The following is a 144,179-nucleotide window of genomic DNA, read 5'->3' as shown; positions in this document are numbered from 1 at the left end:
ACATCTGCCAGGAGGTTTTCTGAGCTGGCGTCCTTGTCTTGAAAAGTCACCCTGTTTGGTTATCCACAGGGATAAGGTGGTGTTGCGCACGCAACCTTCTTTTCTGCCAAAGGTGGTTTCGGCCTTCCATCTCAATGAAGACATTGTGTTGCCATTTCTGTGTCCTAAGCTGACACATCCTAAGGAGGTGGCCCTCCATTCCCTGGATGTGGTTCGGGCTCTAAGTGTATATCTGTCTGCCACGGCTCCCTTTCACAAGTCAGATTCTCTGTTAGTTTCAGTGGCTGGTCCGAAAAAAGGGCTGGCGGTCTCATCGACCACCATTTCCAGGTGGATCAGACAGATCGTTGTCCAAGCTTACGCCTTGAATGGGCAGGTGCCCCCCTTTCCTGTGACGGACCATTCCACCAGGGCAATTGGGACCTCTTGGGCCTTCCTCTCAGGTGTGTAAGGCAGTGACTTTGTCGTCCGTTCACACTTTCACAAAGTTCTACAAAGTTGATGTAAGCGCATCTTCTGATGCTTGCTTTGGCCGTCAGCCGTGTAATTTTTCAATTTACACTCTTTCTTCTTGTTACAGAAAGTTGCATTTTGAATGTCAATGCATTCTGATGCATATGTTGACCACAAGTTCTGATGCAGTTGGTTCAGATGGTGACTCTTCCATTGGAGAGCACCTCTGGTTGTGGGTGAAGTTATGTTTGCTGTTCCCACCCCTCGTTATGACACTACTTGGGGACGTCCCTACGGTCAAGATTAATGGAGCTGTGTCCGTCCAATGAATGAAAGAGAAAATAGGATTTTTTACTCACCGTAAAATTATTTTCTCTGAAGTTCATTGATAGACACAGCATCCTCACCTCCCTATTAGTTTATGTTCTACTGCTTGTTGACATACTGAGCTGCAGGAAGCAGGCTGAGGGGTTATTACCAGCGGGACCGCCCCCTGGACAGAACTGTACAGTTCTGCTGTTTTTCACATGTATTGCATGTTCTGCCTAGTTCTCTCCTGAAGGTGGCGTATAACCCTATGGTCAAGATTAATGGAGCTGTGTCCGTCGAACTTCAGAGAAAAGGATTTTATGGTGAGTACAAAAATCCTATTTTTCAGCTCATGACTGTTACAAATTGAATGTTAATAAATATAAAAGACTATTATTCTGACCCCAGCATTTTCCATTCTTGTTCCAATCATTTGTGGCCACTACTGTCTATTGATATGTAAAACACTATGAAATCAGAAATTAGTTATCAAAACTAACATATATTTAACATCGTTAATTTGACAGAAATATTTTGAAGAATGCTATACCTGACTCAAGCTGGGCTCCTCCACATGTTGCTGCCTGGAAGGCCCAGGTTGGTCATCGTAAGCCTCAGCTGGGGCGAAGGAAGCCTTGAAGGAAGACTGGAGAGTGCTGATCTGGGTTCAGTCTGGCCTGGCAGAAAATGCAGTCTGTCATAGTACCACAGCCTGGGTACATAAATGTCATCTGCTGCAGCTCCTGATCTCTGGGAATCCTTGACCTTGTGCTCCCCATTATAAATGCTCATGCCACCAATTTTGGATGTTAAATAATTGATGTCTTCCATTGGGATCATCGGCTTCACAAATTCAAGCAGTTTCTCCAGCGCTGCCTACCTCTTTGATTATTATAAAAAGGTTGGTTCAGCTGCCACAGACAGGGCAGCTCCCTGAACATATCAATGAATATTCATAGAAATTCCCTATCATTGAAGGGATCAATTTTCTCTGCAAGACACAACACAAGGCAAACCCTAATGTCAGGTGAAACTCTCCTAATCTTGGCCCAATATAGGCCTCAATCTATAAGCAGTATAGGCCACCGATGCACCAACTTAAAACTGTACCTTCGTTATAACAGTCGTCACTTCCGTTACTTCATCCTCCGCTCACAGATCGTACATACGATGCACACGTGTCACGCTTTATATACACTGTGCATGCATGAAACTCCGCCCGCCCCGACGTTATTTCTAGTATATTCCCCGCCCCTTCTATTTTAGCGCTGTGGGAGAGCACATGGCGGAGAGACAACAGCTGCATGCAGAGGAGAGCAAAGCTACGAACCTCTCGATTCCGGAGGAGATTGAAGGCCTCAAATATGTCCTTTATAGAGATGGTGAACATCTTGAAGAGGGCCGACTATGACGGGAAGTATGGACCTTACCCAAACCCAAATGTGAGAAAGGCCAAGATCATGCCTAAAGTTGCGAAGAGTCTGCACAGAAATTTTGGGGTACTGTGATCCAAGGATCAATTGAGGAAACTATGGTTAGACCTCAAATTGAGGGAGCAGGATCAGTACAGAAGAATCAAGAGAGTGCTGCAAAAAAGTAAGTGTTTTGTCATGTGTTCCTATTCTTCTTAACGTTTGTGCTGCTCCATGTGCTTTTCTTTACTGTTTTGTACATTTTAAAATGGCTACTTTCATGGTCATGGGCACAGTAATTGGTCGTAGGAAACATTGTTTGTTCGCCCACTTATAATATGTTTTGTGCAGATGCAGGTTAGCTACATTTGTTCAGGCCTATTTATATTAAAATACGTTTTTTTTGTCTAGATGGGTTTGTAAATAGAATGAAATGTAAACTTGATTCAGTGTAAGGAGAGGACACTCAGCAGCTGTTTACACATCTGGACGCAGGAGCACTAGTGTGGGACACCAAAACAAACTTTTTAGGGTGTCCCACACAGCTGCTCCAGTGGATACTAGGGGTGTCTACATGTGTGATACTTTAACAAAAAAGGGAAGTATTACAGCTTTAGAAAGGAAATAAAATGTTCTTCAGCTTGGAACTCTGCCAAAACACACAATTGTACCATACTTCCAAGCAATGTTTCAGATTCCTTCTGCTCTCAAATATCTGTGTGCTAAGTATACCTATTTTTTTATTCACATAGGGGAAAAAAGACTCGGGACATCTGAGGACACCAGAGACCCCCCCCCACCTCCTAAAGAAGGGGAAATCCCCACACCACAAGCAGAGGATATGGAGGCAGAGGTTTATCAAGTGGGCGAAATTGTCACCACAACAGGTGAGTGTTTTAGACCACCGCTTCAGATAAGATATCTATGCCTGCATATTTCTAATACATGGTGTGTTTTTTTTTTCTTTTAGGTGATGTGGATGTTGTGGAAGAAGAATCTAATTTAACCAGTGAAAGTGCTCAGATCCTCATCGGGGAAAGAAAGGGGTACAATAGTGATTTAGAAAATATAAAGGAAAACATCAATGATGTTCAAAAAAATTTAAGAACATCATTGATGTTTTAGGCAGAATATAAAAAAATTGTACCGTTTTCTCCTGTATTTTTTCTTTGAAAAAGTATTTTAAAAGCCAGGTTTTGAAGATGCACACAGTGTGTCAACATGTGCTATCTGCCATCACGGGATATCAATGTACACGTTTTGTGGGTGCAACCCCTTCCTCCCAACTCAATTAGGTGAGAGGAAGGGGTTTCACCCCCATAACACGTCCATTGATCCCCCATGATGGGCACTAGCAGATGTTGACTTCAGGCGTGGGATCAGGAGGGAAATCTCCAGTTTGAATCCCAATTTGTGTGCATCTTCAAAATTTGGCTTTTACAGGGGGGAAATCACCCCATCTGATGAAGGCAATATCAACACAGTTTGGACATACTCATGTTTGATATTGACTTCACTTTATCAAAGTTGAACTTTGTAAGTTCCTGAGTTGTGTATGTTATGCTTTGAAACATGCCTGTTTAACCAAAAAAGGGATATTTACAATGAGAAAAAAAAATTGACACCAAAGATGTTGGTTTGTTCAAAAACCCTTTTCTAACGTATGTGAATGTGCTTTGATGTTTTCTACTCAACAGTGTGGGACTTCTTCTTTCAATGCTCAATAGCAATGTTTGTAGTAAGTTGGTGTTTACAGTGACAATGGGGATATTTACTAAAGACAAATCCACTTTGCACTACAAGTGCCGTTTCATGTGCACTTTTGCAGTGCATTTAGATTGCAAAGTGGATTTCCCTTTAGCAAATCACTCCAACAGTGCTTTCTAATTTGCCACAATCACGCGATTTTCATGACTCCACAACATTCATTCATGGCGCTGAAAATTATGAATATTTTTGTCAGTAATGCATTACATACATTAAAAACAAAAACAAGGTGTGTGTAGCAGACCCACAACATAATAATAGTTTGCTGAAGAAGAGATTGTCACCTCATGTATCAAATAAATTACATTAGCACTATTGAAGAAAATGTCCATAAAGAAAAGCCCATTGGAGAACCTAGGAGAGAGATAAAAGAAACACAGGCAGTAAATCAAAGGAAATGTTCTTTCAGTTTAAAAATTTAGGATAAAATGTTTCTTAAACAGTCACTGGCATATCAATGGCCCCCCTACCCACAAAGTACTCAACATACTTTTGTCTTACTTTGCGGGCGATTTGGGGGGGGGCAAGTCAGGACAGCCAGCTTCAAGCGCTGTCAGGGTTTCTTCTTGAAGTCCGGCCTCAGGCATAACTGAGGCAACATAGTTCATTGAATTTCTCCTTAAAAAGTTGTGTAGATCCAGATTTTATTGCATATTTTTGAAAATTGTTGTCTTATTTCTGTACTGTGATCCCTGTGGATTGGTTTCTCTGTCATAAATTAAAAAAAAAGTGTAGAATGCAGCATGCAAGGATTATATATGGTTAAGTTTATATTCCACCATGTTGATTGGCGTAAGGAATAGGCAGAACTGGCTGGCCATTATCCCAAAAGCGTTCTCCACCACTCTTCTGGCTCTGGCCAGATGGTAGTTATAAACCCTCTGGTCTGGGGTGAGGGTCCAACAGGAGAGAAGGAGCCCAAAGGGTGGCGCGCTTGGTATTGAACTTCCTCTTTCTAGTGCCGTCATACGTGTTGTACGTCACGCGTTCTTGACGTTTGAAATTGCAGGCCAACTTTGTGTGACCGTGTGTATACAAGACAAGTTTGAGCCAACATCCGTCGGGAAAAAAAAACATGCATTTTGTTGTCAGAATGTCCAATCATGTGTGCAAGGCATTACACAATAATTATGCTAGTTAATCTTTTATATTTAGAGGATACTCTCTACACTACATGTTATTGTACATACTGTATGTTGGCATACTACCTGACAAATTATCTTCCTCTTTGTGTGTGGGTGTGTTTAAGAAAAGATGAAAGTAGGTGTGGCGCTGGTTGTTTAAATTAACCTAATGTGTTAGAAATTATTGGTGTATGTAGTTTATTTAATACAAATATACCTAATAAAATTGATTAGTGTATAAAGTGTAATTGATACAAATATACCTTATGAAATTGGTGTAATAGAGCTCATAAATGTAAAAAATGATATAAAATATATGAAAAATATAAATATAGAAAAATATGTGAAAATACACAAAATTGATTCATAGAAAAAAATGTTCATAAAAAAAATGTATAAAAGTGCAGAAATAATTATATATCCCCAACGTGAATAACCATAGTCAAACTATAAAAATCCAATGATAAAGTTCATAGCCCCAATAATAAAAATAAAAAAAAATGGTTGAAAGTGCTTTGTGCTGGTGAAGGAAAACCCCCTGCTGATCTATTTCCTCTTGAAGGGTGATCACAGCATACGTGGCTTATTCGTGCTCCTATTGTGACTGCACTCACCAGAAATGACTCCCCCTCCCGGGGTATGAGACATTCACACTTTTTGCCACTGTGTAGCACTCTGGAAGTTGCCCACTTCTAGGTATCCTGGCAATATTTCACTGATATAATGCTTCGAAGATCTCACCGCCTGTTGTTAAGATAATTAGAAATATAATGAACGCAAAAAGAGAAGCAATCTCCAGAAACCAACTGTGGGTGTGTTTACCCACATACAAAGATGTTGTTTCTACAATTTTACTATATGCACACTTGATTTTACTATTTATATTGAAAAGTTTCTGTTTTTTGTAGTTTGTTGTAACACCTTTTGTGGTTTGTGTGGATCTGGGCTCAGATACTCCAAACCAAGGATTAATTGGCATAATCAAGCACTATTTATTTTTCCACTGTGCAAATGGTATTTTATAGTTGCACTTACTGGTGTTAGAATATGTCTAAGCAAACCTTGATTTGTAAAACACGTTACTCTTGCCATGCCTGCATAGAGGTCTCATGATGTCTTATGATGTATCTTGATGGATTTTTATCTTCAATAAAGTAATTATCACTGCTTCGTACCCAGGAATGTGGTCAACCTTTCTTCAACCATTCACACCAAGTGTTTAGCCTGGGTGCATGAGGCTCCGGTGTTTAGCTGCGTTTGGAGGCCACAGGCACACCGTCCACTCAGCAGTACTTTCCTTTTGGGCATTATGCACCCAGGGATCAATCATCAGAATGCAAGCAGTCTGCATTCTGGCCATTCGTTTCTGGGCACATAATGCTCTTAACTGAAGTACCACTGTGTGCACCATCCAGCAACAGCAGTTGCCAGACTGGTAGCTCATTGATGGTTTTTCATTTCACTCTAATTTTATTAAAGTTTTCAGACAAAAATATATACAACAAATTATATCACATAGCACAAACAATCAAAACAAGAATATTATAAAATTGTACATAACATAAGAACATGTTACACATAGACACCCTAAACAACAAAAATAAAAACCTTATCCAAAAAAATGATGTGAGCTAATTAGAGCACCATTGGGTAACCTCTACCAACGTAGAAGTTTATATATTATAAGGAAGAAATAAAATAATACGCTGGGTTACTTAGATTGTGTGACCTCTTGCAAGAATAACTCTATCCAATCTTCGTCACCCCAACAAAATTCTTGTCTATGGTTTACTACTCCCCATCTTCAACTCTCATAAGGGTGTAGGACACATCACACATGCTAATACAAAACAAAAACAAGAAAAAGAAAAGAAAAGAAGAGGAAATAAAAGGGACATAATCTTTCATCCCAACTCTACACTGGTTTTGAGTCTTCCAGTTACATAGTTAGTCAGGTTGAAAAAAGACACAAGTCCATCCAGTTCAACCTTAAAAACAAATAAATAAAATAAAAAATAATCGTACAATCCAATACACCCATTTTATGCCCACAATTGATCCAGAGGAAGGCGAAATAAACCCCAGCAGAGCATGCTCCAATTTGCTACAGCAGGGGAAAAAAAATTCCTGTGAAGAAACCTTTCCGTACTTGAAGATGAAATCTCTTTTTCTCTAGACGTAAAGAGTGCCCCGTGTCCTCTGGGTTGACCGTACAGAGAATAACTCAACACCAAGTTCACTATATGGACCCCTAATATATTTGAACATGTTGATCATATCCCCCTTATTCTCCTCTTCTCAAGAGTGAATAAATTTAGTTCCTCTAATATCTCCTCATAGCTGAGCTCCTCCATGCCTCTTATCAGTTTGGTTGCCCTTCTCTGCACTTTCTCCAGTTCCCCGATATCCTTTTTGAGAACTGGTACCCAAAACTGAACTGCATATTCCAGGTGAGGTCTTACTAATGATTTGTACAGGGGCAAAATTATATCTCTCTCTCTCTAGAGTCCATACCTCTCTTAATACAAGAAAGGACTTTGCTCGCTTTGGAAACAGCAGCTTGGCATTGCATGCTGTTATTGAGCTTATTATCTACCAAAACCCCCAGATCCTTCTCCACTATGGATTCCCCCAGTTGTACTCTGCCTAGCATGTATGATGCATGCATATTCTTAGCCCCCAAGTGCATAACTTTACATTTATCAGCATTAAACCTCATCTGCCACATAGTCGCCCAATTAGACAGAGCATTGAGGTCGGCTTGTAAATTGGAGACATCCTGTAAGGACGCTATTCCACTGCATAGCTTGGTGTCATCTGCAAAGACAGAAATTTTACTTTTGATCCCAGACCCAATATCATTTATAAAGATGTTAAAAAGTAACTGAACCTTGGGGTACACCACTGATAACCTTAGACCATTCAGAGTAAGAATGATTCATCACTACTCTCTGAATTCTGTCTTTTAGCCAATTTTCTATCCATTTACAAACTGATATTTCCAAACCTGTAGATTTTACCTTACACATAAGCCGTGTGTGCGGAACTGTATCGAACGCTTTTGTTCAGCAAGACCTCGTCGATGTGGTCTTTTATTAAATGCTCCAGTATCTTCCCAGCTATAGAAGTTAAGCTAACAGGTCTATAGTTACTTGGTAAAGACTTTGATCACTTTTTAAATATAGGCACCACATTGGCCCTGCGCCAATCCAGTGGGACTATTCCCGTCATTAACGAGTCCCTAAAAATTAGATCCAATGGCTCTGAAATTACAGAGCTCAATTCTTTTAGGATCCGTGGGTGGATGGCATCAGGGCCAGGTGCTTTATCCACCTTTATTTCGTCTAAATATTTCTGGACCATATCACTTTTGAGCCATTGTGGATCATTTGGGGCTGTGTCACTACCACCCCCATTATGGACATGAGCTCCCCTATGCTCTTTTGTGTACACAGTGCTGAAGAAAGTATTTAATAAATTAGCCTTCTTTTTGTCCCCAGTCACCCACTCTAGATTATTTTGTAAAGGGCCTACATGCTCAGGCTTGACCTTTTTACTATTAATATATTTGAAGAATTTTTTGGGGTTTGTCCTACTATCTTTTGCAATCTGTCGTTCGTTTTGAATTTTTGCATCCTTGATTTCCTTTTTACATATTCTGTTAAATTCTTTGTAACATTTAAATGACACAGTTGATCCTTATATATATATTTTGCATTTCAAAGGATTCCCTGAGCCATTTCCAGGGGCACCAGATGTGACAACATTGTTCATGTGTGTCCAATTCACGTGACAGGAGTGTTTTTTCCATCATTTCAATATGGTCCATCTCTATAACCCACTCTATCAGAAGTGGAGCCTGTGCTGTTCTCCATTGATGCGGTATAACTGCTCTTGCTGCCATCAGCCAATGCTTAAAAAGGCCTTTTTTAATGCTTTTATACGAGCCTGGTAAAATGGATAGCAGAGTAATTTGTGGTGTATTGGGGACAGTCAACCCAGTTGCCTGGGTATGGAGCTGTAAAATTGTCCCCAAGAAATCATAGATGGGTGGACATTCTCACCAGATATGCAATAGCGAACTGTTAGTGAAATGACAAGGCCAACATAAATCTGAGATATTTGGATATATGCGCTGGTGCAATGTCGGACATCTATACCATAAGAAAGAAGCTTAAAATGAATCTCCTGTGCCTTAGTTGCTAATAACATACAGTGAATTAGGGTAAACACTTTCTCTCATTCTTCTTGTTTAATTTGAACCTTCAAATCTAAATTCCACTTATCTGTAAACTCTGGGAGGTGCAGATGAAGATTCAAAATAAGAATCCTATATACTGCAGAGACAATATGATCTGGTATAGTGTCCTGTAAAAGAAACGATTCAAAGGTATCCAATTCTCTAATAACCACTTCAGCCGCGGAGGATTTGGCAGCTCAATGACCGGAGGACTTTTTACAATCTGGCACTGCGCTGATTTAACTGGTAATTGCGTGGTCATGCAATTTTGTACCCAAACAAAATTTGCGTCCTTTTTTTCCCACAATTAGAGCTTTCTTTTGATGGTGTTTGTCTCTGCGATTTTTATTTTTTGCGATATAAACGGGCAAAAAAAAATATTTTCTACTTTTTGTTATATACTTTTTTGGGGGTTTCTTTGGGTATGGGGTACCAGGGAGGACAAAAGGAAATTGCCTCTCATGCAGCCAACTCACTACATTTGGATTGGGAAGTTGGGCAAGAGCACCATCTGGAAACAGTAGGGCTCTGATGATCTCTTCCTGAAATTTAAGGAAGCATCCAGTCTGTCCTGAAACTCTGTATAGCACATGAGCGTTCAGCAAAGCCAATTGAAATAGGTATACAGACACTTTTTTGTACCAGCATCTGGCTGTGTGTAGGACACGATGAGTTCCCAATTAGGATTGGTGAATACAGCAGAAAGGGCACTATGGGCACGATGGCCTGTGTTTATCTTCTTGGTGGCAGTGGGACACTACTTGTGCCAGCTTGAACTGCACTTATGGGACTTGGCATGTCACCACGTGCTACTGCAGTGCTGGATGAAAAACCAGGATGTACTAGGCCACTGGTGCTTGCCAGTTCACCAGAAGGAATAGCGGCGCTAGTACTGTTCTGCTCCATACGAGGGACCTGCGGTTCTTGCACCTCGGCGACAGCAGAAGAAGATCGAGGTCTGGTACACCTGACCTTGGCAGGGACCACAACTCTATTGTCAGAACTATTTGTCAGGGTGCCGCTGTCGTCTACAGGATCGTATTCTGAGTCTGAATCTGACAGATGAATGACTTACTCTTCACTATCTGTCATGCTCAGAAACATGTAGGACTTCAATTTTACATTTTGGTCTCTAAATTTAGTGGCACACTAGTGAGACTCACAGGTAAAAAAGCTCCTGGCTGTTAGTGACTGATTCAGCACTACCAAAAAAACTGTTAGCGTTTGCAGAGATCAGGCCTGACTCTGTGAACACTGCGGTTATGTGTGTTGTGATCGATTGATACTGCACTTGGTTGGGCTGGGCTGGGCGGAGGGGCAAAACGCAGGTGCTAGCAGGTATCTTGGCTGATCTTGCTAACACTGCGTTTTTGGGAACCCTAAACTGCTGGGGACACTAGTATAGATCTGATCAGATAAGATATTGATTCGTTCAGACACTATACTACTAACGGTCCTTTCACACGGGGTGGATCAGTGATGATCCGCCCCGTGGATATCCACTTGCTCAGCGGGGATCCCTCCATTGATCCCCGCTGAGCAGGAAGATGACAGGTCTGTCTCTGCACACTGTGCAGGGAACTGACCTGTCAGAGTGCCGCTCTCCCCTATGGGAGATCGGGTGATGACGGACCGCAGAGTGGGTGTCGGATGTCAGCAGACATGTCACCGCTGACATCCGACGCACCATAGACCTGAGAGCATCCGTTCAGGTCCACCTGAAAAACTGACAGGCGGACCTGAACGGATTAGCCGTGTGAAAGAGGCCTAAAAGGAGGCATATGGTGCGTGTGTGGCTGATCGGACGCTGCCTGGGGTGACGCTGACCCTAGCTGATGCTAAAACCTAACTTTGAACACCTGTCGGGTGATCGGATTTAAACCTTTATTAGGTTAAATACGGCGGGTGCCATGACACTTTAAAAAAAATAAACTAGCTAAACTGTGTCACCCGTGACACTTACAGTATACTGCGATCACAGGCGATGTGGTAATCAAAGGGTTAAACCTTTATTGGGGAGTCCCTAGACCTATCTGGGCCTAAGACTAATTTCCTTAACACTGATTTTTTTTTTTCCACTAATGACACTAGTACAGCGATCTAAAAAAATCGAATTGCTGCACTGGGTGACACAGTGACAGGTGGTGAGGTGGTGAAGGGGTTAATGGGGGGGGGGGGGGTGATCAGGGGTCAATTGTGTGCCTACGTGACCTGGTCTCAGTATAGTGTTGGTGCACTTACTTGGATGTATTCTCTCCTCTCGGTCTGGAACGAAAAGACCAACACGAGGAGAGATGGCATCACTTCCTCCATCAGTGTTTACAGTTACACGACAGGGGAAGGATATCATTCGTCAGGACTGATCACCAGGTCCAGGCTAGATATCATTGGCCTGAGGATTGATCGGTTCCTGATCAAATCCGATTGCCATATATATTGTCAGAAAAAGAGGTTAATGGTCAGACCAAAAAAAAAAACCAATATCCATGATAGGATTCCATTCCAGAATTTGTGACCCCACAAAAAATAGTCTAACCTTCTATAAGACTGATGAACCAATGAATAATAAGTATAATTACAATTTTTAGGATTTAAAGTACGCCAAAGATCAAGCAATCGATGTGCAAACAACTGTTTTCTAAGAACCCTCAAAACAGGTGTAGGAAATATTTGATCGCTTAGACATGGTATCCAACAGGAGTTCTAACACCAGATTGAAATCCCCTCCTACAAGTATAGTTCCTTCTGCAAATTCTGTTAAAAAGCAAATATACCGTGTTATTGCTGTTATTTGCTCATGATTTGGAATATACTGTAGAAACTGGCAATTGTAAAAACTCTATTCTAAAGCTGAAATAAATTAAAAAAAGATACCGGCCATCTGGATCGGCCACATGCTCCAAGGGCAAGATTGGCAGATGACAATAAGAAAAAATAAGATTGCGCTATGGACAAATTTACCTGTTCACTAGACAAGTTTGAAATAACCAAAAAAAAACTACAATAAAGTGAACTATGAGGGGTTAAAGCTGCCTGTGCTTGAAACCTATCCCTCTAAATGGGAATAGGCTGGAAATCTGAAAAGTAAGTTGAGCTTTGGCGCTAAAACCATATTAGTGTACTATAAATATGAATGCTAATACTCTGCAAGGTTAAACGAAACCTAATGTAGAAATTTCCCAAACTACATTGTATGCGTAATGTTAAACAAATTGCGTGAGATGAAAAAATGTGAATGAAATGTGTGTCTGTTATCTTACAACATAAACATGCACAAGTGCAGTGAAAATACAGTTAATCTATCACAACTAAAAATATATATATATATATATAACAACTAAAAATATGGGTGCTTTAGTGAAAAGTGCTTTTGCTCACATATGTGAGCCAATGATTATGCTCCAAAAGTGACAATCAGAAAAGCATTGTGAAAATACCAAGTAAAAACACCAAAAAAATCATATAATGTCCAATTAAAAATATTTTATAATGTTCAACTAAAAATATTGGTTCAAAGTCGCATCATCTAGTTGCTGTAAAAACGCATAAAACTTTTATCAGATAAGGAAGGTGAAGCAAGGTGACTGGTGTAAAAGGGTTGGATTCCTTTCCGGTGCGCCACTCTGTGTTAGAGAAGAAATATATATATGCGCTCACCAGACATCAAACCCTCAATGGGTTAACCAAGCAGTCACAGTATGAGCCACTGTGCAGCTCTCTCAGGGCTCTGCCTCCGCTGTGATGTGGAGATATTTTGCACTCTTCCTTCCGTGAATGATCCGTTTAGCGTTTATGCATAAAGGGAAACAGAAGTACAGCCATAGTGCAATACTGTTGTATAAACGTACTTGTTTATTAAAATCAGGTTACTCACAAAATCCGAAAAGACAAATCGCTATGAAATTGGTTGCGCCGGCGTTACTGCTTGAATAGCAGTGTAAGGTGCACGTCCTAGGCCACGCCCTACGCGTTTCGTCAGAGCGACGTCATCTGGAGCGGCCATATTGGTGCACCCTCACGTTTATGTAGGGTGCAGTGCTCTTCTGCGCTTGCGCGATGTATTAGCGCCATTTTGATTGTGGGAATGCCCTATCCGAGCCGCTGTGTGTCTATGCTATATGCTCTCTTGTGACAGTACCACCGTGGGAAGACTCTTTACTTATTGCAGACCCAGGATATACTGTGTTCTGCCGTATATCGATCACAATAAAACCTTTGCCTTTATATTTGTAATTGCGGACTCCGGGCATGGTAAATTATAAAGCACCGCAACCTACATATCTATTCCAGTATGCTTATAAGAAGAATATTAACAACTATACATGAATACATTCAATATCTTCCGATGTATTTATAAAAATGTCAACAACTATACATAAATACAATCAATAAAATTAATACAATATATGTAGAAAATATATAAAACGTACAAAAGTATAAAAGGAGAAAAAGAATTAAAATGTATGAGGACTATATATATTTTTAATATTTTTAATAGTAATTCCCTAACCAACTACATACTGCATATATTGCCTGTAGGACTCTCCGAGTACAGGATTTTTTTATGTATGTTTTCAGTGTAAATTATAATTATAATAGTTAAAAACAAAAATATAAAAAACTGTATGTCCACTGCCTTAGTGAATGGATATATTCCCAAAAAAGGAACAAGGAGAATAAAATGAATTAAAATGAAAGGCGTGGAACGAAATGGAAAAAACTAAACTAAAGGTGTGAATATGTGTATGTGTGCTTCTATGCTCACACAAATTCTAGGGGATATTTACCAATAAGGTAAAATGAATATAATATGGGGAGATGTTAATACCTGCTCATTTGAAGAACATTCTTTTAAGAACATTTTTTAAGGCAATTTGTTAGTAGGGCAAGCTAAATGGAAAAAGTGCAGTGAAAGGAAACTGGTAGTGAGGATGGATGGGGGACTCAGTATATTAAGACCTTGTATATGGCTGTACATGTTGTTAAACGTATCCTCCTGTGGGGGACAGACCTTTTTAAGTGGTTCTTTTTCCTGTGATGCCACAGATTATTGAGGGGGGGGAGGTGGGAGGGGAAAACCTCCTTAGTTTGTGGGTCGAATGTTATACTATGATTTATCGGTCTTTTGGTCTATATTGGTCCTACCTTGAACCGGTAATGTATAATTATAAGTTTAGACTGGGGGAGTTTTAAAAGTTCGTTAAAAAGCAGTTCAAATCCAGCTCTACGTTCATTCCCTGGGGTTGGAGGGTATCTAAATTGTATATCCATTTGGTTTCATTTCTGGATATTTTGATGGTTTTGTCCTCACCTCTCCAGTGGGCCCTTACCTTGTCAATACCATAAAATGTCATCTGTCCTGGGTCACGATTATGGTAATCTCTAAAATGTCTGGAGACACTGTGATTGGGATACCCTTTTTTGATATTCCTAATATGTTCCCCAATTCTAGTTTGGAGTTCTCTCGTGGTACGTCCTACATACTGTCTGGAACAGGGGCACTCTATGATGTAGGTGACATAAGTGCTTTTGCATGTAATGAGCTCATTTATTCTGTATTCTTTTTTGTTTGAAGCTGACTGAAAAGTGGTTCTTTTCTTTTCAGTTTTTTTACTATTTTTACAAGGGAGGCATATGCCGCACCTGAAAAAACCTTTCAGATTACCCACTACTTTAATTTGTTTCGGGGGATCAATAGTATTTTTAACAAGTTTGTTTCTCAATGTAGGTGCCCTTCTGTAAATAAATCGCGGTTTTTTTGGTAGGATATCTTTGAGTGTGTGATCTGCTTTCAGGATAGGCCAGTGTTTCTTGATGATGGATTCCACCTCTTTATGTTGCCTGTTGTATCCCGTAAGGAAAGCAACTGGTAAGTTGTTAATTTTATCTCGTTTTTTATCTTCCAATAATTTGTTCCGTTCCATTTGTTTTATTTGGTTTTTGAGTTTGCGCAGACCCCTTTCATCATATCCCTTATTTCTGAACCTTTCTATTATTATTTCCGCTTGTTGTTCATAGTCAATGCTACTGCTGCAGTTTCTGTAAAGTCGCATCAGTTGGCCCTTTGGTATGTTCCCCAACCATTTAGCATGATGACAGCTATTTGTGGGAATGTAGCCGTTGCGGTCGGTGGGTTTGAAAAAAGTACGTGTGCCCAGTCTGTTTCCTTCTTTGTATATTTGTAGATCTAAGTAATCTACACTGCTGTTGTTGTAATTACCAGTGAATTTTATATTGTAAATATTGTTGTTGATCTCGTTGAAAAATTCTTGTAGTTGTTCTGTTGTACCACCCCATACTATCACGATATCATCTATATACCGTCGGTACATTTTAAGGTTCTCCCTATGTACACCATAGATTTGCTCTTCCTCCCATCTATTAAGAAATAAATTCGCTACACTGGGGGCATATTTGGCCTCCATGGCTACGCCTTTGATCTGATTATAGTATGTTCCCTTATACCAAAAATAATTGTGGTGCATTGCCATTTTAAGACCTTCCGTTAGATATTCTATTTGCTCTTGTTTTAGGTCAGACATCTGTTGCAATGCCCACTCGACGCTACTGAGCCCATCATCCTGTTTTATATTAGTATATAACGATTCCACGTCAATAGTGACCAATAGGTCTTTCTCTTCAATTGTCAAGTTTCTCAGTTCTCCTATCAGTTGTTTGCTGTCACGTAAGTAAGACTTTCCTTTAATTACCAACGGTTGCAGGAAGCCATCAATATAGGCCCCTAATCTGGAGAACAAGGAATCGATCCCACTCACAATTGGTCGCCCTGGTGGGTTGTTTTGATTTTTATGTATTTTAGGGACGTAGTATATAATTGGAGTTTTAGGTGCCTTCTGTATCAGATATCTGGATTCCTTTTTATTTAAAATGCCGAGGGTTTTCCCTTTTTCTACATATTTTTTAAGTTTCCTTTCGTACTCAACTTTGGGATTTTTCTTCAATTTCTTATAGGTGTTAGGGATGTTCAGTAAATTCTCCATTTCCCTCTCGTAGTCCTGCTTGTTTAAAATTACCAGACCCCCCCCTTTGTCCGCTGGCCTAATTACTATGCCTTTCTGTTTTTCTATCTGCTTAATGGTTTCCCATATGTTTTTTCCTTTAGTTCTTTTTACTTCTAGGTTCTTCAAATCGTTCTCCACCATCTTCTTAAAAACTTTTATATTCTCATCCTGCGTTACCTTGGGGTTAAATGTGGAGTTATTCCTTAATTGGGAATGTTTGTATGGACCGTTATCTTTATCCCTAGTATTTGGCTTTGTTGGACCAAAAAACTTTGTAATATTAAGTTTTCTCACAAATTTTTGGAGATCTATGTAAGTTTCAAATTTATCCAGGCCTCTATCAGGTGCAAATTTCAACCCCATGTCTAAAACTCTAAGTTCTTCCTCTGTGAACACGACTTGGCTGAGATTGTAAATGCCATCTCCTATTGTTCTCTTCTTCTTTTTCTGGAGGCCTCCTCTCTTCCCCCTTGTGCGTTTTCTGTTTGCCAGTCTGATGGCCTGTATGGTTCTGCCCTCCTCTGTTGCCAGGGGCGTTCGTGTTCTCCATGGTTTCTCCTTGGGTTGTCTTGTCTGGTCCATCTCTGCACCTGATAGAGGCCTGGATAAATTTGAAACTTACATAGATCTCCAAAAATTTGTGAGAAAACTTAATATTACAAAGTTTTTTGGTCCAACAAAGCCAAATACTAGGGATAAAGATAACGGTCCATACAAACATTCCCAATTAAGGAATAACTCCACATTTAACCCCAAGGTAACGCAGGATGAGAATATAAAAGTTTTTAAGAAGATGGTGGAGAACGATTTGAAGAACCTAGAAGTAAAAAGAACTAAAGGAAAAAACATATGGGAAACCATTAAGCAGATAGAAAAACAGAAAGGCATAGTAATTAGGCCAGCGGACAAAGGGGGGGGTCTGGTAATTTTAAACAAGCAGGACTACGAGAGGGAAATGGAGAATTTACTGAACATCCCTAACACCTATAAGAAATTGAAGAAAAATCCCAAAGTTGAGTACGAAAGGAAACTTAAAAAATATGTAGAAAAAGGGAAAACCCTCGGCATTTTAAATAAAAAGGAATCCAGATATCTGATACAGAAGGCACCTAAAACTCCAATTATATACTACGTCCCTAAAATACATAAAAATCAAAACAACCCACCAGGGCAACCAATTGTGAGTGGGATCGATTCCTTGTTCTCCAGATTAGGGGCCTATATTGATGGCTTCCTGCAACCGTTGGTAATTAAAGGAAAGTCTTACTTACGTGACAGCAAACAACTGATAGGAGAACTGAGAAACTTGACAATTGAAGAGAAAGACCTATTGGTCACTATTGACGTGGAATCGTTATATACTAATATAAAACAGGATGATGGGCTCAGTAGCGTCGAGTGGGCATTGCAACAGATGTCTGACCTAAAACAAGAGCAAATAGAATATCTAACGGAAGGTCTTAAAATGGCAATGCACCACAATTATTTTTGGTATAAGGGAACATACTATAATCAGATCAAAGGCGTAGCCATGGAGGCCAAATATGCCCCCAGTGTAGCGAATTTATTTCTTAATAGATGGGAGGAAGAGCAAATCTATGGTGTACATAGGGAGAACCTTAAAATGTACCGACGGTATATAGATGATATCGTGATAGTATGGGGTGGTACAACAGAACAACTACAAGAATTTTTCAACGAGATCAACAACAATATTTACAATATAAAATTCACTGGTAATTACAACAACAGCAGTGTAGATTACTTAGATCTACAAATATACAAAGAAGGAAACAGACTGGGCACACGTACTTTTTTCAAACCCACCGACCGCAACGGCTACATTCCCACAAATAGCTGTCATCATGCTAAATGGTTGGGGAACATACCAAAGGGCCAACTGATGCGACTTTACAGAAACTGCAGCAGTAGCATTGACTATGAACAACAAGCGGAAATAATAATAGAAAGGTTCAGAAATAAGGGATATGATGAAAGGGGTCTGCGCAAACTCAAAAACCAAATAAAACAAATGGAACGGAACAAATTATTGGAAGATAAAAAACGAGATAAAATTAACAACTTACCAGTTGCTTTCCTTACGGGATACAACAGGCAACATAAAGAGGTGGAATCCATCATCAAGAAACACTGGCCTATCCTGAAAGCAGATCACACACTCAAAGATATCCTACCAAAAAAACCGCGATTTATTTACAGAAGGGCACCTACATTGAGAAACAAACTTGTTAAAAATACTATTGATCCCCCGAAACAAATTAAAGTAGTGGGTAATCTGAAAGGTTTTTTCAGGTGCGGCATATGCCTCCCTTGTAAAAATAGTAAAAAAACTGAAAAGAAAAGAACCACTTTTCAGTCAGCTTCAAACAAAAAAGAATACAGAATAAATGAGCTCATTACATGCAAAAGCACTTATGTCACCTACATCATAGAGTGCCCCTGTTCCAGACAGTATGTAGGACGTACCACGAGAGAACTCCAAACTAGAATTGGGGAACATATTAGGAATATCAAAAAAGGGTATCCCAATCACAGTGTCTCCAGACATTTTAGAGATTACCATAATCGTGACCCAGGACAGATGACATTTTATGGTATTGACAAGGTAAGGGCCCACTGGAGAGGTGAGGACAAAACCATCAAAATATCCAGAAATGAAACCAAATGGATATACAATTTAGATACCCTCCAACCCCAGGGAATGAACGTAGAGCTGGATTTGAACTGCTTTTTAACGAACTTTTAAAACTCCCCCAGTCTAAACTTATAATTATACATTACCGGTTCAAGGTAGGACCAATATAGACCAAAAGACCGATAAATCATAGTATAACATTCGACCCACAAACTAAGGAGGTTTTCCCCTCCCACCTCCCCCCCCTCAATAATCTGTGGCATCACAGGAAAAAGAACCACTTAAAAAGGTCTGTCCCCCACAGGAGGATACGTTTAACAACATGTACAGCCATATACAAGGTCTTAATATACTGAGTCCCCCATCCATCCTCACTACCAGTTTCCTTTCACTGCACTTTTTCCATTTAGCTTGCCCTACTAACAAATTGCCTTAAAAAATGTTCTTAAAAGAATGTTCTTCAAATGAGCAGGTATTAACATCTCCCCATATTATATTCATTTTACCTTATTGGTAAATATCCCCTAGAATTTGTGTGAGCATAGAAGCACACATACACATATTCACACCTTTAGTTTAGTTTTTTCCATTTCGTTCCACGCCTTTCATTTTAATTCATTTTATTCTCCTTGTTCCTTTTTTGGGAATATATCCATTCACTAAGGCAGTGGACATACAGTTTTTTATATTTTTGTTTTTAACTATTATAATTATAATTTACACTGAAAACATACATAAAAAAATCCTGTACTCGGAGAGTCCTACAGGCAATATATGCAGTATGTAGTTGGTTAGGGAATTACTATTAAAAATATTAAAAATATATATAGTCCTCATACATTTTAATTCTTTTTCTCCTTTTATACTTTTGTACGTTTTATATATTTTCTACATATATTGTATTAATTTTATTGATTGTATTTATGTATAGTTGTTGACATTTTTATAAATACATCGGAAGATATTGAATGTATTCATGTATAGTTGTTAATATTCTTCTTATAAGCATACTGGAATAGATATGTAGGTTGCGGTGCTTTATAATTTACCATGCCCGGAGTCCGCAATTACAAATATAAAGGCAAAGGTTTTATTGTGATCGATATACGGCAGAACACAGTATATCCTGGGTCTGCAATAAGTAAAGAGTCTTCCCACGGTGGTACTGTCACAAGAGAGCATATAGCATAGACACACAGCGGCTCGGATAGGGCATTCCCACAATCAAAATGGCGCTAATACATCGCGCAAGCGCAGAAGAGCACTGCACCCTACATAAACGTGAGGGTGCACCAATATGGCCGCTCCAGATGACGTCGCTCTGACGAAACGCGTAGGGCGTGGCCTAGGACGTGCACCTTACACTGCTATTCAAGCAGTAACGCCGGCGCAACCAATTTCATAGCGATTTGTCTTTTCGGATTTTGTGAGTAACCTGATTTTAATAAACAAGTACGTTTATACAACAGTATTGCACTATGGCTGTACTTCTGTTTCCCTTTATGCATAAACGCTAAACGGATCATTCACGGAAGGAAGAGTGCAAAATATCTCCACATCACAGCGGAGGCAGAGCCCTGAGAGAGCTGCACAGTGGCTCATACTGTGACTGCTTGGTTAACCCATTGAGGGTTTGATGTCTGGTGAGCGCATATATATATTTCTTCTCTAACACAGAGTGGCGCACCGGAAAGGAATCCAACCCTTTTACACCAGTCACCTTGCTTCACCTTCCTTATCTGATAAAAGTTTTATGCGTTTTTACAGCAACTAGATGATGCGACTTTGAACCAATATTTTTAGTTGAACATTATAAAATATTTTTAATTGGACATTATATGATTTTTTTGGTGTTTTTACTTGGTATTTTCACAATGCTTTTCTGATTGTCACTTTTGGAGCATAATCATTGGCTCACATATGTGAGCAAAAGCACTTTTCACTAAAGCACCCATATTTTTAGTTGTTATATATATATATATATATATTTTTAGTTGTGATAGATTAACTGTATTTTTCACTGCACTTGTGCATGTTTATGTTGTAAGATAACAGACACACATTTCATTCACATTTTTTCAAGATTGGCAGATGCTTATGAATAGGGATGGAGATTCCCCTAGTCTTGGAAGAGGACAAGGTGCTATGGAACCTTCTGGAATAATATCTACGGAAGCACGTTGAGGAAAAAAAGTATAATATCTACCCTAGTTTTATGGAGAGCATAAACAATCTGACCTCTTTTTGATTGTTAATGCCGTTAACATTATATGAACACAGTTTCAATGAAGACGGCGAAGACAAGTTATTTGCCAATTGCTGGCTGCAAGAAAGGGGGAAGGAAAAAAAAGACAAGAAGTGGAGAGAGATAACTCTCTCTGGGCCCGGGACTACTTAGGAACCAACGTTTAGATAAAAAGGAGAAAAGAAAAAAAAAGGAATCATTCAAAAACAAAAGGAAAATTTCCACCCAGCCCTACCAGAGGACTGGTGTACCTACAGGGGGAAGTAGATAAACACACAGGAGGCCCCATTATGAGACCCTAGGGCAGTGATGGCGAACCTTGGCACCCCAGATGTTTTGGAACTACATTTCCCATGATGCTCAACTACAGTACAGAGTGCATGAGCATCATGGGAAATGTAGTTCCAAAACATCTGTGGTGCCCAGGTTCGCCATCCCTGCCCTAGGGAGATGTCAGCCTTTGCCACAATGACCCATATATTTAATAATAAGTCAAACAACTCAATACCCCATAGAGCATATATTCTCATACATAAGTCCTGGGGATCTGCATCGTGGTAATGATATAGGTCTGGTGCCTCTACACCACCCTTTGTTTTGGGGAGAAATAGACTTCTCCTTTGCACTCTAGGATTATTGCCTCCGAAAATTAAATTTATAAAAGCAGATTGTAAAATAACAAAAAAAGAATGCGAGATCACAATAGGTATAGTTTGAAAGAGATTAAGGAAGTGTGATACTATGTCCATTTTTAAGATCTTGATCCTCCCAAACCATGAGTGTTGAGTTTGATCATAGCTCTTGAGACCTTGTATTGTACACTGCATAAAAGGGTCATAATTTTCTCTATTCAGCTTGGTAAGATCTGCAGGAATTCTAATATCCAGATATTTGAGCGTTTTGAGCAATTATTTTTTTTTTATCTTTTTAGTTTGTTTATACCAAACACATAGAAAAAACAAACCTACAACAGTACAGCCAACATCTGGCTAACATCAGGAGTGGAACCCACACAGAGGTCGCAAGTCAGGATAACGGAACCAAGAAATGTTAGAATATTAGCAACTACCAGAATATACCATCATCCATGTGCAGTCCTGGCTCATGCTCCCCGGGTAGGTTGATAGTTAACTAGCTCACCTAAGTTACTGTGCTTGCAGGGGTTGGCTTATCAAGCCTTCAAGGGAGGTCATCAAGCGAAAAACCTCCTAGTCTGCTGCAGCAGTGGAGGGTTGCGCCGACCGTTTGGACCAGACCCTGTCATATTTTTCGGACAGCCTCTATGAATATAGGTATCTTTGTATAGGGGTATCACATTATTGACAAGTGTTTTCCAAAGACCTATAGAGGGAGGAGCTTTCCTCTTCCAGCTTAGGACAATGGACTTCCTGGCATAGAACAGCAAGAGACCCAACAGGGTTCTCTCAGCCACCCTGGGCACCAGGTCCTCCACCAGTCCCAACAGGCATATTTTTGGGGATGGGACAATAGAGATATTTAGTAGTTCATTCACCTCCATAAGGATTTGTGACCAAAAAGCTGACATTTTGGAGCAAATTTTTAATGGGAAATTATTCCCCAGAACCTGGTAGAAGAGACACATCAAGAATTTCTGATTTGGATATATTTACTTTAAATTTACTCAAAGCCCCAAAATGTTGAAATTCATACAGAATGGAAGGCATTGACACATGTGGGTTGGTGACATAAAGAAGTAAATCATCAGCAAATGCTGCCAACTTCACCTCCTGTCCATCTATTGGTATACCTGATGGAAGGATTTAATCTTAAGGCTTTTGTTCTATATTTCATTACCAAGACGAACAGGAGGGGAGACAGTCGGCATCCCTGACGAGTTCCATTTTGAATAGAAAAACTTGGAGACAAAGACTGATTAATCCTTATTTTGGCACTTGGTTTAATATAAAGTGGCATCATTTTTTGTATTATACCTGGCTCCACCAGTGGTGGCTGGTGATGTTTTAGGATGAGGGGGCGCCAGACCCCGCCCTTCCTTTTTGACCCCTCCCACTCGGTGAAAATAGGCGTGGTTTCAGTGAAATAGTGGGCATGGCTCTAAGGTGGTGTGGTTAGTGTCTGAGATGAACGAGGGAGAGGGAGAGCGGGATGAAGGGACAGCAGGGACATATCCTACACAACAATAGAAATATGTGTATTCTAGAAAGTTTAACAATCAACAGATAAAGATATTTCAAACACCTGGTGTTAACACTTCAATCATCCCGGCACCATGGTTGTTATGGTGTCAGGATGATTGAAACGCATTATTATTATAACATTGTAATATAAAATGAAATCATTCAACTCGCCATAATGCAGAATCAGTGGGAGCCCTGAGCGTGTCACTAGCCACGTCGCCTGCTACCAGATGCCATCAGGTTTCCCCAGCAGAGTCCCTCCTTACATGCAGCCTGTCCCACCAAATGCAGCCTGTGTCACCATCAATTGTAGCAGTATGTGTCATCACCAAATGCAGCCTGTGTGATCATCAATTGTAGCAGTATGTGTCATCACCAAATTGCAGCAGCATGTGTCACCATCAATTGCAGCAGCATGTGTCATCACCAAATTGCAACAGCATGTGTCACCTTCAAATTGCAGCAGCATTTGCCACCTTCAAATTGCAGCAGCATGTGCCACCATCAAATTGCAGCAGCATGTGTCACCATCAATTGCAGCAGCATGCGTCCCACCAAATTGCAGCAGCATGCGTCCCACCAATTGCAGCAGCATGCGTCCCCCCAAGTTGCATTATCGTGTGTCCCACCAAGTTGCAGCATGTGTCACCAAGTTGCAGCAGCATGTTTCCCACCAAGCTGCATCAGAATGTGTCACCAAGTTAGAGCAGCATGTGTCACCAAGTTGGAGCAGAATGTGTCACCAAGTTGCAGCAGAATTTGTCCCCAAGTTAGAGCAGCATGTGTCACCAAGTTGCAGCAGATTGTGTCACCAAGTCAGAGCAGCATGTGTCACCCAAGTTGCAGCAGAATGTGTCACCATCAATTGCAGCAGCATGTGTCATCACCAAATTGCAGCAGCATGCGTCACCATCTAATTGCAGCAGCATGCATCCCACCAAATTGCAGCAGCATGTGTCCCACCAATTGCAGCAGCATGCGTCCCACCAAATTGCATCATCATGTGTCTCCCCAAGTTGCATCATCATGTGTCCCACCAAGTTGCAGCATGTGTCCCGCCAAGTTGCAGCAGAATGTGTCACCAAGTTGCAGTAGCATGTGTCACCAAGTCGCAGAAGCATGTGTCCCACCAACTTGCAGCATCATGCGTCCCACCAATTTGAAGCAGCGTGTGTCACCAAGTTGCAGCAGCATGTTTCCCACTAAGCTGCAGCAGCATGTGTCACCAAGTTAGAGCAGCATGTGTCACCAAGTTAGAGCAGCATGTGTCACCAAGTTGCAGCAGAATGTGTCACCAAGTTAGAGCGGCATGTGTCACCAAGTTGCAGCGGCATGTGTCACCAAGTTGCAGCGGCATGTGTCACCAAGTTAGAGCGGCATGTGTCACCAAGTTAGAGCAGAATGTGTCACCAAGTTGCAGCAGAATGTGTCACCAAGTTAGAGCAGAATGTGTCACCAAGTTGCAGCAGAATGTGTCCCCAAGTTGCAGCAGATTGTGTCACCAAGTTGCAGCAGCCTCACATCAAACTCCCCCTTACTTACCTTTCAGTGCATTGTCCTCTCCAGCGATGTCTCCTCATACTTTCTGGTTCCTCTCTCCTGGGCACAATTGGAGAGAGAAAACAGTAAGTGACATCATCTCAGATGTCAATCAAACCACCTGGCCATAGTAATATATACTACGAACGGGCGGAAGCTACTCGGCGCTTCACAAAGCGCCACAAGGCAGGCTAAACGCCCGCAAATGAAGCGCCACTTTTTATTTTTTATTTTTTTTACTGCCGGGGGTGGCGCCCCCTATGGATGGGTCGCCCCTGCGCCCCACTCCTATTTGCGCCAATGTTTGTTCCAAAAAGGGCCAACCCACTCGATCAAAAGCCTTCTCTGAATCAACAGAAAGAAGGTAAGCTGGTATTTTTGCTGCTTGGACATAGTTAATGAGCAGTAAGGATTTAAGAGTATTATCACAAGCTTCTCTCCCCTGAACAAACCCAACTTGGTCTGAATGCACCGGACTTGGAATACTTGGTTGAAGACATGAGGTAATCATTTTGGCATATATTTTTACATCTACCCTAATCACAGATTTAAGCGGATAACCAGAAAAGAGCCTTAAATCCTTGTCTGGTGGGAAGTAATGTTATATGTGTCTGAGGTGTGAACCTGTTGGTAACAGTTATGCTATTGAACACACTGAGCATGAATGGTATTATATGTTCCTTATAAGTCTTATAGAATTTCAATGAAAATCCATCGGGACCGGGACTTTTACCAGACGGTGCATTAGTAATTGCTTCCAATAATTCCTCCAGTGAAAATGAAGAATCAAAAAAAATCCCACTATCCTCATCTAATTTGGGAATGTCAGTTTTATGTACATACTCCTGTATTCAACGACTAAGAGAGTCTATATCGGAAGAAGGTTGAGGTTCAAGGTTGTACAAAGCTGTAAAATAATCACAAAAAGCCTGTTGGAGGGAATGTGGGTCTGCAGTGATTTCCCTCAATGGCAACCTAATGGTTGGTATAAAGGTCTGGGAGCAATGGGGATGTAATGACGAGCAAGTGATCTCCCAGGCTTATTTTCATACTGATACCTTCCTCGAGCATATCTAAGTTGATATGTGAAACCTCTAAAGTCTGCAATAATGATGACCTTGTTGAGGATATATCAGCCAATAGCTCTGGAGTTGGAAAGTTTTTATGTGAGGTCTCCAACAAGCTAAGCTTGGACTGAATATCTTGTATAGTTGGAGATCTTTCTTTTTTAAGGCGAGCTCCATGTTGAATGAACAATCCTCGTAACACTGTCTTCATGGCTTCCTATTGTATGGGAAGGGAAGTCTCATCATGCTCATGGTCAATGATAAAGTTTTGAATTGCTACCACAATTGCCTGATGACACAGTGAGTCTGACATAAGAATTTCATTCAAATGCCAGGACCAGTCGGAACGCGGGGTCCGTGTATAGGGTATATTGTCAGAAAAAGAGGTTAATGGTCAGACCAAAAAAAAAAAACAATATCCATGATAGGATTCCATTCCAGAATTTGTGACCCCACAAAAAATAGTCTAACCTTCTATAAGACTGATGAACCAATGAATAATAAGTATAATTAAAATTTTTAGGATTTAAAGTACGCCAAAGATCAAGCAATCGATGTGCAAACAACTGTTTTCTAAGAACCCTCAAAACAGGTGTAGGAAATATTTGATCGCTTAGACATGGTATCCAACAGGAGTTCTAACACCAGATTGAAATCCCCTCCTACAAGTATAGTTCCTTCTGCAAATTCTGTTAAAAAGCAAATATACCGTGTTATTGCTGTTATTTGCTCATGATTTGGAATATACTGTAGAAACTGGCAATTGTAAAAACTCTATTCTAAAGCTGAAATAAATTAAAAAAAGATACCGGCCATCTGGATCGGCCACATGCTCCAAGGGCAAGATTGGCAGATGCTTATGAATAGGGATGGAGATTCCCCTAGTCTTGGAAGAGGACAAGGTGCTATGGAACCTTCTGGAATAATATCTACGGAAGCACGTTGAGGAAAAAAAGTATAATATCTACCCTAGTTTTATGGAGAGCATAAACAATCTGACCTCTTTTTGATTGTTAATGCCGTTAACATTATATGAACACAGTTTCAATGAAGACGGCGAAGACAAGTTATTTGCCAATTGCTGGCTGCAAGAAAGGGGGAAGGAAAAAAAAGACAAGAAGTGGAGAGAGATAACTCTCTCTGGGCCCGGGACTACTTAGGAACCAACGTTTAGATAAAAAGGAGAAAAGAAAAAAAAAGGAATCATTCAAAAACAAAAGGAAAATTTCCACCCAGCCCTACCAGAGGACTGGTGTACCTACAGGGGGAAGTAGATAAACACACAGGAGGCCCCATTATGAGACCCTAGGGCAGTGATGGCGAACCTTGGCACCCCAGATGTTTTGGAACTACATTTCCCATGATGCTCAACTACAGTACAGAGTGCATGAGCATCATGGGAAATGTAGTTCCAAAACATCTGTGGTGCCCAGGTTCGCCATCCCTGCCCTAGGGAGATGTCAGCCTTTGCCACAATGACCCATATATTTAATAATAAGTCAAACAACTCAATACCCCATAGAGCATATATTCTCATACATAAGTCCTGGGGATCTATATATCCAATGGCACCCCCAGTTAAGTTTTTAAGGGCTTTTTCAATTGAACAACACACAGTATCTAGACAAAGTGATCACTGAGCTAGTTATGTTATTAATGAAACACTGCAACTCAAGAAACACCCATGGTAAGGTAATGTTCTTGCTTTGCTCAACCTTATTTCCCTCTTTAAAGTTTTGCAGGAAATCAATAATACTGTTATTTCAAAGTTTCATCAGGTAGCACTTTCAAATCGGTGACGATAGGTCGCCAGTGCTCCCTCTCTAGGAACAGGGCAATGCATTGTGTTGCTGACCCCTTGTAACTCCACTATGGCATCACTGGCATGTTTATGTCCAACAAAGCCCTCTCCAGAGCACCAGAGATAGCTGGAGTTAACTAAGAAATCCCATAATGCAAGCAGCAAAAGGAATTGAGCCATCAAATTGAGTAATCGAGATTTTTTGGGATGCAGCTGTTTTTTTTTTTTTTTTTTTATGGAAAGTGAGGTTGGTTTGTATGTAGTTCTAAAAATCCGTTCAGTTCAGCATTAGAACTCCGGGCACAAAAAAACACCTATATTACAGCAGTTATACTTTCCATTGGTAGAAAGATTTTTCTATAGCTCTCAAATCTGTTCTTTTACATGCAGGGAAAGTACAGTGGGAACTTGCTCACCTGTAAGCACTGCAGGTCTTATATACCCAGGAGCTACAGTTGCACCCCCTCCCCCCGCCCCCCCCAGGCCATTCACAAAACGGAGCCTGGAGCCATGTGTGCTGTGAATGGTCAGGAAGAGAGGGAGGTAGGTGTGACCATAGTGCTGTGGTCCATAAGACCTCCAGAGCTTACATCCAAGCAGGCACATATAAAAGAACAGGTGCGACAGCTCTAGAATCTACCAGCATGACCGGTTTCTTTTCTGCCAAATGAAATGTATAACTTCTGTAATACAGGTGAGTTTTTATGTGCCCAGAATTGTACTTTAATATCAGTTTGCAGAAATCGAATGAGTGAAAATCCTGGAGTGAGTGTGTGCTAACTTCCTAAAATTCCATTAATAAAAGGGGTGGCTCAGGAACAGAAAAATGGACATGAAAGAGCTATATGATTTTTAAATGTCCTGCAGCCAGGAAATGAGGCATGTCCTATCTGACTGACTGCAGCTTGTAATGCACATCACTGGAAGCTCTCAGTATGCAGTGAAATCAGAATAGCAATTTCAGTATGGGAGAGGAGACTGTACAATTGTGCAAGACTGAATTAAGCTTTAAATAGGACTATTGACTCACCCCATGTGACAGTTCTGGTGCTTTGTGATTGTCTCAATGCTGTAACATCCTTCCACCTACTCAAATGTGCCAAATATTTTTTTTCTCTCTAGGCAGATGATCAGATTGAGAGGAGATCAAAGTAAAATTATGTACTGTTGTTAACTCGTTGGTTTGAAATCTCTTGCACTTTCCCCATTTGATGGCCCATACAGGGCAGCAGTAGAATGTCTTGGCCACCATGTACAGAAGCCCAGCAAGATGGAATTTTTGATTTTCATGAAAGATTTTCATGAAAATTGCTAGTCCGGCTACATATAGCACATGATATTTTATAGACGACTAAAGTTCAGCTTTAATTACAAAAGGGTACGAGTTCTCAAAGTTGCTGCTTTAGTTTAGGATGGATGTCAGAGAACTGTTACCTGCAGGTTCTCCAGACTCTTGGGGTTGCAGGAGTAGAAGTCACACAGTCATTATATAAGGTTTCAACCTGGCTTTTCCTTTATGTTAAAGTAGAATACAGCAACAATAGTGTGTCTCTGATTTACAATAACTGAGATAAAAGTCTGTTTTAAGTGTAGAGTGAATTCAAGAGAGATTTAATTTATGTTGGTTATCATTGTATTTGGCACATTAACAGAACTCGTACTTTGAAAGCGTAATTATAACTTGTGCTACTAATGTAGTTCCAAAACATCTGGGATGCCAAGGTTTGCCATCACTGTACTAGAGGGCAGTAGAATGCACTGTGCCCACAGGAAAGCAATATACTAAAGCTTCCTGAAGAACCTTACACCTCAAGCACCTCTGCTTGAGAAAGTTGACATTTGCTCTGACAAATCATGTCATGGTCACATCAAGTTTCCCTGGCTCGGAATCTTTTCCTTTCCCTCCTAGCCCTGTTGAAGCCCTTTATGTGCTAGGGCTGCCCTTTGCTTTCTGGACTCCTGTATACTGTATAGCTTGAATTTGGAGTCTCTGATGGGTCTATTTTGGCAGATGGATGAAGTATATGTCAGGCCTAGGCTCAGCCATATCTTCTCAGAGCTCTGTGCTCAGCTGTTGGTTAATTGCCAGTACAGTGACTCACCTGGTTTTCATTTCCTGCTTGTCACTTAGCCTTGCTGGCTATTTAAAGTGCCTGGATCAGATCTTCTGTGCCTTCGCCTGGTCAGCATATTCAGATACTCTCTGCTGTTTTGTTTTTTAAATCAGAAAATAGTTTTATTTTTATTTTGCACAGTACACAATTCAAGGCAGTCAGTGTTCAAGTATATGTCAGAAAAAAGAATTAACATACAGCAAAAGATGTTGCAATATACATAACTGTGCAAACTTCACTCTGTTTGTCATCGTCAGTATTGAGTCACATTAATAAAACAAAGAGAAAAAGAAAAAAAAAGGTACACAAAAACAACCAGTGTAGTTTTTATAAGCCTTCATAACCCAACAGTAAATGTAGTTATTACAATACAATTATAACATTAGCATCAATAGTATTTTCTTGTATCTTTTATGGCCCCAATGTTTAATTGTCACCAGGTTACCATTCACCTTTTATCTACCCCATCAATAGCCTGTCTTGGATCAGTTGGTGGGGGGGGGCTAGGCCCGAAACCTGCAACCACGGCTGCCACATTGAGTAAAATTTGCATGGAGCATTTCTGTGTTGGTATGTTAGTTTTTTCTAATCAATTTATTGACACTCTCCACCCATATCCTCCTAGTGGGCACTCTCGGAGTGATCCACAGTTGTGCTATTAGCTTACGAACTACATACAATAAACTCATTATCGTCATGTGGGTTGACGGATCCAATGTTTCCCCATCCAACGCTCCTAATAGACATATAGCTGGGTCATGTGGTACAGGTGTCATATATACCTCGGATACTGTATCTATGATCTCCCTCCAGTATCTGAAAAGTTTGAAGCATTTCCATAGCATATGGAGGCGATCACCGTTGTCACGTTCACATTTCTGACAAAGGGGGGAATCCAGTCCCTATTTGTGAAGTTGCAAAGGAGTCCTGTATGCTCTATGTAATAGGTATTCAAAAACAAAAAACCCTCAAATGGAATTTTAAGGCACGAATCAAGTAAAAAGTATAATAGGATACAGAAAAACAATTTATTCATTATAAAATATCATTAAAAAAAGAAAATACATTAACATATAGGCCACCACTGTACTTAACAATGAATTCCAAAACTCTTGCACCAGACATGTTTCGGAGTAAAGATATACCTCCTTCCTCAGGGGTGTGCATTAGAACAGAAAATGTATATTCAAAAAAATATAAATAGTATATAATAAGATATATTGAGAAAAGGGAAATACAGGGACTTAAGCAAAATAATTTGAAAATACAATGTTATAATTTACACATAGTGCACTTACGTATTAGGGTGGCATTCTATGGTATTTTGTTTAAAAACAACAGACGGTGGAACAGATGTGCCAAGCAGTTTCACAGCTTCAAAAACTTTTAATGATGTCTATATTAAATGTCTGAGCAAAATTGAACCGTAAAGTAAGCAATTGGTAAAAACCGCCCCAAAACTTCTCACAACCCCCCACGAGGGCAAAGACACTGAGGCACAAAACAGCCAGCCCTGTAAAGTATCAAAGTGTATATAGTTTGTAGGAGAAATGCAGGAAAGGGAGGATTAACCTCACATAATTTATTTATATAAAGTTTAAATTAAATTTGTATTTGTGTGTGCAGTACAAAAAAAAAAACATATATATATTAATCAATATTTACACAATATAACTCATTTCAGATTTTTAAATTTCTACTAATAGCTGGGGACATGTTACCGGACAGCCGTCACCTGCCAACGTCATTTTAGAGGCGCTATTCGGCTGCTACAGGGCAGTTTTAAACCCCGCTAGCGGCCAAAAAAGGGTTAAAACTGCCCACAAAGTGCTGCTACAGTCATTGTTTTCAATGGAACAATCAAAAACAGAAAACAGCGCACTAAGGGGACCTTTTGCATAATAAAGAAAGTCATTTATTAAATGTTAAAAAAACACATTCACAAGGAGAAAAGTCCAGCTTAGTCACAGATGTCTATATGAAAAAAATTAAATAAAATCCATATTGTGATTATCAGACCTTGTGTAGATTAAAACACTTGAACATAGAATAGATACAATACCGCCAGATGCCAGTCGTCTCTAGCAACCAGTGGCCAGTAGATAGATTATCAGGTGGAGGCGGAGTGAGCACCAGTGCTATGGCGGGGCTTACTCACTCTGTAAGTATCATTCCGGGACACTGTCCTGGAATGAAGGTATCAGGGACACGTGGTCACCCAGTAGGAGACTCAAGGCTATGGGCCCCAGATTCAGGGCTATAGCCCTAGAAGCCACCCCCTAGTGATGCCACTGCTCAACACACAGCCATTAATGTCTAAACCGCTGGCAACAAAAGTGAGTACACAAGAGAATATGTCCAAATTGGGCCCAAAGTGACAATATTTTGTGTGGCCACCATTATTTTCCAGCACTGCCTTAACCCTCTTGGGCATGGAGTTCATCAGAGCATCACAGGTTGCCACTGGAGTCCTCTTCCACTCCTCCATGGCGACATCACAGAGCTGATGAATGTTAGAGACCTTGTGCTCCTCCACCTTCCATTTGAGGATGCCCCACAGATGCTCAATGGGGTTTAGGTCTAGAGACATCATTGGCCAGTCCATCACCTTTACCCTCAGCTTCTTTAGCAAGGCAGTGTATGACGGAGAGCCGTGTCTTCTCGTACTGCTAGACCTAAGTGCAGCGTTTGATACAGTAGATCACAATACTCTACTCGTCCGCCTCACAGAAGTAGCCGGAGTCCAAGACATAGATCTCCAATGGTTCGCGTCCTTCCTAGGAAATCGGTCACAGACAGTGAAACTAGGAAAATTCCTCTCCGAAACTCGGGCAGTTACCTGCGGAGTCCCTCAAGGCTCTCCTTTGTCAACCGTTCTCTTCAACATTTACATTCGCCCACTCCTTCAAATCATCAGATGCTCAGATTTCTGCTTCCACTCTTACGCTGACGACACGCAACTTTATTTCCGGATCAATGGAAAAAAAGATCACCAACAACAACTTGAAAACTGCCTCAAATCAATAGAGGACTAGATGACCACTAACTCCCTCCAGCTGAACGAATCAAAGACAGAGCTTCTTATCTTACACCCAAATCATAAGCCCCGCAACCAAAACCTCCTGGTCTCCACCAACCGTCTTTGGGCAGACTATCTCCCCAAAGACCAAAGCGAAGAGTATTTTAGATGCACAAATGTCAATGGATGCGCAAATAGGAACTGTAGTCAGTGGATCTCACCATCTGCTGCGCATGCTTCGCAGACTCATCCCTTTTAGCCCAAAGAATGACAAAGCAGTGGTAGTTGGAACAATCATTAATTCACGACTGGACTACGCAAATTCGCTTTACATAGGATTACCACAATATCAACTTGCGCGATTACAACTGATCCAAAACACGGCGGCAAGGCTGATAACAGGAAAAAAAACCTGGGAATCCATCTCTCCTTCGCTGAGGAGCTTACATTGGCTAACCGTAAAAAATTGGATCACGTTCAAGACCCTTTGCCTCACCCACAAATGCGTGCATAGAGAAGCTCCGCAATACCTAATGGAGAAAATAAATCATTACACACCAAACCGCAGTCTTCGATCAGCCAACAAACACCTCCTCCTCGTGCCCAAAGCCCGGTATAAATCCAAGGGGGATCGGAGATTCGCTGTCCAAGGGCCTCGGCTATGGAATGCTCTACCAATCAACATCCGCCTGGAAGAAAATCACCTGGCTTTTAGGAAAAAACTGAAGACCTTCCTCTTTTAGCAGATGATCAAAGCTAGCCACAGCGCCTAGAGGCGATTCAGTTCGCATTGTGCGCTATACAAGTATTTCATTCATTCAGTGTGGTCGTCTTGAAGGTGTGTTTGGGGTCGTTATGTTGGAATACTGCCCTGCGACCCAGTCTCCGAAGGAAGGGGATCATGCTCTGTTTCAGTATGTCACAGTACATGTTGGCATTCATGCTCCCCTTAATGAACTGTAGCTCCCCAGTGCCGGTAGCACTCATCCAGCCCCAGACCATGACACTTCCATCACCATGCTTGACTGTAGGCAAGTCACACTTGTCTTTGCACTCCTCACCTGGTTGCTGCCACACACAATTGACACCATCTGAACCAAATAAGTTTATCTTGGTCTCATCACACCACAGGAAAATCCATGTCCTTAGTCTGCTTCTCTTCAGCAAACTGCGGGCTTTCTTGTGCATCATCTTTAGAAGAGGCTTTCTTCAGGGACGACAGCCATGTGGACCAATTTGATGCAGTGTGTGGCTTATGGTCTGAGCACTGACAGGCTGACCCCCCCACCCCTTCAAACTCTGAAGCAATGCTGGCAGCACTCATACATCTATTTCCCAAAGACAACCACTGGATATGACGCTGAGCACATGCACTCAACTTCTTTGGTCAACTATGGCAAGGCCTGTTCTGAGTGGAACCTGTCCTGTTAAACCGCTGTATGCTCTTTGCCACCGTGCTGAAGCTTAGTTTCAGGGTCTTGGCAATGTTTTATTAGCCTAGTCCATCTTTATGTAGAGCAACAATTCTTTTTTTAACATGCTCAGAGATTTTTTTGCCATGAGGTGCCATGTTGAACTTCCAGTGGCCAGTATGAGATAGTGATAGCGACAAAACCAAATTTAACACACCTGCTCCCCATTCACACCTGAGACCTTTTAACCTTAAGAAGTCACATGACACCGGGAAGGGAAAATGGCTAATTGGGCATTTTCACTTAGCGGTGTACTCACTTTTTTTGTCAGCGGTTTAGACATTAATTAATGTGTTATTCTGAGGGGACAGCAACTTTGTTACATTGTAGCAGAGTGTCATTTCTTCAGTGTTGTCACATGAAAAGATAATGAAAATAATATATATATATATATATATATACACATACACACACACACACACACACACTAATCTGCCTAATCTATCTCAAGTTCTCAATCTCTTTCCATTAATGCACCCTATACACTGCCGTGTAAGCAGCCTTATATAGTGTGGGGCTTGGACAATCATGGCTCTCACAGCAGATAGCACTGGCCAATCAGCAGCCATCTCGCAGTGCATTATGGGATGCTCCGCGGTGCTCAAATTTGCTGTAAACGCCCCATATGTTTGTTTTGCCACCAAACGAACACCCAATGTTCAAGTCAAACGTAACATCAGGAGCATCCCTACAGTGGAGGGGGTGACACATCAAAATGTGAAAACTGTAAACTGTACTGCATGGATTTTGGCCCAAATTTCCCTAAGTTTGCAACACTAGGCTTTTAATTTGCGCCTGTATGAAAGAGATTTGAAACCAATTTACCATAAACAAACCATAAACCGACAAACCGTTATGGTAACAAGCCCATCGCAACCCCTCGCCTACACCAGATGCCTTGTATTTCAGGGACAAATGCTCCATATAATGTAGATCCTTAGGATGCTCACACTTTCACTCACACCCAATGAAGATGTTCAAAATACAGAGAGAGAAGCTTCCCATAGTGTAAAAATCTTCAATACTTCAATACAATTATAACAAAAATGCACTTACATAAAAACACAGTTAGATCGCATAGGTAACAAGCCGGCCGGCAAATCGGGAGTCCGTCCTCCTCTCGTAACAGCGTGGTGAAGTCACAGCGTACCCTCCCAAAATGCTGTGTTTTACCGCGATTTTATGGCTTTTTTACTGCGTTTTGCCACGATTTTGTGCAGGGAAAAAGGTCACCAATGTAAAAAGAAGAAAAACGCCCAAATCTGCCCAATTCGAGCGCCAAAAAAGGGTCCAGAACTTGTTTGAGCTTCAGGCGTTCGGCTTCAAGCGACATGGAGTGGAAATGTGAACCATCTCCATTGAGAATAATAGATTTTTTTCCCCTCCAGCGTTTTGTAGCTTCAGGCTTCAAGCTACAAAACGCTCAGGTGTGAATGGGGCCTTAGAGTCAGTATCTGAACCACAAAACTTGGATGGTAGAGGGGAGGGTAAGAAATAAGAAAGTTACAGATTTCACAACATGAACATACAATAAGATCACATTCATATACATTACAACCCCTCACTCTCTGCCTAAACCACCCATTCTCCAGTAGCTTGACAGAAGATCTGGCTTACCTGAAAAAAAAACACAACACACAGACAAAATATAAAACAGCATTTCTGTACCTCACGAAGCAAATCTGCATTTCCTAGGAAATTAAACTTTCCTTCTTACTTTAACTGCAACGGGCTAAACTATGACTTAAAAGTCCAACTCTCTCTGTGACTCCCACCGCCTAGTGGCAGAAACTTAGCATAACAACGAGTCTTTAGGTGTGGAAGTGCTGAAGTAGGTGAAAACTCTTGACCACGAAGTTCCCATTGACCCTGACACTATCTAACTATGCACCCCATAGTCTCTGTTTTTTTTTTTCTTCATAGAAACTCTTGGCAAAGTGAGAAAAAAAACCACAACAGTCCATCTGGATAATTACCAATAGAACCGGGGATCTGGCAGAGTCAGTGCTTTCCCCTGTTTATCCAAAGTGGTAATGAAGTAGACAATGTTATCCTTTCCAGGACTGCAGATGACCACCTTGTCAGCATAGATGTGCCAACCATAACTCCACTGCAGCATGCACCCACTGAACCGCTCATCCATAACAGAGGAATAGCCAGGTTTCCGAAAAGGTTTTGGCACACACAAATAGTCCCAAACAGCTTTACTGTACCACTGCTCCTGGTTGGCCTTGATTTCCTGCACAATTTTTTTAGTAGCATAAGGAAACTCCAGACCATACTCTGTGGCAACTCTTTTGGTGAGCACTCTTTGCAATCGGGCAAGTTTGGGAGGCACACAAGAATATGGAGACTTGTGCACCATAGATCTGACAGACATCTTTTCAAACTCAATTGAACTAGTAACTTTAGACAATGTCTCTTTATTAGTGCTGTGTGGTTCCACACTAGGTGATGTCTTCCCAGAATCCATGGCTGTCCAGTCTGAGAAATTATAGGCAGAAGCAACATCTTCACCCTGAGCCCACAACAATTCCTGTCACATCGTCTCAAATAGATCATCATCACCGGAGATATCTGACAAGGAATCTATCTCCGAGTCCCTCAACTCCTCCGCAGACAAATATTTGCAGACAGTCCCAGATATGTTTCCCCTGATCTCTCACCCGTTCCTGTCGTGGATCTTCCAGAGTGCATGCTTTCCTCTGGCTCCGGTTCAGGTAGTCTTTGGGGTAGGCCTCGACCGTGGCCACGGGAAGCTTTTGCATATCCCACCTTCTTCTGGACAGGTGCAGTGGGAACAGGAGTAGCGGAGGTAGTAGCAAGAGCAATGTCTGTTGATGGAACGGTAACAGCGACATCTCCCTCAGGAACACTCACAGTAGCAGATGGGGCAAGGGTTTGTTGGCCTCCAGAAGCAAAGGCAGCAGTCTCCACTGTGGGGGTCCCTGTGGCCCAGTCCACTTGGTAGGCACAGGGCGACATTGTAGATTGCTCCACAGTGAACAGGTATTCTCCGCATTGCGAACATAGGATAAATGGACGGTGATGTATGGTCAGTCCCTCGCACCTGTGGCATAGCATATCCAGCACTTCAATGTCTCCGATAGTGCACAACACGAACCGCCCCTGCAGCTTCAAGCGGATGCCGGTATCCGTCAACAGGGTTCCGGTCGGCATGGCACCTGCAGCAGTGCGTGTAGGGAACATCCTGGACCCCATGGCCGACTGTTTGAGTGAGAAAGAAGACATGGCTGCACTCCGATGTTCTCAGTATGATCACGTGGCCTCTTTTCTTTGGCGCCAGACACACACGTGTCTCACGCAGCAGCAGGCGGGAACTCCTCCCTTCTGCTCTTTTCAATGACACAGCTCCTGGGCCTTCCTGGCTCCGCCCACAGCCTACGCACTTAGAGAGTAATCTGCACTTAACCCCTTTTTGTCCCATAACAAGTAACTCAGTCCAAAACCTTCTTTAAAGTAGACTCTCATGCCGCGTACACACTACCGGACTTTTCAACATCAAAGGTCCGACGGAACAATTCCGGCAGACCATTCGATCGTGTGTGGGCTGCAGTGGACTTTTGATTTGCATAAATCCGACAGACTTTAGAAATGGAACATGTTTCAAATTTTTCCGCCGGACCCAGTTCCTACCGAGAAATCCGCTCGTGTGTATGCTAGTCCGACGGACAAAAACCATCGCAAGGGCAGCTATTGGTTACTGGCTATGAACTTCCTTATTCTAGTCCGGTCGTACGTCATCACGTTCAAATCCGTCGGACTTTGGTGTGATTGTGTGTGGCCAAGTCCGTTCATTCGGAAAGTCCGTCAGAACTCCGTCGAAAGTCTGTCGGACCTAGTCCCTCGAAAAGTCCGGTCGTGTGTACGCGGCATTAGTGAAATAATTTTTCTGAGTTTCTCCCCACATGTAGCACTGACCCCCGAAGGAGCTGCTATTATTTTGGGTCTTTGCCATTACCCCTACCCACAGTTCCCCTTGCTAGAAACTTAGAGTCTATGCCGGACCTTGCACCCACCGATGTATGCACCAATCACTAAATTCTTTTTCCAATGCTTTTTATTAAACAATGATGCACGGACAAAAGCCTCTGCCACAGACTTAATGCAAACAATAATTGCTGAACAATCCTCTGCCACAGGATTCAGACATGCCCCATACACACTATCAGTTTTTCTGCTGAGTTTTTCCATCAGGTTTACCAAAACCATGTAGTACAAGGGCCTGCCTGATTGCATACAATTGCAAACTCCTCAGGTTTGACCTTATATTATATGGTTTTGGTAAATCTGAAGGAAAAAACTCAGCAAAAAAAAAAACTGATAGTATGTATGGGGCTTAATAGTTGAACAATCCTCTGCCACAGGATTCAGTAATGGTAGCAAGCACAGCAACACAGTACCAATTTTCCTTTAGCCATCTGGCAGTACTGTGAGGTAGATTGGTTTGGATGCATCCTCCAGTTGAGTCACCGGGCTCCTCTTGAGATACCAGCCTTTCGCTTGGTCCTCTCCAAGATGAGTCGTCCCAGGATCTTTCAATTGTTCGGCTTCCCACAGGACAGACAGCACAGGACCACCTCTTAACCACTTGCCTACTGGGCACTTAACCACTTGCCGACCGCCGCACGACGATGTACGTCGACAGAATGGCACGGGCAGGCATATGGGCGTACCTGTACGTCCCTGCCTTCCCGCGGGTGGGGGGCCCCGGTGCCTGCGGCGGTCGGTATTCGTTCGGGAGCGATCCGGGATGAGGGGACGGCCATTCATTCATGGCCACCCCCTCGCGATCGCTCCCGACGAATGGAAATGCTCCGTGACATCACTTCCTCTCCTGTAATGTAAACACAGGAGAGGAAGTGATGTAATCTCTCCTCCGTGTCGGTATTTTTCGTTCCGGCACCGAGGAGAGAGGATCGGTGAGTTGTACCAACACGACACTTCACAGTAGAACATGCCAGGCACACTCACACCCCCCCTTCACCCCCCGATCACCCCCCCAATTACCCCTGCCCCCCCAGTCACAGTGACACCAATTGCATTTTTTTTTTTTGCATTGGTGTCATTTGTGACTGTAATAACTGTTAGGGCAGTTAGGGTTAGCCCCCTTTAGTTCTAATGTACCCCCCTAACCCCCCCAATAAAGGTTTAACCCCGTGATCACCCCCCGTCGCCAGTGTCACTAAGGCTGGGTTCACATTGCAGCGGTTTATGAGAACGGATGTGATTCGCACCGCACTGCAGTGCAAATCACATCCGATCTCTGTGCGATTCGAGTTCAGCCATACAGATAGTATGGCTGAATTTGCGTCGCACCCGCCGCACCCGCCGCAAATTCGCACGGGACCCTTTTTTTGGTCCGCAGCAGAATCGGATCGCATGGGTGTTCACACCATGCGATCCGAGTTTGCAGATCGCACTGCGATATGCGAACTGATCTGGGGGTGTCATTAACATTTCACTGACACTCCCAGCAGTTCGCATAGGGCAGTGTGAACTGCCGCCGGGAGGCATGTGATGCGGGAACCCGCCGCGGATTCGTGGCGTTCCCGCATCGCTCCAGTGTGAACCCAGCCTAATAAGCGATCATTTTTCTGATCGCTGTATTAGTGTCACAGGTGACGCTAGTTAGGCAGGTAGGTATTTAGGTTCGCCGCAGCTTTTTATAGCGCCAGGGACCCCCATATACTACCGCATAAAGCCCCCTGATTGCCCCCTAGTTAACCCTTTCACCAGTGATCACCATATAACTGTTACAGGTGACGCTGGTTGGTTAGTTATTTTTTTATAGTTTCAGGGCACCCGCCATTTATTACCTAATAAAGGTTTAACCCCCCTGATCACCCGGCGGGTGTCATTTGTGACTGTAATAACTGTTAGGGCAGTTAGGGTTAGCCCCCTTTAGTTCTAAGGTACCCCCCTAACCCCCCCAATAAAGGTTTAACCCCGTGATCACCCCCCGTCGCCAGTATCACTAAGGCTGGGTTCACATTGCAGCAGTTTATGAGAACGGATGTGATTCGCACTGCAGTGCAAATCACATCCGATCTCTGTGCCATTCGAGTTCAGCCATACAGATAGTATGGCTGAATTCGCGTTGCACACGCCGCACCCACCGCAAACTCGCACGGGACCCTTTTTTTGGTCCGCAGCAGAATCGGATCGCATGGGTGTTCACACCATGCGATCCGAGTTTGCAGATCGCACTGCGATATGCGAACTGATCTGGGGGTGTCATTAACATTTCACTGACACTCCCAGCAGTTCGCATAGGGCAGTGTGAACTGCCGCCGGGAGGCATGCGATGCGGGAACCCGCCGCGGATTCGTGGCGTTCCTGCATCGCTCCAGTGTGAACCCAGCCTAATAAGCGATCGTTTTTCTGATCGCTGTATGTGTTAGGGGTGTCTACTTTCCAAAATGGGGTCATTTGGGGGGGGGGTTTGTGCCATCTTGGCATTTTATGGCCTTCAAAACTGTAACGCCCTTAGAAAGCCTGAAGGCGGTGCTTGGTTTTCGGGGCCCCGTACGCAGCTAGGCTCCCAAAAAGTCCCACAGAGGACTCAACATGCCTCTCAGTAAATAGCTTGGGGTTTCTACTTTCCAAAATTGACTCATTTGGGGGTGTTTTGTGCTATTTTGGCATTTTATGGCCTTCGAAACTGTGATAGGTAGTGAGGAGTGAAATCAAAAATTTGCACCCTTAGAAATCCTGAAGGCAGTGATTGGTTTTCGGGGTTCCGTACGTGGCTAGGCTCCCAAAACGTCCACACATATGTGGTATCCCCGTACTCAGGAGAAGCAGCAGAATATATTTTGGGGTGTCATTTCACATATGCCCATGGCATGCGTGAGCAATATATCATTTAGTGACAACTGTGTGGGAAAAAAAAAAAAAGTTTGTAATTTTCCCGCAACTTGTGGCAAAATATAAAATATTCCATGGACTCAACATGCCTCTCAGCAAATAGCTTGGGGTGTCTACTTTCTAAAATGGGGTCATTTGTGGGGGTTTTGTGCCATCTTGGCATTTTATGGCCTTCGAAACTGTGATAGGTAGTGAGGAGTGAAATCAAAAATTTGCACCCTTAGAAATCCTGAAGGCAGTGATTGGTTTTCGGGGTGCCATCTTGGCATTTTATGGCCTTCAAAACTGTAATAGGTAGTGAGGAGTGAAGTCAAATATTTACGCCCTTAGAAAACCTGAAGGCGGTTCTTGGCTTTCGGGGCCCCGTACGCGGCTAGGCTCTCAAAAAATCCCACACATGTGGTATCCCCGTACTCAGGAGAAGCAGCAGAATTTATTTTGGGGTGTCATTTCACATATGCCCATGGCATGCGTGAGCAATATATCATTTAGTGACAACTTTGTGAAAAAAAAAATAAAAAAAAATTAAAGTTTGTAATTTTCCCGCAACTTGTGGCAAAATATAAAATATTCCATGGACTCAACATGCCTCTCAGCAAATAGCTTGGGGTGTCTACTTTCTAAAATGGGGTCATTTGTGGGGGTTTTGTGCCATCTTGGCATTTTATGGCCTTCAAAACTGTAATAGGTAGTGAGGAGTGAAGTCAAATATTTACGCCCTTAGAAAACCTGAAGGCGGTTCTTGGCTTTCGGGGCCCCGTACGCGGCTAGGCTCCCAAAAAATCCCACACATGTGGTATCCCCGTACTCAGGAGAAGCAGCAGAATTTATTTTGGGGTGTCATTTCACATATGCCCATGGCATGCGTGAGCAATATATCATTTAGTGACAACTTTGTGAAAAAAAAAATAAAAAAAAATTAAAGTTTGTAATTTTCCCGCAACTTGTGGCAAAATATAAAATATTCCATGGACTCAACATGCCTCTCAGCAAATAGCTTGGGGTGTCTACTTTCTAAAATGGGGTCATTTGTGGGGGTTTTGTGCCATCTTGGCATTTTATGGCCTTCAAAACTGTAATAGGTAGTGAGGAGTGAAGTCAAATATTTACGCCCTTAGAAAACCTGAAGGCGGTTCTTGGCTTTCGGGGCCCCGTACGCGGCTAGGCTCCCAAAAAATCCCACACATGTGGTATCCCCGTACTCAGGAGAAGCAGCAGAATTTATTTTGGGGTGTCATTTCACATATGCCCATAGCATGTGTGAGCAATATATCATTTAGTGACAACTTTGTGTAAAAAAAAAAAAAAATTTTTTTTTGTCATTATTCAATCGCTTGAGGCAAAAAAATAAAATATTCAATGGGCTCAACATGCCACTTATCAATTTCCTTAGGGGGTCTACTTTCCAAAATGGGGTCATTTGGGGGGGTTTTGTACTGCCCTGCCATTTTAGCACCTCAAGAAATTAGATAGGCAGTCGTAAACTAAAAGCTGCGTAAATTCCAGAAAACGTACCTTAGTTTGTAGATGTGACAACTTTTGCGCAAACCAATAAATATACAGTTATTGACTTTTTTTTTTACCAAAGACATGTGGCTGAATACATTTTGGCCTAAATGTATGACTAAAATTGAGTTTATTGGATTTTTCTAATAACAAAAAGTAGAAAATATCATTTTTTTTCAAAATTTGCGGTCTTTTTACGTTTATGTCGCAAAAAATAAAAATCGCAGAGGCAATCAAATACCATCAAAAGAAAGCTCTATTTGTGGGAAAAAAAGGACGCAAATTTTGTTTGGGTACAACATTGCATGACCGCGCAATTACCAGTTAAAGCAGCGCAGTGCCAAATTGTAAAAAGACCTCTGGTCATTGACCAGCAAAATGGTCCGGTCTGAAAGTGGTTAAACACCCTTCTTGCCCAGACCAATTTTCAGCTTTCAGTGCTCTCACACTTTGAATGACAATTACTCAGTCATGCAACACTGTACCCAAATGAATTTTTTGTCCTTTTTTTCCCGCAAATAGAGCTTTATTTTGGAGGTATTTGATCACCTCTGGGTTTTTAATTTTTTGCGCTATAAAGGAAAAAATAACGAAAATTTTGAAAAAAAAACTATTTTTTCTTTGTTTCTGTGATAAAATTTTGCAAAATTATAAATTTTTCTTCATAAATTTTGGCCACAATTTATACTGCTACAAATCTTTGGTAAAAATAACCCAAATTAGTGGATATTATTTGGTCTTCTACAAGCTGTGGTGCGAATCACACAAAATCGATCACATCTCATGTACTGGTGGCTGATCTAATTTCTTGTGACCCGAACAAGCCAGGGAAGTACAAATACCCCCCAAATGACCCCTTTTTTGAAAGTAGACATTCCAAGGTATTTAGTAAGAGGAATGCTGAGCTTTTTGATGTTGTCATTTTTTCCCACAATTCTTTGCAAAATGAAGATTTTTTATTTTATTTACATTTTTTACACAAAATTGTCATTGTAATAGGTTATTTTTCTCACGTGGCATGTGTATACCACAAATAATGCCCCAAAATAAATTCTGCTACTCCTCCTGAGTATTACAATACCACACGTGTGGGACTTTTCCACAGCCTGTCCACATAGAGAGGCCCAACATGCAGGGAGCACCATCACATGTTCTAGGAGCATAAATTACACATCTAACTTGTTGACTACCTATTACACTTTTGAAGGCCCTGGAGCACCAGGACAATGACACGTGACACCGACGTGGCCCTGATGACAGATGGCACTGATACGTGGCACTGATGACATGTGACACTGACAGATGGCACTAATATGTGGCACTGATGACAGATGGCACTAATACGTGGCACTGATGACACGTGGCACTAATACGTGGCAATGATGACAGATGGCACTAATACGTGACACTGATGACAGATGGCACTGATACCTGGCATTGATGACACGTGACACTGATAACAGATGGCACGTGACACTGACAGGTGGCACTGATATGTGACTCTGATGACACGTGACACTTATACGTGGCACTGGGGACAGATGGCACTGGGGACAGGTGGTAGCGGGGGCAGATGGCACTAAGAGGTGGCAGTGGAGGAAAGGTGGCAGTGGGGGCAGATGGGCACTTTATTTTCATTTTATTTTATTTTTTTACACTAACCGCTGCATCTCTGCAGCGGTTCATCTCTCCCTCTTCACACGCTGTCTGTGTGAAGAGGGAAAGCTGGCGATGAGAGATGATCTCATATGTTTACATATGAGATCATCTCTCATTGGGCACACCGATCACACTGTAATCGGCCACTGTGATTGGCCGTTTACAGCGATCTGTGACTGGCTGTGTCACAGAACTTCCCCGATGTGCGCCCTTGGCGGCGCGCAGAGGGGAAGTTAGAGGGAGGACGTCCAGGGATGGCCTCCTGGCAGATAGACGGCTGCAGGGCGGACGCTTTTGGCTATAGCGTGGGCGCAAAGTGGTTAACCAGTAGGATCCAGACAGCTTCTGGGCCTACTTGCAATAGCGTAACCTCGAGCCAACAAGGCCCTGAGGCAGAAGAGGTGTTGTCACATACCTTAGGCCAGGTGGGCCATGATGTGAGAGCAATGGGGTTTGCCCCTTAAGTATGCTTTCCCAGAATGCAGAGCGGTGACCCACTCCCACTGGGATATATCTGGGGAAAGAAGGACACTTAATACACCTTAACCTGTTGCCCTTCCATCACTGGCCTGTGGTGACGACAGTGTGGAACTACACGCAACACAGCCAATGCTGGAACAGAGGCTAATTTAGCCATAATATTAAATCTGAACTATGTACAAAACAGACAACTCACTAAATTTACATGCAAATGCCTGATCAACAGGAGCATGGCGCTACACATATATATTGACTTGGCATTAGTCACCTCTATGATGCTACCAGTGATATCTGAAGTGACCTATGCAGCTAGAGGATTATCGGATCATTCCCCATTTGTTCTTAAGTCAGTTCTAAATTCAACACAGATTTGCACTTTATGGAAAGTTAATCCTTATTGGTTCAACCTTTTTCCTTTAAAACAGAAAATACTGCTTGACATCTTGGCTTATGGTATTGTTAACAAGCCCTCTGTATCTTTACAGATCTATTGGGATTCCCTAAAAGCCTATATGAAAGGTTTATTTATCTCTCAAATTTCAAAGATAAAAAGATCTTGAGCTTCGGAACGTTCAGTGACCAAATATGTCTTGAAGGCCAAACTTTAATATATCGTGAATCCTACCACAAAAACACAAAAGAAGTGGATACAAAAACCAAGAGATATATGCTGATATCTCTTGTAAAAAAGTAGAGCAGAAATATTTTTTTTCTCCAGCAACTTTACTTTGAGGATGGGAAAAACACGGGCCATCTCTTAGCAACAATAATTAAAGCTAAGAAACCAATGACACGAGTAGGAGAACTACAAATTTCTCCAACCGAAACTGTACAAACTACCTTAGAGATCTCATTAGTGTTTTACAATTTTTTTTTAAACTTGTATAGTATCCTATAAGGTGGCGGAACTGCAACTTTTTCTTAATTCCATTACGCTAACAGAATTATCAGTGGCCGATAGGGAGATGTTGGATCAACCCTTGCCATTAGAGGACCTTGAAACTGCCCCTGCTAGTTTGTCTAATAAAAAAGCCCCAGGTGCAATTCCCCTCCCACTCAACTGACCTAACAAGTCCGTCCGTCCCCCACCGAATCAATTACCCAACCTGAATGTGGAATATACCACCTTTCACCTGTGAATTGCTAGTGATCCAGTGACAGCAATCCCACAGGAAATCAACTAATCTAGAGACATTAGGCAACTAACCAAAGATTCCATTGTGCACCTAACCTATGACAGCATACAACTATCTCTAAAAAGGTAGTACACCTTACTGAAATATAATGTACTCTTACTAATGATCTCTCTGATGACTTGTAACAATGTTGTGTACTATACATTAGACATTTTACAAAAGGTATTCCTATTGTGCATTATATCTTTTGTATACAATAAACATTGATTTTGGAAAAATAAAAATAAAGCCCCAGATGCAGATGGAAGTCTGTAAGGTTTATGGAGCCGCGAGTTACTGCCTGAATTATTAGAGATATTTAATACTGCATTGGATGGTCTCCCACCCTCTATGAATAAATAAATTATAATTATAATTTTGTTAAAACCTGATAAAATTCCTAATAACCCTGAATCATAGCACCCAATGTCATTGCTTACATCAGATGTAAAGCTATTGGCAAAAGTGTTAGCTATTAGACTGGCGAAAGTAATATCCAAGATGGTGCATATAGATCAAACTGGTTTCATCTCAAATAAATCTACAGCAGTGACTATAAGATGCTAATTTCTTAACCGTCTGAAAATGTGGGTAATAGAGTTATATTGTCGCTTGATGCAGCAAAAGCTTTTGATAGCATAGAATGGGATTTTTTGTGGCATTATCTGTAAAAGTTTGGTTTTGGACCACAGTTTATAGGCTGGATACATTTCCATTGCACTGATGTTTATTGTCCCCTTTACTTTTTGCTCTGGCTGCTTATGTTTGTCAATCATCAAATATTATTGGGTTTCATAGACCTCTGGGAGAGAATAAGATTGCTTTATCTGCTGATACACTTTTATTTTTGGGAGATACCTCATCCTCTTTAAAGGCAGTGATGTCTTTGATTAATACATATGTCTCTTTCTCGGGTTTTATAATAAATTGGGATAAATTAGTTATTTTACCTGTAGACCCCCTGGTAACCAATCTGCCAACCTCTGCTTCTCAAATAGCTGTAGTTTCTACATCACAAGCGAGTGCATTGGTGGAGAGGAATTTAGCCCCACTATTAAAGTGGTTTAAAAAAGTGGAGACAATTTGGAGTAAGCTACCTTTAACGATAATAAGTAGAGCAAACTTGATAAAGATGGTATGGATGCAACAATTATTATATTTTATACATAATTGTATGGTTTCCCCAGAATTTTTTTAAACAAATAGATACCTAGTTTAGAGACCTTTTTTGAGATAAACACACCCGGATTAGATTTGGAAATTCTGCATTTGCCTGGGGATGGAGGTGGTCTAGCCATTCCTCATGCTAGATTGTATTATCTGGCATCCCAAATCCAGCAATTTCATGGCTGGAATGTTATAGACTGTGAGGATCTCATACAGCAAATTATATTTTCTCAATTTCCAGTACAATAGTGGCTTACCACTTTTACAGTAAACTTGGCTATCCCACTTTTTATTAAATTCATAAAATTTGGACTACTATTCAACAAGATACTATGAGGGATATACTCAGTACATGAATGAATAACTTGTATAGCACTACATATGCAAACTAAATCTCCTCAGGCCACTTTTGTTGCCAGTGTCCATTTGGGTTTTCAGAAGAGATGGGTCTGGAGCTTCTTCCTGAAGGCCAGTTAGTTTTCCTCCGAGCGGATGTCCGCGGGTAGAGCATTTCATAGCCGTGGTCCTTGTACTGCGACCCTTTGTTCGCCTTTTCATTTGTAGCGGGTCTTGGGGACGTAGAGGAGGTTCTGGTTAGCTGACCAGAGAGTGCAACCTGGGGTGTAGTGCTTTATTTTGTCACAGAGGTATTGCAGGGCTTTTCCTTGTGCACATTTGTGAGTGAGGCAGAGGGTCTTGAATGAATCTTATACATGCCTGTATGGACTAATTTTCAATTTGCATTTTTTCGATACTTTCAATTACAGCATACTTTGCAGTGCCAAGCAAGAACATTTTCATTAAAGTATAATCCTCATCAATTCTAGCAATGGCAGTAACTGTAAGATGCTCCAAGTGGAGACTTATAGGGGGTATATATTATGCTCTACAAATTATAGCTAGAATTAAGCCACAAGAGGGTAAGCTTTGCACGGTGGCGTAAAGATTTGGAGACACTTAGTGACAAGGAGTGGCAGCAAGCTCTGAAGAATTTATTTGGAGTATTCTTATGATCCTCAGTGCTTGACTCAGTTATTTATCATTCATAGAGCACACTATACTCCTTTAAAGTTATTTCCTGGGGCAAAGCAACTACTTCAGACTGTCCAAGGTGTGCCACTGATATAGGTATACATATGCTGTGGCGATGTCCCAAATTACATTGCTATTGGGAAGGTGGTTTCTGACACTTTAACCACTTGCTGCACACCCACCGTCAAATGATGGCGGGGCGTTCCAGCTCTTGTTCTGGGCCACTGTCATATGATGGCGGCACAGAATGACTGCTCTCACGTGCCTCAGGGGCGCGCAGCGATCTCGGCCGCACCTTGTTGCTAGGACAGGATGCGACCACAATCTGTGTAAAGAGGCGTGTCCGTGGCTCTTTAACCAGGTGATCGGCTGTGTCCAATCACAGCCAGCCAGTCACATGTAAACACGGAGATGCCGGTAATCGGCTCTCCTCACCTCACACTGACAGAGTGTGAAGAGAGGAGAGCTGATTAGCGGCATAGCTTGGGAAGTAATCAGGGAACTGGTTTTCAGTTATACAATGTATAAAGTGTAAAAATACCATGCCCACCAATGCCAGTGATCAGTGCCCATTAGCCATGCCAGTCAGTGCTGGCAATTAGTGCCACCTATCAGTGCTGCCCATCACTGCTGTCCCTCAATGCCTAGTGTCACCCATCAGTGCTACCCAATGCCATCAGTGCCCACCTGTACCACCTATCCATGCCACCTATCCGTGCCTGCCACCTAACAGTACCCATCAGTGCTACCTATCAATGCGGCATATTTGTACCTCCTCATCAGTGTCCATAAGTGCCGCCTCATCAATGCCCACCAGCTCAGCCTATCAGTGCCGCCTCATCAGCGCACGTTAGTGAAGGTGAAAAAAAATTACTTAGTTAAATTTACTGACAGAAAAAAAAAAAAAAAAAAAAAAAGTAAAAAAGTAAAAAAAAATGAATTCAACATTTTTGGACTTTTTTTGTAAAAAATAAAAAAAACCTAGCAGTGATTACATACCAGCAAAAGAAAGCTCTATTTGGGTACAGTGTAGTATGACCACGCAATTGTCAAACATTTTTTATCATTTTCTTCACACAAAATGTGACAGCACTGAAAGCTGAAAAATGGCGTGAAGGGGGTGTTCGTGTCCGGGAGGCAAGTGGTTAAACTCCTTGTGCTCTATACAGGTTCAATTTCATCCAAAAATAGTATTGTTAGGGATTGTACCAGAAGATGATACTCTCCCAGCTGAATTGCATGTGATGTGCTTGATATCTATGTACCGTATATACTCGAGTATAAGCCGAGATTTTCAGCCTCTTTTTTGAGGCTGAAAGTGCCCCCCTCGGCTTATACTCGAGTCACCGCTGTCTGACTGCCCGAACAGCGTGTCGAGCAGACAGACAGCGGCCATTCTACCTTTCAAAAGCCGCGCCTCCGCCTCCGCCTGTGATAGGCGGAACACTCAATTTCCCAGCAGTCAGTGTTCCGCCTATCACGGACATCGGCTCATCCTCGGATGAGCCGATGTCCGTGATAGGCGGAACACTGACTGCTGGGAAATTGAGTGTTCCGCCTATCACAGGCGGAGGCGGGGCTTTTGAACAGGGGAATGGCCGCCAGGGCGCCGACGAAGAGCGGCGATCCTGGCATGGGACGACACGGAGGCTCGGGACGGGACGACACGGAGGCTCGGGACGGGACGACACGGAGGCTCGGGACGGGACGACACGGAGGCTCGGGACGGGACCGGACGGGACCGCTCGGGACACAGGTAGGCTGGACACACAAGGCTGCACGGACACACACACACACACGGATGGATGGATGCACACACACACACACACACACACACACACAGGGATGGATGGATGGATGGACGCACACACACACAGGGATGGATGGATGGACACACACACAGGGATGGATGGATGGACACACACAGGGATGGACAGGCATATCTCACCCTCGGCTTATACACGAGTCAATAGGTTTCCCAGTTTTTTGGGGGTAAATTGGGGGCCTCGGCTTATACTCGGGTCGGCCTATACTCGAGTATATACGGTATATGGCCTTAAACCACCTCAATAAAGTGCACTTACACCAACTTCCTGTCCAGACCAATTTTCAGCTTTCAGCACTCTCACAGTTTGAATGACAATTACTCATTCATGCAACACTGTACCCATATGAAACTTCCGTCCTCCCCCCCCCCCCCCCCCCACACACAAATAGAGCTTTCTTTTAGTGGTATTTAATCACTAGTGTTTTTATTTTTGTGCAAAAAAAATAAAAAATGTAAATTAAATTTGTGAAAAAAAGCGTTCCTCTTTGTTTCTGTCATAACATTTTGCCAATTAGTAATTTTTCTTCATACATTTTGGCCAAAATTTATACTGCTACATATCTTTGGTAAAAATAACCCAAATTCGTGTATATTTGGTCTTTGTGAAAGCTAGACTCTATGGTGCCAATCACTGAAAATTGATCATGTGATCGGGCCTTCAGTACATCAGGTGTATCCAATTTCTTGAGACACTAACAAGTCAGGAAAGTACAAATACCCCCCAAATGATCCCTTTAGAAAGTAGACATTCCAAGGTATTAAGTAAGTAGCATGGCGAGTTTTTTTAAGTTATAATTTTTTCCCCTCACAATTCTTAGCAATTTTTTTTTACAAAATTGTCATATTATCAGGTTATTTCTCACACAGCATATGCATACAACAAATTGTACCCCAAAACACATTCTGCTACTCTTCCCGAGTATGGCAATACCACGCGTGAGACTTTTACACAGCCTGGCCACATAGAGAGGCCGAACATTTAAGTAGTACCTTCAGGAGTTCTAGGAGCATAAATGACACATCTCATTTCATTCCTACCTGTCACACTTTTGAAGGTCTAGGAGCACCAGGACAGTGGAATTACCCACAAAATGACCCCATTTTGGAAAGCAAATACCCCAACGTATATATTCTATGAGGCATGGGCTGCAAATCGGTAGTCGGGTACTCTGATGGCCTGGTGACAGGTAATCGGGTACACTGAAGGGCAGTGATAGGTACTCATATGGACTGACAGGTACTATGATGGACTGGGACAGGTCCTCTTTATTGGGGGGGGGGGCAAATCAGTGTGTTGATGTGTACAGTAAGCGGTAACGAGATGTTACCAAAAAACTCCTTCTCACACACGATCAGTGTGTGAGGAGAACCCGGGAACATCTCGTTACCGCGCTTTGTTTACATTTAGTGACTGTGAAAGGATCACAGCCAATCACGTGGGTAAACAGCCGGCCAATGGCCGTTTACCAGCATCGGTGACAAGCAGTGTTCCCGGGAACACGCCGCCACTGGTGTGATCGCGCGCGGCCTTCATCACGGCCGATCACGTGGTAAACAGCCATACCCAATGGCTGTTCATCCCCCTCGGTGGCAAGCGGTGTCTCCGGGACACGCTGCCAATGAAGGAACAGGGATGCACACGCACGATCACGTGCATTCCTTGTTTAAATGGGAGGATGTCATATGACGCCACAAGAGCCGCACCGCCTGCCCTGTTTGGAAACTCAGCTTTTTTTCCTTTACTCAAAACCTTATATTCAGTTTGAACACTTACATGGTCCTCAACCTTTCTACTCTAGTATCAGAATGGGTGGGCTGGGGGAAAAGCATGCCTATGCATCAAAATTTGCATAAGTACTTTAGAGGACTATGAAGACAATTTGCAAATATGGTAATGGAAAGTAAAGGTTGCCCCTTTATAGTGCCCACTCTGCTGTGCATGTTACTTTCAAAGCTTTTCTGCAAGTAAACGTTTGCCTTAAAAGAACATTTCTAAGTTTATGTATTCAAATGGTTTATTTAGCTTATTTTTCCTGAAATGCCACTATAAATCTTACTGTTTGTATCACCTAGGGCCATGAAGTAGCTGCAAAAAGAGAAAATGATCATTCTGCATACAAAGAGTTATGCTGAATTATTTATTGAATACTGTGTTAAATTACAAAAACCAAAAGCAACAAAAACTTACAGATATAAATTATGCATTGGATTTACATGTGTACCCAAATGAATTTTTCCAATACAACAAATATACAGACATGCTAGCAAATATGTAAATTCGCCAACAAAAAAACATTTATAATATGCATCAAACAGAGAAAAGGGCAGTGGAAAGAATGATTTATATTTCTAAACACATAAAAATGTAGTACAACAGTATAAGAATTACGTATAGAACATTTCTATGTTGCCTATAAAAAGTCTTTGGATACAGTCTATATTATTAAAATAGTACCATCTAGTAAGTAAAGGTCAATAGAAAAATAAATATGTGTGTTAAAGCAGAACAAACCCACAGTGGATTCAAGGAAATTCTGTTAAACTGTATTTGGAGCATATCACTAAGGTCCCATACACAAAAGGGGACACAATGGGGTTCTCGCTGAATGTTCCAGATGTTGCCAAGCCCCCCTGTAGACTTGGCACACAGTACCCCTCAGGGAAGTTGTGGAAAAATAAATGCGAACAGAAGCTTGTGGTCATTTAGCTATACTGCTTCTCTGGGTGTCACCCACACCTAACCGAGGGCCAGTCATATGGTCTGGCATCAGCATTTTAAACATAAGACCTGGTTTGCTTCTACATCCAGCTTCTTGGTATTCAAGCCTGGCTTATAGAATTCCTTAGCATCTCATTCGTCATTGGGTTTGATATAACCAAAATTAGGGGCCCATGTTCTGTTGCATATATGGTTTTAGCAAGATTTCGTACCTGCAGACATATCCTGTGACTTGTGTACCTTAGCTGGGTACACGACAAGCCAAAATGTCAAGACAGTCATGCTTAAACCACTTTACAGCAGTGGCTTTCAAACTTTTTCACAAAATCCCCATCTGGCTTTCAAAAGACAGCACATCCAAACATCACCTTATGAGGTGGCCTTCAATTATTCGCAACTTCCAAGGCATATTATGAGTCAAGACACATCTATTTGAAGCACAATATTCAAAATAAAAAATAGCGAGTGGTATGAAAACCTTGATGTCTGCCTCTACTAACTTTGGAATCTGATCAATATGTAAAAGAAATCTTTCAGTGTGTGCAATTTTCTTCCTCCAACATTCAAAAAAGAAGAAGATTGCCTTATGGCGTTGGTCTCCCCCACCTACTGTGTGTGAGAAAGAAAAGCTGTCCTTGCACCACTGGTAAAGTTGGGAACCAAATGGTCTTGCCTTATTTATTGTAGAAAAATGAGCCAGATGGAACCTATTCTCAGTAAATGCAGCAAAGTAGAGCTACTAGTAAGGCCTCCCTAGTTGAAGCAACATTATAGACTATGAAACTATAGGACTGACACCATGCTCCCTCTGATACTGCAGAGAACACCGATGCAACCTTTGCCCTGGAAAAATTTATTCTAATACAAACAGCATTCATCGGTTATCACTGTAGCCAAATGATCACAGTTTGTAGCAATAACTACCCTTGTGACCAGCTCAGTTCCATAGCTAATCACTATGCATTAATGAAAGTTGCACTTCTTGCCCTTGCAGCCTGTGGCAGAAAAAAAAAAAATTGCAGCGGCAATCAGGCCTTTCAGAGGTTGTGAAGACTTTTAGCCATTTGCCGTTTTTATTATAGAACTTACACTAGTATCACCTTATTGTTTTTCATTTGCAGCCTGTACAGAGCAAGGAGGCAGGCAGTAACATTAAAAGCTTTAAGATTATTTGGTGTTGTGAAAGCAAAAGACATGTAAAGGGTGGCAGGGAAAACTGAAATATTCCACCACAATCTAGTCATAATGATTGTCAATGTAAATCATGGACATTTTACTTCCAAAGTCCTCAGAAGATCCAAATTCACACTAGAATGATCTAGTGTCTTTTTAATGAAGACACTTTCTTCTTCCGGGTAGCCAGCATTTCATAGAATGGGTCTTTGCTGATGGCAGCTCTGCAAAAAAAAAGGACACACAATGATTGAATGGATGAAGCTTGTTACAAACAGTACATCATGTGATCATTCAACATTTTAAACCGTCCGTTACCTCCATTCTAAATATTGTCTTTTTTGGCAGATATGAAATATGTCAATCTTTTAGGGCTAGTTACACTTGTTTAAAAACAAGGCTTCAGAAAGCTTTAACAAAGCGTGTCCGAGCGCCAGTCAAAGCCCCGGTCACTAAATAAAATGATGCCTACAGTCCCATTTACATCTTGTTTTTGCTTGGTGCTTCAAGCGAGCTTTGCCATTGACTTCTATGGAGGCCTTGAAGCACCACTAAAGCTCCATTGGGTATAATTTTTTAATCAAAGCTGAAGCAAAGTTTACACAGGACTGCAAGCTAACCATTTTATTTAGCGACAGGAGCTGTTCACTACCTCCTCAGCCAATAGGAACACACTGTACACGCCCCCTTCAACAGCATGACTTATTGGAAGGAGGAAGAGGAGGATGATTCTCTTGCAGGGCTCCTCCTGTCTCTGAGGTTGTTAAATCGATCTTCTGTGGGAGAAGTGCACTACTTCTGGAGGAAGGATGTTCTGAACTTCTAGCCCAAACTCTGTTACTACACCTCCCTACTCATTACCTGCCCACCAGTGCACAGGCACAGTTTTCTCCTTCTCTCCTGTAATCACCACCTGCTGGGGCCCTCAAAGTACCAGCATACCATGAGATGGGGGCAGTAGCAGCAGGGTGTTCAATCAGGCTGATTTCTAGATGAAAAGGGATGATGCATGTCTGTGTATACAATCTGTGTATGTCTACTGAATGATCCATGTGTGCCCACTGCTACTCAAGTCAATCTAACAAATAAACTTCTGTTGAACAGACACGTTGGAAAAATCAGCAGCTGTGTTGCCACCCAGGGAGGAGGAAAATGTCAGTGAGAAAATCCACTTGTTGCTATTTGGAGGCAGCTGAATGATGACTGATGACCTGCTGAGCTCGGCCTCGGATCAGGCAGCAGGATAGGTCTAGGTGTGCACCTGTGCAGTGATGATATGGCACACAAAGCATGGCTTTTATACACATGTCCCACTGCCCGATCTGATGCCAACCACAGCAGTTCATTATTCAGCTGGTCCCACGACTGCAAATGCACAGTTTAAAGCCTGCAACAAAGTACAGTATTTTATTTTTTTTTTTACAGCCCTTTCCCGCCAGCTACCTACCACACCAAGCACTAAGGTGAAAAGAAAGGTGTGTGTGTGTGGGGACACTGATGGAAGGTGCCATGAGGGGGGGGGGGGGGGGGGGGGCGCTCTGCCGTTATGTGGAAAGCTGCCATAAAGTGGGACTCTGCGGAATGTGATGTATACAGAGAATGCTGGGACTTTGATGTAAGGGAGGACACTGTTCCTGGAGTGGTGCACTCTATATGTTGTTTTGTTTGTTACTTACTCCTGACCCACATACTTTGTACATTAACCTGACCAAGTTGTTCATTGTCTCAACAGTTGCTGGTTTTAGTTCTTCTGTAAGGTAGCCTCAGTAATAGCCAGTTCACACCACATGCAGTCCAGTGCGTTTTTTTCTGCATCAAAAACACATGGAAAGTAGGCTATATGGTTTCCAATGGAATAGTTCACACCAGTGCAGTCAGTTCCAGGACTTTCCAATTCCAGAAAAAAAAAAAAAAAAAAAAAAGTAGAACATGTTGCATTTTTCCTGCACTGGGCTGTACTGAAACCCAGTAAAATGCATCAAAAACACACCGGAATGCACTGGAACGCATCAAAAACTGACCCCAGTAAAGTGGGGAAAGAAACAGGAAAAGAGAAGGGAAAAAAAACGCATCTGGAAACGCATCAAAAAACATGTTAAAAATGTGCATGCATAAAACGCATCCAGAAAGAACATGGAGTCATTTTGTGGTGTGAACCAGCCCCAAGACAAAAATATGCTTTTTTTCTGTGCATAAGAAACATATATAAAATGGGAACATTTATTTTAAAAACAAACGATTCCTTGACTGAGATTTATTTGTCTGAGATTATCAGTTGCGACACAGCAATTAGAATTTTATGGGTACAAGGTCTGTGGTATGTTTGCATTGTATACAGAAGATGCAGATTCTATTCAATCCTCCATTAAGACTCTCCCACTGCCCATTGTTTGCCATGGTGCACTATGCGTGCCACAGGTCATCTCCCTGGTAGGGGTCCCAGAGCATTATTTTGCTCAGGGCACATGATGCCGTTAAGATGGCACCGTCCATGAGAGGCTCCTGGTGCCTTTATTGGGTCTCCAGCTTGAAGGCCACTGCCACTCTGCAGGTCTCTCCACATGGGTATGCCCACATTAGTGATGCATCAAAAAGATGGGTGCCACATGGTGGCCATTGTAAGCCTGGGGGCCCCATGAGTTGTCTGTCCACCTCTGGGTGGGTGCAACACGAGGAATTCAATGCTGTGGCGCTCACATGATAAAATTACATTTGGCAAAGTATGCAATGACGAAAAGCATCCTCCATACTGCCACTAAGTGTAAAGTGGATAGTGAACCCCATCTCATTTGCCCTTTTTCTCCCCCCTGGCCAAAGATGCAAGGGTACATATGCCTCAGACAGACAAAGCCAGTAGAGGCTTCCAACATCAGATTCTTGTACAACACCTTTGAGATAAGATAATGACTTATTAGTGGGGAATTAGAAGCATGTGGGGGACTCATCATTTCTAACCATGGCTACTTGCATCTTAGGTTGCAAAAGACACAGGGACAGCTAGTGCGCTCCACAAGGGAAGATGGATGGAAATTTAAATAGCAGCAAAAGTATTTTGTAAGTACTTTTACAAATATATGATACATTTTACAGACATGTTTTGATTATAAAAGACAAGTATTGTTAAAAGGTACTGTAGTTTTAAAGCCTGAAGCGTTTTACCTCAATGCATTTAGTGCGCAGCTCCTCTTCCCCCCCCCCCCCCCCCCCCATACTCACCTGAGCCCGATCCAGCAATGTGCACAAAAGCAGAAGCCCTCTTGGTTCTCTGCCTTCTCACTGGCTGAGACACAGCAATGGGAACCATTGGCTCCCACTGCTGTCAATCATAGCCAGTGAGGGGGAGAACAGGGAGCAGGGCTGAACTGCATGTCTCAGACACAGAGGCGGCTCAGGAGCGAATGCGCATGAGTGTCCCCAGGGCAAGTAGCTTGGGGCCTGGAGCACCGGTGGGGAGAAGAGGAGGATCTGGGATGCTCTGTGCAAAACTATTACACAGAGCAAGTAAGTATAAAAAGGTTTGTAAAAACCTTCAATAAAAATATTGAAAATGAAAAACAAAAAAACAAAAAGGAGTAGAAAAATATAGGCAAATTAAATTGTGTATACTGTGCATTATTCAAAGTGCTCTTTATACCAACAAAAGAATAGGTTTGCAGTTTAAAAAAAAAATCTGAACCTTTACAATCACTTTAAATTATATATATTTAGTATTGTTCAAACCTCTGTACATTATTGTTGTATACATTATCTGAACTGAGTTCAAAGAGCAAAGACTTCAAATTTCACATGGAAAATGTCTGTTTACAAATTTATTTATTTTTTATACGAAGTTTTTTTTTTTAAATATTGCACAATATTTACAATGAATTTGTTGTACCGGTCCTCAACACCTCTCAATAGGGAAACTTCTGAAATGTAAATAACTTAGAGTAACTAGTTTGCTTTCTAAATATAGCCAGTTATGATTTGGGCAGTCCTGTCTACTAATGTTGGCTACTTAAATCTATATTAACACACCTCCGTTTTCTCTTTATCCAGTCCAACCCCATGTTATAATGTGTAAGGGTTTTCCCTTTAAAATGACCTGGAGTACTTTTGTCTCCTATTTGACTTGTACTTCCTGCCTACTCACTCCAGTGTTCTATGTTGGTATAGGTGGTTAACAGTCACCCTTCACTTACAGAGGGAACAGAGGGGGTGTGTCTGACCAGGCCTTGCTAGATTACATAATTCCCTGGGAATAGCCGTCACACTCTGGTGACTACTGGATTACACAGTCATGTTTAGACACACTGCTGCTATTAGGAGGGATTAGAACAATTGAAAATCAAGGTTGTTAGCATAATAATGGGGTTTATTTACTAAAGGTAAATCCACTTTGCACTACAAGTGCAATTGGAAGTGCAGTCGCTGTAGATCTGCGGGGGACATACAAGAAAAAATAACCAAACAGCATTTTAGCTTGTACATGATTGAATGATAAAAATCAACAGAGCTTCCCCTCATTTCAGATCTTCCCCTCAGATCTACAGCAACTGCACAATGGATGTGCCTTTAGTAAACCAACCCCAATGTCTCTCTGACTAGATATCTATTTTTATTACTTAAACTGGCCTTTAAAGAGGAAGTAAACCCTAATGGGTTTACTTCCTCTTTTTTCCCTGCAAAGGTAAAGCATAATGGACTACTATGCATCGCATAGTAGCTCATTATGTGTCACTTACCTGACACAGGAGCCAGCGAAGTCGCCGCTGTCCCCTGTAGTCCGCCGCATCCATCTTGCTGGTGGCGTCTCGCAGCTCCGACCAATGACAGCGGCGAAGCCGCGATGACGTCACTCCCGCGCATGCGCACGGGAGTCGCGTCTCGCAGCTCCGCCGCTGCCATTCGGCGAAGCCGCGATGACGTCACTCCCGCGCATGCGCACGGGAGTCGACAAATTAGGCAAATCCATTCTTGGATTTGCCGCATTTAGTGCGCCTGCGCGCCGCTGTCTACGGCGCATGCGCCGTAGACAGCGGTGCCCATTTTCGGGCAAATATCTCCTAAACCATATAGGTTTAGGAGATATTGCTTGGACCTACAGGTAAACCTTAATCTAGGCTTACCTGTAGGTCAAAGTGGTTTGAAGGGGTTTACTTCCTCTTTAAATGCCAGTAAAAGCCAGATCACAGAGATCCATAAAAAGGTATCTTACTAAAATGTAATTTAAGACCAACCGTGATAAAACTACCAAGGCTATTAGTTTGGATATGGATTCAAAACCATTGTAAAAAGGTGGCCAGAGGGGATTCCATTTATAAAAAAAAACAAAAAAAACAAACAAACACACACACACACACACACACACACACACACACACACCCCACACACTAACCCAATTCCTCCATCCACTGTATTTTGACAGTAGGGAGACTTCCCCCACCATCAGCATACACTGATCAGCACTGTAGGCTATAGATTCCAGCTCTAAATCAAGTAAATTTTTTCAAACAGGCTGAACAGAAGTTGGAGTAGATCAACTTCTGTTCAACCACAGTGCCCATACAGTACTTGGATTTAAAAAATAAATTATAAATTGGCTAATGCCAAATAAATACTACTTGTATTATTTATTTAGCAAATAAAAAAAAAAAAAAAAAAAAAAAAAAAGGGGGGGGGGGGGGGGGGAACAACTCCTCTGTTCCTAACCATGTGGATAGCACTGCTTCCTGAGCTGTTCTATACTTAAGCGGCCCATACCCTAGTAGAATTTGATTTGAATTCTAGAGTTTGCTGATCATTAGTGGGTCTAATCCACGTTCAGTCTTGACCACAGTGATGAGAAAAATTCAAAAGGAGCAAGATAGAAAATTGTGCTCAAATTTCTAAGGCTTCATGCACACGAGACGCAGATGCAAACGCTGCTGGACACATGTTGAAACCCGCGTTTAGAAACGCGCGTTTTGCCGCGATTTTTACCGCAATTTAACGGCGTTTTACCACGTTTGCGTCTAGAAGCGTTTAGTTAAGCTAACATCATAGACCCTCCCCAGCTCAAAAAAAACAGTATTATTAACTATTTCAGCAATTTTGTGAGACCAGAGTGAGTAGCAGCAGCTGTGAGAGCTGCAGTGTACTTGTATTTAGCGTGTCACTTGCCACGGCACCTGCCACAAGTTGTGGATTGTCCACTTGCCACGTCACTTGCCACGTCATCTGCCACAAGTTGTGGATTGTCCAACTGCCACGTCACCTGCCACAAGTTGTGGATTGTCCACTTGCCACGTGACTTGCCACATCACCTGCCACGTCACTTGCCACAAGATGTGGATTGTCCACTTTCCACGTCATCTGCCATGCCACCTGCCACAAGCTGTGGATTGTCCACTTGCCACGTCACCAGCCACATCACCTGCCACAAGTTGTGGATTGTCCACTTGCCACGTCACTTGCCACATCACCTGCCACAAGTTGTGGATTGTCTACTTGCCACGTCACTTGCCACATCACCTGCCACGTCACCTGCCACAAGTTGGGGATTGTCCACATCACCTGCCACGTCACTTGCCACAAGTTGTGGATTGTCCACTTGCCACGTCACTTGCCACATCACCTGCCACGTCACTTGCCACAAGTTGTGGATTGTCCACTTGCCACGTCACTTGCCACATCACCTGCCACGTCACTTGCCACAAGTTGTGGATTTCCACTTGCCACGTGACTTGCCACGTCACCTGTCACAAGTTGTGGATTGTCCACTTGCCACATCACTTTCCACCTGCCATGTCACTTGCCACAAGCTGTGGATTGTCCACTTGCCACGTCACTTGCCACATCACCTGCCACGTCACTTGCCACGAGATGTGGATTGTCCACTTTCCACGTCATCTGCCATGCCACCTGCCACAAGTTGTGGATTGTCCACTTGCCACATCACTTGCCACGTCACCTGCCACAAGTTGTTGATTTTCCACTTGCCGCGTCACCTGCCAGGTCACTTGCCGCGTCACCTGCCAGGTCACTTGCCGCGTCACCTGCCAGGTCACTTGCCGCGTCACCTGCCAGGTCACTTGCCGCGTCACCTGCCAGGTCACTTGCCGCGTCACCTGCCAGGTCACTTGCCGCGTCACCTGCCAGGTCACTTGCCGCGTCACCTGCCAGGTCACTTGCCGCGTCACCTGCCACAAGTTGTGGATTGTCCACTTTCCACGTCACTTGCCACTTCACCTGCCACGTCACTTGCCACAAGTTGTGGATTGTCCACTTGCCACATCACTTGCCACCTGCCATGTCACTTGCCACAAGTTGCGGATTGTCCACTTGCCACGTCACTTGCCACCTGCCATGTCACTTGCCACAAGTTGTGGATTGTCCACTTGCAATTGCTTAAAATATTTTTCTAATGGTTTTTCCATCATTTGCAATCATTTTTGAGATTTTTAATGTAAAAAAAAAGGTCACCTTTAAAAACGCATATAAACGCAAACGCGGCTAAACGCGGTAGCGGCGTTTTGCGTCTGAAACGTGGAAATTTTTGCTTCTGAACGCATTTTTTTGCTTCTGGAAAAACGAGATTAAACGCAACTGCATAAAAATGGAAAAAAACGAGACTGTGTGCATGGACACATAGGATAACATTGAATGAGTTCAGGGGCAGTTGAAAAAAACTGTCCAACTGCATCTGAACGCGCGTTTAACTGCGTCTCGTGTGCATGAGGCCTAAGAGTGAATGTGGTTTTCGTTCAGGAAAGTCAACTCTTTCCAAAATCCAATGTTAAAAAGGCAAACAAAATGTTGAAGTGCTAACAAAACACATTGTCTTGCAAGAATCTGAGAATTTCTGTAGAATAAATCTACTTGTGTATTTCCAGGTTTATACTGTATATGTGCTCAGACACATAAGTAGAAGCCACTTACTTTATGCTTTTTATCCACTCATCCTTTTCTTCTGCTGAAGGCGCAGAGATGCGATACACTGTATGATTACCCTCTACCACTCTTCCATCAGCCTCTGTCTTACAGGCTTTGATCACCTGGTCTTTGTTGTCTGGTATAAAGAGCTCAAAAGAGTTCTACAAAAGAATGAAAACAGCAAAGTAAGGCATTCTGTGAGGGATAAATAGTCACAGAGGAAAGGATAAGGATTAGGATAATTGTTGGACTGTTTTTTTTTGTGTTGTTTGTAAGGAAGGAGTCTGTTAAATACCAATCCAGTCACAAAGAAACAAATCCTTAGGATGCACCAAGTACTTTTACAAAGTTGACCCATTGGCCAACTTTGTACAATGACATGCATTTTCAACACAGCTGTGTTGTAACCACACCAAGTGTGAATGATTGTACTGACACTCCTTTGTTTTCACTCTTAAATCTTGCTCAACTTAACTGGGACTGCAGGAATACATCGCCTGAAATCCTAATTTTAGTTAAAATAAAAAACATAAATCTACAGTTAGATATATTTGTGTGCCTTGTGCTGATCCTTCTTTTAGGATGAGGTGGGGGTTAAAACAGCTAAAGTGCTATGGGGAGCGTTCAAGAGGGCTGAACTATGCCCACCCTTTTCTGCCCAAACCACCATTCATAGAAGCCATACTACAGTTTCTATAAATGACACAGGCTCTATGAATGAGGCAGGTCGATGATTGATAGCTCCACTCCCTCCCTCCATTCAGCAGTCCTGTGTCATTCAGCCTAGTGGTAGTGTGGCTTTTATGAATATCAATCTGACAGGAAAGGGCAGGTATAGTCAAGCTCTTTTTGTGGGAGCTTCCGATAGCCCTTTAGTTGTATTAACCCCTACGAAACAGAAAGACTGCTCCTAAAAGAAAAATAATCAGCACAAGTGATACATCATACCAACTGTAAGTTATGTCCCTTGTTCTGATTCTTAGGTTTTTGATTTTAGCTAAACTTAGGCTTTATATGTACCATGCTAGACTCTCTTTAGTATTGAAGTGAAATTGGTAGAAAAGAGTAAACTGGCAACTAGCAGAGCCCAGCAACATATGAATGAAAAGTTTTGGACTAAATGAAGAAGTGTAAAAATACTAAGCCATTAAATGGAAAAGACTGCAAATGGCTTAAGTCACTTGCCACTCCCACAGTTACTGAAGTGTGCTGTGAATTCCAGCACAATGATCAATCAAGCCTATTTTACTAGGACAGTAAATCACTACTGATACAGAACACAACAACTTTTCCAATATCACTTTACTGAGTGCAAATTATAGAACCTACGCACACTATACTGGGTTTGATCATGCAAAGAAATCAGGCTAGGGGCTAGGTGTCTCATATGCCCAAGCTAACTTTTATTCATTGTCCATTAAAGGTTATTTTTTTTAATTTTTTCAAATCTAAATTTATTGTTTTTAGAGAGAAATTCAGGAAAGGTAAGTACAATGACAGCCATTACAGAAAATGTACATAGACACATACTTTTGATAGAAGCCGGCGATCTGTCCGGCGTTTATAGCATAGGACATCGATATCAATAAGATTTGTGATAACATATTCCGTATCAGTAGCCAACATTTGACATCAATATCCGAGGTTATTGAGTAAAAAGTATCACCTCATCTCCATAATCAGAGATCTAGTTGCGCTGTCTAATCCCTGAATGCAATTAAGTCGGAAAAGACAGAAGACAGTAGAGAGCAAAAAAGGGGAGGGTAGCGGAGAGGGAAAAGGAAAGATGGGGGGGGGGGGTGTTGACCCAAGAGTGATGGGCATGTTGCCAGTATTAGTGACCATTGGGCCTGTGGCGATCTACTAGTCAAGAGTTAAACAGGGACACTCCTTCAGATAGGACAAATATATTCCAGAGCCTCCATGCCTTAGAGTGCGTCACTTGTTTTGTGCTGCGAGGACAAGATCCTCTAATTTTTTAATCTCTTCTACTCTGCGCAGCCATAACCACATCCACATAAGGGGAATGCAGGATTTAGCGGCAGTAAATTATGTACCATTGATTTTTTTTGTAGCTCTGTGCTGGAATTGCGGTGGCATGGAGCAGGAGAAAAGCTGGATCTTTACGAATCGTATGGTCTGTAAATTTCTGGGTGATCACCCAGACTGTCGTCCAGAAATGTTGCTGCAGAGGGCAAGACCAAAAAATATAGAGAAGTGTCCCCCTGTCCGTCTGGCATCGCCAGCATGTGTCTGTGGTGGCTGCAATACCACCTGGTCAAAATTTTAGTTAAGTTCTTTTATTTTTGTACAAGTAGACTTTTTAGAGAGAATCTAATAATAGTTTGTTTTTGGGCATCAGTAAATGAGCACTGCAAGTCAGTCTCCCATTTCTGTATGAAGGACGGGTCATGTTGTTCTGAAGGGGAATTGAGCATAGCATAAGTTTTAGATAGCACTTGAGTTAAGACCCCCTCATCCCTCAAAGGTCTTCAGGGTGCGATTAAATTGTGTCGGATTGGCAATCGAGTGTAGGAAGTGGTGTAGTCGTTTCGCTTTGCAGCACAGTAGTCGAAAGTGACCAGTGTCACTAGTCAGGGATTGAACAGAAGGCCACTCATTGTCTTCTAAAGAAGTGTGAGTCACGATCATCTTTACCAGTCGATCTAAGTGTCTCATACTCTGATCATTCCAGTCCAGGGGGAATGCAGGGTTACCCAGTATTGGGTAAAAGGGAGAGTCTCTAGTGGAGAGGGAGGTCGTAAGTATGATTGACGTGTCCGTGCGGAGAGTCGTGCCTATTACAGGGTGGGATGTCAGAGCTGAAGGCAACTGATCAAAGCACCAAGCAGCTCCCTTCAGCGGCACCACTGTCTGGGCTTGTTACACTTGGATCCAGAGTTTGGTCTTACCGTGTCAATTCCAGTCTATAATTCTACCAAGGTGTACTGCCAGATAATAATTCCTTAGATCTGGGAGGGCCAATCCGCCATAGTGCTTAGGCAGCGTTAGGTAGTGTCTACGCAACCTAGGTTTTGCGTTTGCCCATATAAAATTTAAGAGGGAATGTACTTGCTTGAAATAATGGGGATCGATTTGATGGGCAGTGCTTGAAATAAGAACAAAAATGTCGGAAGTATGGACATTTTAAAAAGGAGGCTACACCTGCCAAACCAGGAGTGAACTTCTCTATTCCACACCTCTAGTAGCAAATAGTCTTGGCTAATAGGAGTGGAACGTTAAGGTCAAAAAGTGCGTGTCAAGTCTCTTGGGATTAGGGTTCCTAGATATTTGAGAGAGAGCTGTCCGACCATGTCAACTTGAACTGGAACTTAAGTGAGCTCAGTCTATTTGGTGTTATATTGATCCCCATAGCTGCCAATCTGGCAGTTAAATTTTAGGTTGGAAAGATTCCCCTATCAATCAAACTCTCTGAGGAGATTTGGCAAAGACACTACTGGATTGGTTAGAAAAAACAGAAGGTCACCTGTATAATCTGAAATCTTGTATTGGGCATTACCTATAGTCACTCCCCATATATATCCAAGTGTGAGCATATGGTAAACAAGAAGGGTTCCAGGGCTAGGGCAAAAAGGAGGGGGCAAGAGTGGGCATCCCTGTCTGGTACCGTTTGTTATAGGGAATGAATCCGAAAGGATTCCATTTCGCTTTATGCTGAGCCATTGGCGTGGAGTAAATGCTGGAAATCCATTGTAGCATTCTGTGTTCCAGGCAAATCTGTTTAAGGACAGAGGACATAAATAACCAGATGACGCGATCAAACGCCTTCTCAGCACCTGTGCTGAGGAAGTCGTTTGGTGGTGTTATCCCTCACCTCTCAGGCAGGGATAAAGCCCATCTGATCTAGATGGACTATATCCGGCATTTATTGGGTTAGTCTGTTGGCCAGTATCTTTGTAAAAAGCTTAAGGTCTACATTCAGAAGGGATATGGGTCTGTAGCTTCTGCATGCCACCGGGTCTTTACCTTCTTTAGGGATGAGGGAAATGTGTGCCCTCAGGGTATCTCTAGAAAAAAAGCCCCCCTTCCAGGGTTATGGGGTCGTCCAATTCTGCACTCATTTCAGCTGTCAGTTGGGGAATCTGGGATGATGTGATGTAATCCTCTATATAGTGTCCATTAAGGTTTTAAAGATTAAGAAATAACTGGTACAGATTCAAAACTAAAATGCATGCAACAGCAAAGGAGACCACTAAAATCTTCTAATACCCTGTTAATAGGGAGGCTATAATATTTATACCAAGAGTGGTCCTTTACAAGGTAGCAGAGACATGTCATACAAACTGAGCCCAGTCTGCTCCATACTGTCCTGCTAGCAGAGAAACATCCCACAAACTGAGTCAAGTCTGCGCCATACTGTCCTACTAGCAGAGAAAGGTCATACAAATTGAGCCCAGTCTGCTCCATAAGGTCCTGCTGTCACAAGGATTAACATGCTTCATTACGGTAACTTCTTTCACACGTGAACACTCACAGGCTTCTTAGAATCCTCAACCTCCCGTATACTGAGGTTCTCCAATGGTATTATCCCACGGGGCTCCTTGTCCTACAAAGAAAAGTTTAAGAGTCAATATCCAAACTCTGTAGAAATTAACATGAATCCAAAAAGGTAACCCTCTTAAATGTATAAATAAAAAGAGAAGTCACCAAAAATATAATAGAAAATACATTCATCAGCAATAACCTTATGACCACTCACCTAATATGGGAGGACTTATAATAATGTATTCATATTTTCCCACCAAAACAGTTCTAACTCATTGAGGCATGGACATTACCAGACCTCTGATGGTATTCTATGGTAGCTGACACCAAGCAGTCAGTAGCAGATACTTTAAGTCCTGTAAGTTTTAGGGTAGGATCTCTGTGGGTCAGACTTGTTCTTCTAGCATATCCCATAGATGCTCAATTAGAGAGAGATCTGGAGAATTTGTAGGCCAAGTCAACATCTCAAACTTGTGTGAGCCATTTTGCAGTGTGGCAAGGCGCTTTGTCCTGCTGAAATAAGCCAATGTGCCATCTCTTCCCCAGGTAAGTGACACACATGCACCAGGCCATCCATTTGATGTAAAAGAAAAACATGATTCATCAGACCAGCCGACCTCCTTCCATTGCGCCGAGGTCCAGTTCTGTTGTTCACGTGCGCATCATAGGTTTCTTTGGCTGCGGACTCTGTTAATTATGGGCACCCAGACCCATATATTTGCTGTCCAATATATCCCAACTATTTCAGATGCCATTGTAACAAGGTAATCAATTTTAATAACTTGTCAATGGTCATAAAGTTATGGCTTATTGGTGTACATCTCAAAAAAAAAAAAAAAAAAAAAAAAGTTTATATATAAAAGATGTAAAAGGCCAAAAACAGCCTGCATACATTTTAGAATGTGTTTTGCTATAGCTTTGTTTGAATTCTGGCACTGGAGAAGTTTGTGTGTGGAGGGGGTTCCAACTACCCTAAAACATCCCGTTAAAGTGGGTGTAAACCCTTCCATATGCCCAGTGCAGCGACTTGTCTGGTGCTACACATACATGAAACAAATTCTCCTAAATAAGTTACCCGCAGTCTTCACTTCTTTACTTTCAAAGTGCTGAATTATAAAGCTTGACTGAGAGTTCAGGAGAAAAAGGGGGCGGAGAGCTGAAGTTATACCCTGCAGAGCTCAGTAAGGAGAGGTCTGAGAGCTGATTGGAGGGGACATACTCCCCTCCACACAGGAACAGAGCTAAGGCTGTCAATCTGCCAGAGTTCAGCATCTACAAACCTACAGCTACTGACTCCTACTGCTTCCCAGTCTTGATATTCCTCCTTACGCGACTTGGGAAGAGGGTCCGAAGAACTGCTTAAAGTACCATTAAGAAGTGCTGGTTAGGTATGAGTAAATTTAGTTCTCTAAAGCAAGATTCAACCTGGAATTCGCAGATTCAGCAAAGCAGAAAATCTACAGTAAAAGATCTGTGCCTTGTCATATTCTAGTTTTTATATTATACAGAATTTAAATACACACATTCCTACATTTAAACATATGTATGGAGCAAATAGACTTCTAGGATTGCTCCGTGCCCACTGCAAAAGGGGATTTCAATAAAGAAATTAAACAAGAGAGTGTATGGTTTCCAAGATCACCAAAGTTCACTGGGTACTGGAAAGGTCTACATGCTTATGCAAACCCACAATACAAGTGTGCTTGTTATCTCACTGGTCCTGTGCATTTCCTTTCAGTAAAACCAAGCTCACTCCGTTTTATTCTTTTTTTTTTTTATTAAAAAAATAGCCATGAGGGATTTGGAGAATATCAGTGAACAGGTAAATATTGGAATGTAAACTTTTAAGTCTTTTAAAGCTGCCTATACTCCTTTAGTTCAGGCTGCCTTTTACCAAAGGAGCAGGTTCATCTTCACAGATCTGTCCACTCACATTTATGCTCAGTTAGTCAGATATACAGTATCTCGCAAAAGTGAGTACACCACTCATATTTTTGTAAGTATTTTGTTGTATATCTTTTCATGCGTCAACACTGAAGAAATTACACTTTGCTACAATGTAAAGTAGTGAGTGTACAGCTTGTATAACAGTGTACATTTGCTGTCCCCTCAAAACAACAACACACAGCCATTAATGTCTAAACCGCTGGCAACAAAAGTGAGTATACCCCTAAGTGAAAATGTCCAAATTTGGCCCAATTAGCCATTTTCCCTCTCTAGTGTCATATGGCTCGTTAGTGTTACAAGGTCTTAGGTGGGAATGGAGAGTAGGCTTTTTAAATTTGGTGTTACTGCTCTCACTCTCTCATACTGGTCACTGGAAGTTCAACATGGCACCTCATGACAAAGAGTTCTCTGAGGATCTTAAAAAAATAAATAAATAAATAAATAAATAAATAAATAAATAGTTGCTCTACATAAAGATGGCCTAGTCTACAAAAAAGAAGGGGGGGGGGGGGGGTGGAGGGTTGTCAACCTGTCAGTGCTCAGACCATATGCCGCACACTGCATCAAATTGGTCTCCATGGCCTGGGGTCTGATGAGACCAAGATAAACATATTTGGTTCAGATGGTGTCAAGCACATGGCGGCAACCAGGTGAGAAATACAAAGACAATTGTGTCTGGTCTACAGTCAAGCATAATGATGCGAGTGTCATGGTCTGGGGCTGCATGAGTGCTTCAGGCACTGGAGAGCTACAGTTCACTGAAGGAACCATGAATGCCAACATGTACTGTGACATACTGAAACAGAGCATGATCCCCTCCCTTCAGAGAATGAGCCGCAGGGCAGTATTCCAACAAGATAACAACCCCAAAACACACCCCCAAGATGACCACTGCTTTGCTAAAGTAGCTAAGGGCAAAGGTGATGGACTGGCCAAGCAGGTCTCCAGACCTAAACCCTATTAAGCATCTGTGAGGCAACCTCAAATGGAAGGTGGAGAAGCGCAAGGCCGTGATGTCGTCATGGAGGAGTGGAAGAGGATTCCAGTAACAACCTGTGAAGCTCAGGTGAACTTCATGCCCAGGAGGGTTAAGGCAGTGCTGGAAAATAATGGTGGCCACACAAAATATTGACACTTTGGACATTTTCACTTAGGGGTGTACTCACTTTTGTTGCCAGTGGTTTAGACATTAATGGCTGTGTGTGAGTTATTTTGATGGGACAGCAAATTTACACTGTTATACAAGCTGTACATTCACTACTTTACATGGTAGCAAAGTGTAATTTCTTCAGTGTTGTCACATGAAAAGAGAATAAAATATTTACAAAAATGTGAGGGGTGTACTCACTTTTGTGAGATACTGTAGGTACCTCAGGCAGTGCACACTGCCAGTAGCATGAGGATCCTTCTCACCCAAGTGTATAACTGCTTGGAGGAAAAATTTGCGGCACCCCTATACATTCAATTTTATTGAAAGAATGCCCGATACAAGCCTTCTATACTACCGTTGCATATGTACAATATTGAAATATATAGTCAGTCAGTTACGCTACCTCCTATTACTTAGTAGATGAAAAATCAATTAAAGATAAGATTATGTTGGTTTAGAATATACATGGGCTGAACTTTGCAAACACTTCCAATCTTGTTAAGCGACTAACTTACAGCCGGACTGAACATAAATGGTATGAAAGGAACACGCTAGGCCAAATAAAAAATATATATTGCTTTTTTTTTTTTTTGGAAGATGGCCTTAATGGCGGCAATTTATGTAGAGCTTGCAAATCTCCCTGCGTGAATAAGGTCTAAATGTGGACACATCACGCAGCTGCGGCTGCTGTCAGCCCGTCATTGCTCTGCACTGGCCGAGTGGCTGCAGCTATCTGCATCCACCTGTGAATCCAGCAGCAGGAATATGCTGGATTCTTGCCACAGCTGTGAGTTTAATCCCATGGAATTGTGGCCTAAGGCAGGCCTGACATGGGTCTATTAAATCATTTTCCTTTTTGAAAATCTTATCCAAGAATCTTTGTTTGAAATTTGCACCATTAGTGGGCTGCAGCAACAGTCGATTTTCATGCAGCCATCGAATTTGAGAACAATTTTCTAATCAATGATGGGAGATTTGTGCGAGAAATGTAAATCAAAAAAGAAATGTGCATGTACAAGTAAAGAAGACTCCCAGCCAAGAAAATTATTTTCTGTAGCAACAGGTGAAAGGAGGCGAGGTGAGGATTGAAGGCTTGGTTGGTAGAATTTTGAAAATCAATGGTGGCACCATCAGATTACAAAACGCACAAAATTTCTGATTTTCAAAAGAAAATTTAGAAATTCGACCATGTATGGACCAGCCTAATGCCCTGTACACCCGGTCGGAAAATGTGCGATCGGATCTCGTTGTCGGAAAATCCGACCGTGTGTGGGCTCCATCAGACTTTTTCCATCACACAAAGTTTGAGAACTGGATCTAAAATTTTCCGACAACAAAATCTGATAGTTTAAATTCAGATTGTGTGTAGACAATTCTGACTGACAAAGTGCCACGCATGCTCAGAATAAATTACGAGACGAAAGCTATTGGCTACTGCCCTCTTTATAGTCCCACTGTACGCGTTCTACGTCACCGCGTCCTGAACGATCGGATTTTCCGTCAACTTTGTGCGACCGTGTGTATGCAAAACACGTTTGGGCCAAAACCCGTCGGAAAAAAAATCAGACGGATTTTGTAGTCGGCATGTCCGACCGCGTGTACGCCCTGTAGCAGAAATATTCTGAAAAAATGTGAAACTTCAGTAAACAAAATGAGTCAGTGAACTCTTATGCCCTATAAGAGTTCACGGACTGATTTTGTTGTTTACTGTAGTTTCAAATTTTTTCTGATTATTTATGGTATTTTTAGGATAAACTTATAATTAAAAAAGGTATAATGGCCCCCTTTCAGAATTTTGCTTGAAGGTACAAATAAAACTGCATGAACCAAGATGTAATGGACAGGCATGCTGTGACTTGTACCGTATCAGTAAAATTCTAGTACGTGCCTAGAGCGTGTTTCCTATACATGAAACAAACTGAAAGCATCACTACTCTAATAGAAGTCCACTAAACCCGTATACTGAAAAAGTATTTTGAATACAGTACTTTTGAATACAGTATACTGCGATTCCATTTTCTGCGTAGGTAAATATTTGGAGTTGACAGCATAGTTTAATTTATGCTAAATGAAAAACCTGTTGTAAAGGAGTTCTGTTATTACTTGACATAAAATCAGACTATGTACAGTGACAGTTATGAAGTTTGAAGATTTGTGTGCATTTCTCAAAATGTTTTTTGATTTGACGCCTAACATAAAAGGTGCCGATGAATTTAAGCAGGCAGTTAGGAGGTGCAGGTATGACCCGATCATGCCTGGTCACTGCAAACATGAAAGCTTATCTTGGGCAAGTGTTTATGTCCACGATCGGGGTAACAAATCAAATGACGAAGCTTCTAGCAAGTGTGCCTACTGTGAATGATGGTAGAAATAATATCTATTGGCCCAGGTTTTCTAATCCAATCATGTAATTGCTGCTTCTTAAAGCAGCAACTTTTTGATTCTTACGATGTTACATTATGTTGTAACTTGCGGTTTTTCCAAGTTTTTCTTATGTATATAAAAGTACCTGAAGGATTTCTTTACTTCAAGTGGATCTCTACGGGTGTCTGTGGACATCAAAGCCAGTAGTGACTTGGACATGCTCCCATTGTCTTTAAGATACAATTTGAAATTCTGGCCATGTTAAAGCCCATCTACATACAGTTGCTTTACTGGTGACAACTTTTCACTTAGGACCCTAGCTCTCTCGTTATTTTACGGATTTCTATTATACATTTGCTGTTAATAAGTCTTGTTCAAATTTTAGGTCCATCCATATATAGGGATAAAAACACATTCAAAAACTTCTCTCACCGTTGTGTACTCAAAATAGTACAGACAGTTGTCAGTCAGAATGAACCATCGCCTTTTCCAAGTTTTAACACGACCTCCTGAAAAAGGCAAAAAAGAGAGGAGTAAATGGCAGAAGACCTCAAAATGTGAAAAACCCAGTAATAAAAAAAAAATAAAAAATAAAAAAAACACACAACATGCAGCATAGGTTATGCAGATAATAAGAAAGGTGTCATGCAAATAGCTGCCATACTAAAGCAAAAGAAATTGTCACCCTTAAAAAGAAGATCAAATGTGGTTTCTTGCATTCTATTAATATTCCCTAGCACAAATAAGCCTAGCCAGGGATATGCAAATACATGTTTTGCCCGTTAAGAGCCAGTAGTCAACCCTTCATGCAGCGGTTGGCTCTGAATCTCAGCTCTCGGTGACAGATGGGGTCCTCAAATGAGGGGGGTCATTGAACGTTGGTGTCATTGGGAGGCATAGTGCCCCATCATTGGTGTCATTGCAAGGAATTGTTGTGCCCCTTCATTGGTACCAGTGGGGGGGGGGGGGGGGGGGAATTGGTATCATGGGGGGAATTGTGCCCCATTGTTGGTATCAGTGGAATAAAATATTGCCCCAAGGGCTGGATAAAAGCAAGCAAAGGGCCACATCTGGCCCCCAGTTTGGAGACCACTGTTCTAGAGTTCAAGATAGGAGTAAAACAAATTGCCCCTACTCCATACTCCTATTACTTGAGCTTTCTGCGGCCTTTGACACTGTTGACCATCCACTTCTTCTCAATAAACAGTTCCCTTGGCCTCCAAGATTCTGCTTTATTCTGGTTCTACTCCTACCTATCTCAGTGCTGCTTCAGTGTTGCCTACAACTCTGTCTCCTCCTTTCCATTTTCTCTTTCTGTAGGGGTCCCCCAAGGCTCTGTTCTTGGACCCCTTCTCCTCTCTATCTACATTTCCTCCCTTGGTCACCCTCAACAGCTTCAATTATTGTCTCTATGCTGATGACACCCAAATCAGTCTACTCACCTCACTCCTTCAGTCTCCTCTCGCATTACTAAATTACTGACATATCAGCATGGATGTTCCACCACTTCATTAAACGAAATCTCTCAAACAGAGCGGATATTATTCGCTCCTGTCCTTGCCCCCTCTAAAACGTATCCATCAAAATCAATAAGGTAACCATCAATCCCTCCCCTGACACCAGGGTACCAGATGTAATCCTAGATTCGGATCTGTCCATTCAGCCCAAAATCCAATCGTTGTCAAACGCTTGTAGATTTCACATCTAACATCTCTAAAATTCAATCCTTTTTAACTAATGAAACCACCAAGCTACTCATTCACTATTGCAACTCTCTTCTCATAGGGCCTACCTCTCCATAGGCTATCCCCTCTTCAGTCCATCAAACATGCTGCTGCCAGACTCCTCTACCTTACCAACCGCTCAGTGTCTGTCACCCCTCTCCGCCAATCCCTACACTGGTGTCTGATCGCCCATCAAATTAAGTTCAAAATAGTAACTACAACATACAAAAGCCATTCACAACTCTGCCCCATCTACATCACCAACCTGGTCTCCAAATATCACCCAAACTGTCTTCTCTGCTCCTCTCAAGCTCCCGTCTCCTCCTCCCATCCTCTGGAATTCTCTACCTCAATCTGTCCAGCTATCTCCTACTCTGGCTGCCTTCAGGCGATCCCTGAAAACTCACCTTTTCAGGGAAGCCTAATAATCCTAATAATAATGCTCAGTGGCAAAGGAGGAGTGTGCTCTTTGAAGAACGGCTTCCAGAATGCATTAAAAAATTCCCTGTCTGTAAGTTGTGCTGTCAGTCACCATATCATGACTAGGATGGACACAACATTTCACAATGTGTCATTCACTGGACTGCACAATGGCTTGTTTTTTTCTATTGCAAGGAGAGGTGGCAACCATAACATTAGTAACCTCTCATTTTAAGAAAATCTGCATACTTTAACAGATGTTTGTCAGAAGAGGTTTACTGTATACCGAGTGACTCATGGGGACAGGCTTGACAGCAAATTCTCGTATATGGACTATGCTGAAAAACAGTAATTAAAACTAATAGCAATGTTTGTATGCCTAGCAACATAATATGTACAGTACACCGGTGATATAATGGCTGTATAATGTAATAACATAGGCCTGCTTCTTAGCAGTGATTACCGCTTACGCAAATCTAATTAGGGATTTCTCTTTAATGTCCTTGTATATGATCATAGGCTTTTAAAACCTAATAGTAGCATGTATGGCTAGGTTCATGAATAAGAGAAGAGCAATTGTATAGGTCAGCAAGACCCCCATTCTTCTAATGTATATGGAAGAAAGAGGGAAAGAGCAGCAGCCGCCATCAGCAAGAAGAACAAAGAAGAGAAAAGCAGCAGTTTGTCATTAGCACCCACACATAGCAAACATAGATAGTACATACCTCCTGCAAGGCGCATGAAATGGACATCCCAAATGTAGAAAACATACAATTAAAGAAGAAAAGGGCATTTTAAATAAATGAACATTATACAACAGAACCCATAATTGTTTCAGTAAATATCTGATCACTGTGCTATAGTTTGTGATTACACCAATTCTGTATAATAACAGCTGCAAGGTGGGGTCACAAGCACAAAAATGCTCCTCTGAGATTGGTACATGGTAACAGTATGACTAAAGTTGTGCGTTTCACCCATGTGACCGTTTTTATCCTGTTTAACTCTTCACTTCATATTCCTCTAGCTTGTCTCCAGCAATGATACGATGCAATTAAAATCTGGGCACAAAAAGGGGGACCGCAGAAAGACAAAAATGTAATTCAACAACCACTGGGGTGGAGTCACTAAAGGCAACAAAATAACTAACACACATAAAAACAGCACATGATTGGATGATGGAAGTCAGCAGAGCATCTACTCATTTACTAAGCTCTGAAGCAAATTCCCCTGCGAAGTGCAACTACACTTGCAAAGTGAACAGCCCATTTGCCTTTAGTAGATCAACCCCATTATGTGTCACAATGACCATCACCTTCAATTTGATGTGGCCTCATCTCCCACCCTCCACTACACAAATCAAACTTATTTTTATTTTTTTTATTTATTTTTTTAAACTAAAGAAAGCTATACAGATCACTCGCCTAGGTGAATGATGTGTACTTTGCCCACTGTACCTCCTGGGACATGTGCATCAACTATGCCAGGAGGCATAGTCCTTCAGTGAGAAAAGGAGCAGGGGGCCGGAATTAGTGGCTCGTCATTGGGAGAGCCAGCAGCTTCCTAATGAAATCACACAAAAATGGCAGTGCAGGACCAACCAGGAGCAGAAGAGACAGCAGGACAACTCTGGATCTACTAGGCAAGTGAGTATCTTAACTGTGCAGGACCCTGCGACCAGGTAAGTAGGGGTTAAAAAGAAAATGGAGGGGGTGCGAATATCAGCTTTAAGGAGAGTCAATGGGAGTTGAAAATAACTATGAATTGGTTAAGGATCATTAAAAGCTTAAATCCAAGCTCAGTAACTCTACCAGGATTAGAACAGTAGGACATTCCTTTGCCTCAAAAGCCCCCCTGTCATGCAGGTTTTCTCCTACGCCTTGCAAATCTGCTTGTTTAAAATGCCGTAATTAGTATAGTACATCTGAGTGGCCTGCAGTACCTCCAGGCCACTCAGATGTACTGGCTATAGGTTTCATAGACCCCAGCACTTAGGTTGCGGGTCCATCAGACCTGCATTGCCTACATCAGGGCGAACTGGAAGTACAGCAGAAGTAGAGAGAGTCAACATGCTGGTGTTGCTTTTGAGGCAAAAGATTGTTTAACAAATTTAGGCCTCATGTACATTGCTGCTGCTAAATGGATGTTTAGAAGCAGTTGGGTGTTTTTTTCCCCAACTGCTCCTGAACTCTCCTCTATGTTATCTTATCAGTACATGTACACAGGGTCATTTAAATTGGTTTCTAGACACTTGAGTTTAGAGGCTTTTTTGGAATGCAAAAAAAAAAAAAAAAAGGCATTTCAAGCGCCAAACGCTTCTAAACACTTCATTTACAGGCGTTTTTAAATTTTTTTTTTTTTTTAAATAGCCAAAAATGATAAAAAGTTATTAAAAAAATAAATAAAAAAACAGTTAATGCAAATGCGGCAAAATGGATGTGGGTTACCATCTGTGAAGTTCAATCGTTCAGGAGAGGTTGTAAAAATGTCCCGTGTACATGAAGCCTTACCCTGGTAATGTTGTACCAGAAGAAGTTTTTTTTTTTTAAGCTTTATGTATACAGGATGTTTTTACAACCTCTCCTGAATGATTTAAATGGACAGGTAGTAACCCACGTTTAAAAAAATAATAAAAATTTATATTATATATATATATATATATATATATATATATATATATATATATATATATATATATATATATATATATATATATATATATATATATATATATATATATATATATATATTTTTTTTTTTTTTTTTTTTAAATAGCCAAAAATGATAAAAACGCCTGTAAACGAAACGTGGCTAAACACGAGTTACCACATTTGGCACTTAATATGCCTCTAAACTAAGCTTCTGAACCCATTTTTTGTGTTCCAAAAAAAGCCTCTAAACTCAGCTGCCTAGAAATGACTGTAAACGACCCAGTGTACATGTACTGATAAGATAACAGAGAAGGGTTCAGGAGCAGTTGGAAAAAAAAAAAAAAATGCCCAACTGCTTCTAAACATCCGTTTACCAGCAGCAGTGTACATGAGGCCTAAGATAAGTGACTCAGGTTATAGTGTAGTGAAATGAGCCTCTGGTAATCTATTAAAAAAAAAAATAATAATCTGTGGTTCATTTAGAGGACAGTAGTAAGATACTGCTAGGATAGAGATTTTTCATCCTTGGTTAACATGCTCTTCAAATTGTAGTATATAAGCATTCTGTGTTGAAAAGTCAGTCATGTCCATTAGTGCTTTATCTGTACATGCGCTTTATCCTGGCACCATACAGCGTTAAACACTGTCTCTGGGCCTTCTTTGTTTAGCTACAATTTTTTTCTGTGTCTGCCAGTAAAGCAACAACTTATTTATAAAGGAGGCCCAAGACCATGACCAAGTAAAGTAAATTCTTCCTTATTTCAAAAGACAAGATCAGCATGTTTTTTTTCCAATAACTTGTAAAAAGGGGGCATTTTAGCTCTAGGTCCCATCCAAAATGGGGTGAAAGGAGCTCTTCCAATGAAGTTGGCAGGGACCTCTACATGGAAAATATATACAGTTGTACAATTTTATTTTGTGCAACACTGACTGAATCTAAAATCTGAAACTAAAAAGTGTTATGTCCCTTTTTTCTTACTAAAAAGTAAGAATGGGGTGACTATTTGGTCCCAACAACACTCATTAGTCATTTTATTTAGGAACAAAAAGTACAGGTTATCCCTAAAAATCACTTAATTCGGTAGACAATTTTACAAAAAAAAAAAAAAAAAAAACAACAACACAAAACACACACACACACACACAAAAAAAACTCACCAAGCTTCAGCAGCCAACCCTCACGGTCGGGGTTGAAAAAAGTGTGTGTAAGGTCATTTCCATCATCCTCCGGAATCTTAAATGGCTCGTTCTTTATACTGTCATACAGATTCTGAGGAAAAAGTAGATGGTGAGACCACAAAGCAAGGTCGTTGATACCACCAAAAACCTGACTAGAGAAAAAGGGGTAAAGAATAGTAAAATATGTGGGCTAGCAGAAAAGATAGGGAGCAGTGTCTGGATGAGCTGGCATATATCTCTAGTCTGCCTCTGAAAAGGACTAATAATTACTAGGCGATATACCGACTATAACAAAAGGTGTGTTTTAAAAAACTAAGAAGGGAATAAAAGTAAAGTAACCAAATTCAACTGCTTTTGCCAAAAGCCTAGTACAGTGTATATATGACCACATGTGCACCTACCCTTAGCAGGTCCTCAGGCAGGTCACCTCCATCATTGATGCCACGGTTCATGGATATGAAACGATCTGTAGGTGGTTTGTCCTTGACATTAGGATTGTGCAGGCTGGTGTTCAGCATGATAATGGCAAAAGACAATACATAGCAGGTATCTATAAAGGAGGGGGAAATGGGTGAATTGTGTTGATAATAAAATGTAGTAAAATAGAGTAGCAGAAGGGCCAAATTACTTTTACTTGGGAAATGCTAACCTCTTGTGCTGGTCATACAAAAGCAAATACAAATTTAAATTCATAGACATTGTGGTCACATGACCTCTGCTGTATGGGAAGACTGGAGCAATCCAAAGTCCTATCTTGTCCTGCAGCAGAAATCATACGACCAAATGCATAATCTTTTTGGTCATTTTAAGTTGACAGGTCAACAGTATTTTTGCACTCATCCAACAGATATACCAAAAGGCTTTCAAATCACAAATTTAACAGATGAAAAAGGAAGCAGATAACAGAAGAAGTTCATTGTTAGGGTTTACAAAGCAAAGATACTCAAATCCTCAAGAAGTTTATTTACCCCAACAAGGCTATCAATAACCTAAATCTTAAATGCAGTCTGTAGAATGTCTCCCTTGTGCTGCTGTCTCCTCCATTGGCTTAAACCCCTTCCATCAACCACCCCCCCCCCCCCCCCCCATTTAATAGATCCCTAGGCTTTGAGCTCAGCTATAAAAAAAATAAAAAATAAAAAAAAAAAGCGTAATGAACCTGTTGATTGAAAGACGCCTGGATTACACTGGCAGTACCGCTGAGCAAATGCTTCCATCATACGATCAATCTTTTGAGCCTCCCCTGGCAATCGGAAGCTCCAAAGGAACTGGCTGTGGAGACAAAAAAAAAAAACAAACAAACAAAAAAACAGTTATAGTGAGTATGAACAATATGACAGATATTTCCCCTTCTAAATTTGTATTCATGACCCAAACTTACCGAAGTGCCTGCACTAAGTTAAGGTCTGTAAATTCATGAAGTTCCACAAAGGCATGAAGTATGCGAATGTTAAAATCGTCTCTGCAGAAGATAACATGTGGTTAGCAATGATTTGCTGATTGATAGTTACCTACTACTGGATTGCTGGCATTATTCTACAATCTCTAAATACCTCATATTAAAACAACCAACAATGATGATTACTTTATATTAGGTGACAAGTTCCAAAACTCTTCAATCCCATTTACTTCTATCCAGTCTGTTGAGGTGTCTTATATTACACAATAACATGTTGCATAAAAGTAGCCTATTTGTTTAAAGGAGCTGCTCCAACACTTAAAAAATTTACATGCACCCAATATTTATGACAACGTACCACAGCACATGGTAATGTGTGGCAAATGTATTAGAGGCGACTTTCTTTAGCACATCAAAAATGAATGGCAGCACAATGCATGGACATATTTGCTGGTGTCTTTTTTCATGAAATATGTTCTTTTGAACAAAATGATTTATGAACTGAAAACATTTTTTTTTTCCCCTTTCTAAAAAAAAAAAAAAAAAAAAAAAAAAAAAATAAACACTTTACAAGATACAAATTGTTACATTAAACCTTAATTTTATTTTTCCACATAGAGGATTGGACACTGGCAAATAAAACAAAGTTGTAGGCCATCACAGAGTATAACCCCAACCATGTGCCCCAGTTTTGTTGCAAAGCAGTACCAAGAGTAGGATCATAACCACAGCAAGGTCCCATAATAGACACCCCCCGAGGTGAATGCTGCAAGGAAAGCAACTTTGTGGGCAAGGGTAGAGATAGATATGTTTCTAAGGAAGGCTTCCTAAGCATACAGAAACAGATTCAGATCCCAGAAAGTCACAGGGGATTGGACATGAAAAAGCTCTTATGCAAAAACTGAGCTTCTGGGCTGAGAAGTTTGAACTCAAGACCCAGATGTCTGAAGCTTCTGCTGGGAAAGGTACACTCTGGTCTAAGATGTGGTTAGCACCAGAACCAGATTCTCCAAGCCAGGAGTCAGTGTCAACAAAGATTTGGAGACCGTTCAGGACCCTCCTGAACTTCTGTTGTCTGAAAGAGCCCACACCGATAATGCCCTTAACGTGCATGACCATAGTAAAAACCTTCAGCCAAGAGGGCAGAGGACTCAGCTACACCAGACTGTAGAGACTCTGATAGTATAAGACAATATGACTGCAAAAACTGGCATCTTCAGAAGCCAGTTTAAAAGCAATCCCCCCCGACTATCCCTTGGAAGATTAGATTTAGACATGTTACTTGTGCAAAGTGCCACTCAAGTTTTCTTGAAACTCTGAAAGCTGGTAGCAGGTGAGGGTCTGTGACCAAAGGTTTGAATGGTTAAAAGGTGACTAAAGCCAGTGTAGGTGGGTGATGGGAAGATCACATTTTCCCGTAGCACTTTACAAGATAAGCAGCAGAGGGGTGTTTAGCCAGCACTGTAGGGCAGGAAAGAGCATGTGCTGCTCGCAACATTCCACCCAGTAGATGTGGTCAGTGCTCAGTCCCTCATAAATAACCCCTTCCATAGGAATAATGGTTCAAGTGACCAAAGAAAATGGTGGAGCTCAGCCCAAGCAGTTTACCTACTAAGTGGATGGCAACTTCACAATTGTCAGCGGCTTTGGATCTGGAAAATGCTCTGCAGTTACCTTAACCAGAACCAAGTCTGGAAAGCACCCCACATAGAACCCATTGCCCAAAAATCACTTCCAGGATAATCACGCAATGTTCAGTCATATAGGGTCCAGGTGCTCATGAAAAAGGCTGAGGATGAAAGCCAGATTGTTGCCTATTGGAGGGGAAACCTCCAGCAGAGTTGTACGGCAGAGTCTCGTTTAAAGAAAAATTAAAAAAAAAAAAAAAAAAAAAAAAACAAACAAACAAAACAAAAATCCTAACTTTTTCTTAAAATGGGTTTGTTTTTACAATAGCAGAGCTGAGGGGGGAAAATAAAACTGGAGCGTGCTGGTAGGAGAAGAAGGAGTTCTACCCAAGCTGGCCTACAGTTTTTTTTATGTTTGCCAGTGTCTATCCTGTAAACGACAATGAATCAAAAAAAAAAAAAAAAAAAAAAAATTTAAAAATACTTCTGCTGTTCCTCAACAAATGAGAAAAAAAAAAAAAAAAAAAAACGATTAGAAAAAGTAGAGCACTGCTGACATTTTCACTGCAAAGCAAAATTGTTGTAGAGAAATCACTAGCATCACATCCGACCCACCAGCACTTTATTTCCAACAGCTTCATTAAAAGTAGCCAGTTCTTTTACACGTTTCAGAAACTTGAGTTCTTAGTAGTAGCTACAATTAAAAAGCAACCTTTGCTGTAAAGAAATGCAGGGGGCTACCATTGCCAAGTCTACCTGCCTGCCTAATAAAAGATTTCCCCTTACTTTCTCTCCTTGTCACAAGGACAGACCGTTATGAAAATGTCTGTGATGGAGACACACATCACATTTAATTAGTAGAGTGGGGAAGAGTTAAAACCTCCTTGTCAGTTTTTCTTTCTATATGTGCCCAGTTAGGGAGATGGGTCATTAGATAATAAAATGTACCATTTCATAGAATATACTGTATATACACACACACACACACACACACACACACAGTGCCTTGAAAAAGTATTCATACCCCTTGACATTTTCCACATTTTGTTATAACCTAACCCTGCTTTAAACTTCTCCACAAATTTATCCCTAAACTGTATGGTGTGTTCATTGGTCTTCATGCCGTTTGTCCACTAAGGTTCCCCAACAAACCTTAGAGGGCTCCACAGAACAGCTGTATTGATACAAAGATTAAATTACACACAGGTAAACTCTATTTACTAATTCTGGGACTCCTGAAGGCAATTGGTTCTACTAGATTTTAGTTAGGGGTATCAGAGTAAGACCCTTGCTCACATTGGAGCGATTTGTCATGTGAATTGACATGTCAAATCGCATGACAAGTCACAGCCTACTGCCAGCAATGGCACGGTTCCAATCGGTGCGACACCGACTTTTGCGGCGCCGCCCCGATTTACAAAAGTTGCTTCTGAACTGCTTTTGCCGATTTCAGTTGCAACTTCAATAGACATCTATGTATGAAGCTGCACAGATGTCTGTCTTTCAAGTAGCACCTGAAATCACACTGACCTGTTACTTTGAAATCACTACTTCAAGTGGGATTAGTGCAATTTCAATTTAGCATCAATGTGAACCAGGGCTAAAGGGGGCTGAATACAAATGCACACCACACGAAAACCACTTATTTTCCTTCCATGTCACAATTATGCTCCACTTTGTGTTGGTCTATCACATAAAAAAAAAATAAAAACCAACATTAAATTTTTGGTTGTAACATGACAACAACAAGTGGAAAAGTTTAAGGGGTATATATATATTATCTCTTTTTTTTTTTTTCCACACACACACACACACTATTTATAGAAATATATTAATATTATAGCCATTATTGTGTGAAATTATGCCTGTTGGGAGAAACTCTTCGCTTGCCATCATGGACATAGAACTTCTGACCCATTCCTGCCTTTTTATTAAGGTACACCCATCATGTGAGAAATATGAGGATTGCAGCTTTACAATCTTCCATTGTTCTCCTTCGGATAATGCTAGCTGGCTAGCCGAGTCTGACTTCAATGCTTTTGAGGAACAGACTCAGAACAACCAACCATACAGTAAAATGAGAAGTGTCAGAATTCCTCCTCCACACTTGACCTGGGTCAGTGAAGCCAAGTATCAGAATGTTAGCCAACATTCATAAAAGGAGGTCAGCAATGAAAGCTCACGTTATATTATTTTTTAAAGGTACTATATTAGCGCTGTCACGCAGCGCTTTACATATACATTGTACATTCACATCAGTCCCTACCCTCAAGGAGCTTACAATCTAAATGTCCCCAAATCACATTCATATACTAAGGCCAATTTAGACAGAAGCAAATTAACCTACCATTTAAATGGCACTCAAACTGAAGCCTGTTCTGCAATTTTTTCTAATAATGTTCAAGGTTTTGTAACATGAATGAAAAATGAACAGATTACCAAAATAATTATAGTGAACACTGTGTGCTAATTGGGAAATGAAAAGAAAAGCAAGAACTGCATGAGATAAGCGATTCATCTTACCGCTCTCCTAGGTAGTCTCCTATAGCCGTCTTATTCAGTCCTTCACCTTTGTACAAGAATTGGGCAATGCTCTCACAGGTATTTGTCAGTAGCTCGTTGTCAATCAGGAACTGGATACCCTGCAAGAGGTTGAAACAATATCAATTTTCTGGTTCACTGAATTCATCTAGAAAAGGTTGCAGGAAAATATCAAATATACCTTTTTGGGGTCCATGTTGAATTTCTTTCTTCCCATTGCAACTTGTTTATTCTTTTGCAAGTTTTTCCTGTTGAACAAAAAATAATAATTGGAACAGATGTTAGGAGTAACCTGATGCGATAAGGATAGTGAAGACAAAAAGATTAAAATAATGAGAAACAAGAAATAATGATAATACATCCTGCAGGAGCTCTAATGTGGATATCAGATTATCACCAATTTACAGATTTATGTATGGTTGACATGAAAGGCAGTAATTTGCTATTCTCTAAAGGTTTCTCTCTCTCATCAGAAACCATCAGAAGTAGAACTCTGGCCTCTCAATAAAAAAAAAAAAAAAAAAAAAAAAAAAAAAAGTGTGCCGCATCACTTAAGTGTAACTAAAAGGCAAGTGTAACTTCGCCCCCCCCCCCCCCATTTTGGATAGAGCAAGGGAGAGTTATAACACATGAGATTTTATTTTTCTGCCATCTGTGTCCCACTGGGGAGATTTCACTTCACTTCCTGCCCCATGGCCGAAATAGGAGGTGAAAGGAATCCCGGGGTGTCACCAGAACTAGTGTCACCGTTGGAAGATTGCCCCTCTAATACCGTTCTGATGTCAAACACAAAATTTGAGATTTTCCTTTACCTTCACTTTTGATAAGAACAGTAATCAGGACAAATAGGGAGGGGAAATCTCTGTAACAGGGATACAAACTGCAATAAAAAAATAAAACAGACCTGGGTTCTAATCCCTCTCTACTCTAACAAAAAGGCTTAAAATTTAATTAAAAGGCAAAACATTTAAGTAAAAAAAAAAGTACACCTGCAGTCCACACTTACAGTAGTCCCACAAATATCTGTTGATCGTGCCAGTTTACCTAATGCAGCTTCCTGTGATGGTTTGGCAACAATGCTGCACTGCTCCAGAATTCAGAGTACCTGTGGTCACTCATGATTGAGGTGCCTGGTTGCAATACAGTGGGAGGAGGTGGTGTTGCATGGGCCATGGTTATCTGCATTATCACGGCTGATTCACAAGTCTGTAGCTTGTCAATCGGCACCTACAACAGCACTGCTTATCTTGGTGAAACTCTCCCATTGTGAGCAGCTGTGTCTGGGAGGGTAAAAGGACGTTTGTTAATTTTAGGAGTCTTGCGCATGACATAACTGGTTTTGGTACTTGACTGTCAGGGGCATTTAGATGTACCTTAAAACTACTATACAATGTTTTTCAGTCATCGCAGAGGATTCTGAAGCACCCAGCAAAAAAAAAAAAAAAATTGATACTATATACATACAAACGTGGTTAGTGCTTATTTATTCAAACTCACCACAGTCCTAACCAATGAGCTAGTATGCTGTTCTTCTATCCAGGCAGCAGGCGGCAATTTAGTCACTTTTTCACATGTGATCAGTGTGAATTTCGTAGACTAACTTAATATAATTTTAGTTGACTAAAACAACTGAGATTACTAAAATATGACTAAAACAGCATTTTAGTCATAAGACTAAAATGGGACTAAAACAAAATGCCATTTTAGTAAAAAAAAGACTAAAACTAAAATTAAATTTGACATCAAAATTAACACTGGTCTGTAGTGCCTGTTCATACCTCAATACTATAAATAACATATTACATTTTTCACTCCAGCAGTATATAAAGAGTTTGACAATTGCAGAGAAATGCTTAAATAATGCATTACAATTTAACTCTACCCATTAGATTTTAGATGACCAAAATTAGTTTTGGTCAACCAATATCCTGGAGATTTAGTCGACTAAATACGAAATATGTAGCCAAAATTAACACCGCATGTGATGCAGTAGTACTTGTGCTGGAAGAAGCCCGTTTAACCAATGAGTCATCAAAGCAGTGACCCTTATCAGCTGGCCTGCAGGAGGTTCTTATCAGACATTGGGAGTCACTCTCAAAGCAATTTTTTACCATGCATTAAAAGGTTTAATAGTACAGAAATGGAGAATCTATCTATATAATCGAGAACGCAAGAGAGCCAAAGCGAACAGTGTTACCTAAACAAAAATACACTTAGGCTCCATGCACACTGAGATAAAGAGAAAATAAATAAATATAAAAAAAACAAAAACAAAAAAAACAAACACACAACATCTGTTCTCTTTCGAGTAAAAAAACAAAAAACTCTCATGTAGAGCAATTTTTGTACAAAGTTTAGAACAGTTTAGGAGAGTTTTAAGGGTTTTTTTCTGCCAGTAAGCTCCAATCAGGAATGCGAACCAGAAGGGTTTTTTTTTTTCCTCCCTCTAAACGCTGAGCTCAAAACATGCCTGTAATCGTCCTAATGTTCATGGACACATAGGATAACATGGAGTTGCTTCTACAGACAGAACACAAAACTCTTGTAGAAGCAATGTTTAAGCCAGTGTGCATGTGCATTTTTAATTTAAGGTGCAAAAAATAAAGCAATTTGGTTTGGCACATTTCTATATCAATGCAACATCTTGATCTTCCATGTTATAATTCATACCATTTTTAGCCTCCGTTCAAACTGGTGTGACGTGTCATGCGATTTGACAGTTACAAATTGCATGACAAGTCACACCCTATAGTAGACAATGGAACCGTTGAAATCCGTGCAACTCCGACCTTGCGGTGCCACACCGGATTTGACAAAAAGGTTCCTGCACCATTTTTCGCGATTTCAGGTGCAACTTGCATAGACATCTGTGCATGAAATGTCACAGATGTCAGCCAAGTAGCACCTGAAATCGCGCTGATTTACTACTTTGAAAACGTGCGACTTCATTTTAAAGTAGAATTAATGTGAACCAGGGCTAAAGATACACACATTTACCAATATTTCTGATGCAAAGGTGGAAAAAAAAAAAAAGAAGAAAGAAATAAAAAAAGGTTGCCAAATTCAAATTACTCTTTTTCCTCTTATCAGGTCTGGTTATATGTCTCAGATACTCGAATATGAAGATATAATTGCTAGATGGTCTTAAACAGTGAAAGGTCAGATGTGTGCTTTCACATACAACCTGAACATGTACATTTAGCGGTTATAAATACTCATTTGCATTATGCTGGGAGATGCGTTTTTGCAGAATCCTAGTCAACCAAGTCTAATGTGCAAGTTAGTGCACCAACAATGCAGCATGCAAAGCTTTTTTTCGTTAATGGCCTAATACTTTGCAAAATACTTGACTATGTGCCTATTGTAAATGGGACTTTAAAGCTAGCCTGTGCATTAATCCCCCATCAGCTTCTGTATTGACCTAGGACCTTCCCCCTGTCCCAGTGTGACAATACTGGGACAATCATAACATCAGGGTCACGTAAGAGGAAAGAAAATAAAAATCACATGCACGGGTATTCTCTTCACAGGCGAAAGAGCAAAGAACCGGTGAATAATTGCCACTGGTAGGAAAGGCATTAATGTAAACTGCATAGGCAAAGCAATGAATTGCTTTAAAGCTGAACTCCTGGGAAATTTCAAAAACTACCCTTGCAGTGTGGGTCACCCTTCACTGCAGGGGTTAAATGATAATTTTTGAGAAACATCAAAAACCTACCAGCATCAGCCAGCACTTCCCTGTCTGATGCTCTGGGTCGTGGGCAAACTTTTGACTTCCACGCTGGCAATGCAGGACTTTTGGTCTTGCATCATACATGACAATGACATGGCATGACCAATGGATAGAGTTGTGACCAACAGACAGTGAAAGACGGGCAGTATCATGGGACTGGTCACAAGGAGGAGGAGCCTGCGAGAGTGAGGGATAAGGACATTTCTTTTTACTAGTAACGTAGTCAAAAATTAGCATTTAATCCTTGCAGTGCAGGGGGAGATCCACCGTAAGGGGCATTTTTTTACATTTCCCCAGATCTCAGCTTGAAGCTATTCAGCTTTCTGGAAGCATATCTGTACAAAGTTAAAATGTGTCAATAGGGACTTTAGGTGCATTCCAAAAGCAAGTACACTGCACAAGCAAAAACGCTTACTTTTCCTCCAACGATCCCAAGTTTTCAATTTCATTTGTTACTTCTGCTATTTCTTCCTTAAGTCGCTGAAAAAAAAATAAAAAAAATAAAAATAAAAAATTGAATTTCTACATTTACAGAAAAACATAAATCAGGGACATTTTGCAATGGTCACAACAGACCTAGAATGGCACAGCCTTAACGTACTACCATTTGCCAATTAGCAACCTTAAAAGTATAACTAAATATAAAACACTTTGTTTTTGTAGTTTTGACTGGGGTGGAGAGGGATTAGAATGCTTCTGTTTTTATAGCTGTCTGTACCCCCATTAAGGAGGAGATTCACCCTCTCAATTTGTCCCACTTACCATCATTATTGAAAGAGAAAGCAAAAAAAATAAAAACAAACACCAAGTTTTGGGCTGTCCCCAGAAAAGTTTTACAGGGGAAATCTTCCAATGGGGACACTTATTCTGTTGACCTGGAATACCCCAATGGATTCCCCCAATTTGTAGGGATTTCCTCTCACTTTCTTTTTTGGCTGTTGCCTGGCTTAGCACTGGTGGACACGGCCTGCAGCTTCTTGTGCTGCCTAACAAAAACAGTCAGTGCTGCTACCCTGTACTCCTTTTTGAAGGAGGTTTAGTTCTTTACCGGTGCCCCGCTCAAAGCCTCTACAAGAAATCAGTATAAAAAAAACAAGATCAAAAGAGCCAGCAACTCGGAAGGTTAAAATCCAGTTCTTCTTTAATTGAAAGCAATGTAGGGGTAAAAAGACAAAAAAAAAAAAAAAAAAAAAAAAAACTAGCAGACTGTTTTTGTTTTTTACCCTTACAATCGCTTTCAATAAAGAAGAATTGGATTTTAACCTTTCAAGTTTCCTGTGCTGTTAACCGTTTTATCTTGTTATGATGACATTTGGTCAAGGTCTCCCTATTAGACCTAAAAATGCAGCTGACCATATGTTTTACCATTCCCCTTCTCATATGCTACCAGAACTACTGGCAAAACTTCCTGGCATGTTAACAGCATTGTTGAACTAGACAGCATGCCAGGAACCTAGACAAAAACAGCAGATAGTCAAGACCCCCTCTATCCGATGCATGGACATCAGAGTGTTCCTTCATCCACACCTCTCCACTGATAGGGACTAGGTGACATGGGACCTTTGAGGCTCAGCATGATTTGTAAAAAAATAAAAAATAAAATGCCTAAGCGCAGTCAACATTCTGGATGTCTTGAGTTGACTGAGAAGAACCTGGTGTGGAAATTCTTTGGTCCCAGTGTGGTACAGAGTGGTGGATTCCCACAAATGTATAAAGTGCTTACTGACCCATTTATCCATCTAAAGGGTCAAAAAATTCCTGGCGCATCTATTTCTAATATAGATATGTGGCAGTGTTTGCAGTTCCTTCATACTGGAGCAGACTCGATTAGCAGTGGTGCACACAGCAGAGAGCGCACTTGCATCCCATTTATGGACACATCTTTTGGGTAATATACTGGAATAACCTTTGATAAAACATCACATTTGGACTGGTTCACTTTAATGGCTTATTGGCAGGATTTATATATGTAATGTTTAAACGCTTTTTGGATATTGCAATTCTAAAAGCAGTTTATTGGCTTACATATTCTGTTGTCCCTAGTGCTACTCAAAGTTTTTCATTACACATTCACATTGGTGTGCACATAGAGTTAGGCCCATACTGAGCAGCTTGGCTGGGGAATTGGCCATTAATCATACGCCCGTGGCACTGGTAACACAATTTTTGTTGATGCTGTAGACTGAATACAGCACCATTTTAGTCATGTGTGGTTAGTGTTTGGCAAGAACAGAACAGTGTGCTGATGGCAATACCATAGAGGATATTCACCTGTATATCTTCCAGCAATTTTTGCTTGCGACGCTGTATGTTCTCCAGTTCATCTCGTTCTTGCGAGGTCAGGTCACCGGACACTAGAAGGAGATAATATTATGGTTATAGCAAATGAAATAATAATACATGTATCTTTTCAGTATGAGGCAAATCATGTCCTACAATAGAAAGAATAAATACCAAAAGCATGTTTTTTTTAAACTTAAGGGTAAGAAAGGCATTTTTTGCTCAAACTAATAAGGCATTTAACCACTTCAGGACCGCCGTATTGCCAATGTACGTCAACACAATGGCACAGGCAGGCACAATCACGTAAATGTACGTGAATGCCTTCTAGCGGGTGGGGGGTCCGATCGGACCCCCTCCCGCTAGATACGGCGGTCCCTTTCGGTGCCGGAGCGATCGGCGATGAGGGGATGGCCGTTGGTTTCCGCCCATCCCCTCTCGATCGCTCCTGGCCAGTGACGAACTTCCTCCCCTGTGAAAATGTAAACACAGGAGGAGGAAGTGATGTCACACTCCTCGTGGCGGTCTTTTTGAACCGGACAGCGAGGAGTGAAGACGTCCAAGTAAGTGCACCAACAGTCCACTGACACATAGGTACACACAGGCACACATTTCACCCCAGTCACCCCCCGATCGGCCCCCCGCCCCCCCCCCCCCCCCAGTCACAGTGTCACTAATGCAGTGTTCATTTATTTATTGATCACTACATTTAGTGTCAGTTGTGACTGTAAAAAGTGTCAGGGCAGCTAGTGTTAGGCCCCTTTAGGTCCAGGGTAGCCCCCTACCCCCCCCTAATAAAGGTTTAACCCCTTGATTGCCCTCCCAGTTAACCCTTTCACCCTCTTTTACCAGTGTCACTAAGCGATCGTTTTTCTGATCGCTGCAATAGTGTCACTGGTCACTAGGAAGCTAGTTTTTTTTTTAGGTTCAACGCCAGGTTTTTATACCGTTAGGTACCCCGATATATAACCTAATAAAGGTTTTAACCCTTTGATTGCCCCTAGAGTTAACCCTTTCACCAGCGATCGCTGCATAAGTGTCACTGGTGACGCTGGTTAGCCAGTTAGTTATTTAGTTATTTAGGTTCCCCGTCAGGTTTTTATAAAGCTTCAGGTACCCCCATATAAATACCCAATAAAGGTTTTAACCCCTGATTGCCCTTAGTTAACCCTTTCACCAGTGATCACCGTATAAGTGTTACGGGTGACGCTGGTTAGGTAGTTCGCTTTTTATAGCATCAGGGCACCCGCCATTTATTACCTAATAAAGGTTTAACCCCCTGATCACCCGGCGGGTGATATAAATTTGGTTTTAGGGTCAGAAAGGGTCTGCCTCGCCCCAGGCAGTGCTAGGTTAGTGCCAGCACCGCTAACACCCACGCGCAAAGCATACACCTCCCTTAGTGGTATAGTATCCGAACAGATCAATATCTGATCTGATCAGATCTATACTAGCGTGCCCAGCAATTTAGGGTTCTAAAAAAATGCATTGTTAGCAGGATCAATCCAGATACCTGCTAGCACCTGCGTTTTGCCCCTCTGCCCAGCCCAGCCCAGCCCACCCAAGTGCAGTATCGATCGATCACTGTCACTTACAAAACACAACACACATAACTGCAGCGTTCGCAGAGTCAGGCCTGATCCCTGCGATCGCTAACAGTTTTTTTTTTGTAGCGTTTTATACAGTCGCTGACAGGCTAGGTGCTTTTTTACCTGTGAGTCTCACTACTGTACCCCTAAATTTAGAGCCCAAAATGGCAAAGCGAAGGTACACTAGTGAAGAGGCCTACACGTTTCTGAGCATGACAGATAGTGAAGAGGAAGACACTGATCTGTCAGATTCAGGCTCAGAATACGAACCTGTAGAGGACAGCGCCTCCATGTCAGATAGCTCTGACGACGAAGAAGAGGTCCCTGCTATTGTCAGGCGTACCCGACCCCGATTTTCTGATGTTGTTGAGGTGCAGGAACCGCAAGTCCCTCGTATGGAGTATAGAGCCAGTACTAGCGCCGCTCATCCTTTTGGTGAACTGGCAAGCACCAGCGGCCTAGTACACCCTGGACGTACATGCAGCACTGCAGTAACACGTGGTGACGTGGCGAGTCCCATAAGTGCAGTTCAAGCTGGCGAGGTGGCAAGCACAAGTAGTGTCCCGCTGCCACCAAGAAGAAGACAAAGACAGGCCTGTCGTACCCATAGTGCCCTTCCTGCAGAATTCGCCTATCCCAATTGGGTGCCCACCACTTCTGCAGAACCCGTACTTCCCCCATTCACTGCCCAACCCGGTATTCAGGTGGATACAGATGATTTTACGCCACTCGATTTTTATTCTCTGTATCTCACGGAAGATCTCTATAGATCTATTGTGGACCAAACCAATTTATATGCTGGTCAACGCATCGCCGCTAATCCCCAGTTGCTGTCTCTTGCCAGAGATTGGAAACCAGTTACGGTTTCCGAATTTAAGACGTTTTTGGGCCTTTCCCTCAACATGGGCACACATAAATTTATGCGGATGCGGGCTTATTGGTCCACGCATCCGGCTGACCACATGCCCGTGTTCTCTAACTCCATGTCCAGGAAACGATACGAGCAGATCTTGCGGTTCTTGCACTTCAGTGACAATGAACTTTGTCGTCCACGTGGAGACCCTGAATACGATCGGCTCTACAAAATTCGGCGCCTCATAAACCACTTCAACCAACGTTTTGCAGACTTGTTTACTCCCCAAAAAGTTGTCTGCGTTGATGAGTCCCTGGTTAAGTTTACTAGTCGCTTGTCATTCAAACAGTACATTCCCAACAAGCGTACCAGATACGGGGTCAAGCTCTATAAGTGCTGTGACAGGGCCACAGGCTATGCATGGAGCTTTATGGTTTATGAGGGTAAAGATAGTTACGTAGAGCCGGAGAACTGCCCTGATTACATAGGAAGCGCTGGCAAGATAGTGTGGAAATTGGTGTCACCCTTATTCGGAAAGGGGTACCACTTGTACGTGGACAACTATTACACCAGCGTGCCACTGTTTAGTCATTTATTTGATAATCAGATTGGAGCATGTGGCACCGTGCGACCTAATCGCCGGGGCTTTCCCCAGCGGCTTGTAGATTCCCGTCTTAGGCTGGGGGAGAGAGCCTGCTATCGGTGTAATAATTTGCTCGCTATGAAGTGGAGGCATAATAAGAATGTTTTCGTTCTTACCTCCCTTCATGCAGACACGACGGTCCAAATTTCTACGGCGACTGGTATTGTGGAGAAACCCCTCTGTGTCCACGAATATAACAAAAATATGGGAGGGGTGGACCTCAATGACCAGATGTTGGCGCCGTATCTAACTTCCCGTAAGACCAGACGCTGGTACAAAAAAGTGTCTGCTTACTTATTTCAATTGGCTTTGCTGAATGCTTTTGTGCTATACAAAACTTCAGGCGGAACATTAACCTTTCTTTTCTTCCAAAGAGAGGTTGTCACAGAGCTTCTGTTTCCAGACGGTTCTGTACCTCACCATTCCCAACCAAATGCAGTAAGCCGGCTGCATGAGAGGCATTATTCTTATGTCCTCCCGAGTACCCCTACCCAACGAGCCCCCCAAAAAAGATGTCGTGTCTGTAGCAAGCGCGGATATAGGCGTGACACCCGTTCTTATTGTCCACGCTGTCCTGGCAATCCTGGTCTTTGTCAGGGTGAGTGTTTTGAACGCTACCATGAACTAGTGAAGTATTAGCGTAGGGTACAGCATTTCACAGGCTAGGCACACTTACACAGGGTCTCCCAAGATGCCATCGCATTTTGAGAGACCCGAACCGTTACAGTTACAGTTTACAGTTAAAAAAAAAAGTGTATAAAAAAAAAAAAAAGTAAAATAAAAAAACCAAAAAAAATATAAAATATAAAAACCAAAAATAGTTGTCGTTTTATTGTTCTCTCTCTCTCCTCTCAAATTTTTTATACTTTACTGTTTACTGTGTTATTGTTAACCATTTTTCATGTTTTCAGGTATGCCATTCAGCTGCAGCGTGGATTTATTTATCTTGACAGCAACAGCGTTTGCTCCCACGATACATAAAGCCGTGACTCCAGTGCTGTAGGCGGTGATTTCACCACCACAGTTAAAAAAAGAGCATATATGCCGAAGCATGGGGGCATAAGGGGTGGAGGAGTGATTTTGCTCCTAATGCCGCGTACATACGGTCAAAATTCCGACGGAGGGCTTGCCCGTGGAAAAGTTTGAACGTATGTACGCAGCATAACTTTTTTGCGGGAGGATGCCCCCATGCTTCGGCATATATATATTTTAGGCACAGGTTGTGTTAAAAAATGTTTTATTTTTTACAGTTTTTTTTGGCAATTGCTTTGCAGGTATGGTAAGGTTTTACTGGGATGTTACTTTGTTTTAACGTTAACCATAATTTGCTTAGCAGGTACGCCATTCAGCTGCAGCGCGGATTTATTTATCTTGACAGCAACAGCGTTTGCTCCCACGATACATAAAGCCGTGACTCCAGTGCTGTAGGCGGTGATTTCACCACCACAGTTAAAAAAAGAGCATATATGCCGAAGCATGGGGGCATAAGGGGTGGAGGAGCGATTTTGCTCCTAATGCCGCGTACATACGGTCAAAATTCCGACGGGGGCTTGCCCATGGAAAAGTTTGAACGTATGTACGCGGCATAACTTTTTTGCGGGAGGATGCCCCCATGCTTCGGCATATATAAATGGTGCATGTATGTCCATCATTAGAAGTGGGTGGATGAAGGGAGGTATCTAATGGTGGGCATACCCACCGATCAATCTCTTTTTTTTCGTTCAGACAACATGACTCTCAGTAAATAGCTTGGGGTGTCTACTTTCCAAAATGGGGTAATTTGGGGGGGTTTTGTGCTATTTTGGCATTTTATGGCCTTTGCACCCTTAGAAATCCTGAAGGTGGTGATTGGTTTTCGGGGTGCCGTACGCGACTAGACTCCCAAAAAGTCCCACACGTGGTATCCCCATACTCGGGAGAAGTAGCTGAATATATTTTGGGGTGCAATTCCACATATAACCATGGCATGTGTGAGCAATATATCATTAGGTGACAACTTTTTGTACATTTTTTTTTTTTTTTGTCATTATTCAATCCCTTGGGACAAAAAAAAAAAAAAATATTCAATAGTGTCAAGATGGCCCTCGGCAAATAGCTTGGGGTGTCTACTTTCCAAAATGGGGTCATTTGGGGGGGGGTTTGTGCCATCTTGGCATTTTATGGCCGTCAAAACTGTGATAGGTAGTGATAGGTAGTGAGGAGTAAAATAAAAAAAATTATGCCCTTAGAAATCCTGAAGGCGGTGCTTGGATTTCGGGGTCCCGTACGCGGCTATGCTCCCAAAAAGTCCCACACATGTGGTATCCCTGTACTCAGGAGAAGCAGCAGAATGTATTTTGGGGTGTCATTTCACATATGCCCATAGCATGTGTGAGCAATATATCATTTAGTGACAACTTTGTGCAAAAAAAAAAAAAAAGTTTGTAATATTCCCGCAACTTGTGGCAAAATATAAAATATTCCATGGACTCAACATGCCTCTCAGTAAATAGCTTGGGGTGTCTACTTTCCAAAATGGGGTCATTTTGGGGGGTTTTGTGCTATTTTGGCTTTTTATGGCCTTCGAAACTGTGATAGGTAGTGAGGGGTGAAATCAAAAATTTGCACCCTTAGAAATCCTGAAGGTGGTGATTGGTTTTCGGGATGCCGTGCGCGACTAGACTCCCAAAAAGTCCCACACATGTGGTATCCCCGTACTCGGGAGAAGTAGCGGAATATATTTTGGGGTGCAATTCCACATATAACCATGGCATGTGTGAGCAATATATCATTTAGTGACAACTTTTTGTACATTTTTTTTTTTTTTTTGTCATTATTCAATCCCTTAGGACAAAAAAAATAAATATTCAATGGGCTCAACATACCCATCAGCAGTTTCCTTGGGGTGTCTACTTTCCAAAATGGGGTCATTTGGGGGGGGTTTGTACTGTCCTGCCATTTTAGCACCTCAAGAAATGAGATAGGCAGTCATAAATTAAAAGCTGTGTAAATTCCAGAAAATGTACTCTAGTTTGTAGACGCTATAACTTTTGCGCAAACCAAAAAATATACGCTTATTGACATTTTTTTTACTAAAGACATGTGGCTGAATAAATTTTGCCCTCAATGTATGACTAAAATTTAGTTTATTCGATTTTTCTTATAACAAAAAGAAGAAAATATCATATTTTTTCAAAATTTTCGCTCTTTTTCCATTTATAATCTCAAAAAATAAAAATCGCAGAGGCAATCAAATACCATCAAAAGAAAGCTCTATTTGTGGGAAGAAAAGGACGCAAATTTCGTTTGGGTGCAATATTGCATGACCGCGCAATTACCAGTTAAAGCAGCGCAGTGCGAAATTGGAAAAAGACCTCTGGTCCTTAAGGTATTTATTGGTCCGGGGCTGAAGTGGTTAATTTATGCCAATTTGTTGTCCTCTGTTTTATGTGAAGCATTCATTTTAACAATATGGTTATTTGAAGTGCACACAATCTAGACTAATTGTCCATAAATGAATAGAAATGTGCCTGTAGTATAGTGTAATTTCTACTGCAGAAAAGTGATGAAAAGCTGTGCACTGTACAGAGGCCATAAATTAAGACCATATGCCACACTCTGCATTGTCAGGTCTCTTGCAGTCCCCAGGCTCTATGTGCTGTTCTGACTTGCATCATGTCATGATCATTCTTGAGGTTTCCATAGCTTTATATTGTCTACGTCTCAGTTTTCGTAACTGCAGTTTTCAGTTTCTTTTATACCTCTATATCCCCCTCCCCTTCTGGTTTGCACCTCTCTCTTTCTCTACACCCTAGAGCAGGGATCCTCAAACTACGGCCATCCAGCTGTTGCGGAACTACGCATCCCATGAGGCATTGTAAAACTCTGACATTCACAGACAGGACTAGGCATGATGGGAATTGTAGTTCCTGAACAACTGGAGGGCCATAGTTTGAAGACCCATGCCCTAGAAGTAGAAAGCAAGCCCCTGAGATCAGGTTCATTGGCATTTTGTGAATTCATCTCCTGGCTGAAAAAGTACCTGGTGGTTCAGCCACTATCTCCTAGAGGAGAGGTCACCATAATTTAGTCAAGGACCAAGCTTCTACAGTACCCCAATAAAGCTGGCCATAAATGGATCAACATTCAGCCAGTTCAACAGGAATGGAGGGGATTCCTCTATCTAGTTTTTTTTCCCCCCATTTAGCAAACAAAGAAAAGAAAAAGAAGAAAACATAATCTATGGCCAACTTTAGACAAATTTGTACATGGCCACTAATTCTCTTAATCTGGACAAACACGACTAAAATTTTGGCAGAATTTTTTCTGGCTTGCCTCCAAATTGAGCAGTGTATGCATCGCTGGCTATCAAAGACCATTAGCGCAAATAAAATAAATAAATAAAATTTATACCTGTATGGCAAGCTTTACTCAGTACCTTAGGCCTCAACCAAAAGTCTCTTTGCAAGCACATGGTCAACCGTTATAGGCAGCGGATAGTAGGATCACACATACCACTTACATCCCACCCCAGGCAGTAAGCCCCAGGAAGAAAATACTTTTTGGGAACAGCGAGTTCCCAAATTCGCTGCCAAATATTTATACATTCTGCTAGCCTGCACCACTGGCATTAAACCTCCTAGTGGTTGGACACAGAGACAAACCTTAATAACTCAGGCTATTGCAGTCTCTCACTATTGCCCTGAACAGGAACACTCCTTAACAGCAGACAGAAGCAAACAAACAAACAACCCTGAGCTTAGGGAGAACCTGAGGAAATCTAAACAGGCTTAGGCCAACTACAGCCTAGCATAGATACATTTAATATGCCCCTCCTGCTTAGGGCAAGGTGGTTACACCATTTGCTTTATGTGTACTTTCAGCAACTCCTTCCTTGCTCTCATTTCACAAATACCAACAGTAGTCACCAGATGTGAGCTCTTCACCTTCCATACTGTTCCATGTCCCCAGCCATTTTTACACACTTGCGCTAACGGAAAAGCTTTTGCTGGCCTTCATTAGGTAGCAATTTATGCTCCGAGTCTTGCTGATAGTTAGCTTTAAGAGATGCAAGGTCTTTTTAAGGCACTGCTCTAGCCCTTCCCAAACAGGCCAATGACTAGTAATAAGCATATGCGTTTATGTTTAAAGTTTGTAGCTGGCTGCAGGAAATCCTAAATCAAAGCTCCGATTTGCATAAAGCCCAACTCCAGTCCAAGAGCTTTTTATTTAAATTTTTATTTTTTTTCCAGCTCTTAGACCTATATCCAGCCTAAAAAGGAAGAGGGCCCATGAAGCACCAATGTTGTGATTTATCATTAGGAGTATTTTTGTGATGAATGGAGTTCAGCTTTAAAACCTAAAAGTTCTAATCCTTTCCCACTCTAAGGCTTCATGCGCACTGGACACACTGGTTTTTTTTCTGCCTCTAAAGGCCCCTGCATGTTAGCCTATATGTTAATGCACACATAGGCAGTAGAGGCATTTAGCGGCAGAAAGAAAAAATACTGCCAGCCCATCCAGGAGCAATGGCATTTTGACGTGCATTGCACGTGTTTACAAGCAGCAAGAATTTTTTTTTCTGATAAAACATCACTGCCAGGAGCAACGCCATGTATAAGAGCTGGGCAAATGCCCCGTGTGCATGAGGCCTTAAAGTTGAACAACTGTGTGTGAAGTTTGCCTTGAACAGCATCATTTATGAATACCGTATATACTCGAGTATAGGCCGACCCGAGTATAAGCCGAGGCCCCCAATTTACCCCCAAAAAACTGGGAAACCTATTGACTCGTGTATAAGCCGAGGGTGAGATATGCCTGTCCATCCCTGTGTGTGTCCGTCCATCCCTCTGTGTCCGTCCATCCCTCTGTGTCCGTCCATCCCTCTGTGTCCGTCCATCCCTGTGTGTGTGTCCATCCATCCATCCCTGTGTGTGTGTCCATCCATCCATCCCTGTGTGTGTGTGCGTCCATCCATCCATCCATCCCTGTGTGTGTGTGTGTGTCCATCCATCCATCCATCCCTGTGTGTGTGTGTGTGTGTGTGTGTGTGTGTGTGTGTGTGTGTGTGTGTGTGTGTGTGTGTGTGTGTCCGTGCAGCCTTGTGTGTCCAGCCTACCTGTGCCCCGAGCCTCCGTCCGGTCCCGTCCCGAGCCTCCGTGTCGTCCCGTCCCGAGCCTCCGTGTCGTCCCGTCCCGAACCTCCGTGTCGTCCCGTCCCGAACCTCCGTGTCGTCCCGTCCCGAGCCTCCGTGTCGTCCCGTCCCGAGCCTCCGTGTCGTCCCGTCCCGAGCCTCCGTGTCGTCCCGTCCCGAGCCTCCGTGTCGTCCCGTCCCGAGCCTCCGTGTCGTCCCGTCCCGAGCCTCCGTGTCGTCCCATGCCAGGATCGCCGCTCTTCGTCGGCGCCCTGGCGGCCATTCCCCTGTTCAAAAGCCGCGCCTCCGCCTCCGGCTGTGATAGGCGGAACACTCAATTTCCCAGCAGTCAGTGTTCCGCCTATCACGGACATCGGCTCATCCGAGGATGAGTCGATGTCCGTGATAGGCGGAACACTGACTGCTGGGAAATTGAGTGTTCCGCCTATCACAGGCGGAGGCGGAGGCGCGGCTTTTGAAAGGTAGAATGGCCGCTGTCTGTCTGCTCGACACGCTGTTCGGGCAGTCAGACAGCGGTGACTCGAGTATAAGCCGAGGGGGGCACTTTCAGCCTCAAAAAAGAGGCTGAAAATCTCGGCTTATACTCGAGTATATACGGTACCTGAACTTTCTCAGTCATCATGCATTCCATCCAGAAGCAACTAGTTTCTTTTCATAACATGCCCTAGTTATTGTACCAATTCTGTGATTTAGAGCTCTCCTACATCCCAGTATGCACCCCTTTTTAGTCTTTCATATAAAAAAAAAAAAAAAAAAAAAAAAAAACACAACAACAACAAAATGATTTACTATAAGAGTTACAGTAATCATTTGTCCAGATACAACTCTCACACCAAATAGTTTTTATTTTTCTCATAGAAAAAATTAAAAAAATAAAAGGGGGAAGGAGAAGAGTTGCCAGTAACAATCAGTCAGTCAAATAAGACATTTCATCTATACTGGTGTGGCTTGTCTGAACAGTAACCAGTTTTCTTTGCACAGGTAGCAGAGCAAAAAAACAAATTTTGCTAAAAATGCAAAGTAAAATAGTTTTAGCCTTCCTCTATGTATTAAAGTTTAAAATAGGTAAGGCCTTCGTGTCAGGTTTGATATGCATGTAAAGCCAAGAGTGCAGCTACTTTAGAAAAGAATACAATTGAAAGGGTTGGAAGAAAATCAACCCCACTGTTTCTGGAGGGATATTCTACTAAAATTATTACCATATGGAGACTAATAGCAGTTTGATTCTGAGTAATCAGAACAGTAATCACCTTCAACTGGCAAAGGGTTAGGAATTTGTTTGAACACATTAGATCAAAAATGCTTTATATTGTGACATTTAAAATGCATTGAAGCGAGTGCGTCTTCACCCACTGATATTTTTCAGTTTTAGATACGTTAGAGATGGGTGTGTGTGGAGGAGTTGGAAACTGCCAGCTTTTGATATTGTGGCTTAGGTACATATTTGAGCGTTTTCCCTCCCTTCCTTCTCCGGAGACAATGTTAATAAAACAGGAAGTGGGGGAAAATCTCTCCAACAGGAACAGGAACACTATTTATAATATATATATATATATATATATATATATATATATATATATATATATATATATATATATACATATACATATACACATATACATATACATACACACACACACACACACTGCAATGAGGCAGGCGTATACCCAGAGATATCAGAAATGACATTGTCAAAGGCAAGCCAAAGAGATGTCTCCCTTTAAAACATTTGATGCAAAAAGCTCCAGGATAATAAGGTTTGTCCTTGAGATGAAGGGGCCCCCTTGAATAGATTTGATCAGCATCATCAACAGGGGACAGCGAGTCACTCCAGATAATACAAACTAAGGTCTAAGTAGGGAGTCCGACATTAAAATCTCTTTAAAATGGTGGGAACATCAACCTTTTTTGGTAGTATGCTTGTTAAGGTGTATGACTGAAGTGTCAGCAGTGTGCACAGACCATTTATCAGAAAATCCCTTTCAAAAGGGAAAAAGTTCCTTTATATTGTTAAGCAGAAGCCATGATTCTATAGGTTGTTCCCAGTCTTCAAGAAGGAATTTTTCACATCGTGTGAATTGGGACGTTGGTTTGCAGCTGCAGCCATAAATATTTTTCTGATCCTCCAACTGCAGGGTAGAGACAACACCTTGTAAATCTGAGTCATATGAAACTGGCTTAAATACAACCTTTTCAGGTGTAAACGGGGAGGGCTCTGAATCAGAATTAATAACAGGGTCCTCCTGAGACATACTTAGAGAGAATGGCCCAACAGGGTGGAAATTATATTCTGTAATGGATGGTACTGCAGTGCGCTCATAGCACATTGTAAAAAAACAAAAAAAAGTGGATATATGGGAGGGCTCAGGCTCAAACTGCAGAGCTTTAGAAGACACCAATGAAGAGGACCCTATAGTGATAGGAGTCCCGGGATTTAGGTTATATATGTTGGATCTGTCTAGGATAGAGAACTCTTCATAAGAAATGGAAGAGTAGGGGTTGCAGCCATGCTTTTCAGTGGGACTGCCCTCTGTGTGTATTACATGATATTGCACCACATAGTTGAAAACCACAACTAGGTCCAAAGTGAGGCAAGGCCTTGCATACTTGCAAACCCAAGCAGAAGGTACCACAGAAGATCACTGAAGGCAGGCAGTGGAACAAGACCAAGATGGTTGAGCCACAAAATGTTTCATAAGCAGCAGCAAGATGCTTCCTTTAACTGGAATAGTGGAAACACCTGCGCAACACTTCACCTAGTGAATTATATCAGCGCTCAGGCTTAACCGTTACTAATGTAAGATGGTGATGGCATGAATATCAAAATGGCATCCAAGATTATCAGCTGTGAATTCTCTCAAATAGCTTCAGCCCAACCAGCCTTAGGCCCCTTTCACACATGTAGACCATTCAGGTCAGCCTGTCAGTTTCTAGGCGGACCTGAACAGACGCTCTATACAGTTCTATGGAGCGATGGATGTCAGTGGTGACATATCCGCTGATGCCTGATCCACTCCGCTAAATGCAGATGGATGAAAAACCTATTTCGCCTAGGTATCCTTTCACACGGGGCTGTCCGTTTTGACAGACTCTGCTTGCTCAATAGGGATCGCTCTGTTGATCCCCGCCAAGCTGGTGGATTACAGATCTGTATCTGCTCACTGTGCAGGGACGGACCTGTCAGAGCACTGCTCTATGGGGGAAATCGAATGAAAAATGGACCGCTTGTCCATTTTTCATTTGTTCCGCCAGACATATGGAAAATAGGGTTTCCATCCATCTGCATTTAGCAGATCAGATGTCAGCAGTGACATGTCCGCTGACATCTGTCACTCCATAGAGGTAAATGGAGTGTCCGTTCAGGTCCGCCTGAAAAACTGACAGGCGGACCTGAACGGTCAGCATGTGTGAAAGGGGCCTTACTCACTAAATGAGTCCTCAGAGACTAGGCCACATCAGAGGTTGTGCCATAGCTCTGGACCTGGAGGGCCATGACACAGTACGCAAAAGGTCTAGAAAGAGGACCACGAATCAAGTTCATGTGGGTGGAGCAGATGGTCCTACACAACAGCGGCTCTGAGGCACCTGCGCATGTCGGTGTACACTATAGTTGCACAGCAGTATGTAGCCAATGAGGGAAGTGTGCATATTACAATGGCTCTATGGTACTAAGAAACAGCATAGCAGAATAACAGTAAAATGTTTTACTATATAGTTTTATATCTTTATCAATGGTGTTTAAACACTAGACGGAATCTCTCCAACGGTTCCTCTGACTACAGTAAAAACTGACAGGAATTCTAATCCTACCCAAAAAATAAAATAAAATTTCAGTTTAAATTAGCTGCCACTACTGTACATAAAGATTATGCTTAGAGCATTTGTTTTCTTTTTAATCATTACTAGTATGGAATTTTCCATGTTGGTTTAGTTCTGGCTGTAGATACACTTGAAGTGAATATGATGCAAAGCAGTCAAAATGGGGGGGAAGTCAAAGCTAGCAGTTTCTGCAGAAAAAAAAAAAAAACACCCAACACACATCTGATATCATCACCATTTCTGAAATTTACTCTCACGCCATCCTGCTAAAGAGACAGAGACCAGACAAATTGGAAAAAAAAAAAAAAAAAAAAAAATTATATAGGTTTCTGTGATATTTACAAACTACAGAAAACCCTTTTGGCCATATTGCATAAAAGGTTTGGATTTAAAAATGTGCTCATTTATCATTAAAATATATTAAGGTTAAACAATTTAAATAGAAAAATCAACATTATATACAAAGCTCTATGCAGGGCACACTATGCAACATGCAAAATCGATTTGCCATTTATCATATTTGGACTGTGCCTTAAAAATAAAAATTTGTAGGCTCCCGTTTTTTTGTTTTTTTTTGCATCATGTCAGTTCTCCCATAAATCATCCTAACTTTCCTCCCAGCAATCTTCTTTACATTGCTCAATGAGTTGCAAATAAAAAAGAAATGCAAGTTATATTTTTTACATAATTGTGAAAGGGTTAAAATCTCTCTTAAAAGTGGAACTAAACCCTCCTATCGTTTACATAAAAGGAAGCTGCCATCTTAGCCTCTGTCTGATCTATGGTGGCCTTGGAGCTGCACATGTGATCAGTTATGACACCAGCCATTTGATAGCTTGAGTGCACAACTGTGGTTATTGCGTATTCACAGCTTACGTTGAATGTGACGCTTTAATGATTTATTTCATCAGCGTCTCCAAATGGGCAAGTTCTCTTTACTTTCTGACAATTGAATGGATGTTAGAACATGAAATGAGAAAAAAAATAATCCTCCCCCTACCACCACCACCAAGCAGACAGTTGTCAGGGTGAAAGGTTTGCCAGGTATCATGTAGACCTATAGGTTTAGATCTTTCCCATTCAGCACCATGTGCAAAACTAGAAAAATTCCATTGATCCCCACCATCCATATTAGACAACTTAGATGGAGGAATTATCCCTGCTGGCTACTGTATTTCAACAGCCACAGCATCCATGGCCGCCTTCGATATTATGGAGTCATTGTTCAGCTGTCAAGCTCCACGTAGCTTTTCACTTGACTTGTGGACCCAGATGGTGCTGTTAAGGCCACCCAGGACTTCAATTTTGGCCAACTGAATAGGAACTGGACGGTATTCAAGCCACGTATGGCCAGTTTAGGAATAAGCCCAATTTTTAGCTCTCTTTCTGCTATATGCATCCTAGCAAACCTGTGTTATGCCTACTGCATATACAGTACATGTTCACTTCAATACACATTTCCTACGATCCTTACAGCCAGACGAAAACAGCCCTGTGGTGCTTTTTGGTGCAATTCATTCTTTGCTGCAAAACCTTTTTTTATTTTTATTTTTTTATTTTTACAGCCTTCTACAAGAATTGTACTTGATGTACAAGCAGAAGCATAAATAATTTGTGAATGAAGGGTATGCATAATTAGGCAGCGGAAAGCCTTTAATGAGTAGCATTAGAAATCTTCAGCCTGCTGAATCCCAGGCTCTGTATTATGCGGTGTTGAGAACACCGAGTTACCAGCAATCCAAGGATTTTACATAACAGCGTGGCCTAGATTACTCAAGCAATACAGTGACAAACAAAAGCTTAGCTATAGGATTCATTTTAGTAGTGACCAGAACTAGAAGCCTCAGCAGTTTATCGTGAGAAAAAAATAAATACATTTCTGCGTAAATTAATTCTATGATTCCTTTCTATAAGTCCCTGCTCCCATTAGTGAGATAGGGGCAGGCAAGGGGAACTACTTAAATAATTGCCTGGACGTGACTATGTTAAATCAACTGACCTAATCTAATATGGTTGGGTATTAGGTTAACCAATCTAATATCTTCTGGACAAGAGCGGAAATCTATTACAATGAAGACATATTGACATCTATTCCCAGCGGAACTTACAATCTCATTTTCTTACTATTTTTATAAATAAACAAAAGCCAGAAGCCACTTAAAACACAAAAGTGCATTTACTGCTTCCTATTTAATATATCAGTCAAGCTTTGATAACCACTAGATATTTGTTTATTTTGATCATCATACTGCTAGAAATGTGGAAAATGTTAACAGAGGCTTATGAACTTGTCCTCTTCATCACTAAAACCCATTCGACTCTTCATATTTTAGTGAAGAGGGCATCCAGTACAGCTTTACATCAATAGACCTTTCACATTTTATCAGTTCTGTAATATATATATATATATATATATATATATATATATATATATATATATATATATATATATATATATATAAATAAATCATTTTTTTTTTTTTTTTTTTAGTACACACACACACACACACACACACACACACTTTGTTTATATCGAAATCATATATCATTGTGAGAAAATATATATATACACATTTTTTAAAACTGTACTAGTATCCATTTATTGTGAATTATAACTCAGAAAAAAAATTAAAAAAAAGTCTTGGTGTAGAGTACAACCCCCCCCCCCCTTAAAAAAATAAATAAATAAATAAATAAATAAATAAAAATATGTGTCACCAAAATGAAAAAAGGAAGGTGTTAGAATAACTTTTTTCTTTGCCTAATGTAACTAGAATATGGGTCATAATTTGCATGTTTTTCTAACACTTCCCTTTTTTAGTAGGTCACTATAGTGAAAAAGACTTTTCAATAGCTTTGCCGTAGGTTCGTCATCTTTCTCAAAAAGAAAATATTAGCCCAGATGAGTGCGACACTAAAATTGGGCATAGATGGGACAGTACAACTTGCTGATACATTAGGTCCCTGACTTGGCACTCCACAAACATCACCTCTGCTGTCCCGCTGGGTCCCTGACTTGGCATTTTTGATGATGCTTTCCCACTTCTTTACCGTCCCCGGTTGGCGAGAAGTCTGATCTGGTACTGGCCTCAGCTTTACTCACAGGGGTCTCCGGTAAGGAGGTGGATGGTCCCTGGATAGCGACAGCTTCCCCTCTACCTCCGACTACAACTGGTTCCCTGGCTGGCGGAACCGTTACTTCTGGTTGGACTACAACACTGCAGTCCTAACCCCGCACTACTTCCGGATAGGCCCTCAGCCTAGCAGCCAGATGTCCCCAGGATAGGCCTTAGGTTTCTGGCCTAGCAGCCCAGGGCAACACAACACAGGTCCACACAGACAGCCATCTAGGTGGCACAGAACCTGATCACCTGACTCCACCCAAATAAATAGGTTCTCGCAGCAGGCCAAGGGACCCAAGAAATACCCTGCCCATTGGCAGAGACACCCCATTCATTCCTAATTTGTCCTTGCAATACCCTTGTTATATCTATCTATTGTCCCCAGATACCCGGCCATCTAGTGACAGAAGAGAGAAGTGCAGCAATTCCAGAATTAGGGTGAAATCAATTGACCTAACAATTGGCCAAGGCAAATAAATTTAATAGCAACCCTGCCTAAACATCAGGGTGCTACATCAGCTTATATCCACATAAGGAAAGACATTGTCAGCATATCACCCCTTTGTTTTTGTGTGCTACAGAGCAATGAAAAATGACCCAACCTGCAACTGGGTGGATTAAAAAACACCATGATTTGATAGTTTGGAGCATGCCCAAGCTCATATCTAGGGGCAAACTATTCATGCAGATGTATGGAAGCACATTGGGAGCAGCTGTCCAAACTTACATAGCTTTTAAACAATTTAAAAGCCTTTATGTTCCCATCACTTTCAAGCCCAGAGATTAGAACTATCAAGAATATAGGAAAATAAAATTCCTCAGGGAGGGCACATACAGACATAAGAACCTGAGAAAGGTTCTAAACCTTCCCCAAACTAAAGAACAAGTTACACTTTAACATATGTAGGATGGCCTCAGTTTATGATGAGCAGAGCTGCCAAACACATGCAGAATTGCAGTGGACTTTTGGAATCCAATATTACAGAAGTGTACATGTTCCGAAAGGGTTGCTCAAGAACTCTGCTCTATGTGCCCCATTGCTCAGTTTACCACTGAGATTAAAAGAAGGCCATCACACAAGGAAGCTGGCATCTTCTCCAACAAGATCAAAATAAGTTCCTATTTGAATGGGGCCAAAAGCTACTCGGGACATAACCCATCAGTTTTAGTGGTCTATGGAGTCCATGCACAACTTCTTGCAGCAAACACTTGACTGGATAGGTGAGAAATCAGTGCAGTCCCATCGTAATCAACACCAATCATTTTCCAATGGTATCATCCCCTTATTTTTCCAAACATGATAATCAGCTCAAATTCAAGCAAAAAATAAATAAATAATATTATATTTATATATTTTAATTGTCCTGATGTTTCCAAGTACAGCAAAATAATGAAAAACCATCAGCTGTTGAGAGTGTTCAGGGTTGGCTATACAAGCTAGCCATTTTATTTTTTTAAACAGATCCCGTACCCATCTCCTTCAGTAAAAAAATAAAATAAGTGCATCTAGGATAATATGTAAATCTATTTCAAGCAATATGCCTGCAAAGTTGTCTCTTCTGGAGCACAGCAAGGTGGCTGGAGACCAATGCTGGGCACCACAATCTTGGCTATGACAGCAGTGGGCCCAACAGCAACCGAGCTGGCAATCCAGTGTAGCTTTGTTGTATTGGCACACATGTGTGGTGTCACATTCATCAGGTGTATTGCTAATGTAGTAAACACAGACACAAGGATGTCCCTTACTACTGCTGCCAGTTTTCTATTTTCATGGTCAGCAGCTGTATGTGCCTTTACGGCGCATTCACAGAATATAAAGAGGTTCATACCAATGACAGGGAAAGAAAGATGACAGCAGCAGAAAGGGACAGAATTCTGTCTGTAGTTGCATTTGCATGTTCCCAAAGCACACAGCAGAGATCGGCTCTTGTCGCTGACAGTGGAAGATAAAGCATGCAGCTGTAGGAAGGGCCAGGGTTATGCCTGTGCTCATACCTGCAAAACCTCCAGGACAGCAGATCTCACTGTTAATGATAATGACTGGCATCATGCCTTTGTTTAGAATGACAATGGTACCTCAGGATAAATTAGCAGTAACGTTTGGCTCAGCCTATACGTACATGCCCTGTGATTGTACAGTGACACACACTGCAGGGACATAGGTGGCAACCACAGAGACCAGAACAGGGAGGGATTTGACACTCCCAGAAGTGTCAGATCTCAAGAAAACTGATCACTTTAATGCTTCATTCACATCAGCACTGCTGCATTTAGCTTTTTTAAAAACACAGGAGAAGTTATCTGGGAAGCGTATACAACAAGGCAACATGCACATTAGGCGTCTAGCCCCCGAGTGTCCAATTAAAGCGTTTGTGCCCAGGAGACATGTGCAGTGTCCAGCCGCACTACTGGCAGCCTATCAAAGTCTATTAGCAAGCTGAAATCTGCTGGGGAATGCAATATTGAGCTACAAAGTGCTCAGCTATGAATGCAGGCCAAGGGTGCAGTCATACTTGTGAATGCACCCACAGACACATCACATGCGAGAACCCCTGCATTGGTACACAGTTAGCTGTGGGAGGCAGCCCCATTGGAAGCTCCCACAGCTGATCATGCCCACTCGCATGTAATCGCTCAGGCAGAATTCACATGAGGGCGATTGCCCTGGATGCAGGCAGTCTGAGTGTTTATATGGGAGTGGGCGTGTCTAGCGTGGGAGCCGTCAGCCTCCCATTGCTTTCAATAGGGCTGCCTCTTGGGGCTATTATTATAGCAGGACTCCCCACTGTGATCGTGCTGCGTCACAATTGCAAGTTTGAATGCACCCCAAGCGGACCTGCAGTCATTTTTTCAACTTTCCATCTATTAAATCCTCTGCCCTTGTTGTTTTAACTTTGGATAGGAAAACATTTTTTTTTTCCTGCCAATAAATACCTTACAGCCCATTCCCCTTTTCTAGTCTAGTAAAAAGCCTAGGCTTATGTCATGCACAGCGCTCTCTTACTCGCGTGAGAGTTTGCCAGGAAGGGGGGGGGGGGGGTGAGTCATAAGAGGGTCAATGAGAGCTGCAGTGTCTGTAAATCCAGGAAGTGAACAAGCACCATCTTCAGCTACCCACAGTTAAAATGGCTGCAGCCAGACTAAGTGGAGGGAGATTTCAGCAGCAAATTTGGCAAGTACAGAGTCGCGGTATAAATAAAATATGCAAAGTGGTTGGAGGGAAGCTTCAGAATGGCAAAGATGTTTTTATTACAAATTTTGTGAGCAGACAACAGTTCCTCTTTATGGACAAATATCATTTATACGGAAAACGTATTACTCCTTAATATACAGAATGGCGTCAACAAAAAGGATTTTATTGCCATTCCTAGCTATCCTTCCCCCCCCCCCCCCCCTTCTTATGCTACTTTTTTTTTTTTTTTTTTTTTCCCCACAAGTTGTTATATCGCTCACTCTTTTTCCCTACATTCAATTTTTTCGATATTTTATTTGTTACCAGTGTTAATTTTGCCAGCAAATTTCGATTCAGTTTTAGTCTTAGTCTTGGGACTAAAACTAAAAAGCATTTTAGTCTTCTGTAATTGTTTTAGTCGTATTTCATCGACTTAAACCTCCAGTACATTTTAGTCGACTAAAACCTAATACGGGGGTCCCCGGGTTACAAACATGATAGGGACTGTAGGTTTGTTCTTAAGTAGCATCCATTTGTAATTTGGAACAGGTACATTTTTTTCCTCTCACTTTCTGTTATCTCCCTCCGTTTGTAAGTCGGAGTCGTTTGTAAGTCGGGGGACTCCCTGTAGGTGGAATTAAAATTGTAATGCATTAGTTAACATTTCTGTACAATTTCCAAACTCATTACATACTGCTGGATTGAAAAATCTAATATGTTATTTATTATGGCATTGAGGTATGAACATGCACTACAGACCAATGTCAAATTTCAATTTCGGTTGAGTCTTATGCCCTGTACACACGCTCGGACTTTCCGATGGAAAATGTGCGATCGATTGTGTGGATGGAAAAATCTGATCGTGTGTGGGCTCCATTGGACCTTTTTCTGTCTGAATTTCCGACGCACAAAGTTTGAGAGCTGGATCTAAAATTTTCCGACAACAAAATCCAAATAGTTTAAATTCCAACACACAAAGTGCGCATGCTCAGAATAAATTACGAGATGAAAGCTATTGGCTACTGGCCCGTTCATAGTCATGTCGTACGCGTTTTACATCACCTTGTTCAGAACGATTGGATTTTCCGACAACTTTGTGTGACTGTGTATGCAACACAAGTTTGGGCCAAAATCCGTTGAAAAAAAATTAAAAAAAATCAGACGGATTTTGTCGTCAGAAAGTCCGACCGCGTGTACAGGGCATTAGTCTTTTGAGTAAAATGGCATTTTAGTTTTAGTCGTATTTTAGTCATATTTTTAATTTATTGTTTGTTTTTGTGCCTGTGAACATTCTGCATGTGCTCACATTGTTCCACCAAGTTGGAATGTAAAGAACATTGAGGTGTGAACATGCTGGAACAAATGGACAGATCTCATCCTGTTTCCAGCTCCCAAACCTGTTGGGATATGCTTGCAGCGCAGGGCGGAGGAGAGAAATGTTTAGGAGTTAACTGGGGAGTTTCCATCAGGACTCCGTCAGTACTCTGCTGAGGTCATCGTATATGAGCCAAGAAAAAAAAATCCCTGCTCAGCAGTTTAGGAACAGAGATTAATTAAGAACAATCGGGTCATAAAAATGAAAGACTGGAACAAAACTGTTTAAGTAGCTTAGACTGCAAAACAGAACAGATTGTTCATTTCTTCTTTATTCCCTCTTGTAGAGAACAGCAAATGGTTGTATAAGAAGTCACAAGCTGGACAATCCGTTTTTAGTCTAATGTTATCTTGGAATAGGTTTCCAGTGCAAACTACCCAGGTATTGTTAAAATAATCTTATGACTGGCGGCAATTACTGAACTTGTCTTTCTGAAATTGCAGGTTGCCTGGCTGTACTGCTGACCTTTGTGTCAAGGCAATTTATACAACATGCATTACTCCTTATGCATATTATTTATAGTGGTTTCCTTTTTTCTTCTTTCATTTTTACCAATTTCAAATCCACGTCATGTCCTGTAGAGGGCCGACAACGCTGCAGCACAGCTGCTAAAATGACAGCAGCGTTGTCACCTTCTCTGAAGACTACTTACAGCCCCTCCACTGTGATGTCTTCTGTTCCGTAAATCCGCACTCAATGGCTGCACAGGAAGAGCAACTGCCAGTTACAAATGGTTTAGCCCTACCATATGCTAAGGGGAAGGACGCAAAGGTAAAGCTCCCCAACGGGATGGAAAGAAAAAATAAAACTGACAGGGGTTGTAACCCTCTCTTACTCAATTCAAAGTGCAAAAACTGTTTTGCCTTTAGGGCTGGTTTCACAAAGCTTCCTGCACAGCAAGTGAATGCATTGCCTTTGCAATCTCCATGCAGGTCCCAATGAATTGTTAATGGCAATGCAAATGAAACTTCCAAACGGGCTGTATTTGCAGGCACCAAATCGCATGGTACCTCAGTACCATGTGGTTCCATGCAGTGCCTTCTGAAAAAGTAGCGATTGCCCTACTTCCCGCATTTCAGTGCGTTTTGCAGGCTGCAAAACCAGATGGCATGGGAATGCACAGGTGGACCAGCCCTTGGTTCTCCTTTAACTGTCCTTATCTGCACACTTTGGGCCGAGGATTTAGAAAGTAACAGCCAGGGAACCATTACACCTTCCTTAGCTGTGAATCAACTCAAAAAAAACTGTCATTTCAGATAGGAATGTCAGAGGCCCAATGGACAGCGGATATTGAGTAATGTAGCATTAATTAACGTGGTGTAATTACACAGCAGACATTGGAGTGATGTAACATTAATTACCACGTGGCCTAATGGCACAGCACATATTGTACTAAGTTAGCTTTAATAAGCCTTCCTCTGACCAGGATAATGTGGAACTTATTGTACGTGGGGCTTTATTACTGTACTCACATGGGTGAATGGAGCTGAAAGATGTGCACAAGTTCTGAAGCAAAAAATTCCACCACCTCTTTCTGGTTGGAGGAATGGCAAAAATTCTAATGCCTTATCCACATTTCATTGTCCGTAGAATGGCAAAATTTGGGAAGTGATAAATTGTGCCTTTTGTTGCATCTGGTAATGTTAGCCAGATGGCTCCCCAAGAATGGCGATCTGTCTGGTGATCAGAATGCTCCTTTTTTTCTCATATGCCCCGCCTGATGGAGTGCCATGGACGGTTCATGGACACCCAGCAGAACATTGGCGGTCCTATTTTGGTAACGTGGCACAAGTTCTGGTAAACTGCGGGGATAATACAGCTTTGGCTCACCATGACTAAATGTTTCTTGTAAGATAGACATATTTATGCAAAATTAAATATGGTCTATATGGCAACTCTTAAAAGGGATTGTAAAGTCTTGTGTTTTTTTGTTTTTTTTCCTAAAAATAAATAATAATAATAATAATAATAATAAAATAAAAAAAATAACAGGTTCCACTTACCTGCTCTGTGTAGTGGTTGTGCACAGAGCATCCTGGATCCTCCTCTACATGAGAAGAGCTCCTGGTCCCACCCTCCTGCCGAGTGCCCCCACAGCAAGCTGCTTGTTATGGGGGCACCCGAGCTGCATCTTCGTGTAGCTAGACAGAGCCCTTGGTTCAGCGCACTCCTCCTTTCCTTATTGGAAAAATGACTTTGATGGACAGCAGCGGGAGCCATTGGTGCCACTGTGTGTCTCAGCCAATCAGGAGGGAGATACTCGGACATCGCTGGATAGAGAGGGGCTGCTGCACACATAAGGCTTTTTATCTTAATATACAAAAAAAAAAAAAAAAACCCTCTGCCTTAACAACCCCTTTAAAATGGGCCTAAACTCAAAATTTTGTTCCACTTTAAATAAAAGGTTGGCCTTAGGAAGGAAGACCGCAATAGGTATAACAGTTGTCATGCATTATAATGCAGCTCCTCACTACAGGTCTCAGGACTTAAAGCTACACGCACACACTTGGACGTTATCACTAGAATGTTTAGTTAAAGTGAATGAAGACTTTGCTGACAACAGTGCTCATAAAGAGAAGTGCCAGACGTCATGTGATCCTATAGCTGTGCTTAGATCATGCGACAGAGAAGCGCACGCTCCAAGATCTATTTATTACTAGTTAGGTCATGAACATCTACCCTCCCCCCCTTTCATAATGTTCACTATTTGTTAAAACTAGCCCTAAACTGCTTTAGGTTTGACTTTATGCTGACCATATACACGATTCAATAAATGATCAATTTCTTTTATGATCTTTTCTAATAGAAATAATCGTTCTATACTTGACAGCCCATTTGATTGATATGCCAAACACAGCAAAGTGGATTTATCATAAAATGATCAATCACATCTGTCTCCATCATGTAATCTCCTACTCTGATCAAAGCATGATCATCTTCAGGAACAAAGTGCGGCCGATTGATACAAAATGGTGAATAATATTCCGTCCTGGCCGATCAAAGCAGACTGATCAAATCTCAGTCTAAATTGATTAAAGTCATGGCTATTTGATCATTTTTATTGAATTAATAACAAAACTATTAATAATTATTACTAAAATAATAATAAAAATAATAATTTCTCTGTTTTCGAGTCTAGTCTATTATTGTTGACACAAAAATAAACACAGCTATAAAAAAAAAAAAAAAAAAAAAAAAAAACACACATGTATAGGCTTTTCCATCAGATTGCATGCATCAGGTATGACATAGCTACACATTACTCATACGATTTATGGGATGGCTTTTTTTTTTTTTTTTACATAGCAAGCAGTCTGCAAAAAATCTGTATATCCTATAATTAGGTCCATTTTGCACCTGAGATTCTTCAAAGCTCAAAAAAGAAATAAAAAAAAAAAAAAAAAAACTCCACACACGCTTCTTTGGGGCATAGCTGTGCGTTTTTGGTCTCGAAGGGCTTCAATGGGAGCATCTGAATAGATGAATAACCACATGTTTTTTGTTTGATTTCTTGCATCTGTAACTAGCTCACCATTGGCCACAAAAAAAATGCTCAAAAAGTGGCATGAAAAACATACCCCAAAACCACTAGAAGAAGAAGCTGAAGGGTAATCCTAGTGTTAGCATGTAGCTTTGAGTTGTATGTTACACAAAGCACGCTAACCAAATGTGCTTGAAAGACTCATTTAGCAAAGGTTCAGCTGTTACCAAAATGACTATTCCAATATGCCAAGTATGAGCGGGAGTGTTCGGCCACTTCGGTGCTCACTAACATTGTGCCAAATGTAGGTTTTTCTACATTTTAGGTGAATGATTTCTCTGAAGATTATTATTAGGTCAACAGGTACAAGGGATGGCAGGGCATTACATTGGTTCTAACAGGGTCAAAGCTAGCAATGATCTATAGTGTAAAAGTGATCAGAGCAGCTATATGGTCACCAGATCACATATACATGTGGCAGACGGTGGTCTCCTTCCTCTTGGGTAACTCTAAACTGGTAACCTGTAAAGTCTTTTAAAGCATTGCCTATGGAGATTTTTAGGCAAGCAATTTTAAAAGTGTGACATGTTAGGTTTACATTTACTCAGCATAACATCTTATATTTTATTTTCCAAGAAAAAAAAAAAAAACCCAAAAAAACACAGCATTATATTGTGGGGTTTTTTTGTGCATTAAAATTGAAAAAAAAATAAATAAATAAATTATATATATATATATATATATATATATATATATATATATATATATATATATATATATAGTATCTCTCTCAACAACTTTTTTTTACCAAAGGCCCTTTGCTTTTTAGAATTTTTATATATATATACACACACACACACATACATATACAAAAAGATAAAAAACACAGGATTTATACATGTATGTGGGAAGTTTCAGAAATGCGGCTTGGGCAGCAAGTGGTTATCACGCCTTATCCTTACGTCAATGTCCAATAACCTGCTTCCCAATAGCGAGCAGCACCCGCTCTGATGACAAGTTTCCAGGTTGGCACATTCGCGAAAAAGAAAAAAGGTGAAACAGCAGCTTTGTTAGCTAAACATCCTTCCTCCCTCTCTGCTACATGAATGCCGAGAACATCAGCCAACCTTTTTTTTTTTTTTTTCTGATTCGTATTAGCTTCTGTTCTGGAGATATTTCAATAAACCTCTCTCACGGAGCTGCTAATGTTTTTTTTACTGTGGAATCTGGAATGAGAGATTCTATACCGAGCTCAGTGCAGCAAACTGCCTATGTGTCGGGCTCATTTGGCTGGCACAGGCAGGAAAAGGAGACACTTTTATTGCATTTAAGCACCTTGGGTTGCTTTTTGGGCCTTTTTTTCCAGCATTTGTAGAAAATATTTTTAGAGCGTTTAATTTATAATAGATTTATAGCCAATGAAACGCTAACTACTATGAAAAAGCAGCTTTTTTCAGACTCCACCCACTAAAGTCTATAGGCGCCAGAACATTTATCCCAAAGAAGCTGTAATCTGTCTAGTTTATTTTCCAAGGCCATTAGCTCCATCTAGTGTCCATAATGCAGTATTTTGCTGAAATATCTTATTCAGGTAAATACCTCATCATGGCCACTAGATGGGACAGGAAATAAACATATTAGATTGCAGGTGAGTACAGGTTGATGGCTGTGTGAAATCCTGAAGCTTTCACACAGCAATTGTTTTTATAAATAAATAGACACACACCCCCCCCCCCCCCGTGTCAATTATTGAAGCACTTCTGGTGAAGCTTCAAAATCGCACAGGTGCGAACAAGGCCTGAGGTCCAAGGGAATTTTGTTAATAGGTGGAATCCAGTAAATCTGTAGGCACCTATAGGCTTGAATATACAGGCATGGTTCCAAATACAGGCTTTTACAAACACAGAAATGGTTTAAGCACATGCGTACACATAGTATGCCACATATGACCTGCAATGCTGGTGCATCTCTAGTAGGGTATACTGCATTCAGAGAAACACAAAGCAGCTCAAACACAGTCTAACGGCCATCCGCAACCGGATATTGAGGCCGATTCCAAATCTGTTGGGTTACATTTAATGTGCAATTTAAATGCACAGGTACAACACTCATGTACCCAAGCTATTCTGCGGGTGAAAATGTGACTATCAGCAGCACATAGGCACTTTAAATAGGGTCATCAGGGTCTAAATGAGGGGTTTGGTAATGTGTAGAAGGTATTGGAAGCTTGTCAGCTGCCTAAATCTCCTCTATGGTTTATAGAAAGGCCATGCGTTACTAGAAAGCAAGCACCGGAAGGATGCATCACATCTATTACTACTTAGGAGATGGACAGCTGGGATATATGGGATGTCATTGAGTCATACAGGTACTTGGTCAACACGTGCTTGGCAAGTCCTTGTTCATGATTCTCTCCCACGTAAAGTTTACAACTTAAAGTCCATGGAACTTTGACTCAATGGACTACTTGGTCGTTTTCTGACGTCACTTTTCTATGTTTCTTACAAGTTGATTGCCACCAAGCCAGATGGTCTCATCTCTGCTGGAGAGTAGAGGGGCAATATCCATGCAAGGATCTTATCAGCAGGTTAAAAATGGCCTATAGAGAATACACGGGTAATAGTTCAGAATGACCTGCGTTTCAGAACTGATCAAGGAACAAACATAGGAAAAACATATTCCCTTTTTTTATTTATTTTTTTAAAGTGACCTATGCTAAGAAGTGATAGCTAGAATAAAAATGGGTTCTTCGTTTTCACATAATCACACAGCAAGTAACCCTCTACCAGGTACATAGTTTCATAGTCAGTAAGGTTGAATAAATACACCAGTCCATCCAGTTCAACCTGAGTGTGTGTCTACAATTGTCCCTATCCCTGTACATTGCACACTCACATCGCATGTCCCGGCACATCCGACGGAACAGTCACCGTCTAGATTGGTGGGATGTCTGCCGCCTTCTGATAGGCAACTATCGTCTGCCAGATAAAGGCAGTCAGGGCTTCCCCCAATGTGCTATTCTCTGTGTCTGAGGGCCACAGGACACCCACACATTACCCACATAGGAGGCCATGCCAGTCATAAGAACAGGCACTTCAGGGCAATTTTTTTTAATGCAAAAAGTAACTGGACAGATCAAGGCAAAGTAACACAAACAGCTTGTATTAAACGTGTAAAACCTAAATTAAAGTAAATGTGTGCTAGGGAGAGACATACACACACACTTTTTATTATTATTATTATTATTATTATTATTATTAATTACACACAAACATATGTAATTTTTTTTATTTTATATAAACACAATATTCTATAAATTATTTATAGAATATTGTGTGTGTGTTTATATAAAAGAATACATACTATTATTATCAATATTATACACAATAATATTCACATATTATATAAAAAGCATTAACAATATGTGAATAATAAAAAAAAAATATATATATATACATATACACACACATATATATATATATTAAACAAGTAATACAAACAATTCGTCAAGGTAAATCTGAGAATGTCCGCATTAAAACAGCGCTTTGTAAAAAGTCCTTTATAGAAGTAGAAATGTACGAGCAATCACTAAAAAAGTTCTTAATGTGCAGATAAGGTGTCTACAGTGATCTAATCAGAGTTGCAAGGTGATCAAAGTGCTGTCAAACTTTTCTTCCACCATAAAACGGGAGTGCTTCCCCACATGCGGTGCGTACCCCCTAGGGGGTTAAACTCACCAGACACTGCTGAGAACACAAGCCTTAAGGAGTAGTCACTTCCTTGAGTATGGTAATATATCACCTTAGCGTTGCAGTTCCAAACAATCCACCCAGTTTGTCATAAAAGTAAAACAAAATGTGCACATAGCATAATACTGTTTTATTTTAAAAAAGTTTGCACAAAACAATAGAATCACCCATTAGCATATCTGCGTACATTGTCTAAAACATCATGAGCATTTCCAAAATGTGTACTTCACCGATTATCCAGATCTCAGAGCCATCCACAAGTGTTCCCCTGTGTACACTGTGCATCACTTCCTGGTCTGTGGTCAGCGGTGGAGCGCACACCTCACTTCCGGTAGCGTCGTGTAGGCCACGCCCTGACGCGTTTCGTCACTTCCGACTTCAACAGAGGGCGTGGCTACACGACGCCGACGGCCAAAATATATACAGCAGTCTCACACCCTGTCAGCCAATCACGCAGCACTGCAATATCCAGCCCACATGACGCTGCACATCGTCATGGTAACCGGACGCAGCCAGCTCGGTTCTCAATACAGGGAGAGATGCTTGTATCAAAACAAACTACCGCCGAACTACTGGCGATCTCCTCAGCAAAACAGGCAAAGTGAACATTCAACCAAAAACAATACATGAAAGAAAAAAACATATAGACCTACAGATTAAAATTAACCTCAATAAGTAAAAAAACATACACATATAAGATTAGATTATATATAGTCCAAATATCGATTAGGCTCTATATTAGATAAAACAGAAAGGCAGTAATCTAGACATTAGATCCTCACTTGATCCATGTATGTTGGTGTAATATGCGAGCAAAGACCTATATATGCATACATGGTCCATAGGCTGTTTCTCTAAAAGGTGCATCATATTAAGAAAAAACTAGTATGTATGTCATGTGCGTCATCAAAAATATACACATACTTATACATGTATATATCTCTAATGTCTGCGCTAAATGCACCCCATATATCACTGGAATTATCGTTGCAGAGCAACCAGTGGTAAATGTGTACTAAGTATCCACCACCTCCAAGGTTTTTATCTCTATGAGATGTTATTTAAGTTGAAGGGAACTTCTTACTGACCAAATACTCAAATCACAGATGGAAAAAGCCGCATAACCATAAAAATATTTAAAATATTCCAAACATTCAAAAATATTCAAGAATACCGTAAATATTATAGGTCACCACAAATTTGCCCATGATCTTTCTATAGTAGCCATAGTAATCATATTGGTCAGCTCATGTCAAAATTTTAATAATTCCTTGCATATCAGCCTTAGAGTAATTGTAGTTACCAAAACTCTATATGTCCATGGTATATAAAAAATTGGTTTAGATATGTAATAGTACAAATGTAAAAGATCATACCGTGAATGTCTTCATTAATCCATACACTATATATCTTACCCAAGTATCCCGCTAGATACTGCTTAAAGGATTACTATTTAGGAAATTAAAATATTTAAATATTAAAAGGAAGGTAACGTAGACCGGAAAACTTAATAATCACTGATGAAACAATTGATATCTAGGTCCACATTTAACCCTTTTGGTGTTAAAGTATCAATCAAATATATCCATTCCGTTTCGCGTTTGGATAACTCTCGTACCATATTTGACCCTCTCCAGGAGGGTTTCATATGTTCTACACCCCAAAATCTGAGTCCAGAGGGATCCTGATTATGATAAAGCTTAAAATGTAGGGATACATTGTGGTCCTTAAAACCAAGTTTAATATTAGCCACATGCTCCGCTATTCTTATCCTTAACAGTCTTTTGGTACGGCCTATATAGATCAACCCACATGGGCATTGCAAAGCGTATACAACATACGATGTGTTACAGGTAATAAACCCTTTGATAGTAAATTCTTTATTATTCCCTGCTGCTAAAAAGCGTTCCATTGCTCTTATTGGTGTGTTTACTTCTTTACAAGCCCTGCAACGTCTACAAGCAAAAAACCCATCTTTTTCCCAAAAAGTGGGAGGGTGTTTAGGCGGGTCAATCACTTTTTTAACTATCTTATCGGCATAGTTGGGAGCTCTTCTATATATGAACCCGGGTTTTGCAGGTAGCACTGGTTGTAATGTTTTATCCATCAGAAGGATGTGCCAGTGTGATAAAAATATATTCTCAACCTCCCTATATTGTGAATGGTACCCTGATATAAAATTCCATTCGTGACTATTGGGAGTGTGATTGCCATTATTGTTACTCAAGAGGCTAACTCTTGATGTGGATGCTACTCCTTCAATCACTTTGTCCAGTTGTTTATCACAATAACCCTTTTCCAGGAATTTTTCTTTAATCCTATTCGCCTGGGAGAAGAAATCATTATCATTGGAACAGTTTCTTCTAATCCTGGTCACTTGACCTTTAGGGATATTCTTTAACCAGACCGGGTGATGCCCACTCTGTATCGGTAGATAACTATTTGCGTCTGTAGGTTTGAAATAAGCCTTAGTACCGAGTCTTTCTCCATGTCTATAGATGTTAACATCCAAAAAATTGATGCTTTCAGTGCTTATTTCACTAGTCAATTTAATATGACTAGTATTATTATTTAATTCGGCAAGGAAATCATTGAGGGAAGATCTTGTTCCAGACCAAATAAAGATCAGGTCATCTATATAACGTCTGTATATCAATAACTCTTGTCTCTTAACAGAAAAAATTTTCTTGTCTTCCCACTCTCCCATAAACAAGTTCGCTATGCTAGGTGCGAACTTAGCGCCCATTGCGACGCCGCGTTTTTGGGAGTAGAATTTTCCGCCATACCAGAAATAGTTGTGACCTAAACAGAAATCAAGAGCATTTCTCAAAAAGATTTTTTGATTATGTTTCAGATCATCTCTCCGACTGAGCGCCCAATTAAGGGCCAAAATAGCATCATCATGTTGGATGATAGTATATAAAGACGCAACATCCGCTGTGACTAAGTATACCTCTTCTTTGCCAACTAAGTCCACTTCTTCCAATATTTGTAAAAGATTTTTAGTATCCTGCAAATAAGCTTTTGTCTGTATCACACTTTTTTGTAGATATAGGTCAAGATACTGGCCCATTCTAGAAGTAATGGATCCTATCCCATTGACAATTGGTCTGCCAGGCGGACATTTTATATTCTTATGGATTTTCGGCAAAGTATAGATAGTAGGGATCCTGCTACTACTAGGAGTTAAATACCTCATTTCTTTGTTAGTTAGGACCCCAGTTGAAACGCCGAAATTCACTAAAGCCTTCAGCTCATACACATATTGTTTAGTAGGGTCTTTATCCAACTTCTTATATGTATCTTCTTCCATCAACATTTCTATTAGTTGATTGTGATAAAATTCTTTTGTCAGTAAAACAACCCCGCCCCCTTTATCGGCGGGTCTTATGATTAGATCCTTTCTTTTTTCCAAACTCTTAATGCCTTCATGAATATATCGTGGATTAGCATTTTTTTGGGGGATGAGAGTTTCCAAATCGCGCAACACCAGATTCTTAAACACGTCTATTTGTTGATTAGCACTATTAGCGGGGTTAAATAGTGACTTATTTCGTAACCCGCTATCAGTCTGCACTGATGCGGTCACAGTGACAGGTTGGGAATTTTTATTCAAGAAATACTTTTTCATGTTAATTTTCCTCATATATTTATGCACATCTATAAATACATTAAATTTGTTTAGTGGTCTCTTCAGGCCACATTTTAATCCCAAATTCAATATATTGATTTCTTTATGTGTCAAGGAGGCTTCTGCTATGTTAAAAATCCCCCCTAGTCCTTTTCGCGTCTTCTTTTCCTGGACCCTTCGTCCTGCTCTGCAGCCTCTCGTTCGTTTCTCCTGAAGTCTGGGGAATATGTTTGATTCCTCTCCCATTGTGTCTGATCCCTCCAATGGGGGTCTTGTGCTGGATAGGCCTGCATCGGAGGTCTCCCCCTTCTGGGGTACCCCCGACCTCGTCCTCGCTTCTGCCATCCCCTTCCTCTCCCTAAAAAAGGACGTGGTGACTGTTGATATTCACCATTTTCATATTGTAATGGATTATACCTGTTATACACAGGGACCTGGTAATGGTTACCCTGTGGATTCGGGGGTCTTTGTGGGTTCAGGGATTTTCCTCTTATGTTCTGACCTCTCACATTGCTATTTACCTTCCTAACTGGCGTAGATTGATATACCGGTTGGTACACCGGTCCACCGTTAGTCGGGCGAATTCTAGTAGTGTGGTCATTATTGTCCACGTATTGTGATTCAATCTGTGGATCATCGTCCTGTCTAATTATTTCTTTATTTTCCTCAAATGGACTTCCACTCGTCTGTTGCCATACATAAATGGAATTTGTCTGAAAATCCCCCAAATCCCTATGGAATTTCTTAGTTTTCTTTCTTTGTGTGTCTTTGTCTACTTTCTCCAATTTCTTTTTAATACGTGTATTAAAATCTATTAATTGTTGTGAATCCTTGATAGGTTCTAATTGTGTTTTTAACTCATTAATTCTCGCCTCTAGTTTCATCATCTTCCTATGTTTCCTTTTTAAAACTAAATCCTGTAATCTAAAACCAACCTCATTAAAAAATTCAAGCCATTCTTTCATAGAGTCTGGGTCGTCTAACCCATCCTGAGGAGTTACCTCCCACCGTAAACTTCTAACAATAATTTTTTCTTTCATATACTGTTCCAAAGTGCAGATGTCCCACCATGTAACCATTACCAGGTCCCTGTGTATAACAGGTATAATCCATTACAATATGAAAATGGTGAATATCAACAGTCACCACGTCCTTTTTTAGGGAGAGGAAGGGGATGGCAGAAGCGAGGACAAGGTCGGGGGTACCCCAGAAGGGGGAGACCTCCGATGCAGGCCTATCCAGCACAAGACCCCCATTGGAGGGATCAGACACAATGGGAGAGGAATCAAACATATTCCCCAGACTTCAGGAGAAACGAACGAGAGGCTGCAGAGCAGGACGAAGGGTCCAGGAAAAGAAGACGCGAAAAGGACTAGGGGGGATTTTTAACATAGCAGAAGCCTCCTTGACACATAAAGAAATCAATATATTGAATTTGGGATTAAAATGTGGCCTGAAGAGACCACTAAACAAATTTAATGTATTTATAGATGTGCATAAATATATGAGGAAAATTAACATGAAAAAGTATTTCTTGAATAAAAATTCCCAACCTGTCACTGTGACCGCATCAGTGCAGACTGATAGCGGGTTACGAAATAAGTCACTATTTAACCCCGCTAATAGTGCTAATCAACAAATAGACGTGTTTAAGAATCTGGTGTTGCGCGATTTGGAAACTCTCATCCCCCAAAAAAATGCTAATCCACGATATATTCATGAAGGCATTAAGAGTTTGGAAAAAAGAAAGGATCTAATCATAAGACCCGCCGATAAAGGGGGCGGGGTTGTTTTACTGACAAAAGAATTTTATCACAATCAACTAATAGAAATGTTGATGGAAGAAGATACATATAAGAAGTTGGATAAAGACCCTACTAAACAATATGAGTATGAGCTGAAGGCTTTAGTGAATTTCGGCGTTTCAACTGGGGTCCTAACTAACAAAGAAATGAGGTATTTAACTCCTAGTAGTAGCAGGATCCCTACTATCTATACTTTGCCGAAAATCCATAAGAATATAAAATGTCCGCCTGGCAGACCAATTGTCAATGGGATAGGATCCATTACTTCTAGAATGGGCCAGTATCTTGACCTATATCTACAAAAAAGTGTGATACAGACAAAAGCTTATTTGCAGGATACTAAAAATCTTTTACAAATATTGGAAGAAGTGGACTTAGTTGGCAAAGAAGAGGTATACTTAGTCACAGCGGATGTTGCGTCTTTATATACTATCATCCAACATGATGATGCTATTTTGGCCCTTAATTGGGTGCTCAGTCGGAGAGATGATCTGAAACATAATCAAAAAATCTTTTTGAGAAATGCTCTTGATTTCTGTTTAGGTCACAACTATTTCTGGTATGGCGGAAAATTCTACTCCCAAAAACGCGGCGTCGCAATGGGCGCTAAGTTCGCACCTAGCATAGCGAACTTGTTTATGGGAGAGTGGGAAGACAAGAAAATTTTTTCTGTTAAGAGACAAGAGTTATTGATATACAGACGTTATATAGATGACCTGATCTTTATTTGGTCTGGAACAAGATCTTCCCTCAATGATTTCCTTGCCGAATTAAATAATAATACTAGTCATATTAAATTGACTAGTGAAATAAGCACTGAAAGCATCAATTTTTTGGATGTTAACATCTATAGACATGGAGAAAGACTCGGTACTAAGGCTTATTTCAAACCTACAGACGCAAATAGTTATCTACCGATACAGAGTGGGCATCACCCGGTCTGGTTAAAGAATATCCCTAAAGGTCAAGTGACCAGGATTAGAAGAAACTGTTCCAATGATAATGATTTCTTCTCCCAGGCGAATAGGATTAAAGAAAAATTCCTGGAAAAGGGTTATTGTGATAAACAACTGGACAAAGTGATTGAAGGAGTAGCATCCACATCAAGAGTTAGCCTCTTGAGTAACAATAATGGCAATCACACTCCCAATAGTCACGAATGGAATTTTATATCAGGGTACCATTCACAATATAGGGAGGTTGAGAATATATTTTTATCACACTGGCACATCCTTCTGATGGATAAAACATTACAACCAGTGCTACCTGCAAAACCCGGGTTCATATATAGAAGAGCTCCCAACTATGCCGATAAGATAGTTAAAAAAGTGATTGACCCGCCTAAACACCCTCCCACTTTTTGGGAAAAAGATGGGTTTTTTGCTTGTAGACGTTGCAGGGCTTGTAAAGAAGTAAACACACCAATAAGAGCAATGGAACGCTTTTTAGCAGCAGGGAATAATAAAGAATTTACTATCAAAGGGTTTATTACCTGTAACACATCGTATGTTGTATACGCTTTGCAATGCCCATGTGGGTTGATCTATATAGGCCGTACCAAAAGACTGTTAAGGATAAGAATAGCGGAGCATGTGGCTAATATTAAACTTGGTTTTAAGGACCACAATGTATCCCTACATTTTAAGCTTTATCATAATCAGGATCCCTCTGGACTCAGATTTTGGGGTGTAGAACATATGAAACCCTCCTGGAGAGGGTCAAATATGGTACGAGAGTTATCCAAACGCGAAACGGAATGGATATATTTGATTGATACTTTAACACCAAAAGGGTTAAATGTGGACCTAGATATCAATTGTTTCATCAGTGATTATTAAGTTTTCCGGTCTACGTTACCTTCCTTTTAATATTTAAATATTTTAATTTCCTAAATAGTAATCCTTTAAGCAGTATCTAGCGGGATACTTGGGTAAGATATATAGTGTATGGATTAATGAAGACATTCACGGTATGATCTTTTACATTTGTACTATTACATATCTAAACCAATTTTTTATATACCATGGACATATAGAGTTTTGGTAACTACAATTACTCTAAGGCTGATATGCAAGGAATTATTAAAATTTTGACATGAGCTGACCAATATGATTACTATGGCTACTATAGAAAGATCATGGGCAAATTTGTGGTGACCTATAATATTTACGGTATTCTTGAATATTTTTGAATGTTTGGAATATTTTAAATATTTTTATGGTTATGCGGCTTTTTCCATCTGTGATTTGAGTATTTGGTCAGTAAGAAGTTCCCTTCAACTTAAATAACATCTCATAGAGATAAAAACCTTGGAGGTGGTGGATACTTAGTACACATTTACCACTGGTTGCTCTGCAACGATAATTCCAGTGATATATGGGGTGCATTTAGCGCAGACATTAGAGATATATACATGTATAAGTATGTGTATATTTTTGATGACGCACATGACATACATACTAGTTTTTTCTTAATATGATGCACCTTTTAGAGAAACAGCCTATGGACCATGTATGCATATATAGGTCTTTGCTCGCATATTACACCAACATACATGGATCAAGTGAGGATCTAATGTCTAGATTACTGCCTTTCTGTTTTATCTAATATAGAGCCTAATCGATATTTGGACTATATATAATCTAATCTTATATGTGTATGTTTTTTTACTTATTGAGGTTAATTTTAATCTGTAGGTCTATATGTTTTTTTCTTTCATGTATTGTTTTTGGTTGAATGTTCACTTTGCCTGTTTTGCTGAGGAGATCGCCAGTAGTTCGGCGGTAGTTTGTTTTGATACAAGCATCTCTCCCTGTATTGAGAACCGAGCTGGCTGCGTCCGGTTACCATGACGATGTGCAGCGTCATGTGGGCTGGATATTGCAGTGCTGCGTGATTGGCTGACAGGGTGTGAGACTGCTGTATATATTTTGGCCGTCGGCGTCGTGTAGCCACGCCCTCTGTTGAAGTCGGAAGTGACGAAACGCGTCAGGGCGTGGCCTACACGACGCTACCGGAAGTGAGGTGTGCGCTCCACCGCTGACCACAGACCAGGAAGTGATGCACAGTGTACACAGGGGAACACTTGTGGATGGCTCTGAGATCTGGATAATCGGTGAAGTACACATTTTGGAAATGCTCATGATGTTTTAGACAATGTACGCAGATATGCTAATGGGTGATTCTATTGTTTTGTGCAAACTTTTTTAAAATAAAACAGTATTATGCTATGTGCACATTTTGTTTTACTTTTATGACAAACTGGGTGGATTGTTTGGAACTGCAACGCTAAGGTGATATATTACCATACTCAAGGAAGTGACTACTCCTTAAGGCTTGTGTTCTCAGCAGTGTCTGGTGAGTTTAACCCCCTAGGGGGTACGCACCGCATGTGGGGAAGCACTCCCGTTTTATGGTGGAAGAAAAGTTTGACAGCACTTTGATCACCTTGCAACTCTGATTAGATCACTGTAGACACCTTATCTGCACATTAAGAACTTTTTTAGTGATTGCTCGTACATTTCTACTTCTATAAAGGACTTTTTACAAAGCGCTGTTTTAATGCGGACATTCTCAGATTTACCTTGACGAATTGTTTGTATTACTTGTTTAATGTATTTGTATGATAACTTTTTAACGGCTGCTATCTTTGTCCGTATTGCTAGGTATTAATACACTTAGCAGTTATTGTCTAGTTTGCTGTGGTTCTATAATTTTTGCATTTATCTGCATATGAAAAAAATCTTTTTCTTTATATATGTGGGTGCGCCATATAGGTGGGTACGCATACATATATATATAAATTCAGGGAGTGTGTGAAGGTCCCAGTTTGGCGCAGAGAGGTATATGACAGGCCGGCTTTAAAAATATACCTTTTTCTTGGTTCATATATATATATATATATATATATATATATATATATATATATATATATATATATATATATATATATATATATACACACACACACACACACATTATATATATATATATATATATATATATATATATATATATATATATATATATATATATATATATATATATATATATATATATATATATATATATATATATATATATACACATATACACACACACACAATAAAAAAATAAAACACACACAACATATGGAACCCTTCTCATCCATGAAAAGACCTGGGTAAAACATAAGGAAGTACAAATTGTTTTTGTCTCCTCTGGGTTTTACCAATCCTCTAATATGAAACAAAAGTCATATCTATGATCTCTACCATTGTGATGAAAGCATCATCCGTATTATACATTTTTATAGCAGGATGTCAGCCAAAAGACACTTCATTATGGGGTATATCAAGAGCCTATTCCCCCCCTCCCCCCTTTCTATTTTTTTGACAGAGTGGGGTAGGACTATGAACCCTGGTCAGGGGCTCCTAGAGACGTTTTTCCCCACTTCCTGTCCTGCTGACAACACTTTCACCAGACAGGAAGTGAGGAGAAAATGTGTAAGGGGGGACACAAATAAATACCCTGAATGGGTTTTAGCTTTAAGCAGGATTCCCAAGGGTGATTCGGACCGGTGTAAATTGCCGCAGCAGGGATCTTCTGATCCCATTCACTGGAATGGCAGGTTACCAGTGGCCGCAATACAATATCACCGCTTTTACGTGTGTGTGTGTGTGTGTGTGTGTGTGTGTACACACACACACACTATATAGGCAGACTGAGCATATACAGTATATAGGCAGTGTGTGACAGACATACATATACAATATTATATACACACAGAATATAAGCTGTGATATATATATATATATATATATATATATATATATATATATATATATATATACACACACACATACATACATACATACATACATACACAGGCTGTGAGAGTGTGTATGTATGTATATATATATCCAGGCAGGCTGTGGTGTGTGATGTGGGTGCAGTGTAGAGGAGATGATGAAGTCAGATCCATTATATAACAATGAATCACTGTACACATCACACCGGTACAATCACCCCCCGGGAGGGCGAGGACGGTAGGCCCCGGTATACAGGTAATCGCGGTGGACACTTACCGTCAGTGATCAGTACCATGGTCCCGCTGTGTATTCTCGGCTCTGCTCACTACCCCCAACTACCCGCAGACTTTACCGATGACAGTGAGTGGGCGGGGCGGGAGACACGTCACGGGGAGGGGGAGGGGAGCTGTCACACCCTGTTCCTGTCACACTCAGTCAGCTGTGATCACATTAACCCGTGCAGGGCCGTGTCCTACCTGAGCTGTGCTCTCATCATACATGGCCCCACATACCAGCAATCTGATCCCACTCATCTGTCATCCACTCACATGTCCAACAATGCAGAACACACACAGATCGGGGAAATATTCCATTTGTATGTTCAATCATGTTGGTCAAACACACACACATTTGGGAAATATATAAGATTTATGATTTATATAGGATTTTATTTTTCACAGGGAATAAAATACAATCAGACGCCAACACACCGATTATACATCATTCCACACAGTCACGCCATAGTGAAATCAATGAGAAAGTTTGGATTAGCACATTAGGGACCGACTGACGCATTTCAAACCCATGTCATGTGCTTTAATCTACATAAAAGCTTCATTAACCACGTGACCTCCAGAAGATTTACCCCCCTTCATGACCAGGCCATTTTTGTGATACGACACTGCGTTACTTTAACCACTTGCTTACTGGGCACTTAAAGCGGGAGTTCCGCCGTTTTTTTTTAAAAGCCAGCAGCTACAAATACTGCAGCTGCTGACTTTTAAAATAAGGACACTTATTTTATACTGCGCATGCGCGAGTCGCACTATGCAATAAGGATGGTCCCCGCTGTCTCTGGGATCCGTGTGTTTCCCAGCAGACAGCGGGGGACCTGCGGAAAGGGGCGTAAATATCCACAGATTCTGCGGATATCTATGCCGGAAGCGGGTGCAGATACCTGTACTGTACAGGTGCCTGCACCCACTCCCCCCTGAAAGGTGCCAATTGTGGCTCCGGAGGGGGGGAGGGTTCCAATGAGTGGAAGCTCCACTTTACGGTGGAGCTCTGCTTTAAACCCCCCTCCTGCCCAGACCAATTTTCAGCTTTCAGCACTGATGCACTTTGAATGACAATTGCGCGGTCATACAACACTGTACCCAAATTAAATTGTTATCATTTTTTTCCCACAAATAGAGCTTTCTTTTGGTGGTATTTAATTACAGCTGGGAGTTTTATTTTTTGCTAAACAAAAAAAAAAAAAAAATCATGTTTAATAGTTTGTTAAAATTTTTTGCAAACAGGTCATTTTTCTCCTTTATTGAAATGCGCTGATGAGGCGGCACTGGTGGGCACTGATAGGCTGCACTGGTGGGCAGTGATAGGCTGCACTGGTGGGCACTGATAGGCACAGTTAAGGTGGCACTGATAGGCACAGATAAGATGGCACCGATAGGCACAGATAAGGAAGTACTGATAGGCACAGATAAGGCGGCACTGATGGGCAAAGATGGGCACAGATAAGATGGCACTGATGGGTGGCACGGATGGGCACTGATAGGTACCGCTGATAGATGGGGCTGATGGGCACTGATAGGTGGCAGTGATAGGTGGCTCTGATAGGTGGCACTGCTGGGCACCGATGGGCGGCACTGATGGGCACTGGTAGATGGCACGGATATGTGGCACTGAGGTGCAGCACTGTTGTTGAGGCAGATTGTGGGCACTGATAGGTGGCACTGTGGGCACTGATAGGTGTCACTATGGGCACTGATAGGTGGCACTATGGGCACTAATGGGTGGCACTGATGGGTGGCACTTTCTCCTATACTTAGGTGGCACTGGCAGGGGGCAGGTGGGCACTGATGAGCTGGCCCCAGCTCGCCGTGATCGGGACTGAAGTCCCTCTCACGGGTGCCGGTGATCGGCGTTTTTTTTTCTGACAGCGCGAGGAGGAAAAATAGCCGATTACCGTTGTGATCACATGATCAGCTGTCATTGACAGACAGCTGATCATGTGGTAAGGGGTCGGGATCAATATCTTGCTCCGATCTGTGATCAGGCGAGTCTCATAGACTCGCTGATCACAGAGCGCACCGCGCATGCCCCTCAGGGGGCATGCAGGCCGCTCGTGCATGGGACGATGTCAATAGACGTGTCCCGGCAAAGCAGGTCCGCGCTGTAGCCGTCATTCGGCTATAGCGCGCATCTCAAGCGGTTAACTGACAATACAGTTGTGTGACACTGTACCCAAATAAAATGTTATGTTTTAAAATAGAGTTATCTTTTGGTGGTATTTGATCACCTCTGCCTTTTTTACATTTTGCACTTTAAATAAAAAAAAGGCCAACAATTAAAAAAAATATATATATTTTTTACTTACTGCTCTAAAACATATCCAATAAAAAGTTCTAAAAATCGAATTTCTTCATTAATTTAGGTCAATATGTATTCTGCTGCATATTTTTGTTAAAAAAAAATCCCAATAAGTGCAAATTGATTGCGCAAAAGTTATAGTGTCTACAATCTATGGGATGTTATTATTTATTTGTTTATTACTAGTAATGGCAGCAATCAGCGACTGAAAGTGGGACTGCAGTATTGTGGCGGGCATTCAGACACTTTTGTCACTTTGTCGGAACCAGTGACACTAACACAGATATTAGTGCTAAAAAATATACACTGTCACTGTACTAATGACACTGGCTAGGAAGGGGTTAACATCAGGGGCGCTCAAAGGGTTAACAGTGTTTTACTCTACTGTGTGTGGTGCTTTTACTAGGGGAAGAGATGGAATTTATTCCCTGCTTCACAGAAACACAATTGCTGTCCCTTCCCTCCTGTCGGAACGGTGATCTGCCTTGTTTACATAGGCATATCACCATTCTGGCGCTCTGCCTAACAATCAACGGGTACCAGAAGGCATCAGGTACCATGCACCCACTGATCAGCTTTCACTGTGTGTAATCAGTCCAGTTTACTGTCCTTCAGACATTATTAGGGTTGAACTGTGGGCATTGAGGGGTCCTGACGTCAGTGGGAATAAACAATGCTCCATCTTTGGTGTGAGTGGAAAAGCTCCATATTGTTGGTGTCATTGGGCCCCATTGTTGGTGCGACTGGGAGGAATTGTGCCCCATCTTTGGTGTCAATGGAAGGAATTGTGCCCCTTCATTGGTGTCGGGGGGGGGGGGATTATGCCCCATTGATATTAGTGGATGAAAATAGTGTCCCAAGGGCCAGAAAAAAGCAAGAGGAAAGTTAAGGGGTTAACTGCACTCCCAGGTTTTTCTTGGCATGCTTTTCATGGGTCTGACCCTCTGTTTGTGTGTGCTTGTGCTATACAAAGGATAAGGATCCAGGGAGCCCTGGAGGGGAATTCATACATACTCGGAAGTTCCATTGCTGGGGTCTGGATGGCCTGTATCTTGCTGCAACCAGAGGTAAATTCCAGATATCAACTCAGCCAGCATTGGACTTTATTTGAACAGGTATGCTGGGGCAGTTACAAGCCTGTGGTTAGGGACTAGGGATGTTAGTGAATATCTGCACTTTATCTCAGACTGTCCACTGTCCACTGTCATTGTCATCATGTTAATGTATTCTTAAAGTAAAGCTTTGGAAATGTAGGCTTTGTGTGATGTTACAAGGGGTTCAATGTAAGTAACCGTCACATGTAGTCTACAGCTTGGGACATTAAAACATGAGTATAAAGACATCAGTACAACTACAGTGTGAAGACACAAGTGGTTACCGAGGGTAACAAAGGTTTCTCAAGCAGCCTGTCATTAAGCGTGTACATGTGGCAGGTGGAATAGCTTCTTGCAGCAAGGGAGATGTCCACTACACAGGAGTAGCGCCCTCTACTTAAAGTGGTTGTAAACCCTTACAAACCACTTTGACCTACAGGTAAGCCTAGATTAAGGCTTACCTATAGGTCCAAGAAATATCTCCTAAACCTACATGGTTTAGGAGATATTTAGTAAAAGACAGTGACAGCTGTCTATGGCGGCACGCAGGCGCACTATCACCGTTAGCAGCATGCCGCTGCTAACAGCGATATGCCGTTAGTGGTGGCTCCCGTGCGCATGCGCGGTAATGACGTCATCACTGCTCCGGTGCTGTGAGTGGCCGGAGCAGCGATACCCGGAAGAAAATGGATGCTCCGGACTACAGGGGACAGCGGTGACATCGCTGGCTCCTGTGTCAGGTAAGTGACACATAATGGGCTACTATGCGATGCATAGTAGCCCATTATGCTTTACCTTTGCAGGTAGACAAAGAGGAAGTAAACCCTGATGGGTTTACTTCCTCTTTAAGGGTAGGTGTGATATTGTAGAATTGGTAGCATAGGTAAATTTAGTCAGGCCTGCGGTCTTTTACCAGGCCTGGTTGTTTTGATTTAGGGTTGGAATTGTTAGAATAGAAGTAACTGTGGCCACTTACACGTGGGCTCAGAGATACCTCCTCTGCCTGACAGTGAATTAGATCAGAAGGAGAGGATGGGCTGAAACCTGAGTGGCAGGAAGTTTATATGGGAGTCCTGACCAATCATTTACTTGTGTGGTCGAAAGGAGGTCTCTTATATAAAGGGGGGTCACATGCTTCCAAAGGGGGGAAGGGCCGGGGGGGGGGGGGTGCTGGGCGAGTGAGGAGGAAGTAGGAGTAAAGCGGAAGAAGAGAACTGGGTAATCGACTTTCTGTGAGTGAAACATGGACTGTTGATTGGGAGAGAACAGGTCAGTGGAAGCCCAGACAAACTAGTGCAGAAGTGCTTGGAGTCATATACTGGGAGCCTGAGGATCCCAATATAAACCATAAGACAGTACTTTCAATGACTGAGGGATGTTGGCGTGTGAGTCATGGAAATAGGCAGTGATGTCCAACACCCAAAGGAAATCTATCAGTCCAGCAGAGGGAATTTTTATGAGCATGTCCCTTTTTGCTCAACTTGGGAGTGCTGCCCATGAGACAGCATGTCTCTTTTGCAATGAAAAGCTGCCTGCTTACAGTTTTACGAAAGTTAGGTTTAGCTCCACTTTAAATGGGCCTTTACACTTGAAGCAAAACAACATCCCAATTACGTGGCTGATTAGCTGACACAGTGGTCACATGATTGGGATCCAGTGTCAGGAGAGGTTGAGAGCAGTCTATGACAGCTTAGACACCATGCTGGGAGCGCACAGTGAGCACACCCTCAACACAGAAACCTCAACATCCCTATTTTGCACATGCATTGTATCATATAAATGTACTCACTGAGGCCAAGATACCGACAGCAGTCGCTGTTGCGACTCGGCGCAGACCACCCCTGAAGGTGGCACAGAGGGTGGTTGACACCAAGAGGCACAAGCTACCAGTAGGACAGTCACTTGCTAGTAGATCAGCAGGTAGCTTGAGCAGAGCTGATAGGTGATGTCCCTTGGGAAGGTCCAGGAGCAATTGTATTAAGTCCGTAAGGCAAAGGCAGAATCCAGGAGGCAGACCGGGGGTCAAACACAGTCCAGATCAGAAGACAACAAGTACCAGGAATGCTGAGACAGAAGGGTAATCCAAAGACAAGCTAGGGGTCGATCACAGGAGATAGCAGGTAAGTCCAGATGCAGGCTGAGGGTCAAACACGTTCAGAAAGCGGGAGTCCAAGGTCAAGCCAGAGGTCAGGTCAGGAGAAGATCAGCGAGGTCGATGAGGCAATCCGGGTCACAACGGGTAATACAGATCACAACAGCAGATGTGGGAATCTTAGGAAGCTGAAGACGAATCAGCAGTGGGTTTGGATGCCCTCACTTCCTTTATAGGTCAGCGACGGGTCACGCCCTGTGTGCGTGTGCTTGTGCGCTTTAGCGCATTCCTATTGCGCACAACTGTGTGTCAGAGCACCTTACCCGTGCGCATGAGCATAGGAGTGCGCATTTTATGACACATTGCATGGGTGGCAAGAGATTAAGCTACGCATTTTGAACTCTTAGTCTTATGCTTCGTACACACGGCCGGATTTTTCAGCGGGCTAGGTCCGACTGAATGAATCCGTCAGATATTACGATCGTGTATGGGCTCCCTCTGACTTTTTTCCCCAAAAGTCTGACGAACCTAGAGATAAAACATGTTTCAAATCTTTCCGACGGACTCGAGTCCAGTTGAAAAATCAGTTTCTGTGTATGCTAGTCCAATGGACAAAAACCGACGCTAGGGCAGCTATTGGCTACTGGCTATGAACTTCCTTATTCTAGCCCGGTCGTACGTCATCACGTGACTTTTGGAGTGATCATGTGTGGGCAATTTCATTTGTTTGAAAGTCTGGCGGACCTCCACTGCAAAGTCCGTCGGAAAGACTGTCGGACATAGTCCATCGAAAAATCTGGTCGTGTATACGTGGCATTCGATTATTTTTGTGTTTTACAAAAAGATCTACATATTTTATAGTATTCACAACATTAATATGTTATGTACAAAATAAAACACAATATTGCTAAATGTTGTTGAATGATGTCTGTGTTTACTAAATATTGCTTATTGAGCCAAACGCTTACAATCAGATTTTCTGTCCAGACTAATCAGTATAATAGTTCAACACTGTCTTTTCAATAATTCATAGATCTAATGAATTATTTAAATCTGTGAAGAATCCTTACATCAGATTGTTATCATATGGCCACCATTACAAATGTAGACAATCAATTAAAAACTATCATTTAAGTGATGTACGTAAATGAAAGTGTTTGAAGAAGCACAATGTGTATCCCTGAGTCCGTTGTCATAGTCCTGGTGACAGTCTTTCAATAAACCAGTTGGACGGAGGTTGGCATGCAGCTAATTTTTCCAACTTTATGTAAATTAAAGTGGTTGTAAAGGCATGACATTTGTATGATTGTAACGTTAGAAGTTGTTTTTATTTTCATGCATTCTATGTTTCCATTATTCTTATGGGGAAATTTGCTTTGATATACAAGTGCTTGGATTACAAGCATGTTTCTGGATTATACCCTAGACCAGCCTTTCTCAACCAGAGTTCCGTTGTACCTTAGGGTCCCCCAAGAGGTTTCTACTGTAAGTTTTTTTTTTTTGGGTTGTTGCTGACTGACCTCCCATTGGATGATGCCTGGATACAGGGCCGTCTTTAATATTGATTGAACCCTGGGCAATCATTTTCTTGCCCCCCCCCCCCCCCTCCATGTAATTTCGCTCTCCACCTGCTCTGAGGCATACAATAAATAGCAGCTAGACTCAAAATCAGTTTACTGAATCAGATCAGGCAGTGATTGTGATTGGTTGCCAGAGGTTACACTGTATTATTACCGCTCAATGACTGGCTGCTAAAGGTTACAGCACAATTTATGGCGCACTGATTATTTGCTAGAGGTTACAGCACATGACTTCTGATTGTTGATTGGTTGCTAGAGATTACTGGACATCTTCATCACTCACAAATTGGTTGCTAGAGGTACTGCACATTATTACTCCTCACTGATTGGTTGTTAGAGTTTGCTGCATATCCTTACCACTCAATAAATGGTTGCAAGAGGTTACTGCTCAGTGATTGGTTGCTAAAGTTTACAGCACATCATCTCACTGCCTACACACCATGGACTGGGGAGGTGAGGGGACTCATCAATAGACAGAACACTCCTAGGGATCCTAAGACTCCCGGGATAAGTGACAATACTGGGGGGGGGGAGTTTGATCAGTGGAAATGCTGGGGGGTTGATGGGGTCAATGGCAGTGGTGGGGGGATGGGATTAGTTAGGAGGCAGTACACTGTGGCAAATTCTAAATCATGTAGAGCAAAGCTGGAAATCTTTGACAAGTATATAGCGGAGGATTCTATACTGACCACAAATGTGAGGGGGGATAGATATACACTGATCAGCATTGTAAGGGAAAATTTGCACTAACCACCTTGTAACGAGGGATTTTACGCCACCCACCAATCTACACTGACAGCAACGTAATAGGAGCATTTACACCAACCACCAGTGTAAGGGGAATATACAATGACCTCTATGTAAGGGGGAATTTACACTGACAACCATTGTCGAGGAGATTTGTGCTGACCACCAATGTAAGGGGACACTTCTACACTGACCACCAATGTTAGGGGGATTTACACGGACCCCCATTGTTAAGGAGGATTTACACTGACCACCAGTGTAGTTGAGAAATTATTTTTAGGAAACTATTGCTCTATGCAGTGGGGAATCTAGAAAAGGGTACATACTGAAGAAAGCACACGGCAGTGTAATCAGAAAACATTAATGTTGTTTCTTCAACATGTTGTTTCTTCAAAGAATCTGTTGCACTGAAATCTTTGAATTAATGACGTATGCACTGGATAATGGATCCTTAGCACTCATACTCTTCAGTATTGTGATTTACAATTGGAGAAAAAATCTTGCACAGGATGCAAATAAAGTGATACTAAAAAAAAAAGGCAATTTTTTTTTTCTTTAAAAATAACAAACATGTTATACTTACCTGCTCTGTGCAGTGGCTTCAGACATGGAGCCATGGTTCGGCCCCACCCCCTCTCTCTCATGATTGGCTAACTGACTTTGAATGACAGCAGAGGGAGCCAATGGCACCGCTGCTGTGTCTCAGCCAGTCAGAAGGTAGGTGGCTCAGGCACTCGTGCAACATCCCTGGATAGAGATGGGGCTCAGGTAAGTATTAGGGGGACTGCTGCATACAGAAGGTCTTTTATCTTAATGTATAGGATAAAAAACCTTCTGCCTTTACAACCACTTTACAACCTTAAGGCCATAACAACCCCCTGTGTGTGTGACACTGTGCCATTAAAGAAGTGGAGTGAGGGGGTAAGGAGGGGGGTAGGTGGGGCAGCGTGGTTGTTTGTCATGTCCTCCATGTATGCCCATTAACTCATTGGGTGCCAAGTACTGGGTCACATGTAATGCTTGGCCAATGTGGTTTCTTCTGGGCTTAAAGTCACAGGGCAAGTGGGTTGGACTCATACAGGAGCCCGGCAAAAAGATAAGGATAGTGGGCAAAACATTAACCCCAACCTCCAAAACTGGAAAAGACCCACCAACTGCTCCAACCTGCTTACACGTGGAGTTCATGGAACTGCCTGCTTGGGGTAATATGGAGGGTTCTAAGTAATGGCCCCTGGAAATAAAAAAAGGACACAGTCGATGATATTCATGGCACCATTACCGTGAAAGCCTGTGAATTGGGGCCTGAATGGAGAAAAAGAAAACAGAGAGCAGGATTATGGCTGCTGAGAAATGCCCTCTCAAACATCTGCTGACTGGTTTGGGAGGGAGACCCCCAAAGTGGTTTACCTTGGAAACTATTAGGTTCTCTTACACATACCCTAAACAAAACTCATATTCCCATATATGTAAGCCATTATAGAAACTTGAAATTGAGGCTCTAGAACAGTGGTTCTCACCTCCCATCCTCTGGACCCACTAACAGGCCACATTTTAAGTATTACCTTGGGGAGATGCAGACTATAAGGGACACTGTAGAAAGACTTTCAGCTGCCACCCAGTGCTGGGGCACATTTTGTTATATTTTATTAACCACTTGAGACCCGCGCTATAGCCAAATGATGGCTACAGCGCGGACCTCCTTTGCCGGGACTACAGTGGTGTGAAAAAGTGTTTGCCCCCTTCCACATTTCCTGTTCCTTTGCATGTTTGTCACACTTAAGTGTTTCGGAACATCAAACCAATTTAAACAATAGTCAAGGACAACACAAGTAAACACAAAATGCAATTTGTAAATGAAGGTGTTTATTATTAAAGGTGAAAAAAAATCCAAACCATCATGGCCCTGTGTGAAAAAGTGATTGCCCCCTAAACCTAATAACTGGCTGGGCCACCCTTAGCAGCAACAACTGCAACCAAGCGTTTGCGATAACGTGCAATGAGGCTTTTACAGCGTCCTGGAGGAATTTTGGCCCACTCATCTTTGCAGAATTGTCCTAATTCAGTTACATTAGAGGGTTTTCGAGCATGAACGGCCTTTTTAAGGTCATACCACAATATCTCAATAGGATTCAGGTCAGGACTTTGGCTAGGCCACTCCAAAGTCTTCATTTTGTTTTTCTTCAGCCATTCGGTGGTGGACTTGCTGGTGTGTTTAGGATCATTGTCCTGCTGCAGAACCCAAGTTCGTTTCAGCTTGAGTACACGAACAGATGGTCGGACATTCTCCTTCAGGATCTCTTGGTAGACAGCAGAATTCATAGTTCCTTTTATCACGGCAAGTCTTCCAGGTCCTGAAGCAGCAAAACAGCCACAGACCATCACACTACCACCACCATATTTTACTGTTGGTATAATGTTCTTTTTATGAAATGCAGTGTTCCTTCTACGCCAGATATACTTGGACACACACCTTCCAAAGAGTTCCACTTTTGTCTCATCGGTCCACAGAATGTTGTCCCAAAAGTCTTGGGGATCATCAAGATGTGTTGTGGAGAAATTGAGACGAGCTTTGATGTTCTTTTTGCTCAGCAGTGGTTTTCTCCTTGGAACTCTGCCATGCAGGCCATTTTTGCCCAGTCTTTTCCTGATGGTGGAGGCATGAACGCTGACCTTAACTGAGGCAAGTGAGGCCTGCAGTTCCTTGGACGTTGTTGTGGGGTCTTTTGTGACCTCTTGGATGAGTCGTCGCTGCGCTCTTGGGGTAATTTTGGGCGGCCGGCCACTCCTGGGAAGGTTCAGCACTGTTCCATGTCTTCGCCATTTGTGGATAATGGCTCTCACTGTGGTTCGCTGGATTCCCAAAGCTTTGGAAATGGCTTTATAACCCTTTCCAGACTGATAGATCTCAATTACTTTCTTTCTCAATTGTTCCTGAATTTCTTTGGGTCTCGGCATGATGTGTAGCTTTTAAGGATCTTCTGGTGGACCTTACTGTGTCAAGCAGCTCCTATTTAAGTGATGCCTTGATTGTGAACAGGTGTGGCAATAATCAGGCCTGGGTGTGGCTAGAGAAATTGAACTCAGGTGTGGACAACCACAGTTATAGTATGTTTTAACAAGGGGGGCAATCACTTTTTCACACAGGGCCATGATGGTTTGGATTTTTTTTTCACCTTTAATAATAAACACCTTAATTTACAAATTGCATTTTGTGTTTACTTGTGTTGTCCTTGACTATTGTTTAAATTGGTTTGATGTTTCGAAACACTTAAGTGTGACAAACATGCAAAGGAACAGGAAATGAGGAAGGGGGCAAACACTTTTTCACACCACTGTACGTCTATTGACTATTGAGCGCGGCGCGCTCTGTGATCGGCGAGTCTATGAGACTCGCCTGATCACCGATCTGAGCAAGGGGTCAATCCCGACCCCTTATCACGTGATCAGCTGTCAGCCAATGACAGCTGATCATGTGATACAACGGAGCCGGTAATCGGCTATTATTCCTCCTCGCGCTGACAGCGCGAGGAGAAAAAAAAAGAGCCGATCACCGGCGGCCGTGATCGGGACATCAGTCCCGATCACGGCCAGCCCTGCCAGTGCCCACCTGCCCCCTGCCAGTGCCACCTCATTAAAAAATAAGTGCCCCCCGTCAGTGCCACCCAGCAGTGCCCATAGTGCCACCCAGCAGTGCCCACAGTGCCATCCAGCAGTGCCCACAGTGCCACCCAGCAGTGCCCACAATCTGCCTCAACAAAGGTGCTGCACCCCAGTGCCACATATCCGTGCCCATCAGTGTCATCTACCAATGCCCATCAGTGCCCATCAGTGCCGCCCATCAGTGCCCAGCAGTGCCACCTATAAGAGCCACCTATCAGTGCCACCTATCAGTGCCCATCAGTCCCATCTATCAGTGGTACCTATCAGTGCCCCTTAGTGCCACCCATCTGTGCCATCTTATCTGTGCCCATCTTTGCCCATCAGTGCCGCCTTATCTGTGCCCATCGGTGCCGCCTTATCTATGCCTATTAGTGCCGCCTTAACTATGCCTATCAGTGCCCACCAGTGCAGCCTATCAGTGCCCACCAATGCAGCCTATCAGTGCCCACCAGTGCAGCCTATCAGTGCCGCCTCATCAGCGCACTTCAATGAAGGAGAAAAATGACCTGTTTGCAAAATTTTATAACAAACTATTAAACATGATTTTTTTTTTTTGCATCTTTTTTTGTTTGTTTAGCAAAAAATAAAACTCCCAGCTGTAATTAAATACCACCAAAAGAAAGCTCTATTTGTGGGAAAAAAATGATAAAAATTTCATTTGGGTACAGTGTTGTATGCCCGCGCAATTGTCATTCAAAGTGCATCAGCGCTGAAAATTGGTCTGGGCAGGAGGGGGGTTTAAGTACCCAGTAAGCAAGTGGTTAAATAGCCTACAACTAGAAAGCCTCAGTCTCCCCCCCTGACAAAAAAAAGATGAATATACAAAATCAGCGGAGGAGTCTCTGATGTTGCAACTGTAAGTCAACAGGAAAAAATAAAAAAGCCTGATTATGACTCAATCACCCACTCAACCACTCAATTATTGATAGATATTACTGAGTAGTTGATTGAATTATAATAATGTTTTATCATTTTTCCTTATTGGCCTATATTTTATTAAACAAACCTTTTTACCCATTAATACCCCTAAAATATTTTCAGGTGTTGGGGGAGCCCTTTCTTATTGTGGGTAATGGGAAATGGTCTTATACATTGGTAGCCAGTAGGAAAAATAAGTCAGAACACCATCCCTACAGATAGCTAAATAGATTACTGGTGTCATGCCACTGAGTTTGCCTAGTGGTGTTGGCCCTGGAACTATGCAGACACCATCAAATGGGAGGTCAGTCAGCCACAGCTCAAGGAGCTAATAGCAATCTCTGGAGGAACCCCTAGTTGCTGCTGTATTATCCTTCTGCAATGTGGACAGGATTAAACAGAATTTTCATGAATGCAGAAATGCAGAAGCCCAGCCATCTTTAAGGAGACCACCTTGCAGTGCTCATCTATGGAGTGTCTCCACTGCAGGGGGCAGCCATCTTGAGTCTGATTGAAAGTAAGGCAAAGCGGGTCTGCAGGCTGCTGTGGAAAAAGTAAAGGACTGTCTTGAAGCCAGCAGGTGTGTAGGGATAAGACTGATCTGTTGCCTATATGGATACCTACCATAGCTGAACACAATCAGATAAGAACTCAGAGAAGCAAAGAGACCAAGGGGAGGGTGTGAGGTGTGATTTGGATGCCTGGTGATATTAGACTATACAAGAGAGCACTCTCATCGCTGGTAAGGAAAGGAAAGAGGCACTATCTCAGCAGGATTAAAGGAGAGATCACAGCAACTCCTAACCCTGTCTGAGGACTTTAACTGAATCAGAGCACATATCCGTAGACCCAGAGGAGGGGGTCCTGGGTCTGGTAAAAGACTAACCTTGAACAAGATAATCTGTTGTCTGCTATGCTCTGCCTAATAAATTATTTGAAATACCTGGGGGGGCGTGGCTACCGCGCTGCTGGATGGACGTCTGCTAGCACAGCTCCGCTCCAGCAACGGGAACCGAGCGACATACACACACCACTGCTGACCTGTCGACACCTTACCGATCACCTGAAAGCCCGGGCACCTGGGTGGAATGTCCCTAAAGCGGAGAGGAGAGGTGGCTCCGAAAAAACTGGACGATTTCTTCCGACGGGAAGGCCGCGACCCGCGGAAAAATGGCGCCAGCCCATGCTCACGCGCGGCCTCCTCCTCAGACGGCTTTGCAGCAACCAGCCCGGAGAATGGAGAGACAGATTACCCGGAGGTCTCCACGCCGCTGTCTCGCAGCCCGGCCAAATCCAAGCCAAGAATGGCTTCGGACACCACACAGGTGAGCAAGGGCCGGGATCCATTAGAGGACACGAGGGAGCTCATTGACCCCTTCACTGCCTTCCCCACCACGGACGGGCCTATATCTGACACAACCCTGAAAGAGATGCTTCTCTCACTCTGCACCTCCATGCACAATGATATGCTTCACTGCCTTAATAACTTTAAAACTGAGGTAGGAGAACTGGGCTCGAGAGTTGATCATATCGAATCTAAAATGGGAGACTTTGCCACCTCACACAATGCCCTGATTGACGCTCACAGCGACCAAGCCGAAGAAGTCGCATGGCTCAAAGCTAAAGTCGCAGACTTAGAAGACAGGTCCCACAGAAATAATATTAAGGTGCGGGGGGGTCCCGGAGGATGTCCTCCCTGCACAACTTCTGCAGTATGCCCAGGACCTAATGAAGGCATTCCTCCCCTCCCTGCCCCAAACAGAGTTGCAAATAGACCGTATACACCGGTTGCCTAAACCTGCTTTTCTCCCTGATAATATACCTCGTGATGTCTTAATGAGAGTTCACTTTTTTCAAACGAAGGAGCAACTCATGTCTGCTTTCCGCAAACAACAGAACCCGCCTGCAGAATACGCTCGCATCCAATTGTTTGCCGACCTCTCACAGTTTACTATGCAGAAGCGCAAATCCCTTCTGTCTGTAACTAAGGCCCTGCGTAACCACAATATTCCATACAGGTGGGGCTACCCAGTTAAACTAACGGTTACCCACGAGGGCAAAGCTATTGTGGTCACCTCCATTGATGAGGGCCTCGCATTGTTGCGGTCATTGGATATTCTCCCTGCCCCGTCTTCAGATGGCGCTTCCCCCTCCTCCAACGACCATTTACAGATGGACTGGCAAAAGGTGGTGCGCAAGAAGAAAAACAAATGAAGTCAGCCTTGGATACACATCCGTGGATGTGTCTATATTCTTTTCTCAACAATAGTGTTCCTGTTGCACTGAGACCCCCAACTCAGTGTGTCTATTCTCCCCCCCCCTTGAATATGGGCAGCTGTTATGCCTCTACGTGCAGGTTTGCACCTACTTTTTTACAGAATTTTGTTTGCTTGTTTTTATTTTTTTTCTCTTCCCCCCCCCCTTTAATCCCTTCCTAGAAGGTCTGGTCGGTCTATCTGTCTTTCCATTCATCACTCTGACAGCAAGTCTCCTTGAAGTAACAGAAGAAGACTTTTGGGACACTCTGGAAACATGCCTGAGGTACCCTCATTATCTTTTTATTCATCTTTGATGATTAATGATGGCTATTAATATAGTTTCGTTTAATGTTAATGGTCTCAACCACCCTGCCAAGAGGTCTTCTCTTTGGAAAGAAGCGGTTAAATTAAATGCCGATGTTCTCTGCATCCAGGAGACCCACTTTGCTGCCGACTGTATGCCCCAATTTCGCCACAAAAACTTTCCGCACATTTTCATGGCATCTTGCGCCAAGAAGCAATAAGGAGTCCTAATCGCTATCAAGGATTCAGTCGCATTCACCATGAAGGACCTTCTAGCTGACCCGGAGGGTCGTTATCTTATCCTGGTCTGTGAACTCAACAACAAACCCTACACTGTGGTAAACCTGTACGCACCCAACTCTCACCAACTACGTTTTCTGAAACGCCTTCACAAGAAAATTTCTGCCAACAAAAGGGGATCGGTAGTGATATGTGGAGATCATAACCTGACGCCAGATCACAATATGGACACTACCTCCACAGCTAGACGACAACCACCTTCACTTCAACCTCTCCTGCATGCGGAGGACTTGTTTGATGTCTGGAGATGTCAGCACGCAAACGAGCGTGATTATTCCTATCACTCTTTAAGGCATAATTCATATTCTAGAATTGATTTAATTTTAGTTGATAAACATCTTTTGCAGGTGGTGTCCTCCTCCACCATACATGACATCACATGGTCTGATCATGCTCCTGTTTCTGTCATGGTGGTGGAGGGGCACACTCCAGGCCCTGCGTATCTCTGGAGGGCTAATCCTCGTATTTTTCAAAAACCGGAACACTCTGCGAGTGTAGCTGCTAACCTCTCTGAATATTTCTCCTTAAATGACCAGTCGGTTTCAGATCCAATGTTGCTATGGTGTGCACACAAGGCATATATAAGAGGTGTAATGTTACAAATATGTGCAAGAGAAAAGAGGCAGAGGACACAAAAACTTGACCAAATTCTCCATAAGATTAGATCGTTAGAATCACTTAATAAGACATGTGCGACTTTGCAACTTGCACAAAGTCTTGCCCAATATCTCAAACTTCTTTTGATAGAACAATATGACAAACATGTCAGATATTTCAAACTGTCCCACTATTCCTCCGGGAATCGGACAGGCAAGTTTCTTGCTCAAAGGCTTAGAGCAGCAAGAATTAAGTCAAAAATTTCGTACCTTATACATCCTCCAACTAAATGGAAGATCTATAACCCCAAGGAAATAGCAAACTCCTTTGCTGAGTACTATGCCTCACTCTATAATCTAAAAAACGACCCCAACACCCCTCAACCGAATGAACATACTATAAAGGAGTTCTTAGCGAAAATTTATTTGCCCT

At 41.7% G+C, this 144,179-nt stretch overlaps 1 protein-coding gene across 1 annotated transcript; it reads right to left on the bottom strand.

The window, feature by feature from the left end:
• Positions 1 to 52,261: 52,261 nt before the first annotated feature.
• Positions 52,262 to 127,995, bottom strand: LOC143935606 (cytohesin-1). Its single transcript, XM_077459594.1, has 13 exons — positions 127,883 to 127,995; positions 89,436 to 89,518; positions 87,580 to 87,644; positions 83,613 to 83,679; positions 83,414 to 83,532; positions 79,245 to 79,325; positions 79,023 to 79,135; positions 78,265 to 78,413; positions 77,842 to 77,954; positions 72,322 to 72,400; positions 66,418 to 66,489; positions 61,929 to 62,083; positions 52,262 to 54,253 (listed from the first exon to the last, which is right to left on the bottom strand). Exons 1-13 carry the CDS (start codon positions 127,899 to 127,901, stop codon positions 54,175 to 54,177), a joined length of 1,194 nt encoding a protein of 397 aa, XP_077315720.1. The 5' UTR covers positions 127,902 to 127,995; the 3' UTR covers positions 52,262 to 54,174.
• Between the last annotated feature and the right edge of the window lie 16,184 nt (positions 127,996 to 144,179).

Source organism: Lithobates pipiens, unplaced genomic scaffold (genome assembly GCF_037356315.1).
Source record: "Lithobates pipiens isolate NorthernLeopardFrog02 unplaced genomic scaffold, aLitPip1_a1.2 Scaffold_28, whole genome shotgun sequence".
Lineage (NCBI taxonomy): Eukaryota > Metazoa > Chordata > Amphibia > Anura > Ranidae > Lithobates > Lithobates pipiens.
This window is presented reverse-complemented; position numbering and strand designations above follow the sequence as displayed.

Excerpts from the sequence above, each read along its gene's own strand:
- LOC143935606 (XM_077459594.1), bottom strand. Across the intron at positions 79,136-79,244 it reads AACTTAGTGCAGGCACTTCG|CCAGTTCCTTTGGAGCTTCC; the intron begins GTAAGTTTGGGT and ends TTGTCTCCACAG. Across the intron at positions 54,254-61,928 it reads GAGTGGATAAAAAGCATAAA|AGCTGCCATCAGCAAAGACC; the intron begins GTAAGTGGCTTC and ends TTTTTTTTGCAG.